The 121,083-nt window shown below is 36.4% G+C and overlaps 14 protein-coding genes across 34 annotated transcripts; 8 read left to right on the plus strand and 6 right to left on the minus strand.

Annotated features, from left to right (window-relative positions):
* Nucleotides 1–4,995: 4,995 nt before the first annotated feature.
* LOC306869237 (RILP-like protein 2) lies at nt 4,996–9,090 on the plus strand. 2 transcript variants are annotated; one of them, XM_079415915.1, is made up of 4 exons: nt 4,996–5,431; nt 5,821–5,972; nt 6,229–6,348; nt 7,326–9,090. In XM_079415915.1, exons 1-4 carry the CDS (start codon nt 5,135–5,137, stop codon nt 7,345–7,347), a joined length of 591 nt encoding a protein of 196 aa, XP_079272041.1. In that variant the 5' UTR covers nt 4,996–5,134; the 3' UTR covers nt 7,348–9,090. The 2 variants fall into 2 exon arrangements, with proteins under 2 accessions (XP_079272041.1, XP_079272042.1); XM_079415916.1 differs by having other exon boundaries at nt 5,006–5,431; nt 5,824–5,972; nt 7,326–9,079.
* Nucleotides 8,641–12,253, minus strand: LOC306870510 (N-lysine methyltransferase KMT5A-A-like; the record flags this gene model as incomplete). Its single annotated transcript, XM_079417817.1, has 7 exons — nt 8,641–9,602; nt 9,835–9,992; nt 10,078–10,137; nt 10,872–10,962; nt 11,135–11,292; nt 11,645–11,739; nt 12,238–12,253. The coding sequence occupies 7 exons, from the start codon at nt 12,251–12,253 to the stop codon at nt 9,392–9,394; spliced, it is 789 nt and encodes a 262-aa protein (XP_079273943.1). The 3' UTR covers nt 8,641–9,391.
* On the minus strand, nt 11,647–15,720 carry mtrfr (mitochondrial translation release factor in rescue). Its single transcript, XM_079415917.1, has 3 exons — nt 15,273–15,720; nt 13,192–13,414; nt 11,647–11,739 (listed from the first exon to the last, which is right to left on the minus strand). Exons 1-2 carry the CDS (start codon nt 15,555–15,557, stop codon nt 13,193–13,195), a joined length of 507 nt encoding a protein of 168 aa, XP_079272043.1. The 5' UTR covers nt 15,558–15,720; the 3' UTR covers nt 11,647–11,739; nt 13,192.
* A 961-nt stretch (nt 15,721–16,681) lies between these two features.
* On the minus strand, nt 16,682–21,271 carry arl6ip4 (ADP-ribosylation factor-like 6 interacting protein 4). 4 transcript variants are annotated; one of them, XR_013784178.1, is made up of 8 exons: nt 21,147–21,260; nt 19,778–19,917; nt 19,116–19,397; nt 18,858–18,975; nt 18,485–18,647; nt 18,234–18,330; nt 17,348–17,417; nt 16,688–17,259 (listed from the first exon to the last, which is right to left on the minus strand). XR_013784178.1 is itself a non-coding variant. In XM_079416337.1 (6 exons), exons 2-6 carry the CDS (start codon nt 19,905–19,907, stop codon nt 17,203–17,205), a joined length of 657 nt encoding a protein of 218 aa, XP_079272463.1. In that variant the 5' UTR covers nt 19,908–19,917; nt 21,143–21,271; the 3' UTR covers nt 16,682–17,202. The 4 variants fall into 4 exon arrangements, 3 of the variants coding, with proteins under 3 accessions (XP_079272463.1, XP_079272462.1, XP_079272464.1); XM_079416337.1 differs by lacking the exons at nt 18,234–18,330; nt 18,485–18,647 and having other exon boundaries at nt 16,682–17,259; nt 21,143–21,271; XM_079416336.1 differs by lacking the exons at nt 18,234–18,330; nt 18,485–18,647 and having other exon boundaries at nt 16,682–17,259.
* Nucleotides 21,272–21,334: 63 nt separating this feature from the next.
* LOC306869580 (MOB kinase activator 1A-like) lies at nt 21,335–38,880 on the plus strand. Of its 8 annotated transcripts, XM_079416351.1 has the most exons (10): nt 21,335–21,419; nt 23,841–24,397; nt 26,018–26,376; nt 26,433–26,796; nt 35,320–35,486; nt 36,322–36,415; nt 37,142–37,275; nt 37,365–37,528; nt 37,635–37,735; nt 37,816–38,880. In XM_079416351.1, exons 4-9 carry the CDS (start codon nt 26,720–26,722, stop codon nt 37,710–37,712), a joined length of 714 nt encoding a protein of 237 aa, XP_079272477.1. In that variant the 5' UTR covers nt 21,335–21,419; nt 23,841–24,397; nt 26,018–26,376; nt 26,433–26,719; the 3' UTR covers nt 37,713–37,735; nt 37,816–38,880. The 8 variants fall into 8 exon arrangements, with proteins under 8 accessions (XP_079272477.1, XP_079272474.1, XP_079272478.1 ...); XM_079416348.1 differs by having other exon boundaries at nt 37,635–38,880; XM_079416352.1 differs by lacking the exon at nt 23,841–24,397 and having other exon boundaries at nt 26,121–26,376.
* Nucleotides 21,709–34,543, minus strand: mthfd2 (methylenetetrahydrofolate dehydrogenase (NADP+ dependent) 2, methenyltetrahydrofolate cyclohydrolase). 2 transcript variants are annotated; one of them, XM_079416340.1, is made up of 8 exons: nt 34,297–34,543; nt 31,679–31,863; nt 30,412–30,534; nt 29,796–29,948; nt 23,847–23,954; nt 23,644–23,736; nt 23,401–23,526; nt 21,709–22,610 (listed from the first exon to the last, which is right to left on the minus strand). In XM_079416340.1, the coding sequence occupies exons 1-8, from the start codon at nt 34,374–34,376 to the stop codon at nt 22,462–22,464; spliced, it is 1,017 nt and encodes a 338-aa protein (XP_079272466.1). In that variant the 5' UTR covers nt 34,377–34,543; the 3' UTR covers nt 21,709–22,461. The 2 variants fall into 2 exon arrangements, with proteins under 2 accessions (XP_079272466.1, XP_079272467.1); XM_079416341.1 differs by lacking the exons at nt 31,679–31,863; nt 34,297–34,543 and adding an exon at nt 30,744–30,934.
* dguok (deoxyguanosine kinase) lies at nt 38,521–44,235 on the plus strand. 2 transcript variants are annotated; one of them, XM_079416346.1, is made up of 7 exons: nt 38,521–38,757; nt 39,523–39,629; nt 40,063–40,259; nt 41,304–41,451; nt 41,530–41,645; nt 42,940–43,039; nt 43,233–44,235. In XM_079416346.1, exons 1-7 carry the CDS (start codon nt 38,634–38,636, stop codon nt 43,257–43,259), a joined length of 819 nt encoding a protein of 272 aa, XP_079272472.1. In that variant the 5' UTR covers nt 38,521–38,633; the 3' UTR covers nt 43,260–44,235. The 2 variants fall into 2 exon arrangements, with proteins under 2 accessions (XP_079272472.1, XP_079272471.1); XM_079416345.1 differs by having other exon boundaries at nt 38,555–38,757; nt 40,060–40,259.
* gtf2h3 (general transcription factor IIH, polypeptide 3) lies at nt 43,670–49,684 on the minus strand. 3 transcript variants are annotated; one of them, XM_079416342.1, is made up of 13 exons: nt 49,576–49,684; nt 49,303–49,382; nt 49,102–49,208; nt 48,884–49,014; nt 48,263–48,325; nt 48,082–48,111; nt 47,849–47,877; nt 47,702–47,776; nt 47,554–47,607; nt 45,973–46,041; nt 45,719–45,854; nt 44,029–44,065; nt 43,670–43,930 (listed from the first exon to the last, which is right to left on the minus strand). In XM_079416342.1, exons 1-13 carry the CDS (start codon nt 49,583–49,585, stop codon nt 43,861–43,863), a joined length of 891 nt encoding a protein of 296 aa, XP_079272468.1. In that variant the 5' UTR covers nt 49,586–49,684; the 3' UTR covers nt 43,670–43,860. The 3 variants fall into 3 exon arrangements, with proteins under 3 accessions (XP_079272468.1, XP_079272470.1, XP_079272469.1); XM_079416344.1 differs by having other exon boundaries at nt 49,543–49,672; XM_079416343.1 differs by lacking the exon at nt 49,576–49,684 and having other exon boundaries at nt 49,303–49,509.
* A 222-nt stretch (nt 49,685–49,906) lies between these two features.
* LOC306869584 (translation initiation factor eIF2B subunit alpha-like) lies at nt 49,907–56,125 on the plus strand. Of its 2 annotated transcripts, none has more exons than XM_079416360.1 (9): nt 49,907–50,206; nt 50,857–50,958; nt 51,036–51,172; nt 52,406–52,522; nt 52,608–52,720; nt 53,368–53,436; nt 53,670–53,745; nt 53,871–53,996; nt 55,429–56,125. In XM_079416360.1, exons 1-9 carry the CDS (start codon nt 50,194–50,196, stop codon nt 55,582–55,584), a joined length of 909 nt encoding a protein of 302 aa, XP_079272486.1. In that variant the 5' UTR covers nt 49,907–50,193; the 3' UTR covers nt 55,585–56,125. The 2 variants fall into 2 exon arrangements, with proteins under 2 accessions (XP_079272486.1, XP_079272487.1); XM_079416361.1 differs by having other exon boundaries at nt 49,916–50,411; nt 55,429–56,098.
* Nucleotides 56,126–56,300: 175 nt separating this feature from the next.
* On the minus strand, nt 56,301–66,380 carry LOC306869582 (vacuolar protein sorting-associated protein 33A-like). 3 transcript variants are annotated; one of them, XM_079416356.1, is made up of 13 exons: nt 66,090–66,380; nt 65,791–65,856; nt 65,541–65,668; nt 65,059–65,242; nt 62,971–63,087; nt 62,618–62,792; nt 62,232–62,425; nt 61,800–61,926; nt 61,042–61,109; nt 59,722–59,859; nt 59,363–59,500; nt 59,050–59,218; nt 56,301–58,319 (listed from the first exon to the last, which is right to left on the minus strand). In XM_079416356.1, the coding sequence occupies exons 1-13, from the start codon at nt 66,252–66,254 to the stop codon at nt 58,126–58,128; spliced, it is 1,863 nt and encodes a 620-aa protein (XP_079272482.1). In that variant the 5' UTR covers nt 66,255–66,380; the 3' UTR covers nt 56,301–58,125. The 3 variants fall into 3 exon arrangements, with proteins under 3 accessions (XP_079272482.1, XP_079272484.1, XP_079272483.1); XM_079416358.1 differs by having other exon boundaries at nt 65,541–65,697; nt 66,090–66,217; XM_079416357.1 differs by having other exon boundaries at nt 65,541–65,700; nt 66,090–66,217.
* On the plus strand, nt 66,357–87,409 carry LOC306869583 (aldehyde dehydrogenase, mitochondrial-like). The gene is made up of 13 exons (XM_079416359.1): nt 66,357–66,769; nt 72,066–72,170; nt 73,733–73,873; nt 74,503–74,582; nt 75,964–76,075; nt 76,184–76,312; nt 77,061–77,174; nt 82,615–82,717; nt 84,630–84,814; nt 84,983–85,147; nt 86,200–86,357; nt 86,468–86,582; nt 86,844–87,409. Exons 1-13 carry the CDS (start codon nt 66,545–66,547, stop codon nt 86,874–86,876), a joined length of 1,665 nt encoding a protein of 554 aa, XP_079272485.1. The 5' UTR covers nt 66,357–66,544; the 3' UTR covers nt 86,877–87,409.
* A 329-nt stretch (nt 87,410–87,738) lies between these two features.
* Nucleotides 87,739–106,864, plus strand: LOC306869585 (MAP kinase-activated protein kinase 5). Of its 3 annotated transcripts, XR_013784179.1 has the most exons (16): nt 87,739–88,445; nt 91,782–91,855; nt 94,009–94,084; nt 94,680–94,777; nt 94,907–95,015; nt 96,347–96,436; nt 96,628–96,723; nt 97,148–97,228; nt 101,133–101,320; nt 101,958–102,078; nt 103,455–103,585; nt 103,691–103,806; nt 104,029–104,133; nt 105,542–105,593; nt 105,943–106,152; nt 106,244–106,537. XR_013784179.1 is itself a non-coding variant. In XM_079416363.1 (15 exons), the coding sequence occupies exons 1-15, from the start codon at nt 88,410–88,412 to the stop codon at nt 106,245–106,247; spliced, it is 1,377 nt and encodes a 458-aa protein (XP_079272489.1). In that variant the 5' UTR covers nt 87,739–88,409; the 3' UTR covers nt 106,248–106,864. The 3 variants fall into 3 exon arrangements, 2 of the variants coding, with proteins under 2 accessions (XP_079272489.1, XP_079272488.1); XM_079416363.1 differs by lacking the exon at nt 105,943–106,152 and having other exon boundaries at nt 106,244–106,864; XM_079416362.1 differs by lacking the exons at nt 105,542–105,593; nt 105,943–106,152 and having other exon boundaries at nt 87,739–87,827; nt 88,255–88,445; nt 106,244–106,858.
* A 6,948-nt stretch (nt 106,865–113,812) lies between these two features.
* On the plus strand, nt 113,813–116,594 carry LOC306869231 (G-protein coupled receptor 54-like). The gene is made up of 4 exons (XM_079415905.1): nt 113,813–113,931; nt 114,525–114,660; nt 114,818–115,056; nt 115,894–116,594. The coding sequence occupies exons 1-4, from the start codon at nt 113,902–113,904 to the stop codon at nt 116,242–116,244; spliced, it is 756 nt and encodes a 251-aa protein (XP_079272031.1). The 5' UTR covers nt 113,813–113,901; the 3' UTR covers nt 116,245–116,594.
* Nucleotides 116,595–117,530: 936 nt separating this feature from the next.
* LOC306869677 (dual specificity protein phosphatase 18) lies at nt 117,531–120,519 on the plus strand (the record flags this gene model as incomplete). Its single annotated transcript, XM_079416539.1, has 2 exons — nt 117,531–117,543; nt 119,970–120,519. Exon 2 carries the CDS (start codon nt 119,980–119,982, stop codon nt 120,517–120,519), a length of 540 nt encoding a protein of 179 aa, XP_079272665.1. The 5' UTR covers nt 117,531–117,543; nt 119,970–119,979.
* Between the last annotated feature and the right edge of the window lie 564 nt (nt 120,520–121,083).

Consider the following 121,083-nt stretch of genomic DNA (forward strand, 5'->3'; position numbering starts at 1 on the left):
GATTTACACACACTAGTAGACACACCAAGAAGAAACTTATGAACCATATAATCTTGTACATTCAGTTATTATTTTGTGTTTTGGCATATATGTAAACATCTGTGAAATAGCTTATTCAGTACTAAATTAACAAAGAAGTCTCATTATTTTTTAGTGACAAACATTGTGGTGTAAACTTGGCACAACTGTATATAATTCATAGAAATGTGTTTTTAAATGTGTTTACATGAATTGTGTAGTCATTCAGTTTCATCTGCATTGTCAAATAATAATAATAAATAATAATAGTTGACTGAATATTTTACATTTTTTAGAAATATGAATAATAGCGATACCAGATGTATTATATATATATATATATATATATGTTATAATTTAGCAGTAAATACACACTATTATAGGCGAGAATATACTCTCATCTCCCCTATATATTTGTAGGGTAAAATGGGGAAGAAACTCCAATTGACAACAATGTTCGTAAACTGTAATACATGTACACACACAGTCATGGCCGAAAATATTGGCACCCTTGGTAAATATGATCAAAGAAGGCTATGCAAATTAATCTGTATTGCTAACCAGATTAATTGTATTGACCAGTCGAGGAGTCCAGATAGAGCAGTGATGAGACCTGATCCAGAGAAAATGAACATCTACTGCCACACAGTGGATTTACACACACTAGTAGACACACCAAGAAGAAACTTATGAACCATATAATCTTGTACATTCAGTTATTATTTTGTGTTTTGGCATATACTGTATGTAAACATCTGTGAAATAGCTTATTCAGTACTAAATTAAAAAAGAAGTCTCATTTATTTTTTAGTGACAAACATTGTGGTGTAAACTTGGCACAACTGTATATAATTAATAGAAATGTGTTTTTAAATGTGTTTACATGAATTGTGTAGTCATTCAGTTTCAACTGCATTGTCAAATAATAATTATAAATAATAATAGTTGATTGAATATTTTACAGTTTTTAGAAATATGAATAATAGCGATACCAGATGTATTTTATATATATATTGTGAGGAGTGTCCCGAGCACCTATCAGCGTCGCCCTGGAAACGGAGGAGGAACACCTGCCTATAATCATCATGGGCTGATCGGTCACAGCTGACACTCATTAACAGAGGGCTACAAAAGCCTCTCTGAAACACAGGCTTGGGAGTATCGTCTCCCAACGAATGGTGTCTAACGCTTGTGTCCTTCTTGTGCCCAACCAGACAGCAGCTAGTGACCGATCCGCCCGCCACCTGGAGCACCACGTCACCCCACAACCAGCACTGACGGACCACGACACGGAACACTCTGCACGGCTTGAGAGCACCGGACCCGTTAGCACCCACACTCCTTCGCCTTTGTACAATAAACACACCCTCCGGGGCATTTATTGCACTTTTACCTGTCGTGTGATTCTTCAGCCCGCTACAATATATATGTTATAATTTAGCAGTAAATACACACTATTATAGGCGAGAATATACTCTCATCTCCCCTATATATTTGTAGGGTAATGGGGAAGAAACTCCAATTGACAACAATGTTCGTAAACTGTAATACATGTACACATACAGCCATGGCCAAAAATATTGGCACCCTTGGTAAATATGATCAAAGAAGGCTATGAAAATTAATCTGTATCGCTAATCCTTTTGATCTTTTATTTAAAAAATTCCCCAAAATCTAACCTTTCATTGCATTATAAGAATTTAAAAGGGGGAAATATCATTATGAAATAAATGTTTTTCTCTAATACACGTTGGACACAATTATTGGCACCCCTAGAAATTCTTATGAGTAAAATATCTCTGAAGTATATTCCCATTCATATTCACAATTTTGAGCACTCCAGGGTGATTATGAACATGAAATTATTCAGCAATGGCATCCTGTTTCACAGAAATATAAATAGGAGGGAAAACAAAGCCCAAATTCCCTTAATCATCCATCACAATGAGAAAAACCAAAGAATATATTTCTGATGCGCAGCAAAAGATAATTGAGCTTCACAAATTAGTGAAGTGGCTTTAAGAAAAGAGCTAGAGCAGTAAAAATTCCCATTTCCACCATCAGGGCAATAATTAAGAATTTCCAACCAACATAAAATGTTACAAAACTGCCTGGAAGAGGACGTGTGTCTATATCGTCCTAATGCACGGTGAGAAGGAGAGTTTGAGTGGCTAAAGACCAGTGTTGTGCAAGTTACTTCCAAACTGTAATACATTACAGATTACTTGTTACTGTTATTTAAAAGTAATTCCTTACCTTACAGTATTACTATCTCAGAATTGTAATGCGTTACATGACTCCTGTATTACTTTTGAGTTACTTTCACCAAAATATCTACAGAAGTAGAACTTAACATTATAAAATGACAAAATGTAGTAAAGCCCTGCCCTAATGGCAAAGTGTTTATATTTCGTTCCGGCTTTTTATTAAGTTAATTTAGAAAAAACGCTTGGAGCATTTTTTGTTCATTAAATAAGTTTTTTCTTTCTTAAAGTAACGACCAAGCTGCCAGCGGCAGACCGGCAGGCATGTTTGATCAATTTAGCCTTCTCAAATCATCACAACTTGCCTAAAATAAAATCTATAGATGTACTAAAACAGTTCAAGCATATAACAATGTTTAAACGTTAAACCTAGATAAATGTGCGCTGCATCAGTAGTTTGTGCGGAGAGTGGAAGCTAAAGCGCAGGACATGGAGGCACCAGCGCAATCAATTGTATTTTTTTCAATAGAAACAACTTACTGTAATTTGTACTCATAAAGGTAAGAGTAATACATCATTCGTAACTGTAAAGGGTCTACTTTTATTTGTGTGCACTCACAATATCAACAAAACGTCGTGCTTTTATCTTGAACAGGAGCGCTTCACAAAAATGAACCGAAAGACAGCGAATACATGCCTCACAGACATGATAAATACATCTGTAGAAAGCTTTAAATGACTACTTAACAAAATAAATAAAAGCGAAAACAAAAACTCTTTAATATTATCGTTATCCATGAAGATTCACTTCTCTCTAAAGGCGCGTCTAACGAGGAGATGGCGAATCCTTACTATTTCCCCCGGACACATTCATGGTAATTACTTTTGCTGGGGCTGCAAGCTTTATTGTGTGTATTTGAAGCAGAGCTCTTCAGCTGTGCTGCGGGACACTAAACACCGTCGAGCCGCTCGGACTCGTGTTGTTTCCACCAGCGTGACAATTTTTTTCATCAATAATTGATGGATGTCTAAAATATAAAGATAAGGAGAAGCCTAAAACAGGCCCGAGGACTGGCCCACATCTGAACTGAAAAAAGTCAGAGCCTGACTTTAAATTAAATAAAAAAACAATTGGGGGCTAAAAGTGTGTTGTAACGCAAGCGTTACTGAACATGTACCGAGTAAAATATTACTGAAAATTGTGTTGTAATGCCTTACACTACTGCGTTACAGCATAAAGTAATCCGTTACTGTAATACATTACTTTTGTAACGCGTTACTCCCAACACTGGTAAAGACAAAAAAAATTGTCAAACAGCACCTACATCATGTTGTTTGGGAGGGTTTCAAGAAAAATTCTCCTAGCTCATCCAAAAACAAACTCCAGCATATTCAGTTATCAGACACGACTGGAACTTCATATGGGACTGGCTTCTATGGTCAGATAAAAAATTAGCTTTTTAGCAGCAAACACTCAAGACGGGTTTGGTGAACACAGGGATAAAAAGTACCCCATGTGTACAATTAAATATACTGCTGTATTTTTGATGTTGTGGGCCTATATTTCTGCTGGAGGTCCTGGACATCTTGTTTAGACACATGACATCATGGATTCTATCAAATACCAACAGATAAAAAATCAACAAGTGACTGACTCTGTTAGAAATCTTATAATGGGCCATGTTTGGATCTTCCAACCGGACAATAATCCAAACACAAACCTCAAAAACAACACAAAAATGTGTCACTGAGCACAAAACCAAGCTTCTGCTGGCCATTCCAGTCCTCTGACCTGAACTCTGTAGAAAATGAGTGAGGTGAACTGAAGACAAGAAGCACCGTCATGGAGCTGTGAATATACAGGATCTGGAGAGATTCTGGATGAAGGAATGGTCTCTGATCTCTTGTCAGGTGTTCTCTAACCTCATCAGGCTTTAGGAGAAAATTTTGAGCTGTTAAACTGGCAAATGAAGGTTTCAAAGTATTGGGTGCCGTTAATTATGGCCAATTTGTATTAGAGAAAAACATTTATTTCATAATGATATTTCCCCCAATTTTAAATTCTTATCCTCCAATGAAAGGTTAGATTTTTGTGATAAAAAAAAAAGATTAAAAGGATTAACAATGCAGATGAATTTTCACAGCCGTCTTTGATCATATTTACCAAGGGTGCCGATATTTTTGGCCATATAGTGTCACGAGGCCGGGCTGCAGGTCTGCCCTTTCCCCACCAGAGGTCGCCAGCTCCCTTCCTCCCGGACTCTACACTCACATTGCACTCACCTGGATGATTACACGCGTCTCACACAATCAGTTCACTCACAGCTGATCCGGATCACCATGAACTATAAAGTGTCTCTGCACCCGTCTCTCTGTCTGGTTGCATTGTCTTATGTTTCATGTCTTGCCTGATCCTGCCTGTTAACCTGCCTTGTTTATGTTTTATGTGTTTGTTGTGCCGTGTTGGCCTTTTGTTATATTAAAATATCACCTCACCTGCATTTGGACCCAGACCTCGTTTCTCCCGTGACATATAGCCTATGATAATGATGTTGAGATTTATTTGTTGCCACTTGTCACATTTGGTCTGTTTGTGTATTGAAACTCTAAGAAACGTTGATACAATTTTAACAAAATAAACCACTTTTCACATTGAACTAATCACATTTTTTTCTCGGGATTTTTATGGAGATATCTGCGGAATATACGAGCAGTTATATCGTCTTGCCCTTTGAGCGACTCAGCCATTGGCTGGTTTACATGTCACTCAAACGCTCAAAGCTGCAGTAAAGTAGGGGATCCAGTTTGGAAGAGGAAGTTGTGACTGTATTGGGACGGTGAACTGGAACTCGCCATATCTGGGAAAGATTGCTTTTTTTAAAAACAGTGATTATAGTTGGTCTTGGGTCAGAATGGAAGGACGGCACGACAGTTCACCCATGCAGGCTTTCGATAAGGACGTTTTGGAAATTACTGTTGAAGATGTTTATGACATTTCTTACGTGATCGGCAGAGATTTATTAAAAGTCAACACAGGTAGCCGGGAATTCTCGGATTTCCAGTTCAAAATCGTCCGTGTGCTGGAGATGTTTGAGAGCATGGTGAACAAGTACAACCTGTCGCTGGAGGAGCTGAGGATGGAGCTGGATAATATGAAGCGAGAAATGGAAAGAGTTGTAGCAGAAGGTTCAAGTGGAAATGTTGACAATGTGAGTGGGTTCGTGTGGAGTTCAGTGTTTGTGCAGCATTCTTGTTGCTCCGACTGCTGTTCACATTGGGGTCCTTTTGAATTAATATTTCCGGTTCAATACAAGTTAAGCTCAGTCGACAGCATTAATAATATAATGTTGATTATTATCATCCATCTTAAAAAAAAAAATCTGCTGATTTTCTCCCTCAGGCCAAGATGTCAAGTCAATATTATTTGTATAGCGCTCTTAACAAAGCAGCTTACATCGGCTTGATATAAAGCTGGGTGGTAATATTTGATTTAAAAACCTGACAGCAAATTTTTTCTTAATTAGAAGGCCAGAGTCTATAGTTTGTGCAAACATTTATTTATACTTAGGGCAATATATGATATTTTATTCTTTTAAAGCAGACTGTTGGTTCAAACAAACTAGTCGTGGACTTAAAAGACCCAAACCGACCACGATTCACCATGCAGGAGTTAAAGGAGGTTCTGCAAGAGAGAAACCAACTTAAAACCCAGCTGCTGTTGGCCCAAGAGGAACTACAGCTCTACAAGAGGTAAAAACATGGTTTCAGTGCCCAAATGATCAACTCAACTCATGTCTCTTTTATGTAGTTACTAGTAAACTGCTGTGTTATTCCATTATACAGTGTGTTCTGTTCTACATTTGTGCAAAAATTGAACATTTTGACTTGTGTGTTGTTTGTTCTAAACTCAACAGCAAATAAAACAATTCTGAAAGAAATGGCATCATGCAATAATTCATTTGATACGTGTGGTCTCAGTCAAATTTAGCATCTATTGTGCTTGCAGCGGAGTCCTGGGCTCCGAACAGAAGATGGTGGAAGTAAACCTGGAGACCCTTCCTCAGTCAGAACCTGCACCCTCCACCATTATAGAGGAGCACAAAGAGAAGAGCACCATTCAGAAACTGTGAGTGCTTTTAAATAGTTGTGTCTTTGTCAGAGCTTTATGCAATTCCAGGTCAAAGCATTATACTTATTCATCTGAAAGTAGGAGTTGGCTGATATACTGTTTTAATCCTATAATCTTCTTAAATAAATTACATTTTAGTTAAAATATTCAGTTACAACATTTAGAGGTTATATATTTAAGACTGGAGTAATGATGAAATTCAGCTTATAAGTTACATTTTCAAATAGAAGTTATTTTAAATTCTATTATTTCACAATGTATGTTTAATAAAAAAAAAATAGCCTTGGTGAACAGAAAAGACTTCTTTCTAAATTCACAATTTTACATATTCCTAACGTTCGGTCAGTAAGCAGATGTGTGTACCTGTAAACCTGTCGTGTCTTGTAGAATTTCTGTAACTTTTTCATTTATTCCACTCATGTGAGTGACATTACCAGTAGCTGGAAGGTGCAGCAGGTCTGGAGTCCTGCCCAGTGGAGTTTACCCTTCCATCTTGAGTTATACATTTGTCAAAATCATGCAAAATATATTGCTTCAAAGCAGCTGTGCAGAGGTATATGTTTCAGTGTCAATAGATTCACAAGAAATGTGCTTTAATGTCTTTGAGTGATCAGTTAGCAAGCCAGAAATGGATGTAGAAAGGAAAAACTCCTGAAGATATTTAGGTATTGGAGAGAAAAACTGATCATTCTATTGTTGTATCTGTTCTGTTATGTTTTCCAACTTTGCCACCCTTGATATGTTTAATATTGATAATATATAATAATAATATGTATATGTTTATGACATTTCTTTTGTGATTGGCAGACTTATGTCCACAACTCTGCATTAAGCCATGTTAAGCTCTTCTTCTAAAGCTTTTCTGCTCTAAAGAAGAATGCTGTTTTAGATCGTATCTAGGTCTTTGTAACATTGACCATATTTTATGATTCTGTGTCAATGTTGCTGACAAACGGTCTCTCTCTCTTTTTCAGGTTCTCATTTCGACAAAAATAGTTACCAGGATTTAACACAAACTAAAACGCACTTGAGACAAGCAACAGGGTGAGGAGAGATGGGAAGAAGTTATCTTTTTAATACTTCCAATTTCTGTCTGGAAATCCTTCACCTTACTCCTGCTCAGTGTTTTTAATTGTGTACATTTTTAACTCTGTGATTGTGACAGTTCTCTCTTTGTTCATCATTGAGTGTCAAACATGAATGACAAGATATCAAAGTATCAGATGTCCCTCTAAACACCTCCCTCGGCTAATATAGATTTGCAGACTATTTGAAACAATAGATTTGCATTAACATTGTTCCACGGTATCTTTTACTGTAATATATGACATTAATAGAATCAATTTTATACCAGTCATTTTATGAATAGCACAATGACACATTTAGGGACTATTTTGGTGACAGTACTAAACCTAATTAAATTGGCTGAAACACCTTGATTTGGTGTTTATATGCCATATGAGGCCCTAAGAACTTATTTGAGAGCTTTCTGAATTAGAAAACATCTGTTGCAGGTGTTGACCAGCTTTATGACAGAAACTATCCATATGATTATGCACTTTCTAGTCTTAATTTTAATAAACATGGGAACACAAGGAATTGTAAGGTTAAAATTGAGGTACTTCAACTAAAACACAACAAAAGGCTGCTGTATGAGGTAATGTGCAGTGCACTAAATCTCATTAAGGTATGTGAAGTGGTAAATTGTGGGCCATATGAATGTAAAAATGTACTATTATTGGCTCGCGGTATTCATTGTAATTAAGTAGTGAACTGGACAAATTTTATAACAGCAGAGACTAGTTTTTTTTCTGCAATAATAGGTATTAAAAAATGCTGTTCTAAGTACATGGGCCCTGTTGCTTGTACACAGATTACTGGAGTTAACGTGCAGTTGCGTAACAACATGATTTAATTATTTAAACTATATTTGGCCCTCTTAAAAGTTTTTTCTTTTTCTTTAATCTAACGTGTCTGTTGCTGTTCTTTCCCCTAGTTGTATTGATGTTTCCAGTATCCTTTATAAAAATGTTATGTAACATCTTTTATCACCATGTATTTTTAATTTATTTTTAGTATAATGGCTCTCTGAATTATATTTTAACAACCAGTAATATAAATTCATTCAATTGTGTTTACAGGATCCGGTTTTCTAGTGTTTTGCTCCTATTTTATGGCGGTAAAATTGCAGTATAAAAAAATTAGCAAGTGTATCACTTAGCCTTAGATTCTTCTGATTGGAACTACAGTCGTTGTCATGTTTTTATGGAATAACATTTGACATGAATAAATCTTGAAAGCATAACATTAATTTATTTCAATTATAAATGTATTTGTGATTAAAAGAAATGGTCTAAAACAGCTGAAGTGTTTTTGTACAACATTTCAAAGCATTAATAAATAATAAGCATATGGTTTATATTCTGTGCACTTCTGTAACGGTGTAAACCCTTATAAAATTTAACAAGAAGTAAAAGACAAAGGATTCAAAACCAACCATTTCTTAAAAATGTGGTATAATTGCTTTAAACTCTTCATTTTGCATATACAAATGTACATTGAATATACTCATTCTTAAAATCAGAGGCTGGTATTCTTATACATGCCTTATTAAAATTACTACTTTGAAACTTTGCTCACCCTCATGTCATTACAAACATATGTACCATACCTTTCTTGCGCAAAACAAGATATTTCAATCCATTCCTTTCCACTGAATAAACAGCTTAAACATACTTCAAAATATCTTTTTATCTTCAGAATAAAACAAAGTTACATTTTCATTGAGTAAATGTTTCCTAACTATAAAAATGTTAAACACTTAGCTCAAACGGTTCACATCATTCAGCCTCAACCCAGGATGTAAAAATCAGTTAAAAACCAATTTTACACGTGCTGTGGGTCTTTCAAAACTCCAAACAATTCATTTTATGCTGCCGCTTGTTACAGTGAAAGGTTTGGCAACTCCAAACATCATTGTATGTCTATGTTATTCCATTAACTTAAATGCTATCAGAAAAAGACAACTAAACAGAGTGAATTAATGCTTAAGCCAAGGATGAGCAGCGATGGCTTCTTTACTACGGTCACCGTAATCATAAAGCAGTTCCTCGTCTACTTTGATGTCTCTGGAAGCCAGGAAGATGAGGTGAGGTGTGCCATTTATCTCATGCAGTTTGGTCCGAAGGTTGCCATTCTTACTGTGGTTGATCAGTCGGCCCAGGCGGTCGGTTTCTTTGGTAGCATCCACACTAGAAAAAGGCACAAACGTTAGATTTATTAATATGTCTCTGCTGACTCTCAGTTTCTCTCAATTCCAAGTAAAGGCTCAACAGACTAAATTGTGGAGTTCACATCTATTCATACAGATTGCAATGTTTACCTCAAATCTTGCATTAAAGCATATCAATAGCCAAAGTAAGATTCAAAATCTTCACACCAGAAGATTGTTTTATGAAAAATAAAAAACATCAAAACACTCACCAGTAGGTTTTGTCATGGTAGCGGAAATAGTACATGTAGCAGCCAGTGGTTGGATCAACAATCTCTAACAATTCCCCATGGTACTCTACTACAAAATGGTCTTTCTGAAATGCTCGGTCTGCAAAAACACCTCTTCCTTTTCCATCAATACTTTTCACCTGATTTTCAAAATGGAAGATGCTTAAACCCAAGCAATGAAAAGTTGTAAAGTTAAAATGTAGACTAATTGCTTAAAAAGCTTACCTTGAGCCCCTCTTCAACATTGTTTTTGATGAGATCATCAAGGTGCTTCTGCTTTTCACACTGTTTTAACACAACATGTCCACATTTAGCTCTGGATTTAATAGAATAAATGTTTGACAATGATAAAGTAAATAAATGATGAAAACTGATTTATTAATGGTAAATTGGTTAAAACAAAAATGCACAACAAAACTCAAATGGTAGCATATCTTTTCTTCTGCATTGTGATGTACATCAGTGCATAACAAAAGCACAGAGTGAGACTTGGTTCAATGCATCAGTGATTGATCGGTTATTAAGATGTAAGTGAGGCCAGCAAAGTTTGCAGGGGCGGAGTTTGTGCACTAAGTGACAACGATTGTAAATGTTGTACACATTTACATGACAACGATTGTACTAAAAACAGAAATGTTTTTCCTTTGCGTTTTTGAGGAGTTTCGCATACAGATCCCCATTCACATAGATCCCTATAGACTGAGCTAATATGCTTGAAATGATGTCACAGTTATCACAAATTCAATTCAATTACAAATTTTTGTAGTTTACACAGAGATGATAACCGTGTTGTTTACAAAAACTTGCAACTTGAAAATGGTCTGCACTTTCAGGTCCCCAAAATGCAGTTGACGTGTAAATGAATAGCCAAAATGCATGTTTTGTCTGACATTTTTACCAGAAGATCAAAGTATGAAAAAATACATTGATGAATCGTTCACAATAAACTCTATAACATGCATTTTGCCAACTTCAAGAATAAATAATTTAAAAACCCTTTTTTTGATGAGTTTACAGACCTTCAACTCATGTTTGCTTTTCCTGCAACTCCGCCTAACAGGAAAATAATCTGTGACCTTTCGATTGGATTCAGACTCTTTGTTTTTCAGTCTAAAAAAAAAAAAAAAAAAATTATAAAAACATTAAGATTTTACTTCTCAGTGAAATGGGTGCAAATAAACTTATTTTTCCACTTACAAAACCACAAACAATATGCAACTAAATCAAATAATAAATGACTGAAAGAGTCAACTATTTATTAGATATTTAAAACTAGACATACTTCCTGTCTCTTGACTTTTCACCATTTATCCTTTGCCCAGATTTTGTTCGCTTTTTGGTCCCAGACTCTTTATGAGGCACATCAGTCTCATGATGTCCACAAATAAGGCTCTGTTTGCCAGTGTCCCCTTTTTTAGGTGCATTCGGCTCTGCATTTGACTGAGCAAAGGAGGAAGAAAACAGTAGAAGTAAAACCAACTCTGGGGAAAACTATTTGGGTGAAAAAATGATAAATGAGCAGTTAATCCGATTTAAACGAATGCCGTCACTCGGTTTGCTGGTGTCTTTAGGTAAACGGTCCGTCTAATATCAGGGTAAGAGGGTTATTCTGGAGCGGCTTTAGATTCAGACAACTATTGTTGGCTGCCCTTGGCATGACTGAAAGACAAATATAGACATTCAATCAAATTAATTTATGAGACAATGCATTCTTAACGCGTTTAATGCGAGTAACGTTAGGTAACAACATCGCTCAGTTCGTACCGAACGAATATAAACGCATTTCTCCTACCGTGGGGTTTCCGTCTTTGTTTTCTTTAGCCTCTTCTACTTTCTCGTTTATACTGCCGTCCACGGGTCTTCGTTTGGCAGAAGTGGACTTTTTGCCTGACGAGTACACGAACAACGCGTATTACTCAAAATATTATGTTACGAGTTCGCTAAACGAATGATTATCTGTGAGTGTCGGGCTAATTTGCAAACCTTTCTTTACCTTTTCCCCATCTTGTATTGGATTTCTCACAACAAACGAAATGGATTATAAACACTACAGCATGCCGAGATTTTTTAAATATCATTCGCAGCGTTCATTGGTCAAGCTCTTGAACAGTCGGATTGTGATTGGTTTACTGCTTCGTGACGTACTTCCGACATGAAATATTCGCTATTTTCCAGTTTGTGTATAAAGAGTACAAAAGAGAGAGTGCTTTTTGTTTTTTAGTTATATATTCTTTAAACACCTGTCAGCGTATTAATGATTTATAAATGTGGTAACAGTATTACTATGAAAACTATTTTTTTAATAATCCAAAACAAACCACGTTTGTACAGATGCAGTCAAAGAAAAAATGCACAATGCTGTTAATTTAAAAGTTATTAATGTACCTAAACCTTGCAACATATGTTTAACAGGGTGAATTCTGCAAATAATTTTCATAATGCTATTTTTCTATCTATAATTCTCTATAATTCAAATGTAATACTGAAATCTGAATTTGAAAGTACATTGTCTAACCATTAAGTATATTCATATTTAATTATAAACTAGTCGCATAATTTTTGATGGACACTAATACATATTTTGTGAATATTCTAAAGTGCAATTGTGTCACTAACAAAATTGCATTTTTAATTGCATTCTATTATATATATATAGATCAATGTTTGTACTGTTTTAAATTAATTATGCTTGAACAATCACTCATGATAGTAACACCGAGCCGTTTATGAAAATGATTAATTAATTAATTGAGAGTCTGTTGACAACAAAATAGTAAAAACAAACAAAAAAAGTTTTTGGACATAATACCTTTTAAACGAATAGTATTTTGAATTCAGTTGACAATAAGGATAATATCGGATGATTAAAATTCAAGTCAGTTTAACCCATCTTACTTGGGTTAAATGAATGTGACCAGAGAGGGATTGACATCCTACAGCTGGACTGGTATGTGCTTCCACTTCCTATACAATCACACAAGTCACTGCTTATCCGCTGTAGATGCACTGTGTAGATTAGATGCAGATACATAAATCAGCCTTTCTGTGCTCTTTGAATCTGTTTATTAACCAGATGTTATGCACTCAACAAGCTATGGCCTCTCACTTTACAGAAACCTTAGTTTTCATTTCAACAAAACCATGGACATAAGAGCAATTTGTTCACAAGCTTGAAAGTTTTTAATTTAACTTTCCAACTAAAGGTTAATTGCTGTATCCAGTTCTCCAAGTCATACTTAAGTCCCCAATATCTTCATCTACAGAATATACTGTTAATGCAATCCTGTCCACATTGAATAATTAATACTAAAAGAAAAAAAAGGTTGAAATCATGTGCACCTCAGCATTTGTCATCTTGGTCTGAGTACAGCATCTCCTTGAATCGTCTCTTTTTTTCCATGTTTTCATTTACTTTTTGCCGTTTTTCCTGTTTCTTCTGTATGGATTCCTTTTTCATTTTCAGCAGTTCACTTTCCTCTCCCTTATATGCAATTTCCAGTTTCTCACGTAAAATCTCTCGTGCTCGTTTTCTGTTCAAATCCACCGATCTGGTCTGGTGACACTGCAAGACAACATGAGATCCTTTTATTAAAGTAGTTTGGAATTGACAGATTACACAAGACTATGTTGACTTGACACCAGTGCATCATGGGTGCCATTCTCTGAGGGTTTTGAGACATCACAACTTTGTCAAGAGAATAAAATTAGATATACACTTATAATAGGTTTTGGTTAATTGGAGTTCAACTTATTCTATTCGTCTCTTCATTGATAGCCCATTTGTCAGGAACAAGAACAACAATATTGGCTAAAGCTTTTTATCCACTAATCCTAATACAAAACCATTCACCGTCACCTAACAACAACACACAAAGTCAAATTAATCAACACACAAAACGGGTCATCTTACAATTTCAAGATGTGCAACGTTTTTTCGTTCTTCCAAATTATTTCCAATTCTCACTGATTTTCAGTTCAGATCTACTTATAACCATACTAGACAACACTTACCAAATGCATTTTTGTACTATAGTTTTAATTAAGAAAATAATGCACTGCTAATTTAAACCCAAAGTAAAAATTTGATTTATCAACATCACAAATAAAGTTTGATGAAATTAATAAAGGGCAAAAGAAGCATATTAGCTTGAGACATAAATGGCTAGAACAAAATGGAAAAAAACTATTTCTTAGGATTACTGATAAACTACTGTCGTTTGATTTATATTTGTTATTTATTTTAATTTTAGTTAAATTATGTCGGAATTAATTATGTCTGTATAGGTCTTTTATTAAGTCTTAGTTTTATTTTATTTATTTTAATACTTCAACAAACTAAATGGAATATATATATATATATATATATATATATATATATATATATATATATATATTGAATTTATAAATGTGCATTTTATATATGTGTATGTATATATATGTGTGTATATGTGTTTTTGGTGTTTGGCTTAGTGTTATGTTAGAATCATTATTATACTCTTACCTTTTGTTCTTTAATATTTTGAATTGTTTTTAGCTTTATTTTTTGTTTTTCATTTAAATGTTAAGTTTTGACATTTTGTTGTATGCATTTGTCATTTTTATTTAATTTCTTTATTTTTTAAAATGTGTATAGGTAGTATTTATAAAGTTTTATCTTTTAGTTTTGGATCTGTTTTTTGTTGTTTTAATACTACAATTGATTGCTTCTGTCGTCCTCATTTGTAAGTCGCTCTGCATAAAAGCGTCTGCTAAATGACTAAATAATAATAATAATAATAATAAAAAGAATAACATACAGTATTTCTTACATTTTTAAATGTTCATACACTTTAAATTCGGCCTCGACTGATTCCAGTAATTTCTTGTGTGATATTTCAGATGGCAATATTAGGTTATTTTGCAATAAAGAGATAAAATCAGAAGTTAAGAAATGTATTGGCAATTTAAAATAACTGATCATTGCCAAGCCTTTGGAAAAGTAGGCTATAACACAGAGTCTAACTTTATTCAGACCACACTGAATTATTACGGTGTCTTCCAAAAAAAATAAAAATTACAACTGTTTGTGTTAATAGTTTAGTCAAATTGTGTTTGTCTGTAACGGTGACTTATGCCTAACCTTACATGAAGATCAGACCATATTTTATGAGTATTCAGTGCAGTAATTGACAGTTAAATGTACATAACATGACATTTTAAGCTTTTATCCACACCCAGTTGCATTGCATACATTTGATCACTTCCTGCATTCCCTGGGAAACCCACATAAAGGGTTCACAAACTTTTTCTGACAATTGTACTTATTACATGATCATTTCAATTATTTACACTATAAATCTGATGCATGACATATTAATTTATCGGGTTATCAAATGGTATACCATCACATTCATCTCAATATCAGCTAATAATGAACTCACCTTTACGACGATACCTGTGGGAATATGCCTGAGCACCACGCAGTTGCTGGTTTTGTTGGTGGCTTGTCCTCCAGGACCAGATCCACGAACAAACTGTTCATCAAGGTCTTCCTCGTGGACTACTGGCAGGTCAATTAGGTATTTCTTACCAGCAGCGAAAACCCACGGCCATCCTGTACCCCGCCAGGGCTGATAGAGTCCGAGGCTCGTCCCTGTGTTCAGCGACCCCCGCTGCAGCCTCCAGACAGAGAAAAAGCGCCGATGCACTAAAAGAAGCGAAGTCATCCTTCAAAGCCACAATTATACTAAACCAGTTACACGCATTCAAGTAACATCCCTGAAGATAAACTAACACAAAACCCCCAATCTGATAGAAATACACAGCATAATGCAGCAATGCACTTCACGAATGACTTCTTCTTGTAGTTTTAGAAGATTCACAGACTGTGTTCATACCGCCATCTACTGAGCTGTTGTCTGTTATGCAATCAGAGTTTTTATTTTATTTGATTTTAATAGAACAATATAGACTAGCATAAGTATAACTATAAGTCCTTACAGACTGAGACATAGCTACTTAAAAATAATAATAAATAATACATTTTACAAAAATATTGTGTAATAATCAAACTAAGATATTTCTTTCTAAAGCTACATTTCCTCTTTTTGCTTTTCTTATTTAACACAACGGTGGCTTTAAATCATATTTTGAGTGTAATTTGTAAGACAAATTTAATGTCAGATTAATTTGCGAAATCTTATCTTAATTAGTTAATACATAATTAGGGTGAATGCAGATGTGGGCCACTTTTTGTTAAACATCATTTAAATACCTAGAGGTTTTCTCTTTATGTTATTACGTTCGACTTTACTTTTACAAGTCCAGCTGTAGTATTTCAATTTGTATTCAATCCAAAAAAATGTATTTGCAAGGCAGTCCTTTCTTAAAAAAAATGATTAATGGCTATTTGTTTTTGTTTTGTTCTTTATTTGAACATGTAGTACATGTTAGTAGACAACGTGATATGTTGCAAGTCACCCAACCAATATTTTTTATTTGTTTAAAATAAATAAAATCTTTATATAGATTTATTATTAGATTAATATTGTGTTTATTAGTACACTAAATTACATATGTAATTCAATCAAATATCGAAAGCAGTTAAGATAGTTTGATTAACATTTAATTAATGTATAAAAATAGCACTTAATTCATGTTCGTCAGCTATTTCTGTTCCGTGTCTTTTGTTTGGTCTGTGGATGTTAGTCAACAAGATCATTAAAATTAATCTTGCATGTTCCGACTGATACATTGCATTGGATCAATAGGTCAAATGAATGCACTTATCTACAAATATATTCAAAATGTAGTGAATTAAGTTTTGATGCAGTCAAAATAAAACCAACATAATGTTTAAGAAAGATATTTTATTGATGTTGTAGCAGTCCTCTGTAATACCATCAGTTGATATTTAAGAGATGATGAGCTTCAGTGGTAATGAATACTATCAGACTGCAAATGACCTTATTTACAATTAAATTAGCCATTAAGAAAGTCTTTCTACATTAACAGATAAACGAGATACAGACTCTTCCTGCTTTGACTCTGAAGAAAGTCAAATAGTCAACAGTGTTGAAGTGAATGGGGTTAATTAGTCTTATTTGGCGGCACTGTTACAATTAATTTTCTGCCAAAACTAAATATCGTTCAGCTCTCTAACCTTTCGGTTATGCCAGGACAACGATTATGCATTGAATGTACTCACTCCTGTACAATATCTGAGGGCAAAATGTCGTTCTCGAATCATATTTCTGTGACATTTATTCAATGGGGAGGAATATAAAAACTAAGAAAGTAAGAAAATGGTTGAATTCTTGTAGAAATCCAGGTTTTGGACTTGCGTGGTCTTGTCTTAAAATTGACACCTTGCTAACTATTGATGCCCAATCTCTTCTGGAAGGCATCACCATCTCCCTTAGTGGCTTTCTGCATAAAAAACAAGAAAAAATGATGACAAATTGAAAGATTTTTCCTATTCACAAAACATGAACAGATTAATTCCTGAAAAATGCACCTTGTTGATTTCCTTGTGCCGCTCCTTGCTGACAATTTCTTCTAAAATTTCCCCCTCACCTCTTACAAGCCTGTATGAAAGATTATCAAGTTAATTAGTTTATTATTATTATTATTACATGATTTATTTTTGGCATTTTTTGCCATTATTGTGACAGGACAGATCATAATCGACAGGAAGCGAAGTGGGACAAGGGGGAATCGGGAAAGGTCCCCGAGTCGGGATTCGAAAACGGGACGCCCGTAGTGCAATGGCGCTGTATGCCGAGAGCTGTATGCGCGCTGCCCACAAGGCTATCAGCGCCAACAACGTTTTCTTGTCTTGTGGATGGAGCAGGCTGATAGAAACATAAGCATTGTTCAGACTGTCAGTCCAAATCCACTTTTTGTGCATATCTGGTTGGAATCAGATCTAAATGATTGACTGTGCACAGTGTGTATCGCAACTGTTCATGTTTTACAAAAAACGTCTGACTTGCTTACGTTTTACATGGTGTGAAAAAGTGGCATAAGCAAAAAAAAAAGCTCCGCAAAATCCAGTCAGACTGAAGCGGATTTCCAGAAACGTGATTTGAATAGGATTTCAAACCACATATCTCTGGACCCTTGATGGATAATCTTCAAATTGCGTACAGAGCAAACAGGTCTGTGATGATGCAGTCAACATGGGACTGCATTACATCCTGCAACATCTTGATAGATCTGGGAATTACGCAAGGATCTTATTTGTGGACTTCACTTCGGCCTTCAATACAATCATGCCTGACCTTCTCTCAGACAAACTGACCCAGCTCTCTGTGCCCTCCCCAATCTGTCAGTGGATCACCAGTTTCCTGACAGACAGGCAACAGTTAGTGAGGCTGGGCAAACTCACATTCAGGACTCACCATCAGCTCTGATGCCCCTCAGGGATGTGTTCTCTCCCCACTGCTCTTCTCCCTGTATACAAACGAATGCACCGCAAAAGACCCCTCTGTCAAGCTCCTGAAATTTGCAGATGACACTACCATCAACGAAGACAAGTCTGCTTACAGACAGGAGGTTAAAGAGCTGTCTGTCTGGTGCAGTCAACACACTCAAAACAGTGGAGATGATCGTGGACTTCAGGAGAAACCCCCCTGCTCTCCCCCCCACTCACCATCATGGACAGCACTGTTACAACAGTGGAGTCATTCAGGTTCCTGGGCATCGCCATCTCTCAGGACCCGAAGTGGGACATTCACATAGACTCCATTGCTAAAAAGGCCCAGCAGAGATTGTATTTCCTTCGCCAGCTGAGGAAGTTCAACCTGTCACAGGAGCTGCAGAAACAGTTCTACTCGGCCTTCATTGAGTCTGTTCTGTGTTCATCCATAAATGTCTGGTTTGGTTTGTAAAAATTGGATTTCATGTGATTTTTTTTTGCTGTTCACACATGCTAAATATGATCAAATTCCAATCAGATATGCACATAAATCAGATTTGGACTGACAGTCTCAAAAAGGCTTTTACTAAGTAGAGATTGAACACACCTGGTTCGTCCAGTCTCAGGGTCCAGGACCCGACGGATGACGCTTTGCCTGGCCTCATATTCTTCCTTTGTCATTGGTCTCTTGGTGCAAAAACTGGCCTTCTGTTCATCAGTCATGACTATAGGGAGAGAGAAATGTCATTTTATACTCCAGTGAGTAAAAGACATTTATTTAAATTATTTTCTTTTTTAAATATTAAACAAAATATTAGATGTTATTTGTGTATTTCCAGTGTGCAATACGCAGGTGTGCACATACTGGGCCCGTGTTCTTTAGCTTCTTCACTCTGCCAGATCTTCAGGTATGTTTGAGATGTTTCATCAGAAACAGCACTTGATACAGAAGCTGCTGCTCTTTCAGCTTTCAATGCTAGCTTCTTTTGCCGCTTCTTTTCCTTTTTCTCCTTTTTCTTTTCACGCTTGAGTTTCTTAACCTCTTGCCGTTTCTTTTTTTTCTTGGCCTTTTTTTCTCTGGATGTGGAAGTGGAGCTGGACGATGATGAAGAGCTGGAGGGACTTCTCCTTTTCATCTTTTTTCTGTCTAATTTCGGATCAGAAGTTGGGAGACATGTTATACATACACATACTGTCGCCACAAATATAGTATAATTTATGAATACACAATTTTTTACATGCCTTCTGTTGCCTGATTGACAGTTATTTTTCGTAAATAAACTAAAATAAAAGTTTATATACAATAAAAGTTGTCAACTGTACAAACATCCACTTTCAGGTTGTGTCTTTGCTGTGAAATATTTAGGCCTGCTGATTTTTTTAAGTAAATGTAAGAAAAACTGTAACATTGTTTTTAATGTTTCAACATGAACACGTATTGGAATGAAGCAATTTAGGTGTACTTGATTATCCGTACATAAAAAAACAATCTTGTAAAAATGTGAGTATAGCAGCACTTTCCCTTACCAGAGGAACGTTCATGTCTCTTTTGAGGGCTTGGACTGGATTTCCTGGCACTTGATGATGTCAAGCTTCTGGATTGGCTCTCGTCTCGGTGTCTGCTCTTAGATCTGCTATCAGCATCGCTCCCTTCCATGAGTAATTATCTACATGTGAAACAGCCAGGAAAGTAGTCCTGTTTTGTTACTGTTTTAAAGCAATATGATGTTGTTAAAAATTCAAATGCAACTGCTATCAAAGCGCAGATTTAAAACAACAGTGCGATGTATACCAAATATAGAATGCTGGTAACATAATCCTCTTTCCACCATGGGATAAAAATGAAAATAATAATAAAAATAGGTAATTGCTATTTTTTCCCCACCCTTTTTTTTACTTTATCAAAACAGGTTCTAGTACATTTGTCACACCACAACATTTTTAACATAACATTTAATTAATAACATTTTAGCATTACATTTTTCAAAATTAAAATAAAAAAGGCAAATTGCAATTTGCAACTTTTTATCTTATAATTCTCACTCACTTTGCAATTGTGATTTGGCGATTCTCTCAATATTTAGATTTTTTTGCACCCTTAGATTCCAGATTTTCAAATAGTTGCATCTCAGCCAAATATTGCCCTATCCTAAAGATTGTTTATTCAGCTTTCAAATGTATCAATCAATCAATTATAAAAAAAAAAAAAAAAAACCTTTATGACTGGGTTTGTGGTCCAGGGTCACATTTTTTGTCTATATCTTGCAATTCTGAGAAAAAGGAAGCTTTGAAAAATAGAAGTGTAATGAAATTACTTTTTTTAATTTACCAGCTTCCATGTATTTCATCAAGAGATATACCATCAATTTACTTATTCAGGTTACACACTCCTGCAACAACCAAGCCAATGAGAGCAGTTGTGGGGCGGAGCAACGCGCTTAGCCACACCCCAAAATGTAGCCCCTCCCTGTTATATCGTTGAATTGAGCATACACGAGTGCATACATGTGCCCCCTCAGATTTTTGAATGCAGCTTCCAAAAGACAAAAAAACAGTCAGATAATATATTCTATATTTGATACAATCACACCAGCATGATTAAATCGTTCATCAGCTGCCAAATTCAAATCTACATTCGCTGGCTGGCTCTTCTGCACTGCCACCTATCGTTTCGGAGACCTCGTTAGAAACTCGGCTAGTGTTTGGCGAAGACAATTTAAAGCATAAACAGAGTTTAAGAACCACAGCACGACCGCAAATGTGTACCAAGACAGACCCTGAGCTCCAGACGAGCAGAGTATTACATCTCTTCAGGTCTCTACTAATCGGACATCAAATGACGCCATGCTTCATCTTTCTTATTGTGACTCAGTAAACGTAGCCAATTAATACTTACTCGTTCACCCGACCCTGAATGTTTTCTTTCTGCTTTTACAAGACCTTCAGATCAGTAGCTTGTACTTGTGCACTCTGCAGTCACAGGAAACAACAACAGCATACCGGAAATCCGTTTTCGTCATCTTTTCAAAATAAAAGACCTCGCGCGTTCTCGTGACCTATACAGCGCATGCGCGTAAAACATCCACTACGTATTGGATCTGATCCAGTACGTCATCGTGCTACAGGCTGCAGCGAGGACCTCTTGAAAAAAATACTTACAAAGTAACAGGTGTGTTATATACACTGTATTATATATTTCATTTATATGTATGCATTTGGCGGCCGCATTTATCCAAAGTGACATATTACATTCAAGCTATGCTTTTCACCAGTTCATGCATTTCCTGGGAATTAAACCCACAACCTTTGGCGTAGCGCCAGGCTCTACTGTTTGAACTAGAGGAATAATAGCAATTTAATACAGATTCATAAAATAAATAAAAATGCAACCATACCAACTCCTTGATTTGAACAAAACTTAATTTAGCGATTCAAATATAAACAGGCTCACAGGATTTAAATACATATGATGCATTTATTGTAGTGCTTTAAAGGCATTACATGTTAATATGCAAAACAATTGTGATTTCAATATGACTTGGCATATCAATATACATAAAAGCACCAACCTAGCAAAGATTTTTTTCATCAAAATTCAGCCAAATTTCCTCTCATTATTTGAGAGTTCTGCATTTCCCTATGGCACCATAATCATACAAATAAAATAAAAGAAGTGATTGGTCAATTCAGTCACAAATATTCCTTAGATGAATAAACTGCTGTTGCAAAGGTTATTTGGTAAGTTATCTTGTATGCCGATTCGAAAGTATTGACCAGTACTGGACATGTGACTCATTCCACAGATCCACATCAGTGCTGCAGGAACCAGTATAAACACTGACTTCAGTTCTTTTAGACTGCTCACATTTTATGTGTGTTTCTTTATGAATAAATATGCAGCAAAATGTCTGGCAATCTCCTGTTATAATACTTAAACATACAAAAAAGCAAAGCTGTAACAGTGAAAACATGTGAAACTTGTGTTTAATGCTTGACCATGTAACTGAAAAATATACACTAAATGAATGTTTTGTTTAAGATCTGAATGAAAAAGCACATTCGTGTTCTTAAACCTTTAAATATATTTAACTAGACTATGGAAAACAAAAATAGCCATTAAAAATGTAGATTTTTCCACTAGGAGACCCTCAAAATGAAGAAGTTGGAGGGAAGAACAACGTGGAATGTGGAGTGAGCTGAGAATGAGGATGTTATGAGGACGCTGCCATTCGAACACGTTGAGGGGGGGTTAAAATTACATTTTTTGCGGCCTTGATTGTATTTTTCATTAGCATGGCTACGGTCATGGGTCCAACACCACCTGGAACTGGAGTAATGTAGCTGGCCTTCTTTCTAACACCTGTGGAAACATAACAAAAGTGATATAAAAAAAAAACTAGATGAGTATACTTTGATGTAGGCTTAAGAAAGCCTTGTCTAAAAGTTTGAAATGACTCTTAAAAAGTTTCTCTGGCATTTTCTCTGGAACTTTCTCTGAGAAGTTAGAAAAAGTCATGCCCATTCAAAGTGATTTCTGAGCAAGTGGATTTTGAATGTAGCTTCCAAAAGACAAATAATAGCCGAATAATATTTTTTATATGTGATCTGATCACATTAGATCGTTCAGTGCGGCACAGCACAGCAGACGCGTTTGTACAGCGCTGCATTATAACAATCACACACGATTCTGTTAAGCTTATATGAATGCAATGACCAATCGGAGACGTTCAGATAAGTCGTCGCTGAAACGCTGTGTTTTGTTCACTTGCTCGCTGACTGAATTATCCGGCAAATTCTCTCATTAGAAACAACAAAGTGCAGATGATGCGGTTCAGGCTAAACAAGGGGTATCAAACTCAATTCCTGGAGGGCTACAGCCCTGCAGTTTAGCTCCAACCCTAATTAAACACATCTGATCCACCCAATTGAAAACTACATGGGTATGTGTGTTGGAACTAAACTCTGCAGGGCTGTGGCCCTCCATGAACGGAGTTTGACACCCCTGGGCTAAAAGCAGATATTCAATGTTTAGAAATCCCAAACTAGAATGTATTAAGAATATATGGTAAATGCATGCACAACGATTCTTTTAACTGAGAATCTCAGAAATTATTACACCAATAACAGTACTAGTTGCATTTCCTTCTTACCTTCGAAATCCACGTCCCCAACAAGTCTGTTTTTCCCAGTCAAGGGGTCCAATATTCTGTTGATTCCAACATCTATAACTGCTGCACCCTCCTTTATCATATCAGCAGTGATGAGGTTGGGAATACCTGAAGGGAGTTAACAGTGTTTGTGAATCTGAGTCTCTACCCAATGATATACATAACGGTAAACATGCATTAAATGGACATTAGATGAGGGTTTAATTAGCAATTTGAAATTTGAACCTGCAGCAGCGACGATAATGTCTGCGATCTGCGTGTGCTGACGGAGCTGTTCTTTGGGAGTGTAACGGTGGGAGATGGTCACTGTGGCATCACCTAAAACAAAAAAGGCAGGAGGCTTTATAATAATTGCCTTGCATTACTGAAGCTCATCAGAACTGCACACAAATGCTTCTGCTTTGGCTTTCCTCTCCTCACAGACTCACCTCCTGGCCTTTCATGTCTGCCGTCTGTGTGTAGCAGCATTGCAATGGGCATCCCAACGTTCTTGGAGCGACCAGCAACTAGCACATTCTTACCCAGCGTCTGTATGCCTATAAGAAAAGACAGGTTCAGTCAGCATAAACACTCACAGCCACATTGAATAAAATATCACGTGACATCAGTACAAATACAGCAAGATGGTTGTTCTCTTTGTTCTATTTCAAGTTGCCATCGCAATGCTAGGTTGTTGTGGGTGGTTGCCAGGGTGTTGCGAAGGTGCTCTAAAATACTTACTTGAAAACACCCCCTTAGATTTTCAATAATTTAACAACATATTTCCATATTCACAGTTCTATGATGTTGGTCAAATGACATGCAGATAGATAAGAACCAAGATGGTGCCGCTGATGGCAGCTATTGTGCGTTGCTCTCCAGTGTTTGTACTGTTTTTCCTGTTTTTTGTTTTTCAAATACGATCAGTTTTACCAGGGATGACCTGCTGAACATTCGGCAGAACACACCACAAAATTTTTCGGACGTTTTGCTGGACATTGTAGTTGGCGGAGCCGTAGCTCTGGTCAAACGCTACAGGAGGCGTAGACGGGGACGCTCGTGAAGTCCTGCCACAGGACTTACTGAAACAGTTCTACTCCGCCATCATTGAATCCATCCTCTGCACCTCAATAACTGTCTGGTTCAGCTCAGTTACCAAATCTGACCTCAGAAGACTACGGAGAGTAGTCCGGTACAACCCTCCCCACTCTCCAAGAGCTGTACTTATCCAGAGTGCGCAAAAGGGCTGGTAAAATCACTCTGGACCCCTCACATCCAGCACACTCCCTCTTTGAACTGTTACCGTCTGGTCGACGGTACAGAGCTCTGAGCACCAGAACGACCAGACATAGGAACAGCTTCTTCCCTCAGGCAATTCACTCATGAACACTCAACAATAAATGTGGAACACACAACTATAATATATTATCCATTCACCACACTCACTTATTTTATTTTTATTTTCTCATTTCTAATTTGCACATACTTGACCTGTACATACATAGTTGTCTATATTATATAGTGTTTTTGCTGCTTCGTACATTGCCTATTTGGATATTTGTATATTATTATTTTATTATCTGTGTCCTGTCCTGTTGCTGTCTTTCTGTTGCACTGTGGAGCTTCTGTCACTACAATAAATTCCTTGTATGTGTAAACATACTTGGCCAATAAAGCTCATTCTAATTCTGATTCTGATAACGGATAAAGTATTTCATCTTTTCTCAGTAAATGTTTTATTTTGATTGTTTTTTTATTTATTATTATTTATATATAGGGCTGCACATCTTAGCCAAAAAATGTGTTGCAATTAGTTAGTCATATCCACCTTTTTCTTGCCGTAAAAATGGGCGTGGCCATTTGTAAATTCTATGGGTCTAGCTTCTGGTCTCATCCGTGTTCAGCTATTTTTAGATGTACAAAACAGTTTGTTTTGCTGCTTGATATTGAAAATTGGTGTGTCTTACTGTATTATATTAATTATGAACACACTGGTTTGTAGTGCAAACAGTTTTACCGTTTACTGCACGTTGTTATTTTTCTTGTTATTTACCTATAGCGGCAAACGAACCAGAGGTCTCACCCATAGGCGTATTTCTGCGTTGAAGAAAAAGGTAGATATAGAGATTTCAATAGCAATTTGACATTTCATCTCAAATGTGATGCTGGACCTCAAAACCAGTCTTCAGTTTTTGTGACTGCTTGTTTTGAGTTTGAGCTCCATCAAGTTGATTCTTATTGTCTATTTTCTATCTTAAAAACAATTTTATACACTATCATTTTCGTTTCTATAACGTGTGAATATATCCCCTATAGCAAAAAACAAAACCAATCAGAGCACCTTATCACTAGTTTTATTTTGATTTCGAGTGTTCTATTATCTTATAGCCTGTTAGCATCGGCAGCGTGGTTGCCGCTAATCTCGCTTAGATTGCTAATACTCTATTCACACACATTACCATTGTTTCACTGTTACTTGCTTAAATGGCTGATTTGTGTCTACCTTTGAGTGCAGGTGAGGACACGTTCGAGCTGCATTCGGTGCAGCTGAAGCTGGAGGCCATGGAGAAGCAGATCCGCGACCTGGTGGAGAAGCAGGCCCAGCTGAGAGAGCGGAGAGCCGCACTGGAAACATCCCAGGCTGACGCTCACAAGTCTGCAGTAAGTATACAGCACGCTGCTAACACTCCCACCACCTCTACTCCATGCGTTTCTCTGCACAGACCCTGTGCACCCAGGACGCGATCTTCCCAGATGTCCTCACTTCAGTGCCGGGACGCCACGGACCCTGGGTGCACCAGCAGCAGAAGACACGAGCCAGGCCTCGGGCGACGACCTCTCCGCCTCCGGTCTTCGAGATCTCCACCCGGAACCGCTTCGCTCCCCTCCGCGAGACGGAACGCAACGCTGTGATTGTCGGAGACTCCATCATCCGGCACATCTGTGCTACGTTAGCTGAAGGTAAAGTGCACACTCGCTGTTTCCCCGGTGCTCGTGTTCTCGATGTTTCTGCGCAGATACCCACGATCCTGAAGGGTGACGAGAGCATCGGTGCTGTCGTGCTACGCACGGGGGTTAACGACACCAAGCTTCGGCAGACGGAGACACTGAAGAGGGACTTCAGGAGCCTGATCGAGACGGTACGCAGCACATCGCCCGATCATCGTGTCAGGACTGCTTCCCACGTATCGACGAGGACAAGAAAGGTTCAGTAGACTTTTTGCTTTAAACGAATGGTTATTGTCATGGTGTAAAGAACAGAAACTGCTCTTTGTTAATAATTGGAATCTTTTCTGGGAGCATCCTAGGCTTCATTGTGCTGATGGCCTGCACCCCAGCAGAGTCGGAGCGGAACTCCTGTTGGACAACATCTCCAGGACGCTACGCTCCATCTGACTAGTAAGCCAATTCTCAAATAACTGCTATGATGACTTTTGTTCTACCCACTTAAAAGATAGAAGTACTTGCGTTGTCCAATCTATACAGACTGTGTCTGTTCCCCGAATAGCGAGGTCAAAATATAAATTTAATGCAGAATCTGGAAAAAATCTGATTGTGATTAAACCAGAAAAACGCAAAATAAATGAACAAAAACAATTTTTAAAGCTTGGGCTCCTAAACATTAGATCACTCGCACCCAAAGCAGTTATTGTAAATTAAATGATCACATAATAATTTTGATGTACTCTGCCTGACTGAAACCTGGCTTAAACCAAATGAATATTTTGGTCTAAATGGGTCTACTCCACCAAGCTACTGTTATAAACATGAGCACCGTCAGACTGGTCGTGGCGGCGGTGTGGCAAAAATATATAGTGATATTCTCAGTGTTACTCAGAAAACAGGATACAGGAGGTTTAACTCATTCCAAATACTTCTGCTTAATGTTACACTTTTAGATATGCAAAAGAAATCTCTCCTATCTCTTGCTCTAGCTACTGTGTATAGACCGCCAGGGCCATATACAGATTTCTTAAAAGAATTTGCAGATTTCCTCTCAGATCTGTTGGTTAATGTTGATAAAGTGCTAATTGTCGGAGATTTTAACATTCACGTTGATAATACAAATGATGCGTTAGGACTTGCGTTTACTGACCTAATAAACTCTCTTGGAGTCAAGCAAAACGTCACCGGGCCCACTCATCGTTTTAATCATACGCTAGATTTAATTATAATCGCATGGAATTGATCTTACCGATATAGATATCGTACCTCAAAGTGATGATGTTACTGATCATTTCTTTGTATCGTGCATGCTGCGTATTACTGATATTAGTTATATGGCTCCGCGTTATCGTCCAATCAGAACTATTGTTCCAGCCACCAAAGACAGATTCACAAATAACCTGCCTGATCTATCTCAACTGCTCTGTGTACCCATAAATACATATGAACTAGACGAAATGACTAGCAACATGGGCACTATCTTCTCTAATACATTAGAAGCTGTTGCCCCCCTCAAATTGAAAAAGGTTAAAGAAAACCGTACTGCGCCATGGTACAACAGTTATACCCATTCTCTCAAGAAAGAAACTCGTAATCTTGAGCGCAAATGGAGAAAAACTAACTTGGAAGTTTTTAGAATTGCGTGGAAAAACAGTATGTCCAGCTATAGACAGGCTCTAAAAGCTGCCAGGGCAGAGCATATCCGCAAACTCATAGATAATAACCAAAACAATCCAAGGTTTTTATTTACACAGTGGCTAGATTAACAAATAAACAGACACCGCCCGATCTAAATATTCCCTCACAGTTTAATAGTAATGACTTTATGAATTTCTTTACTGATAAAATAGATAACATCAGAAATACAATATCAAATGCAGATTCTACTGCGTCTAGTTTTTCAGCTTCATTCATCGCACCCAAAGAAAAACTTCAGTGCTTTACAACTAAACTATAGGACAGGAAGAGATAAATAAACTTATCAGTGCATCTAAACCAACAACGTGTTTATTAGATCCTGTACCTACTAAACTACTGAAAGAGTTGTTACCTGTAGCAGAAGAACCGCTTCTCAATATCATTAACTCATCGTTATCTTTAGGTCACGTCCCAAAACCATTCAAGCTGGTGGTTATTAAGCCTCTTATTAAGAAACCACAACTAGATTTGTCCTGCATCTTCAATAAACAAGCTACAGATAGTCCAAAATGCAGTTCTTACCAGGTCAAGAAAATATGATCATATTACCCCAATTTTACAGTCTCTGCACTGGCTACCTATTCAGTTCTGTATCATTTACAAAATATTATTACTTGCCTATAAGGCCCTAAATGGTTTAGCTCCTGCGTACCTAACTTGTCTTCTACCACGCTACAATCCAACCCGCTCCCTAAGGTGGCAAAACTCTGGACTTTTGGTATTACCTAGGATAGCAAATTCCACTAAAGGAGGTAGAGCTTTTTCACATTTGACTCCCAAACTCTGGAATAGCCTTCCTGATAACATTCGGTGTTCGGATACACTCTCTCTGTTTAAATCTAGATTAAATACACATCTCTTTAGCCAAGCATTCACACAATTCATCTTATAATCTTGTACTGCAGTTATATCTGATCAAATGTATATTATTATTATTATTCTTTAGCTTGGGTTGAACAAATCATTTTTGCTTAGATGGAACAGCAGCTACGCTAATTATGTTTCTATTTGTTTCTCTGTTTGTGTCACGGTAGTAACATCCCATGGTAACTAGGAATTACAGAAATTTACAAAATATCTTCATGGAACAAGATCTTTACTTAATACCCTAATGATTTTTGGCAGAAAAGTAAAATGGATAATTTTGACCCATACAATGCATTTTTGCCTATTGCTACAAATATACCCCAGCGACTTAAGACTGGTTTTGTGGTCCAGGATCACATCTTGATGTCTTAAATTCTTCACTTTCAAACATTTCAAATCCACAAGTTAATTTGGTAGAACAATTCTGTTAACTCCATAAAATGTTGGAAATTATGTACATTTGTAAATGAAGCAAATGCAAATTGCATTTCAAAAATGCTTGTTAAACTCAAAGAGCAGAGATGGACTTTGTGAGAAGAATTTACTGTGAACCGAACCGCTTTGAAATACTGAAACAGCATCAAAGCTGCACAAACACACAGCAGAACAGACCATACTTAGCTAAATTGCAGCCTTTTATTTAATAACTGTGATTTATTTCTATTGCGTTGTTTCATCACAATCCATGTCTATGGGATTTGTTCACCAATTTTAATATCTGCATCTGATTGCTTAGAAAGGTAATAGCACACAATTCCTCAACAATCCACACAGTTTGAGGTATCATTTAACCCCAAATAAAAATACAACATCCAACAGCTCCCAAACTAACTGCTGGGGTTCAAATGACGCTGTATGATCCATTGGTTCAGTAATGGGTTTCTCACCTGTGCGTTTGATAATCTCCCAAACCCCCCAAGGAGTGGCAGGCAGCATAGTTGACTGATCCAGACACATGCGACCAACATTGACCACATGGAAACCATCAACATCTTTCCCTGGGCACACGGCATTGCATATACGTCGCTCATCAATGTGATCTGTGTATGAGAGGAAACCATTTAAAACAACTTGACAATCCCATATAATTGGAAATAATAGTCTTATGTCCTTTTTGGAAACTCTAGTTCAGTCTGGAATAAACAGAACTAAACAAAACTAACTGGCCAAAAGTAGTTTGAAATGACCATCAAGTCTCACATTAAGCCTTAAACCAGGGGTGTCAAACTGCCACAGCCCTGCAGAGTTTAGTTCCAACCCTGCTCCAACACACAAACCATGTAGTTTTCAAATAAGCCTGAAGGACGTGATTAGCTGCATACGGGGTGTTTAATTAGGGTTGGAGCTGTGGCCCTCCAGGAACGGAGTTTGATACCCCTGCCTTAACCTAATGCAATTGTTTCTAAAACAGTTCACAGCACTGACAATGTAAAATGTCCAATAACCAACAACTATGAGGAAATACTGTACATCAGCACAGCTATAGCTCTTCTGTTAACCTACCAGGAAGTGGTAGCTGAACCAACAGACCATCTACTCTGTGGTCTGAGTTGAGTTTCTCAATAAGGTCAAATAGCTCCTCTTCACTGATATTAGAAGGTTTCAGGATGGTCTCGCTACTAATGCCTACAGAGAATAAGAGAGAGCAGTGATACAACAAGCAAATATATGTATTAAATAAAAAATTTATAAATATAATATATGCGTTTATAAAAAAGCATTTATGCCGATAGGCCCCAAAGTGCCACTCTAGTCAGATTTGCTTGTGAGAGTTTGTGTAGAGCCAGAGTGTAAGGTCCTGTAAGGAGTCACATGCACACTCAAAATAGACTTACATACTGTATACAGCCGACAGCGGAAATTGACACCCATCGCTTGCATACTACAGCAATACTGAAGACAAAAACAGACTCGTGGCTGCTTTTCATTTTCATTGACTATACCTTCCAATTCATAATTTTAAAAAAGAAATTAAAATTTCAATTTTGTAAAGAATTTAATATGTAGAAATGAACATGTTTGTAATATCTACAAATCTCATTTCAAGCATTCAAGTTTAAAGGGATAGTTCATCCAAAAATGAATATTCTGTCATAATTGTCTCATTCTTGTGTCATTTCAAACCAGACTTTTATCAAAACACAAATTAAGACAAAACCAGAGAAGTTTCTGTCCCTCCACTGAAAGTCCACACAACCAAAAATGAGTTAGTTTGAGGAGTCAGAAAGTTCTTAAAAAGATTGCAAACGTAATTCGGATTAATTGAGCGGTTTAATGAAGAGACAACTGCTTTGAACATATGAACAGATTTAATTTAGGGTTTTATTCAAATATATATGTTGATCAACACACAGTGCACATCAAATATGGTTTTCAGAAGTGTGTTGATCTTTCATCTTTGAAGGGACACATTTTGGTGGAAAAGGATTTCAATGGAAAGACAGAGGTCTCTCAGGTTTTATTAAAAACATCTTAATTTGTTTTTGAAGAAAGCCTTGAATTAGCAAGGAACAACTTGGAACAAAGGCCGTGGGTTTGCAAGGACATGAGGATGAATAAACAATGACAGAATTTTCATAACTAACCCTTTAATCCTTTATACCAAAAGGTTATGAAAAATCAGACATGTTCAGAATTTTAACTGGTAGATACACCTCATTTTACTTTAGTGAGCTGTGAAGAAGAAAGGCTCTTCTGTCTAAATACTATTTTACAACCGATTTTGAATGAACAGGAAATTACTCCCATCTGGCACTGGAACATATCTTACCAACTTCTGCTGCTGCTCGGGTTTTATTGAGAACGTACGAGTGACTGGCTGGATTGTCACCCACTAACACTACACTCAGGTGAGGCCGTCGATTTCCAGCAGCGACCCACTCCTCCACATCATCACGCGCCTCGTTGCGGATCTGCCGTGCCAGTTTCCTGCCTGAGATTATTATAGCCTCTTGCCTGGAAAATAAAACATTGAGGATTGGAGGGCAAAATTTCACTGCAAATAACTTCAGCCCTGGCTAACTTTGACTCAAATAAGTATGGAAAAATATAGTTTTTCTGTGGAATTTATCTGTTCATTCAGTGTCCTCCAACAATCCAGATACCTACAATTGACACGGAGTCATAGCTGCTGTCTAAAGATAAGCACTGTGCTGGTGTGATAGACTACAGCCTAAATGAAGACATATGGACAATAACTGAAGATAACAGGACACTTTGAAGAATGTCAGAGCATTCTATTTGTAAAATGCTTTGGAGAAAAGGGTCTTATTAAAACGTAAATGTAGGAGCCTTGTTTGTATGTCAACAAAAACGCCAATTTTAAAGAGAATTCTCAATTCGCTTAAGGCATTATTTTTGCGTGTTTTTACAGCGTTGCTCATTATAACCAGTCACACACGATTCTGTTGAGCTTAGGAATGCAGTGGCCAATCAGAGGCATTCAGATTAGTCTTCGCTGAATTTAGTTTAGACTGAAACTTGCGAGTTCCCTCATCATAAGCAACAAAAGTTCAGATGTAAAAAGGAAAGGAAAAGGAAAGGGAAGTGGTGTGTGGCCAAGTATGGTGAATATGTGCTCTGCATTTAACCCATCCAAGTGCACACACCCAGAGCAGTCGGCAGCCATATTGCGGCGCCTGGGGAGCAGTTTGGGGTTCAGTGTCTTGCTCAAGGGTCTCACCTCAGTCGTGGTATAGAGGGTGGAGAGAGTGCTGGTTATTCACTCCCCCCACCTACAATCCCACAACCTTCGGGTTACAAGTCCGACTCTCTAACCATTAGGCCACGACTGCCTGTATGATAAAAGTATGTACGATAAAAGTAAGAGGATTCATTTATCATTTAGATTATAAGAAAAGTTATGAGTGCTTAAACACCAACTAGACTGACTGTGCTCATTTACAGTGCATTCTTTCGCTGCATGATTCAGTCTAATAAAATGCATTTAGAATGCTGCCAAATTCAAGATATGGGGCAGAAAATGTTTATATTTATATCATTTCATATAGTTAATCAATATCACACGAAGAGTGCCATTGTTTTGCAAAAACCACAAATGTGATATTGATTTTAGCCTATACAACAGTTCAATAAACAACAAGTTAATATTAATAGACTTATGTTTTAGACACCATATTGCCTATTTTTGCTCTATTTCGCTAACAAAAATGGTTCCAAACACAGCCACAGCACTGTATTGCGTGTCTGAGCAACATGATGGCGTTTCGTTCCTGAATGAATCAACCCTTTAAATGATTCAGTTCAATCGCAATGACTCACTAATTAACAGTGACTTGCTGCCACCTGCTGGCGGTTTTAATTTCACATTTAAAGTACCTTTTCAGTTTTAAAAATAATTTCAAATATCAGTATTCAGCATTTTAAAATTAAAATATCAAAACATTATTTATGCATTTGTAACTGCAGGTTAAATGCATTCATGTCCTGCATTAAACGGGGTGTAAATAAATACATCTAAATGCCTCTTCAGATGCAGCTTCTGTCTTTCCTCTGCATTGCAAAGATTAATTTTGTTGATAATGATTTTATTTGTTTGGTAACACTCCAAATGTCTTATTATTCTAATTGACTTTATTGATGAAACGTAAGAATTTGACTGAACACAGAATATGAAGAATATCAAAAACTTTAGAAGTTAGCTGTTATAGGTTCGAATCCCAGACAATGCATGTACTGATAAAATGCATACTCTGAATGCAATCTATGTCGATTTTACGTAAATAAACAATAAATGCCCTAACAACAACTGCTAACTATGGAAGATTTAAAAAGCCACACATTGTTTTTCCCGTGGTCATCTTGTGACCAAGTGTAGAAGTATATGCATGCATACTTTTCTTTTTTTTTAAACTTGGTTAAAAAAACCTTTAAATTAATGGCTGCTTGTATGCGGCTTAATTGAAGACGTCTCAGTCAAGTCAGGTGTAGAAAATTTAGTCAGGACTCAGCACCGTTCAATTAATCTCATAAAAAACACTGACCACGCGGAGCATAAATGAAAACGGGTACGTGCTGAATTTGAGCAATCATGCACAACGATTACTTAAAAGCATGAGGAAACTCACGAGCGCTGTAATTGGCAGAGAGGGGTCCCTCTGTCGAAACTTGACGCCGGCTGTGTGCAAGCGGTGTATGGCATTACATCAGCCGGGAGCTCCGGGGGCGCACAGGGAACAATTAAACCGGCGTTTGTTACATAACTTAAACATCGAGAGAGAAGTCGCAGATGACATGCTTTCATAAGGAAACTAGGTGTAATATAGTCAGATAATTACAACAGATAGCGAGTTACAATTCCGCTGTAACGTTACATGACAGCCGGTTTAACGAGAGCGGATCAGTAACGTTAGACTCTCGGACACTTACCGTGAAGATGACAAATGAAAACTACATGCCTGATGGTGAGAATGCCGGCATAGTTTCCGCAGTGCCCGGAGTGTAGCCATCGGTGCTTGATATAAATAAGATATTAATAATAAATAAATAAATAAATAAATCGCACCTATGCGACCCAAAACAGACCGGGTGGAAAATAAGGCAGAAAGGCGAGCACACTAAAAATTCCGTATCAGTTTATAACCCCGTGCGTGGCTTCATGGTCACTATGATGCGTGATGACACGCTAACGTCACCGCCCCTCTACCGACACGCGCATGCTCGGTACAACTACAGGGCTTTAGCTGCCAGGGGGCTTTTTTGATGTATAGTTTCACTAATAATTGTTTAGTAAGTGTGGTCATAAGTACCGAACAATTGTAACAATATTCGATCTGTATAAATGAGGAGGTTTGGAGGTAACCACGCGCTTTATTTCTGTGGTTACATGACACTCGCAGTCGCAGGGAACCAATCCTAGACATTTCCTGAGTCGCTACTTTCTACGCCTACTTATAATATCTCTCGTCTGAGACACACCGGACTTCGAGGGGCACTTATAAATGGTGTTTAGTGTCCTTTGAGAATTAACTTCATAGCAGTAGCAGTTCGCATTGCCGTCTAAAAGTTGTTTTGAAGAGGAAAAAAACCGGAGATGAGTTTCTTATTGTAAGTATTTTAGCCGCTGCAACTGTTCGTTAACCTTTTCTTTCTTGCCATAATCGTGCATTACTGATATATTGTCAAGCAGCTGTATGTTCCCAGAAGAATTAGTAATATGGAAGCACATGCATTAAAAAAATAAAGCGAATAACATCTGCTCGCGCACGTTTCCGGTTGACATGTTTGTTCCTGTGTTTAGCATGAAAACTTCGACTCGGCTTGTTTTGAATTTGACTTCTTTTAAATTCTTCCACTCGTGCTATGTGGAGATATTGTTTGTAGTCAGTTTAATCTCTGTGGTTTTCTAGTAGACTTGATTGGTGTGACACAATATGTGACTTTGTGTTGTAGTGGAAGCCGTTCATCAAAGACTTTCAAGCCCAAGAAGAATATCCCAGAAGGCTCTCATCAGTATGAGCTGCTGAAACACGCAGAGGCCACCTTAGGAAGCGGAAACCTTCGAGCTGCTGTGATGTTACCAGAGGGAGAGGACCTTAACGAATGGATTGCTGTCAATAGTGAGTTCAGTTCAAATTTACATTAACTTGCAGCCTAAAACACATATACATGTGTACATAATATACACGTGACTTACATCTTCAGTCATATCACACGTCTACATGTTTACTTCAAGTAGTAAAAACTAAAACATTATTAAAGAGCAATAACAAGTATAAAATGCAGGTTGAAATAACTTTATGTACTTTACCTTAAGAAGAAAGAGGCTTGCATCTTAAGATGCATAAAAAAATAGCTTTCATTTTTTTTTAAATGCATTAAGGTGGATTTAAAGCACTTAAATTTATGTGCATGATATTTACCCATTATTAGTCATTTTATTTATAATACGGTAATGATTGTTGACCATCTTTGACATTCTTGAGATATCATCCACATCATCCACAAAAAATCAAACGAAGGATTACCAGTCTCCGTGTTTAACCAGATATAAAGAAGTGTGACTGAACCAAAAAAAACTCTTGATAGAAATTTCAGCTGCTAGATAAACATTATTGATTTGAAACTATATGTCCTTAATTTTTGGTAAAATTGGTCAATTAAAATGACAATATTTATTAAATAGTGGAAGTGAAAGTGAAGTGGTGTGTGGCCAAGTATGGTGACCATACTCTGAATATGTGCTCTGCATTTAACCCATGCAAGTGCACACATAGTAGTGTGAACACACCTGGAGCAGTGTATCATTGAAAACAATGTATCGGCATCAGAAAATAACAATACCAATTATCATCAATGAACACGTCGATACCTTTAAATTGTGTCAACAGTGAGTTTGTAAGTATTATTGAGAAAACAAATGACTGTCAATTAATTCATATGCCTTTATTTCAGCTGTGGACTTTTTCAACCAGATCAACATGCTCTATGGCACGATCACTGAATTTTGCACCGAAACCAGCTGCTCTGTTATGTCTGCGGGGCCAAGGTAAAATAAAATCGCTTCTTTTCAATGCTTTACATTTTTCACTTAACCTTTATGCTGTGCTGAAAATCCTTCACCTGTTTTGGTGTTTCCAGTTAAAGATGACCAGCTTCTTGTAAATGTCTCATTTTGCTATATTATCACAGAATATTGGATTCAGTCTCAACTTGTTTTTCTTTCAAATAGTACAGGTTTTGTATCTCTTTTTGGAACTGATTGATCGTCCGCCTTGTTGATATGAGTTTATGCAAGTTTGTGAGTGAACATTGCCAAGATAATCCACAAATAATGCTTTATCGTTCAAGAACTGGGGTGCACAAGCTCAGATCAGTCGGTTCCAAGAAATACAAAACCTGTGCTAATTGAAAGAAAACAAGTTGAATCCTATATGTGGCGATAATATAGCATAACAAGAAATTGCTTATCTTTATTCAGGAACACCAAAAGTGTTAAAAGGCAGGATTTTTTTTTTTTTTTTTTCAATTTTAAGGGAAGTTGTTATAATGTCAAAGCCAGCCAGTTTTAGTCCAGTGTGATTAATATTCACTAGCATTTTCAGGAAAAAGAAAATCCTCTACGGATCTGAATGACCAGAATACAACATGAGGTTTAAACAAAATATGAAATTTTGAAATTGAATAGGCTGAAAAATATGCTGCCTGAAATGTTTATATATTGTTATTATAAAAATAGTGGATATTTTGTCATTTAATTGCTTTTTCCTTAAAGGTATGAATATCACTGGGCAGATGGCACCAACATCAAAAAACCCGTCAAGTGTTCTGCTCCCAAGTACATTGACTACTTGATGACCTGGGTTCAGGATCAGCTGGATGATGAAACTCTCTTCCCGTCTAAGATCGGTTTGTTTGATTAATTTGTTATTAATCGTTATACAGTGTAAGCTTGTCATACAGGCTCTCTCATTTCTTCAACTTTTTACTCCCTCCAGGCGTTCCTTTCCCAAAGAACTTCACGTCAGTGGCAAAGACTATACTGAAGCGTCTGTTCAGGGTTTATGCTCATATTTACCATCAGCATTTTGACTCGGTCATGCAGCTTCAGGAGGAAGCTCATCTTAACACCTCCTTCAAGCATTTTATCTTCTTTGTACAGGTCAGTGCATTAACACACACATGCAGGTCATGAGTGACGATGTCTAAATTGTTTGGTCAATACTCTTCTTGAACTGATTACAATTTTTACTTTTTTTTTTTTTTAGGAGTTCAATCTCATTGATCGCAGAGAGCTGGCACCCCTGCAGGACCTTATTGAGAAACTAGGCAGCAAGGATAGATAGACACTGATATGAATAACATATTGGTCAGCTTTAATGCATTTTCCAGAAAGCCTTTATTTGTCCTGTCCTCTGTTTGGAGTCTGAATTTGCTTTGTGCACACAGATTGTCTTCGTTGTATCTCAGCTGTGCTTCCTGAAGCTCATAGAAGTCATCATCCTGAAAAAACTCTTGATTTATGTGTGGACTTTCTGTTTTTGTTCTGTTGTCAGTATTACACTGTAGCTCTTTTTTTATGTATTTGTGATGGGGATATAAAACAAACATCAGTTTAGTTTTGATGGAAGTAAAAATAAAACCAGCATTTTTAGGCAGTACTTTTATAATGTGAGAGGAAAAAAAAAAAAGATTAAAATGTATTGGAGGAAGGGATCAATGTTACTTTATTATTGTTTTGTACAAGTTTGAAGACAAATATTATTTTTGATGTTTTCATTTTTATATGATTGCATATTCAACAGTGAAGATTATTACAATACTTTTTTTTGGTTGTAGGCGAATCTCGAGATTTTATATTCAGACTTTTAAGCAGTATTTCATGCATCAGGTTAATTTTATTTTTACTTTTTTATTTTATTTCTACATACAATAATGACTTTCTACCATGTTCATAATCCGATTTATAGCCAATGAATGAATGTTAGTAAAAGTCCCAAATGACATTTTTAAATAACAAAATGTTTTATTTTTTTGATTTCATGAATTACACTGTATTTTGCATTTAGTGTAGTAAAAGTTTTAATTTTTTTTTTTTTAACGATGTTGTGATACTGATATTTTTCAAAATGGAAAAAGCGAAACTTTTATTTTGAAACTAAACTTGCTCACCCGGAAGCACGTTACTGGCTGAGATGCTTGGTGCAAATAAAATGGTCAAAACGGTCTTCTACATGTATGAATGATGTAAATATTATTTTTGTGTGATGTTAGAGATGAGTATGAGAACGATAAAACGCCTTTTCTGGAGCTCTGTTTTTCGCCGCTTTGCCAGCAGCCACACGAGTAGAAGCAAGGAAATAAAGAGAGTCTCGATCGAAGGAAACATTGGTATGTTTTGCTGCTTATAGTTTTTTTTCTTTTGCTATGATTCATGTTTGCAATGGTTATATGAGTGTAATGAAATTTGAAAAATAATAAAGTCATGGTTATCTAATGTGGCATATGCTCGTTAACAGACCAGTTTTTCGACTGCGGTCAGGCCAGCCGCCAAGTGGAAAAGCTCGGTCAATCTAGCCGCCACGTTATTTCTGCGGTCGCGCATAAACTGCTTATTACGGTAAAACCGTCAGAGAACTGATGTGAATGCAAGCGCTCTTCTGGCGAACGCGATTTTTTACCAACACACAGTCCGTAACTGTCTGATGATGTGGAATACCAAAATAAAAGCCCTCCAATACTCATATTACAAAATAAGAGCAAGAATATACGGTTTCTGCGTCTCTACATTCAAAAAGCTATAAAAAGAAAAGTTCTAGATTGCACAGACCAGTTCCACGTCAGACTGAGAGTACACCTTCCCACAGTGTCAGATGCATCGTTTCAGGACTGTCTGATGTGGAATTACAAAATAAGAGCCCCCACAAATTTCAAATACGTGTTGTTTCGTGTCTACTTTCAAAAAGCTATGAAAAGAAACGTTCTAGATTGCACAGACCAGTTCCACCTCAGACTGAGAGTACACCTTCCCACAGTGTCAGATGCATCGTTTCAGGACTGTCTGATGTGTAATTACAAAATAAGAGCCTCCCAAATCTAGGGTGGTGTTAGTTCAAAGTTTAGTTGTTAATGTGTGTGTCTTCTGAACATCCAAAGCGGTCGGGAAGTCAACATTTGCCAAGCTGCTACAGAATACAGGACAGGACTGGGAAGTGATAGCAGAGCCCGTCAGCAAATGGCAAAATGTGGACGAAAGGACACAGGTCAGTGTCACTACACTAGTCACAGACGACGAATCAACACGGAGACAGTGGACTGAAGTGATATTTCACCCTCATAAATGAAGCCATGTATGTCCAGCTCCAAAAAGTACATGAAATAGTTCAATAGAGCCTGTATGATGCCATATAACAGTCAATTTGATTGTTTTTATTCATGAAAATATGAACTTTTTGTAGTTAATTGTAACTGGTTTATTTTTCTGCTATTAATCACCAGTGTATTTCATTTATGCACAAAAAGTGTTGCACTGTTTGTCATGTAGAACCAAGTATTTGTGAAATATTTTGATTCAAGTGTGCTGTCTTTAAATGCCACTTGTTTTAATGTTCTTTCTGCTCAATATGCAGTGAAATAAATTGGGAAGCTTTACTCACACAGTATGTTTTGTACACTGATTTATTTTCTGTGTAGCAGACAGTGGATGGTGCTCAGCAATCATCCAGTAACCTGTTAGAGATGATGTATCATGATCCAAAGCGCTGGTCCTACACTTTCCAGACGTTCTCCTGCATGAGTCGCATGCGCACACATCTGCAGCCCCTGGCCGCCAGATTACTGCCGTCCACAGGCACGCCGGGACAGGTGTACGAGCGCTCAGTCTACAGCGACAGGTGATGGATGGGTCATTCAGATTTTCATTGATAATAATTAGGTAATTCATAGTTGTCATATTGATCAGTAACTTGCAAAAACTACTGTACTTAACTTTTTTTCTTTAAATCAGAGGAAATTTTGTTCCTGTTTTTACATGCTAAAAATAGGTTTACCCTTGTGAAAAAGTACACTTTAGCATACTTCTAATGCAATTAGTTGAGTGCTTAAGGGTTTTTTGACCCATTTAAGTGTATTACTGAATGTACTGACAAGCAGTTGTTGTAAACTAAAATATATTTGGATGTTATTTCTAATGAAAATTGTTGTTTAAATATTTTTGTAATTACACATTTGTAATGATTAAATTACAATTCAATATTTATAAAATGCATTAACTTTAAAGGGATAGCTCACCCAAAAAATAAAATTGTCATTATTAACTCACCCTCCACTTTTTGCAAACCTGTACAAGTTTCTTTGTTCTGTTGAACAAAAAAAGAATATATTGAAGGAAATTGGTAACCAACCAGTTGACGGCAGTCATTGACTTGCGTAGTATATTTTTTCCCATACTATTGAAGTCAATGGCTACCGTCAACTGAATTTGTGAATTTCTTTGTTCTGCTGAACACAAAGGAAGATATTTTGAAGAAAGTTTGTAAACAGGCTGTTTTGGGGCACCATTGACTTCCATAGTAGAAAAAACAATACTATGGAAGTCAATGGTGCCCCAGAACTGCTCTGTTTCCTATTCTTCAGAATATCTTCCTTTGTGTTCAGCAGAACAAAGACATTCATACAGGGTTGGAACTACTTGAGAGTGAGTAAATGATGACAGAATTTTCATTTTTGGGTGAACTATCCCTTTAAGTGGCCTTTTATTTCAGTAATATTATATTATCTGCAAGTAGAGTATTTTAAATATATACTTTTAAGATTTGAAGTAAACTGCAAATGCAAAACAATTAAGCACAATTCTATTAGAAAAGGGAATTATGGTTCAATATGTTCATTTTCATGGTTATATTTCCATTCTGAGTTTGTATATCCTCCTTTCTCAGGTACATCTTTGCTTTAAATATGTTTGAGCTTGGCTGTATAAACTCAACAGAGTGGGCTGTGTATCAGGATTGGCATTCCTTTCTTGTTGAGCAGTTTGGTCATCGAATTCAACTGGAGGGCATCATATATCTCCGAGCATCTCCACAGGTGGGCATCGTTTTCATTAATCGACTTGAATGAATAAATAAATATAAGTTGATGCGTTTTAATGTTAATTTTCTCCAGACCTGCATGGAGAGGTTAGGCAGACGAGGTCGAATGGAGGAACAGGGAATTCAGCTTGACTACCTTGAGAAACTCCACACAAAACATGAAGACTGGCTCATCAACAAAAGTACAAAGTGAGTGCTCTTACTTGTTAGTTGTATCACCATGTGCTAGCTCACCGATGGATCCTCTGCAGTGAATGGGTGCTGTCAGAATGAGAGTCAAGTAACAGCTGATGATGATATCACAACAATCCACACCACTCCAGTCCATTAGTCAACATCTTATTAAATGAAAACTGCATGCTTGTAAGAGATAAATCTGTCTGGAATGACATGAAGAAACAGAACTGAGACAGACTAAATCCAGAAGAACTGTGGCAACGTCTCCAAGATGCTTCAAGAGACCTTCCTGCAAAGGTACCTGAAAAACTATGCGCAAGTGCATCTAGGGCAAAAGCTGCTTTAAATGCAAAGAACGGACACCAAATGTTAATTTAATTGAGTTTATAGAAGTTTAATTAATAAAGAAAATCTATTTATGACATTATTTTTGACAGCATCCTCATGTTACACAGGTGCCTAAAACTTTTAACAGTACTGTAGCTTTGCAGGTAGGTCTCTTGAAGCATCTTGGAGACGTTGCCACAGTTCTTCTGGATTTAGTCGGTCTCAGTTTGTTCTGTTTCTTCATGTGACTCCAGACGGACTGGATGATGGTGAGATCAGATCTCTGTGTGGAGCACTGGCTGTTGTCAGACTCCTTGTGCAAACAAAAATCTCACTGGATTATTAATGGCAAAATTAATGTTTGTATATGTAAACTGATAAGTGACCCTGGACCACAAAACCAGTCTTAAGTCGCTGGGGTATATTTGTAGTAATAGCCAAAAAATACATTGTATGGGTCAAAATGATTTATTTTTCTTTTATGCCAAAAATCATTAGCATATTAAGTAAAGATTGTGTTCCAAGATATTTTGTAAATTTTCTACTGTAAATATCAAAACTTAATTTTTGATTAGTAATATGCATTGCTAAGAACTTCATTTGGACAACTTTAAAGGCGATTTTCTCAATATTTAGATTTTTTTGCACCCTCAGATTCCAGATTTTCATATAGTTAGTTGTATCTCGGCCAAACATTGTCCTATCCTAACAAACCATACATCAATGGAAAGCTTATTTATTCAGATTATGTATAAACCTCACATAAAATTGACCCTTATGACTGGTTTTGTGTTCCAGGGTCACATATTTCCTACTGACACACCACAGCAAAATATAGAAATAACTGACTTAAAACTATTCTTTAGCTGCTGAAAATACTAGTGTTTGATCATTTTGGCCACCACTGTATTTTGCATATAAACCAGTGATGATGACAGCAGCATGTAGTTGATTTGTGCTCTTCTATTCCCCATCACAGGGTTCATTTTGAGCACCTGGCGAAAGTGCCGGTGTTGGTTCTGGATGCTGAAGTAGAGTTTGAGAAGGACACTAAGGTTCAAGAAGATCTCATAACAAAGGTATGCCTTCCTCAGACCATCTCAGACAGGTTTTTAGCAGGTTGTTTTCTGTGCATTACCTAAACTGCATGTTTGCATTCACTTTGCATAAGTGTATGCTAAATGAATAAATGTACAAGCATTCTTTCGATTTCTATGCATGTTGACACCACATAAACAACATATTGAGTATATGTTTTTCCCCCTGATCCAGGTAAAAGATTTTTTCAGCGCATTATAAATGACATCATGGGACCGAAGCACAAGGATCATTTTGTATGGACCATTTCTTGATGACAGTGAACATTTGCTAAGGATCTTGGAATGTTTGACCAAGTGGCAGATATAAATGTTCTTTGCAGCAGAAGTCTCATCTCTTATGCAGGTTTCTGTACATTCACAGTGGAGATTAAGTTGGTCTGTGGTTGGCAGTAGGACACACAAATCCCACCATGACCAATAACTAGCTTTATACACGAAGTCATTTTGCACTGAGTAATAAAAACTGTACTGTAATGCATATATACTATAAATATTGTGTTATGATATTTAGTTTAAGACCTAACTTGAAAAACAGTTACTGTTTTTAATAATTTCAATAAATCTAAATACCTCATTTGTAGTGAAATCCACTCGATTGACAAGGAATGTGCTGTTCAACACACTGTAGTTCACTGGCCTTTTATTTAAAGTGTTGGCTACAATACCAAAACATATTGTGCAAATAAACTTTTTTTTTTTATTTTTTTTTTTTTAACAATTCCAAAGTAAAAAAAAAAGTATGGTATTCAACAAAATACTAAATGGGACTTTCTAAGTGCAACACACATTTATTGATGAGGTCAGCTTGCAGTTTTAACTTTTTTCTTCTTTGTTTTAGCCATCTGAGGCAGTGGCATTTTAAAGGCAGTCCTATAAACAGAAGAACACTGTGTTAAAGGTTGACCGAAAAAAATGGCAGAAACCATGTTCTCAAGACACAGTTCACAACAAATGTTAAAAAGACTCACTCGCATGTTGTGCAAATTGGACTGAAGTTACAGAATACTGGTGAATGAAGAAAAGATGCAGCACAGTTAAACCACACATTATAATCTCTCTGCAGGATCTTTTAATACATTAAGGTCACAAAAAAAAAGCAAAGGAAGAGTTAAAAAGAAATATAGTTTGATCAGACTGTACATTTTAAAAAGTTCAAGCTAATAAAAACTATTTTTAAGGCCTGTTTCTTATGTCTGCAGCATGTAAGTGACCATATTATCAGTTCACAGTATTCAGACTGTAAACATGAGCAGTGCATAATGTCTACAATACTACTGAAATTCTGTTTTCAACATTGATATTAATCAGAAGTGTTTGTTGAGCATCAAATCAGCATATTAGAATGATTTCTGAAGGATCACGTGACACTGAAGACTTTACTTACTTTTAGTCATTTAGCAGACGCTTTTATCCAAAGCGACTTACAAATAAGAAAAAGTAAACTAAAAGTTAACACTCTGTAAATACTCTATACACACCCATTTAAGAAAATACAGAAATTAAATAAAATTGACAAATGCATACAACATTTCAAGACTGGAGTAATGCTGAAAATTCAGCTTTTAATCACAGGAATAAATGACATTCTACCATATATTCACATAGAAAACAGATTTAAATTGTAATATTTCACAAGATTACCATTTTTACTGTATTTTGATCAAATAAATGTAGCCTTGGCCAGCAGAGGGACCTGCTTTTAAAGGTGCCATAGAATGAAAAACTGTCTTTACCTTGTCATAGTTGAATAATAACAGTTCTGTACATGGAAATGACATACCGTGAGCCTCAAACACCATAGTTTCCTCCTCCTTATGTAAATCTTCTGAATAAAAAAAGACCACTGAAAAACAGGCGAATCAGAACATAACACTAACTGTGACGTAACAGTCAGGATCACTAATAGTTACGCCCCCAACATTTGCATATACCCGCCCATGTTCTGGGCCAACCGCCAGCCGAACCATCAGAAGTTCTGCAGGTATTGTGAAGCGAGGACAACAGCGAAAATGGCAGACCATGGAAATAAATGTTATGTTCCAGGCTGTGCTGAGGCATGTGTGGTAAGTACTGCCACTCTATAGTATAAACAGAGTACGTGCGATTGCGAATCTCGAAACTGAAAGTAAACCGCGATCGTGCTTTCAAAACCAGTTTCAATGCCCAGCATATTAATAGCGGCTCCCTGATGCCCGCATTTTATTTACAGTATAACTACCCAACGATATAACTGTGCGCAAGAAAGTACTGAAATATATATATTTTCCCTGTGTTTCCTTCCTGTGAGCTACTGAAATGAGCCGCCAATCAGAGCAGAGCTCAACATTATTATTCATGACCCTTCCAAATAAGCCAATAACAGACCGTTTCATTCTGGGGAGAAATTTTAGGGTTGTAAATCGACATATAAAACCGTTTCTGGATATTTTTTTTCCCTTACCTAAGCTACATACGTTCTCTGTAGATATCCGAGAACAATTTAAAATATTGTATCAATGCATTCTATGGCACCTTTAAAATGTCACCGACCCCAAACTTTTAAACCGTTGTGTGACACACATCTATGGTGACACTTACATGCAGTAGACTCTGAAACAAGCCTAAATCTAACAACAACAAAAAAAGCTGCCAATCAATAAAGAGAAGATGGAAACATACTTGACAGGCACACTGAACAGACGTAGCCAATTTCAATCAGATTGCGGTGGCAGAAGCAAGCGGCCCTGTAGTCTACGTGTACCGGAGGAGGCAGTAACAGCTGGGATCTCTGGTCTGCGTCTGGTAAAAATACCCACTGACACACAACCAGCAGTTACGGTCTCAGAAAGAGAACATTTCAAATATAAAACAACCTGTTAGGATACTGTTTGGATTGGGATAGTCCCAAGTTCAAAACTGCACAAATATCTCACCAACAAATACTGTGTGAGCGCGATCTTCTGGGGAATTCTGAGATACAAGCCTCCAGTTATGTCACAAGCCTGTTGAGAGACAAACAGACCTGTGAATTGTTTCACACTTAAACCAAATAATTACATAATGAAAATTCAAATGTGCATCATGAATGCTGCAAATAAAAATAGCCACATTTAGTTTTTGACAGGAATGAAAAAAAGTCTGTGAAGGATACTGTGTTCATGTTGTTTAACAACATACTGACTGTTCAGCTGACAAAATGTCTTAAAGTTGGTTTTAAAATGACATGATCCAGGAACTTTATATATCGAATGCCATTGTAAAGACTCCAAGTCTTTCTCTCACAGGCTCATTTTCATCCATGTTCAAATCAATATGGCGTCTAACCTAAGATCATTTGTCAGATACAATCTGTTTGGCCATCAGGAAGCAAAGTTTTTTTACCAGGATGTCACAACAAGCGCTTACAAGAAAGAAACAATTAATGCACTAGCAAACGTGTCATCAAAAATTGGCATGAATTTAGCTTAAAATAGAAACGAGCGCCACTATAAACAATGATACTTGTTTCTATTTTAAGGTAAGATGCCGCAGGCAAACCATTAAGATTGAGATTTGAAATTCTGGACTATTTTACCTCCATAACATAATTTCAGAATTCAGACTTGTGGAAAGAAAACATGCAAAATACACATTTAAAGTTCACCAGATATATTTTGATGTTACTTCTAATGAAAATTGTTGTTTAAATATATTTGTAATTACACATTTAATTAGCAAAAATGAAAATTACCCAATGATTTACTCCCCTTCAAGCCGTCCTAGGCGGATGTGACTTTCTTCATTCAGACAAATACAATCTGAGTTACAGTGAAAAAATGTCCTGGCTCTTCCAAGCTTTATAATGCCAGTGAATTGGTGTTGATATCCAATGAAGTGCATCCATCCATCATAAAAACTGCTCAACATCCCCGTGGGGGAAATTTTTGAGGTTTGGGGTAAATTCCTCCTGAAGCGAATCGATGTGTTTGTGCTTGTACGACAGTTAGAGGAAACTAGAGATTATGGTTTATAAAGTTTTAAATATAGATATTTTTACTTCCACAAACATCGATTTAAGGAGTGATAAATAAAGAGAAACCCAAAATCCCCTCTAGAAAAACCTTTAGTATGTTGCTTTATCCAATGTTCAGGTTTCTGTTCTGGAAACATATGCAAACTAGTGCATATTTCCTTTAATAAGGCCTAATTTGCATTTCAGAAAACTCTTAATCAACTGCTGAAAGTATGGTGATATTTATTAATTAACATTTTCACCCAATTCAGCTGCAGTGTCTTGCCTTCAACAAAACTGCTTCTGAAATAGTCAGTGCTTAAACCTTGTAGAACGATACATAATCTATTCTTGTTTTGTGTGTGTTGTCTGAACAATCATTTCCACCATTATTTGAATGAGTTATCACATTGCTACACATTGATTTTTTTGGCATCATCATCTTCAGATTTACAACTATCAACAATCTTAATAAAATATATTATATTTACTGTGCCTTCTCCACTGTGATCAAACAAAATACCTGCTGCAGTAGTCCTGAGTCAGCGTCCAACACACAGGCATCAATCAGGATATTCTTTGAGAACGGGGAGAATAAAAGTTAAATAATGGAGGCATTATCCAATATCTAAGAATACAATCTTTGATGCTAGTTTGTTTTTTATTCCTACCTTCTTCTGTGCTGCAAAGATCACATTCATGAAGTTCATGTACTGTAATGTAGAATCCTCAGCAGCTTTTATTACCTGAAAAACGGTACTGCAGTTATACAACCAAAACGTTGCACGTTTCACTGTTAAACGCAAAGATGTTCTTACCAAAATCCTTGATTTCACATCCTGTCCAGCTGTAAGCAAAAGCATGAGAGTTCAGCCTAAGAGTTCAAATACTAAGATCTATTTAAAACAAGTTAATTACAACAGTTAGGAAAGGAGGAGCACCTTACTTTGCATTGCTTTACATAACTGTTACTCTAAACTATGGAACTTGTGCACAATGTGCATAGATTTTATCGTATTGTGAAACATGATCCAGGGGGAAATGTGTATACCTTGCACATCCTTTGAGACTCGATGAATATCTGACAGTCAAAAATGTAAGAAAATTGGATTTAAATATCATATCTAATTCACAAAACACTTTTAGGTCTAAATTGAAATAAAAAGAGAAAATCCGAGCTGCTGATCTGCATAAAACAAAAAAAAAAACAAAAAAAGAGAGGTTGAGGATACAGCACAGAGCTTTGGCGAGTGATACAGCCAACAGGCTGTCTGTTTGACTGCCATTGACCTCTGCTGTTAACAAAGAAAATAAAAACATAATTATTCTCTTGTAATATCATCCATTAAAACAATGGAAAAAAAACAAAAAACAGTCAAGAACAGCATTAGATATTAGGCTAGATGCATCAAACCACCCAGCACAAGTAATACATGTATGAAACCAAGACATTTAGTATGTTAAAGGAATAATTCTCCCAAAAATTAGAAAGCAAAATTATGGAATAGGGACTCATATTATAACCAAGCAATGATGTGAAGTTAAAAAATGGATTTGTTTCTTGCAAACACACAGTTTTTCACTTCACATATCTGAACTGATGGACTGGAGTGGTGAGGATAATTGTGATGTTTTTATCAGCTGTTTGGACTCTCATTCTGACGGCACCCATTCACTGAGGATCCATTGGTGAACAAGTGATGTAATGCTACATTTCTCCAAATCTGATAATGAAACAAACTCATCTTCATCTTGGATGGCCAGAGTGTGATAAATTTTTCAGCAAATCTTCATTTTTAACTGAAGTATTCCTTTAACCTGAATAATAATAATTCATTCATTAAATAACTTACTTCTTTCCATGAGATTCCTGATCTCTTCCGCAAAGAGATCATTGGTAATGGACAGAAGTTCATATTTGCCATCGTTACTTCCAGATATTTCATCCCCTGATTTCCACTGCTTACTTGGATATAGAAAGTGGCTTAAAAAGACATTTTTTTTTTATAGTTTTAGAATATGTTTGCTCATTTTTTCTGAAAATTAAAAATGTGAACAGTTAACCGTGTACCTATTTTGATACAGGTTTGCAATGACGGCTAGTTTGTTGGTTCTAGACATCACTAAATGGGCATTTGCTAGGACCATCAAAGAGTCCAGGCATGTTGAAAGAGTGAACTTAAAAAAAAAACAATTAAGGGCAGTGAGGATAATCGTAATCATGAGGAAAAGCATTATGGATCAAACTTACATTGTATAAAAATGAAAGTACCTGAGGTTCCCGCTGAGCTTGCTGGCCCCACCAAACAGGGTTGACATCCAACACAATGACCAGAATATTAATTCCGTCGTCTGCAAACATTAGTGATCGTGATTAGTCATTTTCACATATATCACACATGGCATAATGTTTACAGAGCATCACAATTCATGTACTCCATTCAAACACTCTTCCATATATTTACAAGAAACAAATAACAAGTTAAAAGCACAATTGTTTACTTGTTAATACATTTTTAAAACATGGTCTATTTGATTTACAAACCAGACGCCATTATTGCGATTCCTTTATCTCTAAATCGATATGTAAAGGTATTTCAGTTAGTATTTTGTTCAAATTTGTGTTGTTCCTCTTCTTCTGTGGATTCACTGAAGGGTTTGCGACGCAACTATATAAGTGCACCCCGCCACCTTCTGTGCTGGAGCAGGAAATAACCACCCTTATTTCTCAGGTTTTATTTCATATAATACTAAATATATTCATTTATTTTGAGAATAGTATTACATCCTCACATTAATATAGCATTAATATTAATTAATTATCCGTGCTGTTTTGCTGTTGTCCTGTAGGTGGCGGTACACACCAAAGACGGTCCATCCGTAAGGAAGGAAGGAAGAAGAAGAAGAGGAAAGTGCACGTCCATGCGCTTAGCCTACTGCAAAGTGTTGATAATTCAAAATAATTTAATAAAACAAACATTATTCTGTTGATAAAGTCAGTCATTTGAAAGGAGATAGTAGGAGAAACCTCTGCTGGCAACGTCAAAATATTGAATCGGGTTGAGTCTCATAAAGTGTCATGAGAGAGCATTGCATCAGCAGCGCGTTGAAAGAATATTTGCAGTGAATCGCATCTTTTGTCAACATATTGAGCAGTTTTAATATGGAAGAAGTAGGTGAGTTTTCAGAAAGACTCAACGCATATGAATTGCAATAATGGGTCATTTTGCTAGCAGCTGTGGTCTTCTGATCATCTTCTGGATTATGAATTAATAAATGATTTAGTTTATTCCGTTATGTTGCGAAAAACATAATTTCTAGACATAAAAGAACATATCTAGGTTTTTCCGTCTAGAAAAACTGGTAACACTTTACAGTAAGGTGAGGTCTCACTTAACATTAGCTAATATGAGCAATATTTACATCCTCTTAGTTCATAGAAATGTAATTGTTAATTATTTATTAATCTTAGTTCACAGTGCATTAACAGATGTTAAAAGACAACTTTTGATTTTAGGAATGTGTAAATGTTGAAATTAAGGTAATATTTCTAACTGCTATAGAAGAACTGTTCATTCTTTGTTAGTTTGTGTAAACTAATATAGGTAAATAAATTTAATTGAATAGTTAACTAATGGTTACTGTAAAATGTTACAGAAAACAACAACGAAAAATGAACAAACATAAAAAGCCTATAATGTTATTGAAGTATTATGTTTTGTTATATCCTTCCCATTCTCACAATGGGAATTTAATGTTGTTTACTTGAAAGCTCCATTTGGCCAAACACTGAAATGTATTCATTTATTAATTGTTTTCCTCTCAGAACTGGTGGACTATTTCCGAACGCAGATCAGAGAAGACCCGGATGTGGCTTCAGCGGTGGCTGCTATAAGATCACTGCTTGAATTCCTTAAGAGGGATCAAAGTGAGTTTTGTCTTGTTTTTGGGAAAGTGTAAAGGGATGTGAGATGCATATGTGAACCGATGCTTGTCCTTCTTTAGGTGAGACGATCCTTGGCCTGCGAGAGAACATGACAAAAGCCATCCGTAGACTAGAAGAGACCGATTCATCGGTGGCGGTATCATCTGGAGGAGAGCTCTTCCTGCGCTTCATCAGCCTCACCTCACTGGAACATCCGGTCGGTCCAACATTTCAGCCAGTCTAGTTGCTTGCTCTGTTTGCAGCTGTTTAGTGAATTAAGATCGCATCACATTCCAGGGTTTAGATCTCACTGCAGAGGTTCGGAAGAGACAAGCGTATTGAAATGTGAGAGCAACCTTCATCTGCTTATCAGAAAATGTTCCTTCTCTTTTCTAACGTCACAATTACAAATGTGCCACGCAGTGTTCAATTACATTTACATTGATGGATTTAGCAAACGCTTTTATCCAAAGCAATATAAAAAAAGAACTAAACAATTTATCAAAGGGCCAGCCAAATTCGTAGTATTCAGTGCTAGATTTATAAGAAAACTATTAAGATGATATCATTTTAATTCAATTATTTAGTTATATAGTTTATATGAATATAATTTGATTTAGATTTTCTTTTTAATTTTAGTTGAGGTTTTAGTAATTCTGTTGTGTTTTAGTCATTTTTATTAGTTTTTCTTTTTAAAAATGTTATTATTTTTAATATGTATTTTCTTCAGTTTTTCTTATTTTTATTATAGCATATCAATTTAAACTCATTTTAAAATGAGAAATGTTACCTTGGAAACATTTGCAGGTTCGTTCTTTTCAAATAATAACCGCTCCAAAGTAATAACGTATAGCCGGTACTACTTGTATGTTTAAAATCCCTCCGCGCCAACAAAGATTACCGTTTGGCGCCATCTTGTGACAAACAGAATGTTAGTCACGTGGTACTATATAGTTTCGCGGAAGGATAAAAATGTTAATTTAAAACAAATATGCCAATAAAATGTTTCAAATTCATATTCATGTCCAGTTTTGTTTCCTTATGTGGCAAGTAGCCGTGTAATAAGCGGGATAATGTACAGGCAGCCTGTAGTTATTGCGAAATAAGCCCCTTCAGTGTGATACAAGACCCTCCGCTTCGCGTCGGGTCCTGATCACACTGTCGGGGCTTATTTCGCGACAACTACCGGCTGCCTGTACATTATCCCTTACTTAATATTTCAGTGAAATTTATTTCGACTAACACATTTTTTTTGAATGGTTTCAGTTTTAGTTAATTATAATAATCCTGGTGTCGCATTCAAGTGCATTGCAGTTCAAGAGAATTGAAAACATGGAAGATAATAATGAAATACTATCATTAAATATCCATTGTTTTAAATGCTCTTAAATCACTGTAGTTATTTTTAACCTTGTTATGGGGATGGTTGCTGTTTCTTCTTTTTTCACAGGATCTCTCGCAATGTAAGAATGTGATGATAGAGCGAGGTGAACTCTTCCTGAAGAAAATATCCCTGTCTAGGGGCAAAGTGGGTAAACTGTGCCACACCTTTATCAAAGATGGAGCTGTAAGTATAGTAGTAGAGGAATTGAGGCATGTATTTTTGTCATTCTTTTGGTGACGTTCTGCTCATTTCTACCTTCCATCTGCAGAAAATCCTGACACACTCATCGTCCCGAGTGGTTTTAAAGGTTCTGGAAAACGCAGCAGCTGATAACAAACGCTTCACAGTATATGTCACTGAATCACAGCCAGATTCAGCTGGGTGAGTTTCTCTTGCTGTCTACTATTCTGCCCTACAGAGGTAACATGCAGTAATTCTGGAACTAAGCACAATGGCTTCAGGTTTTTTTTTTTGGCTGAATTTAAATTTAATTAGTTTTTGCATACATTTTTAGCCTAGGGGTTTTCTTTTCTTCTCAAGGAAGACCTTTAAGAATCATTATTGTTACTTAAAATGATAGTTTCTTCAAAGCTTAAAAATCGTGAGGAGTATTCACAAACAATCTATGTCATAAGTGAACATAACCAGTTTATTAGAATGTAATGTAATGACTGGAGTCGGCTTAAATGGCATTTGTTTTATAATACTGGGTTGACTAAAATGGGAAGAGAAAACAATAAATTTGAATGTTTACATTTAATTCAGTGACATGTTTTTAAAACTGTTATTAAACTGTCTACTAGGAAAAATAACACAAAACAGTAGACTAGAATCAAATCTATGCATAAATTGCATAAATCATAATTTGATTCAAAATCTAGAATCGATTTTGTATCAAATCATGACTTCAAGAATCAATGTTGCCTAAGCTTGCTTTCAAAATATGTGTGCATTTGTGTATTGTTTACATTGTATTTTTTTTCATGTTAGTCTTTTCTGAATGTTTTTTTCCCCCTTTTGCTCCTTAGTAAACTTATGGCTCAAAAATTATGCAACCTCAATATACCCGTCACAGTGGTGCTTGACGCAGCAGTCGGGTAAGTTTCTACTTTTAAATAGTTTTTATGCCAAAATACTAATGCTTTCATTCTTGTACTACTCAAATCAGCGTTCAAATTCAATAATTGGTCATTCCAAAAACTATTAATCAGAAATATCAGCAATATAAACATTCCGTTTTAAGGTGCGCTTCAGGAACAAACTTTGGTTATCGTGTTGTGGCTATTGGTTGCATATAAAAATGTGCTGCTTATTTTGTGTGATTTTTCAGGTACGTAATGGAGAAGGTTGACCTGGTAATTGTCGGTGCTGAGGGCGTTGTGGAAAGTGGAGGTGTTATAAACAAGGTCTGAAACATACGTACTTTTGCTTAGTGTCTTGTTTAAAAAAAAAAAATGCATTTAGCTTTTATGTTATTATTATTGTTGCATTCATTAAATAGATTGGTAAAATTATTTCATTTATATTGTAGATTGGTACCTATCAGATGGCTGTGTGCTCCAAGGCACACAACAAACCATTTTATGTGGTGGCAGAAAGTTTTAAGTTTGTGCGACTCTACCCTCTTAACCAGCAAGACGTACCTGACAGATTCAAGGTTAGCTAACTGAAGCGCTTGTTCAGTTGCACATATTATACATACAATATCTCACAGAAGTGAGTACACCCCTCACATTTTTGTAAATATTTCATTATATCTTTTCATGTGGCAACACTGAAGAAATGACACTTTGCTACAATGTAAAGTAGTGAGTGTACAGCTTGTATAACAGTGTAAATTTGCTGTACCCTCAAAATAACTCAACACACAGCCATTAATGTCTAAACCGCTGGCCACAAAAGTGAGTACACCCTTAAGTGAAAATGTCCAAATTGGGCCCAAAGTGTCAATATTTTGTGTGGCCACCATTATTTTCCAGCACTGCCTTAACCCTCTTGGGCATGGAGTTCACCAGAGCTTCACAGGTTGCCACTGGAGTCCACTTCCACTCCTCCATGACGACATCACGGAGCTGGTGGATGTTAGAGACCTTTCGCTCCTCCATCTTCCGTTTGAGGATGCCCCACAGATGCTCAATAGGGTTTAGGTCTGGAGACATGCTTGGCCAGTCCATCACCTTTACCCTCAGCTTCTTTAGCAAGGCAGTGGTCGTCTTGGAGGTGTGTTTGGGGTCGTTATCATGTTGGAATACTGCCCTGCGGCCCAGTATCTGCTTCAGTATGTCACAGTACATGTTGGCATTCATGGTTCCCTCAATGAACTGTAGCTCCCCAGTGCCGACAGCACTCATGCAGCCCCAGACCATGACACTACCATGCGTGACTGTAGGCAAGACACACTTGTCTTTGTACTCCTCACCTGGTTGCCGCCACAGACACTTGACACCATCTGAACCAAATAAGTTTATCTTGGTCTCATCAGACCACAGGACATGGTTCCAGTAATCCATGTCATTAGTCTGCTTGTCTTCAGCAAACTGTTTGCGGGCTTTCTTGTGCATCATCTTTAGAAGAGACTTCCTTCTGGGACGACAGCCATGCAGGCCAATTTGATGCAGTATTTGGCATATGGTCTGAGCACTGACAGGCTGACCCCCCACCCCTTCAACCTCTGCAGCAATGCTGGCAGCACTCATACGTCTATTTCCCAAACACAACCTCTGGATATGACGCTGAGCACGTGCACTCAACTTCTTTGGTTGACCATGGCGAGGCCTGTTCTGAGTGGAACCTGTCCTGTTAAACCGCTGTATGGTCTTGGCCACCGTGCTGCAGCTCAGTTTCAGGGTCTTGGCAATCTTCTTATAGCCTACGCCATCTTTATGTAGAGCAACAATTCGTTTTTTCAGACAGCAAATTTACACTGTTATACAAGCTGTATACTCACTACTTTACATTGTAGCAAAGTGTCATTTCATCAGTGTTGACGCATGAAAAGATAAAATATTTACAAAAATGTGAGGGGTGTACTCACTTCTGTGAGATACTGTAATAGATGCATAATATCACTCTTGTTTCTTGTGTTTCAGTATAAAGCCGATATCTTGAAAACAGTGAAAGATCTGAACCAAGAGCACCCCATGATCGACTACACCCCTCCATCCCTTATCACATTACTCTTTACTGACCTCGGTGTGCTGACGCCCTCTGCTGTCAGTGATGAGCTCATCAAACTTTACTTATGATGATGATGACTTCTCTTCATAAAACGTTTGTATCATTGACACCAATCTGTATATGTTAACAAATGCACCATTAACTGAGAGACATTGTATTGGGAAAGTATTTCACAATCCTGAAGTTAAGATTAAATTATCTGTTAAAAAAATAACAGAATGGACAATTGATTATTTTCATGCATCTGTCTTTACACAGAAAACCATTTAAATAATTGCACTTATTTACATATCAGTGATCGATTCTGATTATTTAGAAACTTGTAATTACTAATAGTTATATCAGAATCAGAATTAGCTTTATTGCCAGGTATGTTTCCACATACGAGGAATTTGTTTTAATGACAGTAGCTCCTCAGTGCGACAGAATGACAGCGACAGGACACAGATAATAAAAAAAATTATGTACAAATATACAAAATGGACAATATGCAAAATAGCACAAACACAATATACAAAATAGACAATTCAGGATGTACAGGTATGTTAGGTGCAAATTTGAAATGTAACAAGTATGTGTGTTAAATAAAAAATAAAAAGTATGATAGTGTTTCATGTTTATTGTAAAGAGTTAAATGTTCATGAGATGGATTGCCTGAGGGAAGAAACTGTTTCTATGTCTGGTCGTTCTGGTGCTCAGAGCTCTGTAGCGTCGACCAGACGGTAACAGTTCAAAGAGGGAGTGTGCTGGGTGTGAGGGGTCCAGAGTGATTTTACCAGCCATTCAAGATTCAACATTTTTATTTGTCACATACACAATTATACAGAGTATAACCAGCAGTGAAATGTAGGTCAGGTCCGCTCCAAGGACAGTGCAATTATATAGAATACAAATATTAAGAAAAAGAAAAGTGAAAAAAAAATATATATAAATATAAATGTGCAGGTCAGTATGTTGTTGACTTAAATAGTAATAAGAGGAATGTGCAAAAATAATGTGCAAAAAGTTGTACAGGGTATTTAAATACCTTTTGCTCACTCTGGGTAAGTACAGTTCTTGGAGAGTGGGGAGGGTTGTACCAATGATTCCCTCCGTAGTCTTCTGAGGTCAGATTTGGTAGCTGAGCTGAACCAGACAGTTATAGAAGTGCAGAGGACGGATTCAATGATGGCGGAGTAGAACTGTTTCAGCATCTCCTGTGGCAGGTTGAACTTCCTCAGCTGGCGAAGCAAGTACAACCTCTGCTGGGCCTGTCTGTCAGAAAGCTGTTGATCCACTATATGTAAATAATAGAGATTATAAGCAGGTTAGGTTCAGATTCAGAAGTATTCAGTGCATGCATGCACTTTTGACGAGGCTTCATTGTGCGTAAAGTTAGTAATGTACAACTAGTTAATTTAGCTTGATGCGTATTTGCAACAAATGCATGTTATGGCAAATTAAAGTTAGGGTATGTAATGTTTTTTCATGAACATTTTTGTTAAACTGGTTGAAAGTGTCAGTGCAATCAATACTTTGCACCATACTGCGCCATGCTATAAGCGCAAAACAAAAAGTGGTCCTGTGAGCCCAGCCCTACAGCAACTGGTGTGAGGACCCTAAAGTAACATGGGCCAGTAAGGGCATAAGTAACTCAGGCCAGGGTCCTCTGACAAATTGCCCTGTTCATCAGCAGGGTCACGAGACGGTTAGGTAGACAAAATCCATGCCTGACGGGCGTCGAGGTTGTAAAACGTAGCAAAGACAGATGGCGAAGATCAGCCAGCTGTGTCCAATGGAGACTCAATTGCACCAAGCCCAGGAAGGAAGTCATTCCCTCGGAGGCCTAACTCCAATAGGGCACTATAAGCCCACTGAGGCATAAGGCAGTGCAATGGCATACACTATCCAGCGGGATAATCTCTGCTTTCTAACTGGCAGCCCTTTAGAGCAACATCTAAATCACACAAAGAGCTTCTCTGGGGAATGGAGGCATCTCGTAGATGGGGTTCTAGCCTCTGAGATGGTTTTGGCAACCCTCACGGGGAGCTGCAAAGGCTCCCATCAAGGGCCCACAGGTATAGTCCCTACAGTTTGGTTTGGGGGTACCAAATTGGCCCTCTCGCTGAATATAGAAGGTCCTTCCTTAGTGAAAATAGCCAAGACAGCAGCTGAATCAACTCGGGGAACCATGATTGGATCCGCCAGTGTGGGGCCACTACAAGTACTGACCAACAGTCTTTTTTTTTTTTCTTGACCTGGAATGCATTATTTAAAAAAAGGTTACCAATACATGGCAAAATAATTTATGGTGGTTTCTGGAAATAAATGCTGTCTGACGAAGCAGGTTATATATCACTTTAGTATGTTTATACACTGCATAACCCAGTGACTTACAAACCTTGCTGCTTATATTAAATGCAGTTGGCTGTGTTTACACGTTTTCTCAAAAATAAATTAGTATCGCAACAGCAATTTCAACCCCTCACGTAATCATAAAAAATTATCAGACAAAACAGCCACAAGAGTTTGATATAACTTGCATTCTATATGTACACAATACATTAAAGTCTGGGTTTATGACAGACAGATAACAGGATCCGTGAGGCCCTACAGAAGGTGTGGCAGCTTTAAGGTAAGTTTTCCTCAGGATTGTCCATAAGAGACTTTATCCAGCTGGTGCCATTGATAAGTTTGGTGGTTGCAATAATGTACTCAGTCCCACTATCTTCCATATGAGACAAAAACCGCAGAGCAGCGATTTCAGCATACGTCACACCGCCAAGGAAGAAGACAAGGGTGGTTTTGTTTTCTCCTGGCTGGCCTGCAAATTAAAGAGAAGGAGAATGGTCTCTCAATCAGTTATCAAAATAGAGAAATGTAACAACCATATGCATCAACCTATTTATACAGCGGGTTTTTTTATACACAACATGTCTCAAAGCAGATTTACAGAAATAATATATAATAATGCCGTAATATCCTCATACCTTATGGCCACATTTCACAAATTAGAGCTGTGTGATAATATAGTTTACATTTTGTGACAATACAAGCAAACAGGCAGTAGATATTTGCTATACAGCATATTTAACTTTAAGTGTAATACATGAAAAGTTGTACATAATATATCCAACTTCATATAGAGAGCTGTATCCTTTTTTATATATTTGCTTTAAAGAATGTTATAAAGGTCCATTGTAATGTATCTGGAAACTCAAGGTTTTTTTGGGTCAGACACAATTCTATAGGAATTACGTAAATAATTACAAATAATTGCTTAGGTTGTTTTTAAATAAAAAAGTAAACCTAAAGATAAACAGATGTATAAAAATTACTAATTTATTTAGTGCATCATCACAAATCGAAGTGTTCTGTTCATGCGTACTAAGATGAAGCACTTCGGTCTGCTCTTTCGTTGCTTTTTGCTTGTGGGAGCAAATTTTACAAGCTAGTTCGTTTATTACTATAGGATGGTTAAGACTATGATGGGTTTACTGATCTAGAATGACTATCATTTTACAAAGTAAATCATGTCAACGGTCATCACTTACGTTTCTTGTGAAGGCCTGTAGGAACCAGCTGTCTTTCTTCAAAGTGTGGACCAGGCAACATCTTCAGCACCTCCTCTATGCTCCTCCAACCAGGACGCGCAAGCACTTGTGTCAGACGAACACTGAGTGGCGCATAGCCACTGTACACATACGAGATGTCATTGGGGTTCTAAAGGAAAGTTAACACGCATTAGTCATTCCCAAAACCATGAATAACATGTAGTAATTTGGGTGGGGAAGATTTGACCAGTGCCGGCCATTTTCAGTTATATAAAGACAGAGAACCTTACTAAAAATAAACGACAGGTCAAACCTGTTCATTGGCATCCTCCATCCACAGTTTGAGTGTTTTCCTGATTGTGGGGTAGTTGTTTCTCACGGTGCTTTGAGGTTTGAGTAACCCAACCTTTTCCAAGTTCTTGAGGGTCAGAATGTGCTTGTAACCGTATGTCTAATTCAACAAAACACAAACATGGTAAATGTTTATGGCATTTATAACTCACTGCTATCATCACCACAAACAGTGACTGACTCTGATAGAAATTCAGTGATATCAATGTTGCGATGTGATTGTTATCAAGGCACACGTAATTCAAATTCACTGTTATGGATTCACAAAATCCATCTAAAAGGAAATGAAAGTAAACCACAAAGAAATTTCCTCTATCCAACCTGAAGGATCTCCTTCTTATAGTAGTCCATGACTTTCTGTTTGAGGCCGCTGTTGCAGACAGACTGCATGCACACCAGCCGCAGGATTTTTATCAGAGGGTCTTTTTGTGCTATGCAGTCTTCTATATATGTGCTGACCTGAGAGTAAAATCACAATAAAAACAAGCTGAACAAAGAAATTAATCAAACCTAAATATTATCAGAATTTAAATGTACCATGTAAAACATTATTTTTTTCTCATAGTTCTAAAATGATTTCTAAAATATTAGAGGATGTAAGTGGACTTGCATATTAAACTTCGTGTTTTTTCTGTTTGAACAATAATTGTTGTCCATTGTATTTACACATGTAATACTTTGAAAAAAGTAAGTACACCCTATTGCAGGACATTTAGTTCAATAGCTCCATTCACTGCAGAGGATCCATTGGTGAGCAAATGATGTAATGATAAATTTCTCGTAATCTGTTCTAAAGAAGAAACAAACTTATCTACATCTTTTTTTTTTCCTATTCTACTTGTTTTCTTTCATAAAGTTGCATATAGTTGCTCTTTTGTTGGTTTTGATTGCTTCAGGGTTCCTACACATTTTCCATTTCAAAATTGACAAATGACAATAGAAGCAATGGTTCCTACGGGGTTTGGAAAAGTATTTTCCAGATCTGGAAATGTATGGAAAAAAGAAAGCAGAGAAAGCAAATTATATATCAAATTTCCAAACCTCTTGGTAGATTTTTCAAGCCATATTTAACATAAATGGTTCATAGAGCATTATTTTCAGCTTTGTTTGGTATATAGTACAGTCATCTGTAAATATTTTTTATTTTCTCAGGGTTTTTTTCATTGATTTTCTCAAAGTGACAACATACAGAGTCCCTAAAAAAAAAAAAATAATAATAATAAATACCGACTATTACATGCACACAAGAAACTCTTTTGAGTTTAATTTTAATTACACAATTAATCACTTAATTTTCTATTATCAAAACACTAAATAGCGTCAGAAGTCTAGAAACACAAAATTGTTTCCATACTCTGCTTTCTTTTTTCCATACATTTCCAGACCTGGAAAATACTTTTCCAAACCCCGTAGGAACCATTGCTTCTATTGTCATTTGTAAGTCACTTTGGCTAAAAGCGTCTGCTAAATGACTAATGTACATCTTGCATGGACTAAGACTGAGCACATTTTCTGAACTATTCCTTTAACACAACAAAAGAACCAGGCTTTTCTTTTGAAAGTTGTATAAATCATAAAAAACGAATATAATTTCTTAAATTATATTGCATTCACATTGGAATCATAAACAAAACAAGGCACCTTGTCTGTGTCTACTCCAGTCATAAACTCTTGTTCAACAGTCAGACTGTCAAAGAAGTCTTCTGAGGCTGAAACACAGGAAAGCAAGGCAGTTTATGAAAAAAATCCAAAACTGGCAAGTAAAAAAACTAAATGTGAACTCATGTCAGGTCTCATAATATATTATCATATAATTTACCTTAGAACTCCTTCAGTTTGTTAAAATTACTGGGAAACAGCTTTACAGTACAATGGAAATCCAGCAACCACATAACATTTAGCTGAATTCCAAAAACAGGATATCACAGTATATGAATCCAAAATTATGTTTTACTAAATGCTAATTCTTGATATCAGCAAAAGAACGCTTACTACTTGTTGCAGAAATTCTAAAAAATAAACATCATTAGTACATTAAGCAATTGCACTTAACTGAATAACTTAATCCTGGTTAAAAGGAGAGTAAAAAAACAACAGCATTTCTAACCAGGCCATGATTATAAATACCTATTGTTCAAATTAAAATAGAAATTATAATTATAAGTTATAAAAAATATAAAAGCTATTCTTAGTATGTTATTAGTTGGTCACTAGTCAGAATTCTCTTTTCTGTAAACTATAAACTAATAGCTAATTAATTCCTTCTTTTTTATGTACAAACTGATTGATGAGCTACAGCTGTTGTCTGTTGTAATTGAGAGCGTTCCACAGACCTCAAGCAGAAAATAAACAGAAATACTTTAATTTCTGAACGTACAAATGACTGGTCTCAGACTTACTTGTTATGTCCTTAATGAGTTCAGCAATGGAGGTGTGATTAGCCAAGGAACCCCGAGCTGCCTGCATGTGAGGCAACTGGGAAACAAACCGTTTAATCTCTCCAACAGTTTTTGCATTGTGTCGCTCCTAGCACAGAGACAAGAATATAATTAATGGTAAACACTAGCAAATCAGCAGATTTCTGAAGGATCAAGTGGCACTGAAGATGCTTTAATGACACTGAAAATTCAGCTTTGATCAAAGAAATAAAACTAAAACAGTTCTTTTGAATTGTAATATTTCACACTATAACTGTTTTACTGTGTTCTTGATCAAATAAATGCAAACAGTTCACTAAAATCGTGGACAAGGGAAGTGGGAGGCTTATTTATTTGGCTAAATTTATTTAAAATACGTATTTCTTGGTTTGTCTCAACAATAGCAGCACAAACCTCAAACGCAGCTGATATAATCTTGGCTTTCTTGCTGAGAGCCGCTCCCACAGCATTGAAGTTCTTGTCCCGTATTTCAGCATAAAGCTCCTCGGCTGAGTTGAGCTGCTTTTTTTTTGGCTCAGTGGGGAGATCTTTCCCACCTTCTCCCTGTTTCGTCTGTGCAAACTTCTCAGGCGGAAGCTTCACATAACCTGCCAAAGCAAAAAAAGGTATGACAGGACAGACTACAGAGGAAAACAAGAGCTTATACAATCTTCATAGTGTTCAAATTATGCACTTCTATTGGAAAAATGTATCTTATTCAATCTTTATAGTTTTAAGTTCTGTATTTCTATATGTTTAAGTATTTATTTTATGTCTGCACAAATTGAAAACTCATTTACCATTGGTGATGCCAAAGATCTCATCGATAAGACCCTCATATGTAAGTTGGGTGGCTAACGGCGTAAGCAAATCCACGTTGCGATCCAACAGGAGGAGGGTATCAAAAACAGGCAGGATTTGAGTATGACTCCCTGCAAACTCTCTCTTCATCCGCAACATCATGTTGGCCACATGCTGAGAAAGACACAGCTCAATACCACCACGCAACAAATAAAAAAAAAGAAATCAGTGCGATGTAAAACAAAACTACAACAAATAAGTACCACTGAGGAACAACTAGATGCTAGATGGAATCAAATGTTTGAAAAGAATAGCCATAAATGTTTGAAAAGAGAAGGAAATGTTGACTCACCCTTGCACACTCGCCTTTGCCAAAGATTTGCGGTATTGTTCCATAAAGTGCTTGCAAAGTCATGAGGCCCTTAGCGGCGTGATACAGGCTTGTCTGGTCATTCTCTAAATAACATTCCTTCATAATAGAAAACAGTTATGTGAACATCACAATCGGCTCATGCATATGTCAGCACAAAGTTTGATGTTATGAAATCACAGATTTTTGAATGAGACACTTTTGCATCTTAACTTCAATAAAAATAAAATAAAAAGACCGCTAAGCTATCAACATGATCAAAATTAAAGAAAATCCTGCTGTATACAATCTACTGCATTCCCTCTGTCATCTGCCTGATAATTTAAAAAATTTTAAGCAAGTAAAAGGTCTTAAATGGTACAACTGTAAAAACACTCCATTCATGTTCACGTGTCTTTTTGCTGTGAAATCTTTATTGATTTTTATAACGTAAACAACTTTTATGTTATTAATATTTCAAGATGAATGAAGCAACTTACTTGATTATCCATACATAATATTTTAGAAAAAGTATGTTAAAATGTGAGTATTATATATAAGGCTTTTGTGGAAGGTTTATTTGTTCGACTCTCAATTATCATTGTGTTGCATTGCATTCAATGTTTTGAAACTACACAGCTTTGATCAAACTTAAATATGACCTTTATAAGACACATTATTAGGAGATATATAGTGACAACTGATAGTGATAACATGATTTTATGTAAGTAGTCGGTTATATTGTGATAATGTCGCTGATTTGAATTAAAAGCATTTCATCTTACTTTATACCAATATAAATATCAGCATCTGCACTGAATTACATAACTGTGCTCAGGCCTGTGAATAAATAAACTTTTCCATAAGAAAAAACTTGTGGACTATTATTTCATGTGTGCAGATTTACACATTTGTACGCATTTAGAACTATCCTCTATGTTCCGTAAAACCTTAATAATAGGGATGCACGATATTATCGGACTGATATCGAAATCGGCCGATAATGACTTTAAATGTAAATATCGGCATCGGCCTGATATGCAAAATTATGCCGATATGTCTTGCGATAAGGGGAAGGGGTTAACTCGCATGTGCTCAGGGTGTGCTAGCGATTAGATCACGTCAGCAATGTGGCTCATTCTTGAAGCAACGTTTTGTCTGAATGATGAATAGATTGACTGTTTTGGATCGCTGCATTTAATGTGTGAACGCATGTACAGAAAGACGCGTTCGGTGTGGGATAGAGTAAACAGTTATAGCACAAGCAGGGGCAGCAGTGACAGCCTCCCCCAGGTCCTAATGCCCGTTCGGTAAGGAGTTTTAATCTGTAGGGGGCGCTGTTGGCCTACTTCTAATTAAATTAAAAGTAAAATAGCCTACACAAATAACATTTAGACTGTGTTTCTGATTAAATAAAGCAGTAATTGATGTAATAACATAAGTATGTTTTGATTTAATGGTCAGAAGCTATAGCTTACATGAAAAAAAAAAATCACAAACATGACACGTAAATTAAATAATTTTATATATACTGATTTATTCATTAATGTGTAACGTTTTATTTTTTAAACAAATCATGAGCTCTAAAAGATTTTCAGAATTTTTACAACTCCTTTGTTTTAGACCATCTACAAATGTTAAATCTTAAAATAAAATATTAGGGTTAACACTGCATCTTTCTGGGGAAAAAAATGCAGCGATTGATTATAGTTTATTTATATTTATTTTCAAAGCTTCAATGTACTGTTAAAAAACCTTTATTATTTTTTATTTAATTCTAATAAATAAGTTAACCAAAATGAATAATATTTTGCTTATAATTTCTGCACAGGAGAGACTTGGTGTTGTTTCCAAACAAAAGGAAATATATCGGTATTGACATCGATATCGGCCAAAATGAGTTGAAAAATATCGGCATATCGAATATCGGCAGAATTCCAATATCGTGCATCCCTACTTAATAATAATAATAATGATGCTATTTTGCATTAATGGATATTTCTAGTCAAGGTCTGACTAATGCTGAATCAGAAATCCTTCAGAAGATGAATACAAATCCATAATAAACTTGACAATCAAACAATGTCTTACTCTAAAGGAACTCTCAGACTCCATGGAAAGAAGATCTCCATCATAAGGTATGAGGTCCAGAATGTATTCATCGATGTTTGTGAAAGAGCTCAGAACCCCTTTCTCTTTCAGCCGCTGCTCACACAGGAGACTCCGGCGAGGCACAAACAGGATGTGGAATTCTCGTGGTTGTAATTTATCTTCACTGCAATGCAAATATTAAAATGTACTATCATGACAGCATTATTGTCACTGACTACTGCCAGCAATCAATGCACATTATTAAAACTACCTTATTATTTCCTTTAATCGAAATATCTGTTATTGTGGAAGGCAGCACACATCGTCTCAAAATTAAAAATCAGATTGTTCCATAAACAGCTTACAGTATACAGAACAAAAGGTGGTGGAACCCTATTAAAAGCGTATACTCCTCTCAGGCCATTTGTTTGACTGTTCAGTTTAGACCTGCCTAAAGAAATTAGATTTGTCAAATTTGATACCTTGCAACATTTTCTGCAATGATGTCCATCAATTCCAACCTTGGTCGAACAAAAAAGACAATATTCTTGACGGAAGCGGATGGGATACGACCACCTTTGATGGTGAACATTTTCTCCACTTCATGTTCCTTTTGAAAAATTAAATTAAGACAAACACCTTCTTGAAAAAGCATAAAATAATCATTAGTCTCCAGTGTCTTTGAAATATGACATTATATTTTGTCCACTATTTGTGTACCGTTTCTCTCACCTTCAAAAGGGAATACTGAGCAATTAAGCCGAAAGGTGCAGTAAGATACTCGTCCCAAACAATGGCCTTAAATTAAAAAAAGAAAATGCGAAAACACATAACTTAAAGGATAATAAAGCTCTAAACTTTCCATGTCGACTGACAGCATCCCTGAACAATATTTTCAGTATTAATCATTTGCAACCACAACTAACGCGGTCAGTAGGTTTTGAGCAAATCTGAGAAAGTGACAGGTGTGACAGCAGGAGAGGACAGTTTTAAACAATATTCTGCATTAGTATAAAAGCAAAGAGCTTTACCTTGCTTCCCGAACATTTATCTAAAAATTCGCGAAGGTCTTTTCGTGCCGCTTCTCGCAAAATATTTAGGTTTACTCTGCCGCAAAACAAATGCGACGCCATATTTCCTGAACCACAATCATATGACTTTCCCGGCCTTTCAAAATAAAAACCAGCATTGTACATTTTACTTCAGTATTTTACAATACAATTTAACATAATTTCAATATTTTAAAATATGTATATTTTATTAGTCATGTTTCGCGGAAATGATTTTGGATTAATCACGACTTTTACACACGCATTCTCAGCGTTTGTTTGTTGCCAAGTCCACGTATATTCCACATATTTTCGTTGCTTGACATTCCGAGTTATTTGTTGTAAACGCCGCTAATTGTAGTAATACGGATATAATTAGGCTGTAAATGGATATACACCGATTGTGAATAACTATAGTGTCTTACGTAAACGCGCGGATGTTGTTTGTTTTTATGGCATTACTTTGCTCGCAAATATCTGGCAACAAGCGAGCGCATTTCTGCTCTGAAGCGCGAGCTCATACAGTCTCAGTTAAAGGCAAGCGAGTAAAAATGCTGCGCACCGTTTTCTCCAGAACTTTTCCTCAAGTTTTCCGTATTTCAGCATGTCTGCATTCAACGATTCCTGCACCGAACGTGCACCCAGACGTTCACTTTAACAAGGTAACGACCAAATTATGAGACTTCACATGTTTATTCAAACATGTTGTTGACAATGACATGCATGTTTGTTGTTCATATTATAATTCATATTTATTAAATGTTTGCAGACTTATCATTACGGTAAAGTAGCATGACATGTTTATGACCCTCAAATTGCTCTGTCGTAGAGTTATGGCGATTGCATTTAATGTAAAAGACATTTTGCAACAGGTTAATGAACTTGGCATGTTTTCAAACCCCGCCTCCTTCGAGAAAATGCCATTCCTGCTTTATCTTATCTTCTTTTTCTTTTCTTTTTGTCATTTTAGACTGCGGTCAACCCCCCTGTTCTCTCTCTCTCTCTCAATTCAATTCAAGTGTGCTTTATTGGCATGACAAAAACTATACATTTGTATTGCCAAAGCAATTGCAGCTGGGCTGTTTACAAATAGTGCATATATGTATTAACAGAAAGAAAAATAATAATAATGTATAAATGTATTTAGCATAGTCTGTATCTGGTCAATGTGCTTCTCAGCATCTTATCTGTCACTGTGCTCAGATACTCTGCCATACTGTACTCTCTCTTTAGAGCCCAATAGCATTTGTTGTTGTGTTTGGGTTTGCCAATGAGTGATGTAACTCTGTTTGATTTGTGCAGTAATCTGATTGATTCTGAAGATGTGATTCAGAGCATCAGTAGATGCTAGTGAAGCATCAGGACTGAAGCTCTGGATCAGCTGAGGAAAGGGATTGCTTTCTTTGCTCATCTCTTGGTATTGCAGGGCTTTATAATAATATGATTGGGGGTCAGATGTTTCAGATGTTTCCAGAATTTAATTGCCCTTTTTTGTATCTTTATGATTGGAGGATATTTGCCTAATTCTACCCTGTATGCGTTATTTTCTATAGGACATTGCCGTTTTATGGCGTAGAAACCCTGCGTGCTTTATCTCTCAGTTCTGTCACAGCATGATTAAAGTTTCCTGTGGATGTGATTTTTCAAACCCAGGTGTCTCTCTCTCTCTCTCTCTCTCTCTCTCTCTCTCTCTCTCTCTCTCTCTCTCTCTCTCTCTCTCTCTCTCTCTCTCTCTCTCTCTCTCTCTCTCTCTCTCTCTCTCTCTCTCTCTCTCTCTCTCTCTCTCTCTCTCTCTGTGTTAAATTGGGGAAATATATGATTAATTTTGGGGTAAAAGTGGTCTCTAATGTTTTGGTATCTTGGGCACTCTGTGAGGAAGTGCAGCTCTGTTTCGATCTCTCCCAGACTGCAGTGGGAGCATATTCTCTCCTCACGGGAGAGCCATATCTGTCTGTGCCGGCCCGTCTCTATGGTCAGACTGTGCTCGCGGAGTCTGTACATCGTCAATGTTTTCCTGAGTTTCACATCAGTCACTGTGCTCAGGTAGCTTGCCATGGTGTACTCTCAATTTAGTGCCGAATAACATTCTAATTTGTGTTGGTTTTTGATGGTGTTTGTCCAGTGGGTGACGTACTTGTGTTTCTCTGTGTGGGCCGAATGGTAGAGAGTGTGTGTGAGTCCTGAGGCTGGCTGATCTCTGTCAGTCTCCGCACCAGCTGAAGGAGGGGACTCTTTGTGAGGTTCAGCTCTTGGTGTTTCAGGGCTTTATAATGGGATGTGCTGGGGTCGCTTGTCATTAAATGCTTTCAGAATTTCAGGGCTCTTTTTTGGATGTTTGGAAGGAGAGGGTATTGGCCTAATTCTGCCCTGCATCCATTTTTTGGTGTTTTTCTTTGGACTTTGAGCATTCTTGTACAGAAATCTAGATGTAGAGTTTCAATTGGATGTTTTTCCCAATTTACAAAGTCAAATTTTATAGATGGACCCCACACATCACTGCCATATAATACAATTGGTTCAATTACTGATTTGAAAAGTTTGAGCCAGATTTGGATTGGGATGTCGATTTTAATTGATCTTTTTATGGCATAGAAAGCCCTTTGAGCTTTCTCTTTGAGTTCCTTCACAGCCAAAGTAACGTTACCTGTTGAGCTGATTTTTAGGCCGAGGTAAGTGTATGTCTTTGTGGTTTCAATTGTTCTGTGTGAACGTGTGTGTTAGTCCCTGAGGTCTGGAGCGTTTCTGGAAGATCATGACTTTAGTTTTTTGGGGGTTGACTGTCAGGGCCCAGGTCTGACAGTAATCCTCCAGCAGATTCAGGCTGTCCTGAGGCTGGCTGATGTGTGTCCAAAAATCAAATGTGGGTCAATTTGCAAAAATATTATATTACTTTTATTTTAAAGAGGAATGTCTGAAGAACAAATAATGTTGAAACTAGAGATGTATCTCGTTTCCTTCTGTCAAAAAACTGCATTGAACATACCTGTCTGAGTGCCATAAATATTATTTTTCCAAAGTTTGCATGCCTTTAACTCAAGAAGGATTAAAGATATTGCAATATGATTTTAGATTCTGGTTCTTAAAAAAACTTTTCTTTTGGAATCTTCATTTTCAAGGCCCTACATCGCTCAGTCACAGAGATATAGGGATCTCAAAGAGGCTCTATTTTCAGATTGTTGAATATGACCTATTTTTAGTGGTTGAAAACCAAATGTTGGTCACTTTGTATAGAGCTGATACTTATTGTATTTAAAGCAGAATGTCTGAAGAATAAGTAATGTTGAAACTAGGAATGCATCTTGTTTCCCTCTGTCAAAACAATTGTATAGGACATAACTGTTTGAGTGTCATAAATATTATTTTTTTCCAAAATTTGTAACCTGTAACTCAAAGTTATCTTAATATGATTTAGTTTGTTGATCAAAGCTGTGTAGTTTCAAAACATTTAATGCAATGCAACACAATGATAATTGAGAGAATAACAAATAAACCTTCCACAAAAGCCTTATATTTAATACTCACATTTTATGATTTTTCTAAAAAATGATGTATGGATAATCAAGTAAGTTGCTTCATTAAGTGTACATCTTGAAATATTAATAACATAAGTTGTGTGTTATGTTTACTTTATAAAAATCAATAAAGATTTCACAGCAAAAAAACAAAGATTGCTAAAGTCAACATATTTTACTAACAGACCAATCTCTGTGTAAAAAATAGCATTATGATGCTGCCATCTTTCTAAAGTCATTTTAACCCCCTGGAATTTGGCTCTGAATCGCAGGTGAAAATTGACATTTTGACCCCCTCTTCAAAATAGTGGATTGCTCAGTAAATATTCATCCATGATATTTAATATTTTGGCTTTCATCACTGTACATGTCTGTCTTTCTTCAGAAAAAATATTAGCAAAACTAAATATTTGAGCTGGGGACCTCTAGTTGAGTTGACACAAAATGACCCTTCTAATATTATTTAGGAAAACTGCTTTAAACTATAATTTTACAGGTTAAATAGAATAGAAATTGTGTTTTACATTATGGTGTAATTTTAATTTATTGTAATTTTTAAAAAAAATGATTAATTTGACACTAAATGAAAGTCTGAAACATTCAGTTCTCCTCAGATCTTTGAAGAACAGATTATCTCTTATCATATAATGTGGTTTGTGCTTCTGGATAAATGTAAACAGTGTGGTGTTTTAATCTGTTATCTTGAGTGTAGGTGCTGCATCAACACCTGTGCAGTATATTGTATATAGACCAACCTAGATAAGCCCTCTCAGGCTCTCAGCTAACAACACTCAGCCCATTAAGGTGTTTTCTGCCAGCCATAAATTCCGTTTTATTTTCAAATAAATGATTGACAAGAGATGAGCTCCAATATAATTAACATTACATTTACATTTAATCATTTAGCAGACGCATTTATCCAAAGCGACTTATAAATGAAGACAATGGAAGCAATCAAAATCAACAAAAGAGCAATGATATGCAAGTATTATGACAAGTCTCAGTTTGCTTAACGCAGTACACGTTTTTTTTTTTAATTGTAAAATTCTGATATCAAAATATTTTATTTATTTTATTATTTTATGTGACCCTGGAGCCTCAAGCCTTGGTGTCTCAAGTCGCTGGGGTATATTTGTAGCAATAGCCAAAAATACATTGTATGGGTGTATATGCCAAAAATCATTAGGATATTAAGTAAAGATCATGTTCCATGAAGATATTTTGTAAATTTCCTACTGTAAATATATCAAAACTTAATTTTTGATTAGTAATATGCAATGCTAAGAACTTCATTTGGACAACTTTAAAGGTGATTTTCTCAACATATTGATTTTTTTGCACCCTCAGATTCCAGATTTTCATATAGTTGTATCTCGGCCAAATATGATCCTAACAAACCGTACATCAATGTAAAGCTTATTTATTCAGCGTTCATATGATGTATAAATCTCAATTTCGAAAAATTGACACTTACGTCTGGTTTTGTGGTCCAGGGTCATAAGATGTATGACCCTGGACCACAAAACCATGTTAACTGAATGTTAATGTTAAATGTTAACTAAAATGCTAATGCTAACATAACAAAACACAACAAACATACTAAAATGTTAACTAAAATGCTAATGCTAACATAACAAAACACAACAAACATACTAAAGTGTTAACTAAAATTAAAATGACAATGGAAAATACAAAAATAAAATGTAGTACAATCTCAATGAGACCAAAACTAACACTGATTACATGAGACCGTTTTACTGAACTGTTAATCTTAGTGTAAAGTTTGTATTTTTTTAATGAATCATCATTAATTAAAGTTATAGGTTGCACAGAAACAGTCTTAATCAGGATTTTAGAAATTACAGTTATTAGTTTGTGTGTAACCAGTGTGACAAAACACCCTGAAAAACAGATGTGCTTAGCTTGATTCCAGTATTTTTGTATTATTTCCTTAATATCAGGTTTGAAATTAACAATGATAAATTATTGTTTGATTTCACATGTCTTTTATGACATTCATATTTTTATTATTCTTATTAATACAAAACCGAATTAAAGGGATTAGTCAGTATTTTGATGGTTCAATGAATGCCTTATTTGTCTTCTGTTCTAATGAATTAGAAAAAAATTGAATCCTGACTCTTTAGACTTATCCCATGCTACTCCGAACTTGCTTTTTCTGGAATATACTTGTAACTATGTTTTGACACATTTATCATAAGATTATTTCATGATATAGTATCACATTATCCATATCGTATGCTTCCTGCATATCATGCAGCCCTAGTTGTAGCTGTCATAATTTATTGCAAGTGGCATGTAAACACTTGCTCTCCTGTGGTTTTGTCCATTGATCTGCAATGTGAAAAAATACCAGTAAAAGTTGACTTTGACTTCAACATTTTCAAATGCCAGAGCATGTCAATGTGTTTCATTTTCTCTGCAGATTTTCATCAACAATGAATGGCACGATGCAGTAAACAAGAAAACTTTCCCAACCATCAATCCTGCTACTGGTGAGGTTATCTGCCACGTCGCAGAGGGCGATAAGGTAGGTGTTTGAATTTTAAATTCAAAATCCAAGTATATCTGCGCCAAATAAAAATGTCTTAAAGCAGCTGGTTTGCTGGTCTCAACTGGTAAACTCTTGGGGTTTTGGCCACTTTCTCAGCTGGTCAGGTTGAGAGACTGGCTGACTATCTGGTTAAACCAGCTGAGCATTAAGATTTTTTTTCTCTATACAATAAATAGAAAAGGGCTAAGTCTCTTGAGGCAACATGATAGCTTTGTATGAGGAGGAATAGACCAAAATTTAAGTTTCACGCCACTGACAAATCAAATATCCTTTTTATTAAATAATAAAAGGACTGATTATTTTTAGTTTTACTGTGGTTAATATGTTAACACGTGCCAGGTGGTCTATAGAGTTTTTCACCTTTGCACCTAGATTGCACCTTTCATGACCTTTCAGCTACACTGCAAATCTGGATATAGAAGAACAGGATGGAGTGAAAGGAGGCTTAACGCTTTCATTTCAGAAATATAATAGTGTATATATTTCGTGCATATATATATATTTATGTATGTATATATGTGTGTGTGTGTGTGTGTTTCTTTTTTTTTTTTTTGTGGTTTTTTGACGCAAATAATAGAAAATGAATTAAACTGATACACCTGTCATTCAGTGCCACTGTGACTGTAAAGTGTCTTGTGACAGGCTCCATGCATGGAAATAGGAATGTGATACATCTCAATAGTCACATTTAGGAAAAGAGTCAGATGTCTTCAATGTCAGTGATCAGACATACAATATCATGTATGCAATGTAACAAAAGTAAGTTGCTGAACACAAGAATAAATTATATTTTCAAATATACTCAAAAAGAAAAGTTATTTTAAATAAATAATATTTCACAATGTTACTGTTTTTACTATATTTTTGATCAAATAAATGCAGCCATGGTGAACAATAGACTTCTTTAAAAAAAATATATTTTTATTTTATATATATTCCTTTTTAGTTCTCTGTATATGACAACAGACAGGAACATGACTTCAAGGGATACTGTATTTCACCCAAAAATGAAATGAAATGACGGTTGACAATAGCTATTGACGTTTAGTGTACTGTACTGTGGAAGTCACCATCAACCATTTGGTTACCAACATTTTCAAAATAACATTAATTTTAATAGACTCCTCACCTGTGTTTGTTTAACAAACCTCCTCCCTGCTCTCACTGATAAACATGCATCTACTTGACTTTCCTATGCCAACATGGAAAGATATAAACCAGGAGCTGGGATTAAAAATAGCCTTACATATTTATTTAACACATGCCAAATAGCCAGTCTTAACTGAACTAACGTTACCTCACAAATATAATGTAATAAGCATAACTTAATAAAGACTCTGGCACTGAAATGAACTCATTAGGATGTCTGTATTTTGTGCAGTGTATTTCAAGTAATGCTGCCAATGAAAAAATATGTCCTGATAGGGCAAAGTTGCATTAGCTGGCCTGAATCATTCTCACATCAGCCATCCATATGGAGTCTTGCATGACATTTTCAGACTGTTTCTCTCATTTGTTTTTTGTTTTTTTGCATGCAGGCGGATGTGGAAAAAGCTGTCAAAGCTGCCAAAGATGCCTTCAAGCTTGGGTCTCCCTGGCGGCGCATGGATGCGTCCGACCGTGGGCTGCTCTTGAGCCGATTAGCAGACTGCATAGAGAGAGATACTGCCTATTTAGCTGTGAGTCACTAAAACAACCTTTGTCCTCTTTGACACTGAGCTGTTTTATCAAATGTATAAAATTCAGTATGATTCAGCAAAATGAAAGACCAACAACAGAATCAGAAAAGGCCCCAATTATATGAATGATACAATTTACAACTGAGCATTTCAGCACATTTTTTCTTACTTTTTCACTCATTGCTTGCTTGAAACTTCATTGAGAATTTATTAAGAAATGGTACAAAATTCCAAAAGCATATTTGAATAAAAAACAAGGATAGCCATTATAGACCACAAGAAAATATTATAAATGAGAAAGCCAACAAGATTACATATTCAATTGCAGACAAAGCTGATGAATACTGAATGTCTAATACGAGTCTAAATACTTTGTAACTTAATACTGAAGTAGTATAATTTCAGTTTGTGCTTGGTACAAAGTATTGTGTAATTTTGGAAAATATCATTTGGGGAGTACATGTGATTTTATTTTTATTTTTTTTGGGTTCCTTGCTATAATTTCCACACTGTTAAGTCATGGGTCCTGTCATTTTGAAACACATCAAGTAGATATATCAGCACTGATTTATACTTGATCTACGATGATACCACAGGATGTTAATATTATTTGTATTTCATTTAAATAGGAACTAGAGACTCTTGACAATGGAAAACCATATGCAGTCTCCTACACTGTGGACGTGCCCATGGTGGTCAAATGCTTGAGGTGAACTTTATGTCCTTATGATGAATTGTCCTCCACAGTGTTTGCTAGTTGAAACTGAAATCAGTGTATGCCATTTCCTTAATAGTTGCTTTACATTAATATCACATTGCATTTTAGTCTAATGAAACTCAGTCCTTTCTCTGAGTTGCATAATTAGTGTCTTTCTTTGCAAATTATTAATCACATCTGAGTAGTTCTATTATTATAAATAAATATTTAGACCCAAATTTAAGATTTATGTCGGCCTATTTAAATGGCATATAAGATGACACAGTTTTACCTTACATTAATGAACTTCATGTGATGCATATTTGTCAGTCATAGATAAATTAAACAGGATTTCTGGGATAGTACTAATAAACTGTGTTTTGAATTCACAATATCCAGATTTATATAACTAATTAAAATTACAGCTGGCCATATTTTAACAATTTCCAATCCTTTATAATTAAATAAATGTAATTGTTTTCACAATGAACAGATTTATGCTGATTCTAAGCCATTGAATCAATATTTTCATTAATTTGTTTTTGCATTAAAGGGATAGTTCACCCAAAAATGAAAATTGTCATCATTTACTTACCGTCAAGTAGTTCCAAACCTGTATGAATGTCTTTGTTCTGCTGAACACAAAGGAAGTGTTCAGCAGAACACTTCACCTCTCACTTGCTTGAGAGGTGAAGAGGCTAGGAGAAGAATGACCGATAAGTGCCAAATGCTGATGGGCAAATCTTGTCGCATCATACCCAAAAAGACTTGAGGCTGTTAAGGTGCTTCAGCTAAGTACTGAGTTACTTATTTCAGTTTTTTATTTTTGATAAATTTACAAAGTTGTGACAGTTCTGTTTTTGCTTTGTCATTCTAGTTTATAGAATGTAGATTGATGTGGGAAAATAGTCATTTACCAGACCTGACCTGTACACACATAATTGTCTAAATTATATATTGTGTTTTTGCTATTTTGTACATTGCCTATTTGTATATTATTCTTTTATTATTTGTGTCCTGTCCTGTTGCTGTCTTTCTGTTGTGCTGTGGAGCTTCTGTCACTGTAACAAATTCCTCGTATGTGTAAACATACCTGGCCAATAAAGCTCATTCTGATTCTGATTTAAAGCAGTTTAACATAAAGCTGCAACACAACAAAATGTGAAATAAATGAAGTGGTATGAATACTTTCGCAAGGAGCTGTATGTATCATATCTGCCACTGACAAGCTTTATAATATCTGATATGATCTGATCCTCTGCTGATTTTAGTACTTCCAAAGGTTCTTTATAATGATTGGTGTGCAATTAAATCGGATATAGGGAGTAAGATTAATCATAAGGTCAGAACTTTTTTTTTTTTTTTTTCCTGTTGGGTGTTGGTTGGTCTGTAGGTATTATGCTGGCTGGGCAGACAAATGGGAGGGGAAGACCATTCCCATTGATGGCGATTACTTCTGCTACACCAGACATGAGCCCATTGGAGTCTGTGGCCAAATTATCCCTGTAAGTATAAGCTGTGGAATTTTATAATTGAATATGTATTTGCTGAGTAATACCATATTTTTTTCGGCCTTTCACATGTCCTCTTTGTTTCCTCACACCGTCCTCCAGTGGAACTTCCCACTGTTGATGCAGGCCTGGAAACTCGGTCCTGCTCTGGCCACAGGAAACACAGTGGTGATGAAAGTGGCAGAACAGACACCTCTCACTGCGCTCTATGTTGCCAGTCTCATCAAAGAGGTGAATGGCTTACCTACAGTATATGTGCGCTTAAAATAACATAACATGTTTACTTGAACTCTATCGTTTTGTATAGAGCGCTGCAGTGATGATATATTTTTGTAGGCCAGCAGTAATTTGCATCGCATTGATTCCTCTGACTAAAACCTGACTGGATTTTTGCATTGGCTTTTGAATAACTGGAGAAAATAAGCTCTGTGACTAATGAAAGTTTATTACTCTTACATGCTGTTGTTCATCATGATAATCTTAACAAATAAACACAGCTTTTATGAATTTTGAAGCCTAAATACAATCTGTAGAAGTAAAAGGCTAAATGTTGGCTATAAACAAACTACACCGTAGTCATACACTACAACATTTTCCCTGAAAGTTTGAGTTAGAATAGATTGTAAGTGTGTGATTATAAACACAATGAGGCTGTGAAAGCGACTAGTGTGATGATGTTTAATGTCCCAACAATCTCTATAGTCCCATATAGTCACTTGTTCGCCACCATATTTTTCAACACTAAATGAGGTGTATTTATGTATTTTATGTTGTAGAATAAAACATGAAAATATCTTGAGCTTGTGTTCACCACAGACTTTTAGGCCATTCAATGACAGTATAATTAATGTTAAGAAGCCTATAAGAGTGAAGCCATACTGAGTGCACTGTTGAAACATCAACAAGTGCACATTGTTAATGTGCACAAGATCACTGTCATTTTGCTTACCCACCTCATGACCATCTTGAGTGGTTGTAGGTGGGTTTCCCTGCTGGTGTCGTCAACATTGTCCCAGGAATGGGTCCCACAGCAGGGGCAGCCATCGCATCTCATATGGATGTGGACAAAGTAGCGTTCACTGGCTCCACTGAGGTGAGGATTTTCTTCAGTAATGGATATTACTTGTATAAGTAAAGTAGTATGCAAAAGTCTTCTTTCTGCACTACAGAAATTATACTTAAACCAGTTAACAAATTTCTGTCAGCATGGGCCATACCATATGTTGTAGAATATGGAATGCCAATCCTGCCATAATTAGAAATAAATAAATAAATGTACAAAAAAAAAGCAGAAAAATAAATAATTATTTATTATGTTATTTCCTTATGTATTTTTAATTTTTTTTTCAACATTTATTTTTTATATTTATACACTTATTTCCACTTATTTATTTGTGTATTTATTTACACATTTATTTATTTCTACATTTCTTTGTCCGTAGGGTAATGAGGAGGGCGTGTTTTACTGCAGGAATAGCAATCGAGTAGTCGAGGGGTTAGCTTTGAGGCCACAGTGACAACTTGTGGTGCCCAAACGAAGTACAAGAATTGTAGCCTACATGACGTGCACCTGTTGATAGTGTGGGATGAATGACTTAGATGGGCAATATGGCCAAAATATCACGGGTTATTATTTCAGTTTCACATGGGAGGTTGTTTCGGCTAGGAAGCGTGCAATCTGTGATCTCGTGCATTAGCCGATGCTCGCGAAAGTGTGCGATCGCTTTCTTATGCGTGCTGTTTTTTTTTTTTTAGGTTTCACTTTCAACGCATAGCCTACAAAGCATGTTTCCAATATTCGGAATAGAAGGAGGCATCAGTTACTGTAGAAGATTTGTCGCCTCACGCCACTTCCCATGTGGACAGTCACCGCATCAACTGATTATAATGGGTTCTCTTGGAGTAGACACGGCTTTAGATAAGGATACATGTCTTAGGCAGGAAATATCCAGAATTAGGTCAAACAAAAGGTGTCCATGGGAACGAAGCTAGTGAAACACACGCCATGCATTAAACATACAAGCATCATGTTCATCCAAACAGCGCCTGTCGTGTGCCCTCAGCTTAGCTAACTGCATTTTTTTTAATGTAACCAAAAACAACATTGACAGCATCAGAATCAAACCCTTAAACTGATGTCCAGAGGCATTTTTTTAAACCGTATTAAATGCATGCATCATGAATATGGAATGCCACGTTCTTAATTCCAATCGATAAATTCAGTTAAAATAATAAAGGGCTTTTACTATTAAAAATCCAATCAGTGTCAACAAAAGCCATCAGAGCCATCATTACTGAATGCATTTACACTGCAATTAGCCACAAATGCATAATGTTATGAAATTAGAAATAAATTAATGTAAAAATTTATGTAGAAATAAATGAATGTGGAAATAATACGTAAATAAATACATAAATGTGAAAATAAATAAATGTATAAATAAAACAAAATAATAAATGTGGAAAAAAATGAAAAATACATGAGATAAAAATTATAAATAATTATTTATTTTTGCTTTTTTACTTTTCTTTGTATATTTATTTATATATTTAATTATTTTTTTGCTTTTTTTATATTTCTTTGTACATTTATTTATTTATTTATTTATTTATAATTATGGTAGGATTGGCATTCCATAGTAGAACTCCTTGCTCATCTCGCTGCTTTATTACGATATTTGCAAACTTGTCTTGAAATTTAAAATGAGCACACTAAAGTAAAATATATAAATAAAACAAATGTTTTTGTGAATCATTTACTGTGCCTGAGACTTTTGTATCATAATTTATGCACTTTTTAGTCCAAATGCCCATCTTGGTGAGGATGGTTTACCCAAAAATGTGATTATTTTGTTATTATTTGCTCACGGTCATGTCGTTCCGAACCCAAAATCTTGGAAGAAACACCACTTTCAGTGGAGGGATAGAAACCTCTTAGGTTTGATTAAAAATAATCACGCGAGGACTGGAATTGAGAAGCACTGCTTTAATGTGCTATATGTCAGTTTTTGACTCAAAATACCATAATATGTTTGCAGATATTTAAAAAACATGCTAAGTTAACATGCTTGTTTATCTGAAAAACAATGCTACAGTCAGTTATTCTCCTTTGAAAATGTGCGTTCCGGGCTGGAATGTCGGTCTCTGTTTTGGTTTGTGAAACCCGCCCACTGCCAGTTTAGCCAATTGTATTTCGGCCCCCCCGGGATGCCAGTTTGCGGGAAACACAGCGTATTTCATTAAAGTCATCTGTATATTTTTACTTCATTTATTTGAAGCTATGTTTATGGGGTTTTTATGCCGTTAATGTGAGAGGATAGTGGAGAGCTGACAGGAAAGCATTGGGTGGAGAGAGGGGAGCAGGGATAACTAAATTACATGATTTTACACAATTGGTTGAGGGCCCTACACAAATTACAGCTACTCCTCGAACTTTACTAGATCTCATCTTTACTAATAAACCAGATAGAATTACAAAAACTTTTAATCTTTTAACTGGAATATCAGATCACAATTTAATACTTGTTTCCAAGAAGCTGAATAAGAATAGATTTGTATATCATAATACTAATCAGAGTAACCAGAATTATTCATATAGAATACCAAAAAAGGATATGAGTGCTTTTGGAGAAGAGCTTGGACAAATTGATTGGCAATCACTTTTATCTTCTGAAAACCTGGATACTGCACATAGAATATTTATTGAGGAGCTATAAAATGTAAGGAATAAATATAAAAAACTGGTCAGAAATAAGTCTAGAAAGAATAATTTACCATGGATTAATGAACAGGTATGGATGCTTATGAAAAAGTGCGATATTGCCTTAAAAAAAGCTAAAAAATCTGGTTTGCAACAAGATCGATTTCTTTTTAATAGTTTAAGAAATAAGGTAGTTAAGACATTATGGCAGGCTAAGGCACAATTTTTTGTTAATATTATAAATGAGGCTAAAGGCAATAGTAAAAGGGTATAGCAAACTATTAATAAATTGATAGACATTAAAACATGCAATAAATGTTTAGAATTGGATTTTAAAGGAAGTATAATTGATAAATCTGACAAAATTGCTGATGCATTTAATAATTACTTTGACTCAGTTCAAACTTTGAGTGATAAATTTGGAATAAGACATAAAGAAATTAAATCGGTGAATTTAGAAAAATCAGCATTTCATTTGACAACAGTTAAAGAGAGTATAATTCAGAATATTATAAAAGATTTTAAAAATTCTAATGCCAAAGATATAGATGGTTTAGACTGTAATTAAAAAAAAAAAATAATAGTCAGATCTTTTTAGCACCAATTACTAATTTCGTGAATTTATCAATTACACAAACTACATTCCCAAGTTGTTGGAAAACGGGGTTAGTTACCCCAGTTTTTAAGACAGGTGATCCAACTAATGTGGTAAATTATAGGCCGATTTCAATTCTATCAGTAGTGTCTAAAATAGTAGAAAAAGTAGTAACTGATCAAATTGTGAATTTCGTAGATATACATAATTTATTGTGTCCTATGCAATTTGGGTTTCGTAAACAGCATTCGACAGAAACTGCTGTATGTTATTTTATTGAGCAAATTCGGTCAAAATTAGATGAGGGTGGGGTTGTTGGTGCTGTGTTCCTTGATTTACAAAAGGTATTCGATACACTAAATCACAATATTTTATTATCTAAATTATCACATTTTAATTTTTCAGAAGCTACAATAAAATGAATTGAGTCTTATCTTACATCAAGGAAACAGTGTACCCAGATTAATACATACATATCTTCTTTACGAGATTCTCCCACAGGGGTTCCTCAGGGGTCAACCCTAGGGCCATTACTCTTTAGTCTGTATCTGAATGATCTTCCAGATGTTTGTCCTGATGTGCATATTCAAATGTACGCAGATGACACTGTGATTTATGTACACGACAAAACAAAACAAAAGGTGGCACAAAAATTATCTATTGCAATGACAAAAATTTTAGATTGGTTTACTCAGTGCTGCTTAACATTAAATGTTCGTGCATGTATGTATTTTAAAATAAAAAAGGAGGAGGTCCAACCAGCTATGTTAGTTAATGGTGAAAAAATACAAATTGTACCAGATTTTAAGTATCTTGGAGTTATTTTAGATTCTCATTTGACATTTGAAAAGCATGTTCGAAAAATAGTTTGTGCAGTGTCACCTCAACTTCAAATTTTAAATTTATACGGAGTCAACTTTCAATAGAAGCCTCGAGTTTTTTTTAATTCTTTGATCTTTTCTCATTTCTCTTATTGTATTACTTCATGGTCGCAAGCAGGAAAATCTGCTCTTAGACCTTTATATATTTTGTATAAACGTGTTCTAAAAGTATTCGATAGGAAACCTTGCAGGTATCATCATTGTTTGATTATTGATAAATATAATATTTTTTACTTTTGACAATTTTATTGCGTTTTATAATTGTTGTCTAATGTACAAAATTGTTAACAATCTTGCACCCTCACCCTTAAAGGAATTAGTTTTTTCTTGTACTGAAACTATAAGACAAACTAGAGCTTCGTCTAGAGGTGATTGTGCAGTGAATTTTAGAGCTACTGATTTTGGTCGTTCAGCTTTCTCTGTAAGGGCTGTTAATAACTGGAATAATTTACCAATTACTATAAGACAGTGTTGTACTTTAGCACAATTTAAGTTATATTTGAAATCATGGTTAAAAACGAGTCAGGTGTGTGACCATTGAGCATTTCTGTGTTTTTAATGAAATTGAGTTTTTTAGATTTGTTTGTAGGATAATGCTTTGCATTATTTATAGGGGATATTTAGTAGAAATTTGATTTGTAGTTTCTATGTGAGAAATCATATTTTTTATGTTAAATTTTGGAGAGATTTTACTGTAAATGGTATTATACTGATGTTTTTTGTCACATAATTTGTTTTGTATTCTCCTGCCCAGGGACAGCAGATGAAATTGAGCTCTGTAGCTAATTCTGGGGCAGTTTTCGGACTGTCTATTGTCCCTGTCAAATAAAGAATTAAATAAAATAGATCAGCAAACTCGAGTCGCCGTGAGCACAGTCGCGCTTATATGTCGACGCACTAACCACAGGGCTATCGGCGCCGCCAATTTGAAGCTATGTTTATTTAATGAGTGATTGATACTGAGCTATTTAAATGCTAAGAATCTAATAATTTTCATTTCAACATAAAACTTGAAATAACTTAAAATATGCCAGTGCCATTGTTTTGTCTCAGATGCACACTAATAATGTTATTTATTTTCACTCAGGCACATTTATAAAAGCTACTTAAATGTCCTGATTGAAGTAGGGCATAATCCTGACTTAATCTAAGCCCTGAATTTGAAACCTGCCCTATTTGTAATACTTAACTTTAATAATGAAATAAACAAGTGTGCTCATTAGCATATTAGCAGCTACTAAATATCGCTGTGGTAGCAAAAATGGAATTTGGTTAGCATGCCTAGGCTTTCAAATTATATTTGCAATTTACAGTAAATTTGTTTTGTTTACTGGAGTGTCTTACTGTCGTTTTATAGGTAGGTCACCTAATCATGAAAGCCTCAAGTACCAGTAATCTGAAGAAGGTCACACTGGAGCTGGGAGGAAAGAGTCCAAACATCATTCTATCAGATGCTAATAGTGAGTTCATGCACCTACTGCATTTTATTAAACTATTGGTGTTTTATATTTCTGTGACAAATTAAAAGGGTCATTGTGATATTTTATTATTTTCCCTGAGGTCCATCTATAATGTTGTATAATTTTGGTAAAGTTTTTACAGATGGTTTTATTTAGTAGTACATAACCATTTCCACCCTGTCTCTGTCTACCTAGATTAAACGCACTTAATGATGCAAACTACCTTGAGTTTAAAGGCAGTGCTGGCCTGTCCCACAGGCTATACAGTTGTCCTGAGGGGATATACATGTAACAGCTGAATACACATTCTTTGTTCACCATTGTCAAAATGCAGTCAGCACACTGGCGACACAGTCTACAAACAAACAAACATCCTTCAACACACAAACCACACTGATGGTGACAACCACAAATATAGCTTCCAATCACCAAATAACTGTATAAACATACAGTGAAATAAAGAAATGATCTGCATAATTTATTAATGTCGCATAGCATTGTTGGTATACAGAGCACTGTATTGTCCACCATTTCAAACCTTTTTAGAAGTGCTGAAGTTGTCGGAAATGCAAAAAAAATAGGTCACAGAAATTATTTTGAGCACTTGTGATGATTTTTTTTTTGTGTGTGTTTTTAAAGCTCATTTGGATAGCAGAAACTGCAGTTCTGTTGCCAACGGCTTGTCTTGTTTTCTCTGGCCAATGAATTCAGAGACCGTCAACAACATAAAGCAAAAGTGTGCAGTGAGTTTGGTGGGGGTTATGGAGAATGAATGGGGGAAAGTCACGTGAGAAAGTCATGATTCGATATGACTGGTTATGGTCAGCTGTAATTGGTTCATGCGATAAATCCCGCCTCTTGAGGACTTTGCCGCCTCATTTGAGTACACCGCTCCACAGTTTATTTATTCACCTTCACATCGTCTCAAACCTGTATGACTCTCTTAGAAACAGTAGAACACAAAAGATATTGAGAAAAATGTTCAGCTGTGTTAGATCGGGTCTCCACGCCAGACAACATTTAGGATCCAGCCCTGGATGCCAGATCTCGTCAGAAAATATCAGTTTGTCCAGTAACAGAACAACTAGTCAGCAGCGCTGTTAAAACCCAAACCCTGTTAACAGCAAGTCTTATCTGGTATGCAAAAATACCTAAAACGAGTTTCATTCAAGAAGTTGACAGAGAAAAGCCAAAGAAGAGCAGAAGCAGGAGACGAAGTGATGATGGTAAAAAGTAATAGAGTTAATTGAACAATCTTAGTTGCGTATGTCTCAATGTTCAAACATCGTCTAACCATCAATAAATTTAACATGTACTGTTATACCAAAACTGCTTCACAGAAACATCCCATAAACCTTGGGTTTCTATAAATATTCTCTCTTATCTATCTCTTATTCATACAGACAAAACAGTTCATGAAACCCCACAAGCATGAGATTGAACAACAATGAAAATGCATAAGCTAGGGAAAATTAATAAGAAATATGAAATATAGAAATATAATGAATGAATAAACATAATAAATGAATAAACAATAAAAATATAATGATAAATAAATAAAAATAATCAGATATTAAATCATATGAATGATTATAAAATGGATTATGTAAATAAATGATTATAAATTAATTTAAAAAACATGAAAATAAAAATACAACACCCATTGCATGTGAGGATCTAAGGATCCTTCGGCTGTTTTTGCCAATAAAATCTGTATGGTCCAAAACAATGCTGGACACCAGTCACTTTCATTTTATGGACAATTAAGACCTTTTTCAAAATGCCTTCCTTTGTGTTCCACAGAAGTAAGAAAGTCATATAGGTTTGTAAAATGTAAAGACCGAAGTAAAGTTTGATTCCTCATGTCATGACCCTTTTGATCATTTTAATGAATTTATATTTGCGTTTGCAGTGGAGGAGGCAGTGGAGCAGTCCCATTTTGCCCTGTTCTTCAACCAAGGCCAGTGCTGTTGTGCAGGCTCTCGCACGTATGTACAGGAGAGCATCTATGATGAGTTTGTTGAGCGAAGCATAGAGCGAGCTAAGAAGAGGATTGTGGGAGATCCCTTTAACTTCAACACGGAGCAGGGCCCCCAGGTACAGTTCAGTCATAAAGCTATGAAGCTTATATATGAATTTACATGCGTGTTTGTGTAAGGACTTCCTGTTGACTTCTTTTGTTCTTCTAAGAACATGCACGTAGCTAATGTATGAAGCCTTCGGTCAGCATAGTGCTCTGATAATTATTTCCTCTCTTTCCTGAAGGTGGATGAAGAACAGTTCCATAAGATTCTTGGCTACATCAGCAGTGGGAAGCGTGAGGGCGCTAAGCTCATGTGTGGCGGAGGACCGGCAGCTGACCGCGGCTACTTTATCCAGCCTACTATCTTCGGCGATGTTAAAGATGACATGACAATTGCTCGGGAGGAGGTGTGTGTACTTTAATTAACACATCACTAAAGAAAAGACCTTTCCATTCACTTCATAATCAACGTCACTAAACTTATAGATGAGATCTAGTAGGATTCCATTCATCTTGCTTTCCATAAGCCTCCAGAAATGTTTATCTAATATTTCCTGCATATATAGTCTTAACTAAATTATTAGTATTAACAACAATGAATAAATATTAACATAATTAATAAACATTTTGTGATTGGTAAATGACTGGATTGGCTGAGATTAGGAAATGTAATATTTCCTTTTTTTTTTCTTTTCATTTTGATTTTCATTTTGTTGTATGTCTTTTAGTTGTCTATGAATTTTGTATGTCAAATAACAAAAAATATATATATTTTTTAGGTTTTTAGTTTTAGTAAACTATAATAACCCTGGTTCCAAATCTATATAACTTTCGCTCATCTTCAACACGAATAGAGATGTTTTCTCTTATTTCTGTCCATCCCTTGAAAAAGTTCATAAAGACATTGTAAACATAATCTATATGAATCAAGCAATTTAGTCCAAGTCTTCTGAAGATGTGATAACTTTATGATTAACAGCTTTCATTAACTTAACATCAAATATGTAATGAATTTTGATAACAGTAAGAGTAATTTAATGAATTGCTATGCAAAGATTGTTTTTTTCAGATTGTATTATTACACGCATACATACTTCATCAAATGCAGTATAAACTTGACGTTACACAAATTCATACATAGCATCACTTAACAACCAGATATGTAGGGAAGATCACCAATCGCATCTCACCACAAATCACAATATAACCATAATAATATGAATAATATTTTTAGTCTTTTCTTTCCGATTTACCTCAAAGGAGCTACTGTATATCTGCCATTTTACATACACATTTTAACCTGCCATAATGTAATAATATGGCACAATTTATGCCATTATGTACACAGGGAGGTGAATAGATGTATTTCTATTTAGTTTTGATCTATTCATTCTATTGTGCTGTAAGATTTTCTTCCAGTAAAATGATATAACATGTTATTCCCTTTTATTATGGTCAGATCTTTGGACCAGTGATGCAAATTCTGAAGTTTAAATCTTTAGAGGAAGTGATCGAGAGAGCCAATGACAGCAAATACGGCCTGGCAGCTGCTGTTTTTACCAAAAACATCGATAAGGCCCATTACATATCCAACGGCCTGCGCGCTGGCACTGTGTGGTGAGCGTGTGATGTGCTTCATTATTTTAAGGGAATCTTGGATATTGGTATATCAGACACCTTTGTTGTTTTCTGAAATGTGGTTTGTTCTTGTCATTTTATTTTCTTAGGATTAACTGTTATGACGTGTTCGGAGTTCAGGCTCCATTTGGAGGATACAAGGCCTCAGGAATTGGTCGTGAGTTAGGAGAGTACGGACTGGACAACTACACAGAAGTCAAAACGGTAAGCTTTTACTATCAGATATATAAAAGTGCACTCATTATTCATAATTCGCTCTTTATTGTAAACTATAAATGCTAGACTTGTATCTATTTTATTTGCCCAAACTGATTGATTACTTTAGAGTTGCTTATTTCAAATTAAAAGTAGATTATTTATTCATTTTGTTTATGGAGTGTTTTAGATGTATAGTTAGTCAACAATCTCCATATTGCAGCTCATTAATTTTGTCGTTTATCATTTACAAACTTTTTTCCTCCACAGGTTACAATTAAGGTCCCTCAGAAAAATTCGTAAATGGATGAATGCATTTAAGGAAGCCATTTCCTAATTATAAGAGCCATGCCAGCCATTATTAAAATGTACTATGATTACTATGATTCTCATGCATTAACACAATTAATGTGTTAATTTCTACTAAAAAAATAATATGCGTTCAGTACAAATTTTGTTCTGTAAAATAAATGAAGTTCTAGCAGTGATGATTACTTAGTCACACACTGTATAGTTGATTTTATAAAAGATATCGCTTGATTATCCACCAGACAAAAGGAGGGAACATGTCTATTGGGCTGACTTCATTCTGTTTAATTCAAGCGTTATATAGACAGCATAATTACTACAATTATTTACATGCATGTGCTCTTTTGTGAAATAAATGCTTCACATTTTTGGTTTTATTCATTTCATTTATTCGTTTTCAGTAATTCATTCATTTCTTCTCAGTGTGCATAAATATTTGTCCTTTTCTGATCAAAATGTTTTTGTAATATACAGGCAAAAAAAAGTTTTATAATAAACGGATCAAACATATTTGATGTGTTTCTCATAAAACAAGACGTACATTGTTTAATTTTGCTCAAGTAAACTGCATGTTGATTAAATCATCTTTAGACATTTAAATAGACAAAAGAAGAACATCACGTTTTTGCAGTGTGATAAGAAGGTACAGTAAACGTTATTTATTTATTTATCAGGATCAAAATCTGCTCATCTGAAATTATGAAACAATTCTAACCTCATACTACTATGGTGAAGAATTATAATAATTACATTTCTAACAGAAAATGTTATGAATCGCATTTTATTACCAAACGAGTGAAGACTAGACACAAACTGGCATTATTTTCAGCGAGGGTCTGCCTGACCGAGCTCCTCTGCATTAGGTGGCGGAATGCGCCCGCATCGCTGCTCGCAGAATGTGGCTTATAATAAAGAAGAACAATCTTCCCCAGCTTCGGATCAAAGGTAGCACTAGCACCTTAGCAAACAAACCCAGAGTAGTTTTTGGTTTCTATGGTGCTTTTCAAAACACTGTTAATCGCTGAACGCTGGATAGGCGAGAGAAAATCGTAGAATGAAAGAGGTCGTGCGCGCATGTAATGCAATGAGCGCGAGAATTAGCATCTGCTGTGAACGCGAGCTTCAGAGCTAACGGGCAGCCGACGAGGAATTATTATTGTCCTTCCTTCGTCGGTTTTGTTGCTCTCTTGTCAAGAACAGCGTAGAGCAGTTGGCAAATAGTGGCTGGAGGAGCAGTAACGTAAACGGTGGCTTTTGCCTGTGAAATGCATGCGTAAGCCGAGCACGTACAGCCTCAGAAACTCGCGTCTTTATTGCTTTCCTACTGTCTTGTGGAGTTTGACAGTGTATTGCATTTAATGCCTTCACCAAGGAAAGGCGCTGGTGTTCCAAAGTTCATCGAACAGCATGGAAATTGTACATAAGAAGGCATCTTAGCGCTTAGACCTCGTTCAACGCCAAGATTTAGGTAAGATCGCACCTGCACGAGCCTGTTGAAGCCAAAGAGTGAGTGTCACAGTCAACATCATGTCTGAGGACTCCAGCGTGGACAGATTCATAAAGGTAAGGCGGCTAAATAATAAACTAAAGTCTGTTTGTAAGTTAGTTATGTCTTTTGTATTTTTGCAACTTCTCATAACAGAATGTCCATGGCCTCAAACACGCTTTACTGCAGTCGGTACATTATCCTGCTTGTCTAACGGCTACTAATGAGAAAAATAGACAATACAAAACAAAAAGATCAGTGAAAGTATTATATATGCATATAGCATATTGTCTTAAAGCTGTCAATTTCAGTTAACAAAACAGCTGACCTAATAACAGTTGAACACTGTTCTTATATTACAGTTATTTAATAATGTCAGAAAGTCATCTTAGGTCATTTTTTAGGTCTACAGTACATAACTGAGACGCGCGATGGCGCTATTTGTGTTTAAATGAAATGCATAGAGTTTTTAATGATTTAGAGTATGTAGCAAATAAAGAACTAGGCCTAGTGCAAATTTGCAACTTTATAATAAGTAACAAAGATATAGAGAGAAAGGGGTATACTACTATTAATCGCAGAGTACTTAATTCTATGTAATTTACTGTTGTAGATTATGAACAGAGGAAATATTTCTCTATTTGTAATGGATAGCGTGATCTTGTTTTTCCCCCTCTGCTTGTAATGTAACCATGGATTCAGCTAAACATTTTCTCTCGGTACAAAAGTCTCTAGATTTGGAGATATGATATTTCCACAACAAGCACATGATGTAAACAGCAGTCCAAAGGGACAGAAACAGTGTTGCAAAATATCAACAGGACCATTTCTTCTATGATGATATTAGATTATTTAAAATAGTAGTAATGAGATCTCAGTCCAGTATGAGACTGAATTGGAGGGTCTTAAAATAGGTGAGGTACTGATTCAGGACCACACAATCAATATTCTGGTTGAATTTCCAATAATTTAGATAACCGTAAAGTGCATAGTTTACTATGTGGTTTGTTGAATGTAAAAACTAGGGGTGGCACGGTTCGCGGAAAAAAACCGAACCGCACGGTTCTCCACACACGGTTCGGCACGCGCTAGGACCGCGGTTCAACTGAATTCTGACAACGCATGTGGTTTGTTATAAATAACACGTAAAACAAATAGGGTTCGGCTAATGTATGTTTCTGTTAATGGATGCGCATTCTGGCTTCCCAGTACATTATAACAACAGCGATGAGAAAGAAAAAAATAAAAATAAGTGGACAAATCATTCACTCTTGTTCAATGCGAGTGCCGTATGCTGGAATATGAGCATTTATTCCGTCATCACCCGGGTGCTGATAGCGCGCGCACAGGTGAGACCTGAACAGCACACGTTGATATCGGTTTTTAGACTAAAGTCATGTAAGCTTTGCCAGCTCAAATATTTAAGAGCCAGAGGACGCGAGCTCGCGCGCGCAGTGAGAAGATTTGTGTGTGCGCTCATCAGAAGCGCACAAACCTGCGCCTCAGAACGCGCGCAAATATGAAGCTCTCTCTGAAGTATTGTGTTTTAATGGATAAATTCACACAAAATTCTGTCAAAATGCCCGTCTTGGTAAGTATCCTATAGCAGACATAGCCGGCTGGGCGTACAGTATCAGTGCTTTCTCTTAAAGTGACAGTTAATATTAAATAAACAGCAACAACAAAGAAATCACTCACTGCTCTTGATTGAATCGCTTTTGTAACTTTAATAAAGAGTAATCTTTAATTTATACAGTCAAATATGCAATGCTGTTTTACCTTTGATTACTTTAATCGTACTTCAATTTCTGTACCTAAAAAACCCCCTGAAAATCACTGATTATTTTATTTGTATCTTTACTCTATTGTATTTTTATTTGTGCTGTTGCTTGTAGTTAAAGGTCTGCTTTTATTTGTGTACACTCAATGAAAACAAAACAGATTTTATATATATAACATGTAATAATATTTAGCATTTTCACATCAAAATAAAAGAAACTGAGCAAAGTAGATGTCTTTTTTTTCCCTATTGTATCGAACCGTGACCCCCGAACCGAGGTACGTACCGAACCGTGACATCTGTGTACCGTGCCACCCCTAGTAAAAACCCATACAGTAATTACTTTTATATAAAATTGCAGTAATTATACCATGGCAAGACACCACAGGTGTTACCATACATCCCCCACAGTTGATTAGTCATAGTACATTAAGACATTTGGTTTGATTTACAAGTTTCCTGAAATGTTATCTTTAAATCTGCACAAAAAGGCATTATCTAAGTAGATATGCACTAATTTGCATACATTTCCAGAAAACAAATGTGAACACTTGAAGTTCAAAGTTATTTCATTTTGAACAAAACAGTCAAAAATATCAATTGACAAGTGCATGAAAAATGCTCCGGTAAGTAAAGTTCCCAGTGAATAACAGAAATGTTTTGGGGAATCTCCTGTCTACTCTCAATATGCTCTGGTAGTTATGAGGACAAGGCAGATTCAGTGTCCAAGCTCTCCTCAGGAGTTTAACGACAAGGCGGTCTTTGCTGACTGACAGGTCAGTGCGAGAGCATGATTCACCACGATAGCTGCCCCATATACTTTGATCATGGAAGGGGTGCATCCCTTGTCAAGCTGAAAGGTTAGAATGGATGACACATCACGTGAGGTTGGGTCTTCATTCCAGACTGCACACCAGTCAGAAAACGCAAACACCTTAAGGGCATAGAGGCATCTCGCAGAGCTGTAGCCTCCATAATGGTGTTAGTTACCCTCGCAGAGAGCTGTAAAGACTCCCATCGAGGGGCCAAACCTGAAGGTTCCACAGCTCAGGCCGGGGATGCCAGATCATGTCTCTCACTTGGCCAAGGGGATGCCAACAGCAGCAGGATCAACTCGGGGAACTATGGCTGCACAATATATCGCATGCGATTTGTCATGCGCATCTCGTCAGTAAATCCGGTTCTGTGATTTAGTAATAAATCTCCATCACGTGCTTCCAGATGGAGTGGCATTTAATACACAGAGCTGTAGTTCACTGACAAGCTACGCAATATCACATTCATTAATCGCAGGCGAGTCATCTGCGATTACGAGCACAAATTGCGTAGCTTGTCAGCTAAAACTCTGTCCGGGAAACCGCCCCATTGTGTTGTTGACTTGTACATAACTCTTTGAAAACTACTAGTCATCGACTCTACTGTGGCTGTCGCCTTTTAGATATTCATTAAAGCCTTGCATATGCATTAAATCAGTTTTATGCATCTCATGATGCTCACTTCAGAAACTAACAATGTCAAAACAGGCAAATTAATCAATTTCATGTATAATAATTATGCATACTGTTTAAAAGTCATGCAGATGAATGAGTGAATTGAATGAACTGTTCCCAAACACCGTATGGTCTTGTTACAGGAGACATCCATCCTGGAAGAGTATAACATCAATTGGACACAGAAGCTGGGAGCTGGGATCAGCGGTCCTGTGAGGTATGCTGTTATGTCCAGTTTGAAAGGTACAGTGCCCTCCATAAGTATTGGAACGGTAAAGACAGAATTGCTCTGTTGGCTGTGGAGTCAAGACATTTGCAAATATGATTAAAAGATGAATATGAGGCAAAACTACAGAATGTCACATTTTATTATTAGCTGTTTTAATATGTACATGTTTTACCAAATAAAAAGAACAGCACTTTTAGAGTTCATCCCACTCATTGATGTGAGTATAAGTATTGGGACAGTTGAACAAAAGGCAGATATAAAAGATTAAAAGCTATTATTTAGTTGCAGATCCCTTGCGCACAATCACAGCAGTGAGTCTGTGACCCATAGACATCACCAGACTCTTGCTCTCATCCTTTGAAATACTTTTCCCAGCCTTTAATGCAGCCAATTCCAGTTGTTGCTTGTTTTGGGGAGTTTCTGCCTTTACTCTCCTCTTCAGCTGGTGAAATTCATGTTCAATCAGATTTAAATCTGGAGATTGACTTGGGCAGTCTAAGACTTTCCATTCTTTTGCCCTTATAAATTCATTATATAAATTCCCTGAACTGGCAGGGTGTTTTGGGTCATTGTCCTGATGCAATATGAAGCACTTCCAAATGAATCTGGTGGCATTTTCTTGAATATTGGTAGTAGGGCTGCTCGATTATGACAAAAATCATAATCACGATTATTTTGGTCAATATTGTAATCACGATTATTCAAAACGATTATTGGTGGGCCGTATGACCAAAACTTTATATGCTGTGACATCTACATTTTAGAGACCAACGAAATGTCACAATTCTCAGTACCACAGCAGAATACCAGAGTAACTAATATTAAAACAACAACAAATCTTTTATGGAGGAACCAAAAGGGCACCGCTGGAAAGGGGGCGGAATGGGGCACAATAATCTTTTTATCTCGATTACTGTATTTTCATAATCGTTGGAGGCCGAAATCAAAACTTAAAAAAGAATTGATTAATTGTACAGCCCTAATTGGTAGGCAAGATGGTTTTGTACCCTTCCAAATTCATTCTGAGACGGTCATCATACATTAAGTCATCAGTAAAGTTGAGAGGGCCTGCTCCAGAGGCAGCCATGCATGCCCATGCCATGACACCACCTCCACCATGCTTTACAGATGAGGCTGTATGCTTGGGATCATTTGCAGTTCCCTTTTTTTCTCCACATTTTTGCTTTCCCATCACTTAGATAAAGGTTCATCTTTGTCTCATCGGTCCATAAACACAGTTCCAAAACTCTTCTGGCTCACCTTTGTGCTTTTTTGCAAACTCTAATCTTGCCTTTCTATTTTTGGTGCTGGTCAGAGGTTTGCATCTTGCTGTGTAGCATCTGTAATTCTGTGTCAAAGTCTCCTGAGGACAGTAGATTGTCAGAGCATCACCCCAGCTTTCTGGAAGTTGTTGGTGATTTTACAGACACGTCTTTTAGGGTTCATTTTCACAGCTTTTATAATTTGTCTGTCATCAACTACTGTTGTTTTCTCAGCCGATCAAGTGGTTGTTGGTTGCTGGTGTCGCTGGTGGTTTCCAAACTCTTGATTTCTCCATGCCCTTTGTTTTTGCTAGAGCTCTAACTGACTTCCTCTTTTCTTTTAGCATCCAAATCGCTTGCTTTTCTCTCAAAGTCAGATCCCTCGTCTTCATCCTGGTTTGTGTGTCATCATCGAATGCAAGATTCAGAATACAGAAGTAATGGATATAACTGATACGACACATTCCCTGCTTCAGGACACAGCTGATCACTTAGAGAGACCTGTGAGGCAACTGTCCCAATACTTATGCTTACATCAGATAGATGGATGAAACTCTAAAAGTGCTGAACTTCTTAGCTGGTAAAACATCTAAGTGTTGAATCACCCAATAATAAAATGTGACGTTCTGTAGTTTTGTCTCATTCATCTTTTAATCATATTTGTAAATGTCTTGACTCCACAGCCAACAGAGCAATTTTGTCTTTACTGTTAAAGTAAATATCCTCTCTCTAGCTGAAGTAGTTAATAGCCTCTTTGCTGCTGTAGGAACTAATCTCTGTTTGAGGAAATAGGGGTTAGGGGGAAGCAAATTGAAGCAGTGCATTTATGCGAATTGAAGCAGTGCATTTATATTGTTTTTTTTTGTTGTTTTTTTCCAGGGTATGTGTGAAGAAGTCGACACAAGAACGGTTTGCCCTGAAGATCTTGATTGACAGACCCAAAGCCCGCAATGAGGTAGGTAGTGTGTGCTGTGTGCATGGTTTACTTTCTTGTGTTTGAAATTGTGACCCTGGACCACAAAACCAGCCACAAGGGTCCATTTTTCAAAATTGATATTTATACATAATATGAAAGCTGAATAAATAAGCTTTCCGTTGATGTATGGTTTGTTAGGATAGGACAATATTTGGCCGAGATACAACTATTTGAATATCTGGAATCTGAGGGTGTAAAAAAAATCTAAATATTGAGAAAATGGCCTTTAAAGTTGTCCAAATGAAGTTCTTAGCTATGCATATTACTAATCAAAAATTAAGTTTTGATATATTTACTATGTACAAAATATCTTCATGGAACATGTTCTTTACTTAATATCCTAATGATTTTTGGGATAAAAGAAAAATCAATAATTTTCACCCATACAATGTATTTTTGGCTATTGCTACAAATATACCCCAGCGACTTAAGACTGGTTTTGTGGTCCAGGCCAGGGTCACATATTTGAACATCTCTTTTGTTTGGTGTTAGAGGTTAATAAGCTGAAATGTCAGACTTTACAGAACATCTCCAAGTGCAACTTTAAATTCTCTCCTGTGATTTTTATTTGCAGGTCAGGCTTCATATGATGTGTGCCTCTCACCCCAACATTGTGAAAATAATGGAGGTGTATGCCAACAGTGTACAGTTTCCACATGAATCCAGTCCAAGGTAGTGGAGTTCAACAGCATCAGTGCACACAACACAGTGTTTCCTACATGTACAGTACAAGAAAATGTTGGCTAATGCTCTAACCATCTAAACATATAAATACTGTTTTTTTGTGCTTCTCTCTGATAGGGCAAGGTTACTGATTGTCATGGAAATGATGGAAGGTGGCGAGTTGTTCCACAGAATCAGCCAGCACAAGCACTTTACAGAAAAGATGGCCAGCCAGGTCACTAAACAGGTACTGTCTTTACAGTTAAAGTCCATACTGTTGTTGAGGTAGCTCAGGTCTGAAGAAAAGGCAGACTTTTGTCCGGAGGTAATGCATAATATTCAAACTAATATAGTTTGTTTTGGTAACACAGCAGCTCATTTGATGGTGAAAGAGTATCTATTAAAGATACTATTAGCAGCGGTTACAGTCCAAACGTCCAACAAAGCCTGATTGGTTGGATATTTGAGATCAATGTCTAGGGCTGGGTGATAAATTATATCATATATTGAGATTGTGATAAAATTTATATGAAGAGCGACAATAGGTTCTGGACATTTTTACTCCATATGGATTAATGAGACAGCAGAAATAAAGGCGACAGCAGCCAGTCAGTTGCATGCCGTTAATAGGTCTGCATGTTCTGTGTGTCTCTGTGTGAACGAATGGCTTGTCAAACTCAAACACGTGACGCTCACAGTGATTTCAGCATCCGCATTTCAATATACAAGGACATGAACTTCATCTCAGAGCAGAATAATAGTAATATTTTAAAGAAATATCTTAGAACGAAGTTATTTTTCTTCTGTTTTAATTTATACAGTTCTGTTGTGCACCATCTGATTTGACAAAAAAATAAATACTTTTCTTGTAAATTAATTATATTTTTATTTGATTTACATTTTAAAAGATTAAATTATTTTATTAATTTTACTAGACACCATTTTTAAACATAAATTTGAATTAAGTCGTAAAACAGAATCCAGAAAAAAATATATAGATGGGGAAGAAATACAGAATTCAGAGCAAAATCAAATGTATTTCATAGGACCCTAAATTAAATGGAAGTGCTCTGTGGAGTTTGTGAACTAACAAGTTAACATTAACATTCATTCTCAAGGTCTGACAAACAAATGTGGAAAGCATTTCCTTCCCCATTAATGGTAATGGTAAATGAATTTCATGATAAACATCAGTATCATATGATGTGGAAAAAGTATTTAGGAAATCTCGCCCATCCCTATCAATGTCCAAAACATGGAGAGAATGACCTTATTAAATCTATGGATGAATGAATAGTGCAATGCTGGCAATAATGGGTTGTGTTTACGACTTCATGACATGTTTATTGACCAATGTATGATTTGACATGTTTCCATCAGACTTGCTTAGGGGTGCATAGATGCTCAAAACGATTGTTACGTGGGCCCTTTAAACAAGTGTTATTTTCAATTACATTGTTATAGGTAGTCTATTGTCTTTAGTAGACATATTGAAATGATAGTTGGTTAAAATTTAACATTATAAACATCAAAACTTGTATATACATCAAGTAGTTTGAACTTCTGTGATTTTTACAGATAAGCCTTGCATTACAACACTGTCATTCATTAAATATTGCACATCGAGACCTGAAACCAGAGAACCTGCTCTTCAAGGATAATTCACTGGTGAGATCTGACACCTGAATAATATTCCATTAATTCATTTTATTTCATTGATTACAGTGCACATGTATATATGTGTGTGTGTGTGTGTGTATAATTAATTTTTATTTTTTTTCCTTATCCCTTATAATTTTCAACTTTAGAATCTTTCTAAATTAAGCAAATGTTTAGTTTCTTGTGTCTGACCCCATCAGGATGCTCCTGTAAAACTGTGTGATTTTGGTTTTGCCAAAATCGACCAAGGCGATTTAATGACCCCACAGTTCACTCCGTACTATGTAGCACCGCAGGTAAGACCTTAGTGACTTTTTATAGATGTAAAAGTTGACTGTTCATAATTCTTTCTTTCAAAGGGGTCAAATCATGAAAAATCACATTTCCTTGTCTTGATAATAAAGGGACAAAATTGTTGAAACTGAACTTTTAATCAATTTATTTAATAGATGTCTGAACTGAATAGTTGAAGGAAAAGCCAACAAGTGTTGGGACATAATTATGATGATTAAAAATGAGTAAGCATGTCCAAACTTTTGACTGGTGATGTGATATGGCCCCTTCAAAGCATAAATTGGTAATGTTTTCAGTGTTTTTTTCCCCTTTTTTTGATAATGATAAATAAAAAACATGCATTTTACCAGCCACACATGAAATCTTTGATCAGTCCGAAACTTTATGTGGCCTACTTGACAAATATGAACTAACTTTCTTCAATAGGTGCTGGAGGCACAGAGACGCCACCAGAAAGAAAAGTCTGGAATTATACCTACCTCACCCACACCTTACACATACAACAAGGTAAACTTTGTTACTCAGTGTTGTGGCTCATTCTTCGAAAAAGTTAATCCAAAATTCATCCTATTATATTAGACATTATACGTTAAACGATTAATCGCATCCAAAATAAAAGTTTGTGTTTACATAAAATGTGTGTACTCTGTATATTTATTATGTATATATAAATACACACACATGCATGTATATATTTAAGAAAAAAAAAGTTTATATATTAAGAATATTTATATATAATATACATTTGAATATAAATGTATTAGGGCTGTCAAAGTTAACGCGTTAATAACTTAAAAAAAGCGCCTAGCAGCAAATCTTTAGGGTTTTCCCAAACCTTATTTCGTTTCTGAGACTGCTACTGCCACACGAGCCTGAGGTCTTGCTGTGCCAGTGCCCGCACACACCTTTCTATCTGCATTTTTCAGCGAGTGGTGGAGAGGAGCAGCGCTTTCTGTTAAACACAGATATTATGTTGCTTCTCTAATTTTACATGCAAGTATAGCCGAAATCACAGCACAGCTATTGTCATTATCTTATGTGCATTCGATTTCATCAGACGACGGCTTGATTATCAGGATTTTTGTGCAGATTAACATCTTGGAAGTGAGAGCTGGTTATGTAGTCTTAATGGGTCGTGTTTCAGTCACTGTTTCATATTGATTCCATTGTCTGACAACAGAAACTGTAAAGTATATTAATGAAAACAGTTTTATTGAGAATTTAGCTGCATCAAAATACAGTATGTCGGCACAGAGAGGCAAACAAATCTAATAATAAATGTACATTTTGCATGTTCAGAAGAAGTGAGCTGCCCTGTCCTGCGAAAATGTAAACCGGTTAGTGTAAGTAAATTGCTCAGTGCAAAGAAAGAGAAGTAATGGGAACCTGGTATTTCGTTTTTCATGTGTCTAATGGACATGAACAAGTTCTTTTGAAAAATAACTATGACCTTTTAAACATGTCTAGTCTTCATGACATGCTCTGTTGACTATGGTTTCAATAATAATAAACATACATTTGCATGAAGCATCCATATTTGTCTTAAAGTATTAATTTGTGTGTGATTTAAGTTGCGATTAATCACAAGTTAACTCATGGCAATCATGCGATTTAATTGCGATTTTAAATATTTTAATCGATTGACAGCCCTATATGAATGTATCTCTGAGGGGAACTGACAGTCTTCAGAAAAATTTAAATGGTATTTTCTTTTCATCTTGACGTATACTGCACATTAAAGTAGTGTTTATGAGCGCAGCGCTACTTTGTTTACAACGGTAAACTATGAAACGCTGTGTTGCTGCTGTTCCATAAGTGCCACCTGCTAGCAAGAAAGTGAATTTGCATCTCATTCAGCCTGTCTGCTGTTTTTGTTACTTGCAGATATTTTATGTAGTGCAGTTTCACAAAGAACAAACAATGGTTGCCTCTAATTTTAAATGGAAAGTATTATTTGTATTATTTATTTATTCATTTGATTTGGGATAGGGCTGCATGATTAATCAAAATTAAATCGCAAAGGTGATAAATTGCGATTAGGCAGAAGCTGTGATTGTCATACGTATCTTTCAGTGAAGCACGGTTCTGTGATTAGTAGTAAATCTTCATCCGAAGGCCAGAGGGCGCTCACGCTGAAACGCCAAATATGCCCCGCAGAAAATATCCATGAAATGTCTATGGCCGTTTCTCAATACCAAGTTCGCAGAGTCTGGACTTCCGTCCTTTCGAGTTTGGACTTGCCAAGTTCGACTCAGAAGAACGAACTCTCGAGGACGGGAGGACGAACTGAATTCTGGGTTATGGCCCGTATCAAGTCCGCACAAGTCCAAGTATAGGTCTCTGCAGCAAAGTAATGGGAGTTACCAGATCGGGGCGTTTTTAGACCATGTGTCCTGATTGGCTGACGTCATAGTGATGGTAGGTTTAGGGGTGGGGTTAGGTAAGGGGGATCATTTTGTTTGTATGATTGAGAAACTCCCAGCAGTTTGAAAACACCCACAAATTCAGAAACGCCCTCTTTTACTCTGCAGAGACCTCAATCTCCACAAGTCACCTCTTGTGGGTGTTTTCAAACTGCTGGGAGTTTCTCAATCATACAAACAAAATGATCCCCTTTACCTAACCCCACCCCTAAACCTACCATCACTATGACATCAGCCAATCAGGACACATGGTCTAAAAACGCCCCGATCTGGTAACTCCCATTACTTTGCTGCAGAGACCTAGGCTGTGTCCAAATTCAGGGTCTGCATCCTCCTTAGGATCCTTCCTACCCGGTTGAAGGAGGAGGGATCCTCCGACGTCCGCAAAACCCGGAAGTCGGTGTTTGTGAATTTGGACAGCCTACCCTTCTTTCAGTTCCCTCCCTTACCCGTTGCTCGTATCCTGTCGCCTAGCAACCGTGACAGCGCCAAGCAAGAAGCGGGAAAATGTACAAACAAAGAGTTATTCTCCTCATTTTAATTATTTTGGAAGAAATAAAGCAATTAAATAAATTAAATACTTTCTTTGCTCGTTGTCGGAGAGTTTTTTATATCAGACTACAAGACAGTCACATCCAGGTAAGCCATTATAGCCTATTTTTATTTGTTTTTAAGTATTCTACTAATTTCTCCTACAGATTCATTGAGCCGAAGCATAAACTTTAGCTTGCTTTCTCAGAGAAACTCCTCTCCCACTCCGCTACCGCTCGCTTCGTCCGCCATTACGCTCTGCCGAAAAGAATTATGGGATAGGTAGGACGGGAAAGGATCCACCACACCCATCCTTCCAATTCGGGGAAAAGGAGGACGTATTTGTGGGCCGCATTTAAAGGATCCTACGAATTTGGACAGCCTTCGTCGCGGCGCTGTGACGTAACATCCTTCAAATGAGTACTCCGAAGGATGCAGACCCTGAATTTGGACACAGCCCTAATACTTGTGCATCCTCGGTAAAAGGGGCGGATCAAGAACACATCCGGGGATTTGAACTGGACTTGGCTAGATGTGAACTTTGAATTGGAACAGTACTTGGCAGCGACTGATGACGTTTCACAAGTCCACAAGAACACAAGTACAGACAAGTACGCATATTGAGAAACGGCCTATAGCTGCAGCTGAATAAACAGATTTAACTGCTTTCATTGATTCAACGTGACTAATAAAGAAATGACTACGACAATATATGGTTTATCTGAGTTCAATATCTGAGTTCGTCTTATAATTGTTATTATAATAAAGTATATAATAATGCAATGCTAATCGACACAGCCTTTATCATTGCGTAGAATACTATGAAATATTACGTGCCTTAATTATTCTGTTTAAGAAGCCACATCATCTCACAGAAGGATTTATTTCAAACACTCGACTGACATTATGAAGTTAGTTTGGAGTGAAAACGTTATTAAATGTCGTATTTTCACGTTCTTTCAGATGGAGCAGCATTTACTACACAGAGCCGTAGTTCACTGACAAGCTACGCAAACGGCTTTCATAATCGCAGAACGATATCTTTTATTTCATCGTTGCTTAATTATATCGTCTGCAATTATGAACGCAGTTGAATCTGAAAGCACGTGATGGAGATTTACTACTAATCGCAGAACTGTCTTTACTGACAAGATGTGCATGACTTTCGCATTCGATTAATCGTGCAGCCCTAATTTGGGATTTGTTTTCAATTTTGTTTTGTTATTTGTCGTTTCAATTTCACAAAGAAACATGCAGCATTTTGTCTGAGAAAGGACTATTTAGTTTTCATTTATAATTAGTCTTAAATCTCAGAGAAAATCGTATTGTGAAATCAGCATTGTGAATTGTATCGTATTTTTAATTTTCAGCCTTGTCACAAGAATTGACTGAAGGTGTTTAGCTTGCTAGCTGTGAAGCTAATGCATTCTTTCTTCCTTTTATTTTCCACTCTTTAGAGCTGTGACTTATGGTCCTTAGGGGTGATCGTCTATGTAATGCTCTGCGGATATCCTCCATTTTACTCCAAACACCACAGCCGTACCATCCCAAAAGATATGCGCAAAAAAATCATGACTGGCAGCTTTGACTTCCCAGAGGAGGAGTGGAGTCAAATATCTGAAATGGCCAAGGACATTGTACGCAAGTGAGTGTCTTTCCATTGACTTTGTTTTATTAAAAAATACTTATTTATTTAGGGCCAAGAACAGAACGTGCATAGACATGTATTGAATCTTTTATTCTTGTGGCTGGGAGTCTGCGGCATCCGTTAGATCTGTATGGTAAAACAGTTTGAAATTTGGTAAAACCATTAAGGTGAGTTTTAAAATCTTTGTTGCCAATTTTGATGTCAGTTGCTCAAATGCTCAAGAAGTTAAAAAATGCACACATCTGACAGGCAACAAAAACCTCAGTGAGGGTGCTCAACTATTTAGCTCACCAAAGCTCATTTTTTATGTTTTCACAATAGGTGATGTTTCGAGCCCTATGGCTCTTCATCTGACGGTTGTGGCTTGAAGGGATACAGCTGTGGCCGGAAATTAACGTTAACGATATTAACGTTTACACCTACCCAAACTATGCATTGCATTTGCATTGTACATTTATGCGTTAAGCAGACGCTTTTATCCAAAGCGACCATGATTGGTGACTATTAACCATCTTTAGTCAATCTTAAAAAAATAATGAAGTAGCTATGTAAATTTAGGTAAACTGCTACTTAATTTCAGTGGTGTAAACCAATGCTTTTGTTACTCAGATCTAACATGTTTTGTCGCATTAAGGTTACTTAAAGTGAAGCCAGAGGAGAGACTAACCATAGAGGGAGTGTTAGCCCATCCCTGGCTCAACTGCACTGAAGCGCTGGACAATGTGCTTCCGTCTGCTCAAATGATGATGGACAAGGTGAGCTCCAACTAAAGACAACATTTAAAAGCTTAGTTGAGTAGTATCTGCCCATGTTTAATGCACTCGTTGCAGACACAGTCCCCCTGGAGCAACATTTTCATTTTGTTTTTAACTTTATTATTGGTACATTTAAATGTGGGAGGAATGTTTAGTTGAACTTTAGCATCTTAACTTGTTCTGGTGTAAGATGAATTTACTCTCTGTAACTTTTGGCAAGCATCTACCACTCAGAAAGACAAAGCAGAAACATCTTATACTGGGGGTAAACAAAATGCCCATCCATTGTCTTGTAAAGCTGTATCGTTGCTCAAATAGTGCTCAAAAGTACTGAAATCCATTCGAATAAAGCCTGTGATTGGCCAGGTAATTTGCTGTACCTATTCAGAATTTTGTAGAAGCTTCTGTTTGCTCAATTGTATCTCTCTGTCTATCTATCTATTGGTGCGCAGAAAACCAAGCTTAAGGCTGTGAAGGGAGTGCAGTTGTGTAGTATGTTTGTGCATGTTACTGGTAGGGGGAGGCGATATACTGGTAGACAAGATTAACTGGTAAAAATTTGTCAACCAGTAGAGATTTTGGACTATTGTCTCCGTCATGGTTCACGTGATGTTGCTGAGCTATGTGGTCATGAAAACTTATCGTTTTCATGCATTTTGAAGCATTGCCATTCCGGGCATGTCATGTTAATCAAACAACAAGAAAGAAAATCTCTCACTGCTCTTGACTAAATCATTTTTCTAACTTTAATAAGAAGAAATATATTTAATTTACACTGAGAAAAATGTGCAGTGTTTTATACAGTGTTTTATTACTTCATACAATGTATGTAGCATTTCTTATTTATTTGTTCTACCGTAGGTTTTTTTTTTTTTGTCGTGTTGCTAGTAATTTCTTTACTCTTATTTAATACTGTTCACTTGTCTTCAGTGAGCTTGAGATTTTCTTTCAGGCTAGTGTTAGTTTTTTGCGTTATTTCTATGGTATTCAAATTTTGATATCATACAGACCTCATTTAAAGCAAAAATAACTATATTGTGATATATCGTTACCATGAAATAAAATTGCTCGCATCGTGATATAAGATTTTTGGTCATATCACCCACCCCTAGTTACTGGTATTTCCAAAATATCTGAATTTGTTGTGCTGGATTTCATATTTATTGTTTATATAGTGCTTTATACAATACAGATTGTTTCAAAGTAGTTGTATAGAAGTAAACTGTATAATACCTGAACTCTGAATTGACTCTTTGTACAAAGAAGCATGAATGATTTCTCCTCCCATCTGCTGGACTACCTTTAATATGTTGAATACTGTTGCTGTATATGCATAATCAGTATAAAAGTTATGTGGTGTTATATTGTTCATTCAGGCAGTTGTGGCTGGAATCCAACAGGCCCATGCTGAACAACTGGCCAACATGAGGATACAGGACCTGAATCTCAGTCTAAAGCCGCTCAACTCGGTCAACAACCCCATTTTGAGAAAGAGAAAGCTACTTGGGTGAGTCTCTCATTTTTGTTGTATTCCTTTCAGTTAATTGACATTATTTTGTCTTTATTAGCAGAATGCACTTATAGATCTGTGTTTGATTTCTGCTTCATGCAGCACCAAACCTAGCGATGAACTTTTCATCAATGATCCTGAGAATGAGGCTGAAGATGCCAACGTGGCTCTGGAAAAACTACGGGATGTAATCGCACAGTGCATCTTACCACAGGCTGGTACGTATGGACATGCAGTGTTGGTTTGTGGTGTTTATAATCCACAGGTTATTCTTCAATAACTCAAGACTGAGACAGAAGATAGTTGTTTGACACTGGTCATGATATTTTCCACAACAGTCCTCAAATCCAGAAATGTTTGCTTTGAATATTTAGCTTTCATAAAAAAATTAAGAAACACAAGATTTAACAATTTGAGGTATCTTTGTGCTGTTTTTACAGGTGACAATAAGGATGAGAAGCTAAATGAAGTTATGCATGAAGCATGGCGATTCAATCGAGATTGCAAACTACTCCGAGATGGATTGCAAGGGTTAAATTGGGATGGTACGTGTTTGTGTCTGTAGTTTATTTACTAGTGGCTTTACTGTGGTTGAGGGTAGGATAACATCCAGCTTTTTAGACTAAAATTGGATGTCTGAATCTATGAATTTGAGGTTCAAGTTTATTTGTATAGCGCTTTTTACGATACAAATCGTTGCGAAGCAGCTCTACAGGAAATTAAGTTTCCACAATATATTTATGTATTGCAGAACCTTAATATATTTAACTTAGACAACATACAGAATTACCCAATTTTGCCATGAGCGTTGGCATCCTCTGAGGGGTTGGCATCTCTTCTCAGGTGTTCGGTCATCTCAGATCATTTAAGGGTTGGATCCAGACTGAAGCTTCTGTAATCCCTAGTTACCATGGGATGTTAATCGGAAACAGAGAAACAAATAGAGACATAATTAGCGTAGCTGCTGTTCCATCTAAGCAAAAATGATTTGTTCAACCCAAGCTAAAGAATAATAATAATGTACATTTGTTCAGATATAACTGCAGTACAAGATTATAAGATGCATTATGTGAATGTTTGGCTAAAGAGATGTGTCTTTAATCTAGATTTAAACAGAGTAAGTGTGTCTGATCACAGAACGTTATCAGGAAGGCTATTCCAGAGTTTGGGAGCCAAATGTGAAAAAGCTCTACCTCCTTTAGTGGACTTTGATATCCTAGGTACTACCAAAAGTCCAGAGTTTTGCGACCTTAAGGAGCGGGTTGGATTGTAGCGTGGTAGAAGACAAGTTAGGTACACAGGAGCTAAACCATTTAGGGCCTTATAGGCAAGTAATAATATTTTGTAAATGATACAGAACTGAATAGGTAGCCAGTGCAGAGACTTTAAAATTGGGGTAATATGATCATATTTTCTTGACCTGGTAAGAACTCTAGCCGCTGCATTTTGGACTATCTGTAGCTTGTTTATTGAAGATGCAGGACAACCAGCTAGCAGTGCATTACAATAGTCCAGTCTAGAGGTCATGAATGCATGAACTAGCTTTTCTGCCTCAGAAACAGGTAGCATGTTTCGAAGCTTGGCAATGTTTCTAAGATGGAAAAATGCTGTTTTTGTAACATGGGAAATATGATTTTCAAAGGACAAGTTGCTGTCTAATAAAACAAAACACCCAGATTTTTGACTTTAGAGGACGTAACAGTACATCCGTCTAGTTGCAAATTGTAATCCAAGAGATTCTGTGTACTGTTTTTTGGCCCAATAAGTAATATCTCTGTCTTATCTGAATTTAATAGGAGGAAAATTATTGGTCATCCAGTCTTTTACATTTTTTACACAATCTATTAGCTTAGATAGTTTAGAAGTTTCATCTGGTCTTGTTGAGATATATAGTTGAGTATCATCAGCATAACAATGAAAACTAATCCCGTATTTTCTAATAATATTACCAAGGGGCAACATGTATATTGAAAATAGCAGAGGACCTAGGACAGATCCTTGAGAGGTGAGAGCACATATGAAAAAGATTGAAGTTTGTCATTTGAATCAGTGGATTTTTAATTGCTAATAACCTAAAATGGTATCCTAATGTTAATATGTTGGTTATAAACCGTCAAGAGCAACATCAAACAAATGTCAGAATTGGTATTTTTGGTCAGAATGCTCTTGACCTTTTGATGACAGAATGAAAAAAAATTAAGACTAAAATTGCATTTCATGAAGGAAATACTAGTTGCGTAGCAGCTAAACAGTAGAGTTACAGATTCAGGGAAGAGCTCGTTGGGTTTGGTTCTATGTAAATGAAATGTAGGATTAGTGCTTTAGTTCAAAATCTCAATTGTTTTTTCTTTAAGCTTTCAAGTGCTTAAGATGCTGAATTGGTTATGAAGAAAGAGCTTGAAATGCGTTAATTTTGAAAGTGAATAAAGACAAAAATGGGAAAAATGCCTAACCAGTACTTGGCAGTAGCAGAAAGATTTGGTCAAGTCAAATGAAATGATTATCAAATTAAATGTGATGTTGTAGACAAGTTGTTTTAAGCTAACACTGGAAAAACACAAGCAGTAAGTATTACAAACTGCCATCCTTGACTAATTAATTGCATAAATTCGATCAAGTATAATATCAACCTGTTATGTTTTTCTTTCTTCACAGGTAGATCATTTTCAGACAAAGTAGATCGCTTAAAGCTGGCTGAAATTGTCAAACAGGCCATTGAAGAAAAGACACATTTACAGGACTCCCAATAGCAAGTGCTGAAATTTGAATCCCTTTTATACTGTTAATTATAATTGTCATTAGGCATATGATTGCAAAACATGTTTTTGTATTAAATTGCAGACCTTTTTCCATGATCATACTGTAGTCTGTTGTAAATCTCTAGCTGAAACCAAGTTGTTGTTGGTATGATTTGTTTTCACTACAGACTGCAGTAAAGAAATGTGTTTTAAAGAAATTGCACTGTTTTCATTTCTGCTTTTCATAATGAAAAATAGGGGAAAATATCTATATTAGATAACATTTTATAATTCACCTTAGCTTGGTTAAATTGGTGTACAGTAATGCACAGATTGGAATGCAAAATTTCATAAAGATGGATGTTAATTTGTCCTAACATTTTTACCTTTTGACTGTTAGGTGTCACTGCCAGCAAACGTATGTTATATTATCAGAGGATGCTTACAGTGGCACTTACAACGTCTGTCAGGTCAATGAAGATAAAAAATAAAGTTCTGTGATTCTGAATATTCTTTAGAGGTCACGCTCTGTACGATGAGTGGGTTTGTGTTTGTTTGTAAATTCTAAGAAAAAAATGGTTTTGTTTTTTGTACTCGCAAATAGCAACTTCTCATCCATTTCTGTCTGGTAAAGCATTTAAGAACGGGAAGAGCAACAGTGTGGTGTAGGAATCTGTTTTTAAACAAATCATTTGATTCAATGATCCATTCATGAAGACAGTCGCTTGCTTCGTTTCTAAATGAATCAGTTCTTTTTAACAAGTTGTTTGAGTGATTCCTCATTAAGGCAGGAACCTGCCACCACCTACTGCTGGTTTTAGTGTCATATTTACAGTATTTATCCATTGGCAGGCCTAAACCAGCCAAAGTACCAGCACAAAAACGCACTCAAGATCCCAAAAGGATTGAGAGAGCTCTTTTTTTCCCATTATCTTACCCATACATGTCACCTATTACAGTATTTAAAGCCATGAAAGTAATTGTATAGGTAGAAGTTTCAGAGTATCTAGTAAATGATAAACAGTTTTATCATGGGACAACTAAGATTGATATGGAGTGCATACTCAAATACAGGGCTCTCAAGTCTCACGCATTTCAACCAGTTCACACGCTCTCACGCCACACCTTGTATTTCTCACGCTGAGAAGGGATATCTTGTCCCGCTATATAACCAATTAATATACGGAGGGAAGTTCTCTGCCGAGTTCATAGCTGTCTCGAGTTATACAGAGTTAAATGCCACCTACCAGCCAATTTAAATACAAAAATCTATTTGTTTTATTAGAATGAATTTCATTAGATTTAACAGATGTTATCATTTCTATTTGTGCAGGTCAATTATGAACAATATGTAAAATTGAACTGCTAGCAAAAACGTGCAAATATTTGCATTGCTCCTCCCCTTTGAGTGACTCCTCCCCTTTGTGTGGCCCCTCCCCTAATCTCAATCCAAAATACACCACCAACACAGCGGAGAAACATCCTCATCGGTCTAATGAGACGCCTTTTGGGCTTGGTAAGACTGATGGAGGGAGAGAGGAAAAGAAGAGCTTCTGGAGGAGGACCGATCTCCACTTTCTTCAACCAGAGCTGCTAAACCTGGTTTAGGCTGAGAAGGAGAACCAGAGTGAGACAGAATGGTACAAGTGCATCAGCAGTGTTGGGGGTAACACAATTTACAGAATAAGATAAATGTTTTCAAGTAATCAGTAAAGTAAAACATGTTTTAATTTACAAGAAAATAAGTTACTTTTACAAATAAGTACCACCAGTTACTTTGTTTTCCCCTTTATTGACTGACAGCTTGAGAGAAATCAGAAGTAAGTTGCATTGTGTTTGCCGTGTAAACATGATGGTTACTGTAGTTGTAGACTAAATGTGAGCATGCTTAGACAAAAACAGATTCAGTATTCCTCAAAATGAATACAATCTATGGAGTGCAAACTCAGGGCAACACTTTATTTGAAGGTGTCATAATACAGAGTAATTATCCAATTAAGTGCTTAGTAGTACCGTTGTACTTACATGAAATGTACTCACCATGTAACTAAGTTATGGAACAGCCTGTACTTACAGTTTGTAATTATGTAGATGTAATAGGCAGCTACTGTTACACATATGAAACAGACCGAGTCTGTTATACAGCTACTTCTACACTTAAGTACAATCTTGATCCACTTTAAGTAGTTTATGTTTGTGTAATATTTTATAATTGTAATGTAATTAGAAATGTATTACATGTATTTAAGCTGTGTACTGGTGGGTTAAATAAAACTAAAGTGCAGCTATGTCTGTATACTTATATTTATAATTACATTGTATAAAGTCTGCAACACATATGCAACAATCTTTTGGTTACATAAGTATCTGTGTATCAGACTCGGTCTGTTTCATATGTAACAGTAGCTGCCTATTACATCTACATAACTACAAACTGTAAGTGCAGGCTGTTCCATAACTTAGTTACATGGTGAGTACATTTTGTTTGTAAGTACAACGGCTACTACTAAGTACTTGGTAATTACTCTGTATTATGACACCTTAAAATAAAGTGTTACCAAACTCAGAATATGATGCAAACCTTTAATAATTCAATGTTAAATAACACAAATACCCTTTATGTTTAGTCCCATTTTATTAACCAGTGTCTTTGCTGCTGACCTTCTAAAATCCAATTCAACCATACGAAGCAAAAATGACTTTTTGTCAGAAATATAACTTTTTATACTAAAAACAAACAAGCAAGCCCAGGGGCCTGTACCATGATGGTAGATGATCAAACTCAGAGTTACAGGATTAGTTTCGAGTTAACCAAACCACTCCAATCCGGATTTGTTGGTACCATGATGCTGATCAAGTTTCTTTGTCAACTCAGGCTTTGATTCTCAGTTTGTGGAGCACATGCACATGAAAATGTGACATCACTGGCGAACAGCCAATCACAAGCCTTGGTTAAAGGTTAAGAGATTGAAGAATATGATGAATTTAAATGCATTTACAATGAAAAACAGTTGTTCATGAAAGAGGACAAATAAAACAACTTATCTTGCTGCGAAGTGAAACTTAAGTTAGTTTATATAGTTGGAAATATACAGCGATAGAGACTCGAACATGTAAGGACACGTAGTCATTTTTAAAGCATTATCTATATTGCAGACGATCTGTATATATTAACATTCACTTAAAATAAATGATTTATAATAACTGTTCAACTAAAATTGCTTGTATGTAATGGATTAATAATAATATCATATGATTTATATATAAAATAACTAAATTTTTGGTTTTGGCCAGACAAGTTTTTTTTTAATACTATAGTGACCTTTAATTTGGAGACAAACTGGGGGAGTGACTTTTTTGTATTGTCACTTTGCTCACATCTGATTGGTCCAATTTCAGTTTGAGATCTCTAACCCAGAACATAACCTGCCCCGGAGCAGGTTAGCTGTGGAGTGTAAGTTGCTCAATGAATGCAGCTAAAAGCCAAGCCACTTTCAAGATACCTAAAACCCAGGATTGGTGCAAACTAAACTGAAATTTACCAGGCTAGCCAGCTAAACCGGCTTCATGGTACAGGCCAACCCAGATGAGAAATGTTTTGCATTACTTTCTATAAAAAGTAACTACATAACATATTTTATCAATGTTATTTATTTGATTTGATTCCTGTTATACAGTAGCTCCAGCATCTGAAGTCCTTCCTGCTGCTGAGGAGCAGCTGGAGCAGGATGTCCTGGACAAGAGTAAGAATACTAGGTTAATAAGAATTAGAAAATTTTATTTTGAATTATAAATGTAAAAAATTTGTAAAACTGTATTTCATATTAGCTACCATTGTTTCTTTTCAATAGGATATTTGAGGCATGATTAAATCAGCCATAAAATCTGCTGCTCAATCAGGACACCATGGAGGTCAAACTGATTGACTTTGGGTGCTCATGAAGAATTCACACTTTAAAGTCTTCTCTGGTATGTGTTACGAACTGTTAATTAGCTAGCAGAAACGCTTCCTATATCTAGTCAACATGCTGTGGAAATGAATTAAACATCAGACAATATATCTTTTCTTTAGGCACAAGAACATACTGTCCTCCGGATTACAAAGCCAGTGACTGCGTGGTCACAAGGGATCAACAAAGGAAATGGTGTGGGCGATTATGGGCCGTGGAGCCCACGACCTGTACATGATCACTGCCAACATCTGGAGCAGTCCTGGCCTGTCACAAGGTGTGGTCTTCAGCAAAGTAGAAACAAAGACCGCATACAAAAAGTGCATACAAAAAGACCAATAGCTTTAAAGAGAGCAGGTTTAAAGTATAAGCTAATAATCAGGCATCTCACTCGTCTTTTTGCACAGAATGCTGTGCAATGATTTGTGATTGTCTGCAGACTTTCAGTGACTCTTTCTGCAGGTTACACCAGTAGGAGATGACAAGTGACTGTCTTTATGAGTGAGTCACTGAATCGTTCACTCAATAAATTCAAAACACTGATTATAAGACAGTTAGTTGAATTTAGAGTCACTGAATCATTCACTCAAGAGATTTGTTTTAACACCCAGAAACAAGAAAAAGAATAAAACCAACACCACTGTGTACCAAATCTTTATAGTTTTCTTTTCTCTGCAAAATTTAGCAAGGAACCACAACATAATTTTTTAAAATTGGTTAATCAAGGCATCTACTTGGGTAGTGTGATCTCCCAGAACGGCGACACTGAGGTGGACATTAAGTGCCGCATCGGGAAGGTGGCAGCTGTTTTTCGGAGGATGAACAAGATCTGGTCCTCACCGTCCATCTCATTGAAGATCAAGCTTCGCCTATTCTCTGCAACCGTGGTCCCGACAGCAATCTACTCCAGTGAGACCTGGAAGGTATCAGGAAGCATTAACAACAAGCTCGATGTCTTCCAGCAGAGGTGCCTACGCCGAATTCTGGAGATCCGTTTTTATGATCACATCACCAATGAAGAGGTACTTCGAAAGAGTGGCGTGTGCAAACTTCATAACATCGTCGCCTGTAGAAGACTCCGACTGGCCGGCCACATCCGCCGTATGGAGAACAACAGGATCCCCAAGACGGCCATGCGATGGGGACCCCTTGGCGCCAAACGAGGATGCCCCCGGAACACCTGGCGAAGAACGTTCCTACAAGATCTGAAGACGCTTAACATGGCATGGGACTACGCCGAAGCTCTCGCCCAAGACCAAAGCCGATGGAGAATGATTGCTGCCCGATATGGTACATAGCATGGGAGGAACTAAGCTAAGCTAATCAAGGCATCTTTAAATAGTTGAGTTAAAGCTGCTCTATATGGCATAAAAGCCAGACTTAATTATTCCTGCTTTGACCAACCTCATCCCCTAGTATCAAAGTACTGTAGCTGCTGTGTAAATGCGTTTATGCCATCTCTGAGCAGCTTTAAACAGTCTGTGGAAAAGCACCTAAATGTCACTTCAGAAGCACATCTGTGCCACATTTGCAGTGGCACAGACCTATTTTAAATTTTAGAATTAGAATTCCCATCACACACAGAAGCTGTGCTTGTCAGAATAATAAAAGAGACTATTTATATCCGGGAGTAAATTTAGGTGTCATATAATGCTGTGATCTACATTTATTCTTGGGCCGTCTTTAATTTTGAATATATCTGCTTGCAGAATTGTAACTTGCTTCATATATTTATAGACATATATTTCTAGGGATTGCTGCGTAACAGACAATAAAGTCCGTAATTTCAGTAAGACTTTATTTTTCCCTTCTAAGGCAGTTTCTGCAAGTCTCGTTATTTCATTTGTATGTTGCTGCTGGCCATGTTGGAGATTATTTCCTGTTCTCTGAACTTTTTTTAACTGAAAGTGAAAACATTATTAAATCATGATTTGTAACCATTTTTAAAGATAATTTATGATAACCTTTTGCGAAATCACATGCAAATGACTCTGTTTTCTTAAATATAACTTTCTAAAAGCCCTTTTTAGTATAATTTAGCTCCTCCCCTGTGCAGTACTTCAGCAACAATAAATGCTGTCACTGTACGTGTGATACTCCACTGCTGTGAAGAAGAGGCATGGACAGATTGGAAACATTTACTTTGCCATAGGATTGAACCTTGTTTTAGGAAGAATCTTTTCTTTCTAATTAGACCAAAGGGTACTGAAAGAGGTAAGCTAATATTGTATGATATTGCATATACATACAATTGTTGTGTTCAAATTTAGGACAATGGTCACATTTGATTTTAAAGTCCAGTTCTCACTATAATTTAAACTATGACTTTTGCCTCAGTAAACTCCTAATTTGCTGCTTATTAATAGTTAGTACATAAGCAGTTCGGCTTAGGTATGGGTAAGGGATCTAAAATATGATCATGCAGAATAAGGCATTAATATGTGCTTTATAAGTACTAATGAATAGCCAATATGCTAGTAATGTGCATGCTGTTTAGTAGTGAGAAATGTTCCTTAAAATAAAGTGTTACCAGGGCAAGACCATAAAGAGAGCACATTGTTTAAGAAATTGTAGACGTTTCTGTATGTATTTAGTCATTTGACTTGCAGAAATGATGTTACACTTTATTTTAAGTTGACATTGTTACAATGTAAATACTGCGTGATTAATAACTACATGCTCTTACTATAGAGTTAGGGTTTGATTTAGGCTTAGGTGCTTGTAATTATGCAAATTTTACTGTTATTTTAACATGTAACTATGTCATTTTAAAATAAAGTGTTACCAAAATGGCTTTTTGTTTGAACGTGCTATCCAATAAATTTATATTTAAAGATGTTTGAGACAAGATATCCTTGAAATATTAAGACACGAAGACTTGTTTTGATAAAAATGTGTTTAATACAAGTGTATTTTGTCTTGCCACATTGGCAGTTTTTTTCTTACTTATAAAATAGTTCAAGTATAAACTAGTCAAAAAGAAATAAAAAATAGACATCATTAATAACAGGGTTTCCCCAGTATAACAGGTGAATTATAGTAAAGAATCTTTCTTTATTAATCATGATGGCATGGGGGTTAAGACTTAATGTTATCATTTAAATGCATGCCGTATAGTTGAAGATTAACATATTTATTATGAAAACTGAATATGTTTTTGTGTTTCAGGTTATTATTATCAGCATGGTGACAAATGCAAGTTTAATGGTAGAAAATAACAGGACCAATGAGGTTGCAGAACTTGTCTTGTGCAATAATGAAGCAAATATTTATGATTGCAATCAATCTGATCCCATGGGATCTCAAAGCCCAATCCCACTGATGGACGCCTGGCTGGTGCCAGTGTTTTTCACCCTTATTATGCTTGTAGGTTTGGTGGGTAACTCATTAGTCATCTACGTAGTCGTAAAAAACCAGCAGATGAAAACTGTTACAAACCTCTACATAGGTATCAAAGATTCGTTGTTTCTTCAAATATCATATTTACTAAGTTGACGCTGTTTTAGTGAACAGTCTTTGTTTCTCTTCAGTTAATCTTGCCACCACAGATATACTTTTCCTGGTCTGTTGTGTTCCTTTCACTGCCACTTTGTACAGTCTTCCTAGCTGGATATTTGGGGACTTCATGTGTCGACTGGTCAATTACCTGCAACAGGTGAGAGCGTTTGTACTCTCTATAATGCTTCTAGAGGAGAAAGACAAAATGTCATGAAATGTCATATTTTTTAATAAAAAACTAAATATGATTTACAACAGACTTACCCCACACACGTAATGGAAGAAAATGATAAATATAATGAACCTAAGAGGAGGATTTTCAGAATTCAGTTAATGGTAATGTTAAGAACATCCAAATAGATAAGAAGTCTTAATAATTTAATGTTCAGAATTCTATTAATGTGAGTTAAGAATGTTAATATGAATTATGAGTTGTTTAAAATTGAGACTGATTACTCTGAAACATTTTGATATTGAGAGAATTTACATTTCTTCCGAAATTGTGTAATTATCATTCATTTGAAACAAAGTAAAAATAGAACCACCAAACACATGACTACATGCAACGTCAACGGACAACATCCTACGGAACTAGGGAGCTCATTGAGATGCATCCAAACTAATTCTCAAAATAAATTGTGCTAACAGTTTTGGCCCGCAGGCCGCCTGTTGCCGACCACTGCCATACAGGATGTGGAATATGGTTGTGTAGTTTAGTCTTTTAAGCAGTGTCTTTGAATGAATTCACAGGTAACTGCACAGGCAACCTGCATCACTTTGTCTGCAATGAGTGTGGATCGTTTTTACGTGACCGTCTATCCACTACAGTCCCTCCGTCATCGAACGCCACAGATGGCTCTGTCTGTATGCACCACTATTTGGATATGTATGAAAATCATTCCAATTAATTTAAGTAGAATCCCAATTTCAATGCTTTTGATATTTGTTTGACAGCTATTCATCTTATCATATAGTAGTTATACACTTTTGAAAATAAAGGTTGCAATAGTGGTAAAATGTAATTTTTTTATCTTTTAACACAGGTTCATTGCTGCTTTCAGTGCCGATAGCATTGTATCAGCACACAGAGTCTTCGTTCTGGTTCGGTCCACAGACATACTGCACCGAGGCATTTCCCTCTCTCATTCATAAGAGGGCTTACATTCTTTACTCCTTCTTGGCTGTTTACCTGCTGCCCCTGATCACCATCTGCATGTGTTACACTTTCATGTTGAAACGTATGGGTCAAGCCACGGTGGAACCTGTTCATGGCTGTAACCAGGTACAGATGTGATAGCATGGTTGCATGATGGAGGTAAACTTTTCAATGTAAATTCCTTATCAATTAAACATGCATAGAATTTTACGATATCGTCCCAAATAAGGCTATAATCAGAATTAAACTGTGCTGATCAGATTGTAGTAACTTTCTGAATCAGTGCGGTAACAATAAACGTTAGCTGTTCTTAATGTTGTGAACTTTCAGAAGAGTATAAGGAAAGGAAGGGAATATATATATATACAATATTGTGGAGATGCTAAATAGTTTCATAAGTAATAAGAATTAGCTAAATAATTACACACGTTTTATCAAACTATTCAAACAAAATCTCAAAACTAGTGATCTTAAACTGGTGGGTTGTGTCCAAGGAAAAGGCTACTACTCCTGTCTTTAGCTCTGGGAGTGATATGCAGGTGGGGAAAATGCAGAATGCAAATAACAAAATTAATGTTTATGTGTCAAAATAGGTCAACATCACAGCTACAATGACAATGACACAGAAAAACGTTATTGTTGGAATTTCAGAACAATTTCTTCCAGCTGATAAACATTAAAAACTTTGACAGCCAATCAGAATTCATCCGACTTTAAAGAATTTGTGCATTTAAAGCAATAAATGACACTGCAGTGCACTTATAATAAACGTAATGTTATCATGCCTTGGTTATTGTTCTGTGGTTATTATTGGTGTGAACAGATCACACTATTGTTAATGCTTTTACAAAATGATCAGTTTTCTTTTAGAATCAATGCACTAAACCCTTTCTCTTGGATGAAAATGTTATACATAAAACCATAATGAACATAATTTGTCTAAGAGTGCTGTTGGTTTTGTAGCTGCAGACGTCAGCAGAACGGGTTGAAGCAGTGCGGACCAGAGTATCCAGAATGGTGGTTGTGATGGTGCTGCTGTTTCTGGTCTGCTGGGGTCCAATCCAGATCCTGATTCTCTTACAAGCATTCTGTTCTGAAGATGTGAGTCACAGCTATACACTCTACAAACTAAAGATCTGGGCTCACTGCATGTCCTATTCCAATTCCTCCATAAACCCCATGATCTACGCCTTCATGGGAGCCAACTTCAGAAAGGCCTTCAGAAGTGTGTTCCCTTTGATCTTCAAAAGGAACGCAAGAACAACCCAGCCTCTCCACACCTTTAACAGAGAGATGAACTTTCTTTCATCCTGACCTTCGAGGATATTTGAACTGGTTAGGCATAATTATACCTTTGACAGACAAAGTCAGTAACACTTGATGAAGATGCACTCGGACTGAAACTAACAATTCAACTGGAAATCGAGGTGATCAGTTTATACAGTTTTAGAAACAGTTCTTTGAAATGATGAAGTACTTCAGCATACACTTCAGCATACTTTTAAAAAGACTGCTTCAAACTGTAATGTTTTCAGACACTTAATTGCATGCTAATTGCAATTACTGTAAGTGTAGCTTAATTTTTCATTAAATGCAGTTAAGTACATCTTTATATTTCATAAAAACTTCTATTGCCTATAAAATATGGTTAAAGTGTATTGCTGAATAAAAACTAAAAAATGAACTAAAAAACACTTTAATGTCATTTGTATTGAAAATTGTGTCGTGTTTAAATAAATATTTGTAATTACACATTTCTGAAAAAACTAAAACACTTTAAAATCACACTACAGTTCAAATTATAATCAGATACTTTACATGTGCTTTAGTATGTTAGTCAACACACCAAAAAAGTGATTTCTTCAAAGCACAACAAATGATTGTCAAAGCATACTTATTTAATGTACGTCAAAGTAAAATTATTCATTTGACATCATTACAAAGTGAACTTTTAAAAAAGCATGCCAAGAAATATAACAGTGGCCTTTTATGCCATTAATTAGCATTATATTATCTTCAGGTACAGTGTTTTTAAAAAAATACTTTTGAAATTTCACTACAAGTAAACATTCAATGCAATTACGCACACATCTTCTTTTTTATTTATTTTATTTAAATTTTTTAAAAGGGTACTCTTTCATATATACGGATAAACAAATACATTGATAAAAGTATGCACTACCAGGATAAGCATGGATCATTTGAGTTTTCATCTCATGGCCTCTAACTAGTGTGAGTTTTCTGCAGTCCATGCAGGATAAAAGTAGACTACTTAAAAGAAAGAGAAAAAAAATAATCTGTGATCCAATCATCCAATGGTCTGAAAGCATTCGCTATAGATCAGTGGTCCTGGGGACCCACTGCTCTGCACGTTTTGTATGTCTCTCTTATCTGACACACTCAGTTCAGTTCATGCATCTCCCTCCTAATGATCTGATGATCAGGTGTGTTAAATAAGAGAGGCACTCAAAATGTGCAGAGCAGTGGGTCCCCAGGACCACTGAGAAAGATAGATAGATAGATAGACTCTCAACGCTAGGTGGCGATGTACAGCTACAGTTTCCAAACCGTATTGAGTAGAAGAAGACTTCATCAGCTAATAGCCGCGCTCAGGTAGGTAATCATATTATTGCTCATATTTTAGCACTTTTTGCAGTCATAGCCTACTAATAAAGCTTTTAAGACAATCCAAGATATATATTTTATAATGCAGCGTAAACTACTGATAAATACACTGACTTCTGATGCACAGTTGTGAAATGTGTATCATGTATCAATGCACTGATAAAGAGCGGTGACTGCTTTATGATGTTGGATTAATTCTACAAACGTCCTTTAAAAAAAATGGCCGAGGTTTTCGAGGTAAATCCACCCAAATCTGGACAATCTCTCTCTCTCTGTCTGGTATCAGTATCATGGGTAGTAACTGACATGTGATCTGGATTAAATAATCAGAATCCATAAATGAAGTACTTGTAATTAGATTTTAAAATACTCCTACACTTACTTTTTTATTGATTACATATTACTCGTTATCATGTATTTATTCTCCATAATTATTCTTTTGCATCTTTTAAATGTACCTTTCTAAATGATCTTTCTGCAACATTCAGAAAGTCTTCCAGTTTTGTTGACATTCACACAAAGACCAGTCACTAGTCAGGAGGCTGTAATTACACAGAAAACTGAGAGGCCACTCAGCATTTGACCACTGGATTTACAGAAATCATTTCAATTTTAAGAACGCTTTTAATGAACACATTCATTTATATTATTATTATTTTATTATTACTTACACCCCTCTCACCATAATGACAAAGCAAAAACTGGATTTATCACAACTTTGCAAATTTATTAAAAAGGAAACACTGAAAAAAATGACATTGCACAAGTATTCATACCCTTAACTCAAAACTTAAAGCACTTTGGCAACAATTACAGCCTCAGGTCTTTTGGGGTATGATGCAAGCTTTGCACATCCACATTTGTTTTGTTTTTTTTGCCATTATTTTCTTTAGATCATCTCAAGCTCTGTCAGGTTGGCTGGGGACCATCGGTGGACAGCCATTTATAGGTTTCTCCAAAGCTGTCTGATTGGTTCCAAGTTCAAGTCTGGCTGGGCCACTGGAGGATATTCATAGAGTCGTCCCTAAGCCACTCCTGCATTGTCTTGGCTGTGTGCGTAGGGTGATTGTCATGATGGAAGGTGAACTTTCAGCCCAGTCTGAGGTTCTGAGCGCTCTGAACCAGGTTTCCATTAAGGATATCTCTGTATTTAGCTTTGCATCTTCTCTTATCACTTGCACTGTCCCTGCCCCTGAAAATCACCCCCACTGCATGATGCTGCCGCCACCATGCTTCACCGCTGGGATGGTATTATGCAGGTAATAAGCGGTGCTTGGTTTCCCTGAGACACGAATAAGGAATTGAGGTTCATCAGACCGGAGAATCTTTTTTTTTTTTTTCATAGTCAGAGTTATTTGGGTGTATTTTTGTAAATTCCAATCAGGGTTTCATGTATCTTTACTGAGGAGAAGCTTGAGTTTGGTAACTTTGCCATCAAGCCCAGATTGGTTGGGTGTCGCAGTGATGTTTGTCCTTCTGTAAGTTTCTTTCCCATCTCCATATAAGATCATGGAGCTCAACCACAGTGACCATCAGTGTCTTGATCACCTCTCGAACCAAGACCCATCTCCTTCAATTGCTCAGTTTGGCCAGGAGGCTAGATCTAGGAAGAGTCCTGATTGTTTCAAACGTCATCCATTAAGGATTATGGAGGCCAAATGCTCCTGTGAACCTTCAACACAGCAAAATGTTAGTTTTTTTTGTAGTCCTCCACAGATCTGTCTCAACACAATCCTGTCTCTCAGCTCTGCAGGCCATTCCTTTGACCTCATTGCTTAGTTTATACTCTGATATCCATTTCAGCTGTTAAACTTTATATAGACAGGTGTGTGTGCCTTTCCAAATCATGTCCAAACCACTGAATTTGCCACATTTTAACTCCAGTCGGAGTATCGAAACATCTGAAAGACGATCCAGTGAAACTGGAATGCTCCTGATCTAAATTTAAAGTGTCAAAGCAAAGGGTATGACGACTTGTGCAATGTCATTTTTTCAGTGTTTCCTTTTTAATAAATTTGTTAAGTTGTGATAAATCCAGTTTTCGCTTTATCATTATGGTGAGTGGGGTGTAGATTTATGTGGGAAAAAAGTCATTTAAAGCAGTTTAACATAACGCAACAACAAAATGTGAAAAAAATTAAGCGGTATGAAGACTTTCTGTAGGCACTGTAATTTATATTATAATATAATAAATATAAATATTTTCTATATCAATCTAACATGTTTTTCCTTAATATATAGATGTATGTGTGTGTATTTATACATAATAAATATACACAGTACACACACAAACTTTTATTTTGAATGTGATTAATCGCGATTGTTTTACAGCCCTATATGCAGCATTAATGTTTGTCAAATTATGCTTTTTAGTTGTGATTTTTGCAATACTGACACTTGCACATTTTCCCCAGTATTCATACCATGTCAGGAAGAGCAGGTGGACTCGGTGGGTTTGCTCAGATTACGGACTGTTTGTACATCGGCAACAGCAAAACAGCAAGTGACTCTTCGGCCATTCGTTCTCTCAACATTACATGTGTTATTAACACGACTCAGGACATAAGCAAGACAAACATTCCCACTGTGGATTACATGCACGTGCCTGTCTCTGATGATCCTGAATCCAGACTCTGTGACTATTTTGACACCGTTGCTGATAAGATACAGCATGTCAGTGATGAAGACGGACGCGTGCTGCTTCACTGTAACGCAGGCGTCAGTCGCTCGGCGACGCTGTGTCTGGCGTATCTGATGAAACACCGCCGTCTGACGCTAGTGGAGGCGCACGCGCTGCTCAAATCACTCAGACCCATAGTGAGACCCAACAGTGGCTTCTGGAGGCAGCTGATCGAGTACGAGCGCAAATTACATGGCAAAAATACAGTCTGTATGATAAACTCGCCTGTCGGACACATTCCAGATCTGTATGAGAGAGAAACAAGAGGCTTGATTCCACTTTAGGAAATGAATTTTTATGATTCCTAACCATGATATCTTTGTGTTTCCTGTCATTGCATTCATATTTGAATGATTCGGGACATTTTTGTAGTGGATTTATGTATTATATTTTTGTCTGAAATGTTTTATTGTTTTTAATATATAATAAAGTTTTTGATGATGTGCAACAATATGGCCGAAGATTTCACATTTAAATTCTGTGGCCTCTAAAAATATTTTTTTCACTTAAACTACACTTAAAAAAAAAAAAAAGATTGATGAAAATTTACACACCCTCAGGCCATCCAATATGTGGATAAGATTTTCACTGGAGAAAGCATTATTATGAATCATGGACTCGTATTTTGGCCTGAAGCAACAGTTTAGCTTTAAAACTTCTTAATGATGGAATAGTTTCTTACAAACACAAAGGTTGGACAAGACATTACCTGATGGACTGGAGTCGTGGATTATTGTGATGTTTTTATCAGCTCTTTGGACTCTCATTCTGACGGCACCCATTCACTGCATCACATGCATCCATTGGTGAGCAAGTGATGTAACTGACTTCATACGTCCACTAAATAA

The sequence above is a fragment of the Barbus barbus genome (genome assembly GCF_936440315.1).
Source record: "Barbus barbus genome assembly, chromosome: 5".
In the NCBI taxonomy this organism is placed as follows: Eukaryota; Metazoa; Chordata; class Actinopteri; order Cypriniformes; family Cyprinidae; genus Barbus; species Barbus barbus.

Coding starts and splice junctions, on each gene's coding strand:
- arl6ip4 (XM_079416337.1), bottom strand. CDS start 19,907: ATGGAAGGGAGCGATGCTGATAGCAGATCTAAGAGCAGACACCGAGAC. Junction 18,976..19,115: donor AGCTAAAGAACACGGGCCCA/GTATGTGCACAC, acceptor CTCTCCCTATAG/TCATGACTGATGAACAGAAG. Junction 17,260..17,347: donor GGCACAAGGAAATCAACAAG/GTGCATTTTTCA, acceptor TTTTTTATGCAG/AAAGCCACTAAGGGAGATGG.
- LOC306869584 (XM_079416360.1), top strand. Junction 52,721..53,367: donor TCACAGCCAGATTCAGCTGG/GTGAGTTTCTCT, acceptor TTTGCTCCTTAG/TAAACTTATGGCTCAAAAAT. Junction 53,437..53,669: donor GTGCTTGACGCAGCAGTCGG/GTAAGTTTCTAC, acceptor GTGATTTTTCAG/GTACGTAATGGAGAAGGTTG.
- LOC306869580 (XM_079416348.1), top strand. CDS start 26,720: ATGGCCTGCACCCCAGCAGAGTCGGAGCGGAACTCCTGTTGGACAACA. Junction 36,416..37,141: donor GTTATGTCTGCGGGGCCAAG/GTAAAATAAAAT, acceptor TTTTCCTTAAAG/GTATGAATATCACTGGGCAG. Junction 37,276..37,364: donor TCTCTTCCCGTCTAAGATCG/GTTTGTTTGATT, acceptor TACTCCCTCCAG/GCGTTCCTTTCCCAAAGAAC.
- LOC306869231 (XM_079415905.1), top strand. CDS start 113,902: ATGTGTCGACTGGTCAATTACCTGCAACAG. Junction 113,932..114,524: donor TGGTCAATTACCTGCAACAG/GTGAGAGCGTTT, acceptor ATGAATTCACAG/GTAACTGCACAGGCAACCTG. Junction 114,661..114,817: donor ATGCACCACTATTTGGATAT/GTATGAAAATCA, acceptor CTTTTAACACAG/GTTCATTGCTGCTTTCAGTG.
- mthfd2 (XM_079416340.1), bottom strand. CDS start 34,376: ATGGCTACACTCCGGGCACTGCGGAAACTATGCCGGCATTCTCACCAT. Junction 23,955..29,795: donor GGAGATTATCAAACGCACAG/GTGAGAAACCCA, acceptor CTTTTCTTATAG/GCATACAGACGCTGGGTAAG. Junction 23,527..23,643: donor CATTATCGTCGCTGCTGCAG/GTTCAAATTTCA, acceptor AACTCCCTTCAG/GTATTCCCAACCTCATCACT.
- LOC306869582 (XM_079416356.1), bottom strand. CDS start 66,254: ATGTACAATGCTGGTTTTTATTTTGAAAGGCCGGGAAAGTCATATGAT. Junction 65,243..65,540: donor ATTGCAGAAAATGTTGCAAG/GTATCAAATTTG, acceptor TTTGCATTGCAG/TGAAGATAAATTACAACCAC. Junction 62,793..62,970: donor GCAAAGGCGAGTGTGCAAGG/GTGAGTCAACAT, acceptor TGTCTTTCTCAG/CATGTGGCCAACATGATGTT.
- dguok (XM_079416345.1), top strand. CDS start 38,634: ATGTTAGAGATGAGTATGAGAACGATAAAACGCCTTTTCTGGAGCTCT. Junction 38,758..39,522: donor CTCGATCGAAGGAAACATTG/GTATGTTTTGCT, acceptor GAACATCCAAAG/CGGTCGGGAAGTCAACATTT. Junction 41,452..41,529: donor ATCTCCGAGCATCTCCACAG/GTGGGCATCGTT, acceptor AATTTTCTCCAG/ACCTGCATGGAGAGGTTAGG.
- LOC306869237 (XM_079415915.1), top strand. CDS start 5,135: ATGGAAGGACGGCACGACAGTTCACCCATGCAGGCTTTCGATAAGGAC. Junction 5,432..5,820: donor CAAGTGGAAATGTTGACAAT/GTGAGTGGGTTC, acceptor ATTCTTTTAAAG/CAGACTGTTGGTTCAAACAA. Junction 5,973..6,228: donor GAACTACAGCTCTACAAGAG/GTAAAAACATGG, acceptor TTGTGCTTGCAG/CGGAGTCCTGGGCTCCGAAC.
- gtf2h3 (XM_079416342.1), bottom strand. Junction 49,015..49,101: donor GCAAACCTGTATCAAAATAG/GTACACGGTTAA, acceptor TGTCTTTTTAAG/CCACTTTCTATATCCAAGTA. Junction 44,066..45,718: donor CTGTTCAGTGTGCCTGTCAA/GTATGTTTCCAT, acceptor TTCATTCACCAG/TATTCTGTAACTTCAGTCCA.
- LOC306869585 (XM_079416362.1), top strand. CDS start 88,410: ATGTCTGAGGACTCCAGCGTGGACAGATTCATAAAG. Junction 94,778..94,906: donor CCACATGAATCCAGTCCAAG/GTAGTGGAGTTC, acceptor TCTCTCTGATAG/GGCAAGGTTACTGATTGTCA. Junction 102,079..103,454: donor CTCAAATGATGATGGACAAG/GTGAGCTCCAAC, acceptor TTGTTCATTCAG/GCAGTTGTGGCTGGAATCCA.
- LOC306869583 (XM_079416359.1), top strand. CDS start 66,545: ATGTTGTTTGTTTTTATGGCATTACTTTGCTCGCAAATATCTGGCAAC. Junction 74,583..75,963: donor ATGGTGGTCAAATGCTTGAG/GTGAACTTTATG, acceptor GTTGGTCTGTAG/GTATTATGCTGGCTGGGCAG. Junction 77,175..82,614: donor CGTTCACTGGCTCCACTGAG/GTGAGGATTTTC, acceptor GTCGTTTTATAG/GTAGGTCACCTAATCATGAA.
- mtrfr (XM_079415917.1), bottom strand. CDS start 15,557: ATGACTTCGCTTCTTTTAGTGCATCGGCGCTTTTTCTCTGTCTGGAGG. Junction 13,415..15,272: donor CCACAGGTATCGTCGTAAAG/GTGAGTTCATTA, acceptor GTTGTCTTGCAG/TGTCACCAGACCAGATCGGT.